Here is a 144,179-nt window from a genome sequence, read left to right as displayed (position 1 = left end):
CAATCATGCTATCTTCCTCTGTCCTCTCCCCCCAACCTCGCACAACAGAAATGTGATCAAGGTCTCCCTCATCTGATGAGTCTTCCATCAGTTCGTCCTCCACTTCTTCCTGGGCTCCTGCACCTTCCTCACTAGTTTGGCTGCTACCATGCGCCCTGGTAAAACCATCTCCCCCACCCTCACATGCCTGCCGCCTTGGTGCTGCCGACCGTCTGGACCTTGCAGATGTTAGCCCTTCCGCATACAACTCCTCCCCCTCTACTTCCTCCACCTCCTCTTGTGCCACCACCTGACTCCGAATTCTGTTTAACATGTGCTCCAGCATGTAAATCACCGGAATAGTCATGCTGATAATGGCATCGTCAGCACTAAACATCTTCGTCGCCATTTCAAAACTGTGCAGAAGGGTGCATAGGTCCCTGATCTGAGACCACTCCTCCAGCGTGATTTGCCCCACCTCTGAATCTCGTTGGCCCAGGCTATACGTCAGAACGTATTGCACCAGGGCTTGTCGGTGCTGCCACAGTCGCTGCAACATGTGCAGAGTTGAATTCCACCGGGTAGGCACATCGCATTTTAGCCGGTGAAGTGGCAGGCCCAACGACTTCTGTAGAGATGTAAGTCGCTGAGCTGCGGGATGCGAACGGCGGAAGTGAGCACACAGCGACCGTGCCCTCTGCAGAAGGCCATCTAGTCTGGGATAGTGGGCTAAAAATTGCTGGACAACCAGGTTCAACACGTGAGCCATACAAGGCACGTGTGTGACATTGCCCCGGCGAAGGGCCGCACCCAGGTTTGCAGCATTGTCGCACACGGCCTTCCCTGGTTTCAGGTCCAGTGGAGACAACCATTCATGAAATTGGTTCTCCAGAGCTGACCACAACTCCTCAGCTGTATGACTCACATTTCCCAGACATTTCAATGTAAAAACCGCCTGATGACGTTGAGCCCTACTGCCAGCATAGTAAGGAGGTGTGCAGGATCCCTTCTGCGCAGTTAGAAAGCTTGTGGCATGACCAGACAGGCTTTGGGTGCAGGTGGAAGACCGATAGGAGGTTGAGGAGGCAGAAGCAGTGGAGGAACTTTGACATAAAGAGGATTGACGCACAACTCGTGGGGACGGCAAGACTTGGACAGCAGCCCCTTGTCCTGCTGTCACCATAGTTACCCAGTGCCCAGTCAGCGACATGTAACGCCCCTGTCCATGCCTATTCGTCCAAGTGTCTGTGGTGAAATGCACCCTGTCACACACAGAGTTTCTCAAAGAAGCGGTGATGTTGTGTGCGACATGCTGGTGGAGCGCAGGCACACCTTTCTTTGAGAAGTAGTGCCGACTGGGCATCTGGTACTGGGGCACTGCGACGGACATAAGGTCTCGAAAATCCTCTGTGTCCACCAGGCGGAAAGGCAGCATTTCTGTAGCCAAGAGCTTGCAGATGGTGAAATTCAACCTCTTAGCTTTCTCATGGCTAGGAGGAAATGGTCTTTTACTTGTCCACATCTGAGGGACCGAGGGCTGGCTATTGTGCTTAGACGGGGTTGATAAGGGTGTCCCCGGCAAACTGCCGGTCTGTGAGGAAGATGCAGGCGGACATGTTAGGTTGCCTTGATCCAAAGGTGGTGCTATCGATGTCGGACAGCGCTCAACACCAGCTGGTGTTACCACCTCCAAAGAAAATGATGACCTGCCAATCACGCTGGCTGTTGCGGGTAAAGAGGTGGCAGGTCTGCGCCCCAAAACAGGTGTGACTGCTGTCCCCCCAGTCACAGAGGATGAAGAGGCCGCGGATGCACAAGATATGGCAGACGGTGGTTGGCCCGGCCGGCTAGGCCGCATTGTAGCACACTGAGCTTCCCACTGCAACTTATGCTTCATGTCCATGTGCCGGTTCATGCATGAAGTACTCAAACTATGTATTTTTTGGCCTCTACTTAGCTTTTGCTAATAAATGTTACAGATAACACGAGTTGGGTCATCTTTATCGATCTGAAAAAATGCCCAGGCTATGCAAGGCTTAGCACCCATGCGACCTGAAGAGCCACCACGACTTGTGGTGAGAGGCAGAGTTGTGTTTGAGGATGCAGTTGTTGACGTGCTTCCAGTACTACGTCTCTGTCCAGGAAGGCGCAACCTGACCTCGTCGTCACTAGCATCTTCCTCCACCTCCTCTGCTGACCTCATCTCTTGGCTGACTGTGGGTTGACAGTAAGTGGGATCTCCAACCTCATCATCATCACCCTGTGTGTTATCACACCCGTCGTCCTCAGAGCCAACCTGTTCCTGCCCTGACAAAAAACTAAAGTTATCGCTCCAATCAGGTATTTGAGTCTTATCATCGTCTTCCTCATTGTCTCCACCAACAGGAGTTACAGTTGGGAATGAGGGTCTACATTATGGTCAGAACCTTCTGCGTCTGGTCCTGGATCCGACTCATAAAGATTCTGGGCATCAGTGCAGATCATTTCCTCGTCTGGATTCACAGAAGCGCTGGAGTCGACCTCTGATTCCCAGGCTATAGTATGAGTAAACAGCTCTGCAGACTCAACCATCTGTTCTACCTCATACTCAGACGGGCAGCTGGAGATTTGGGAGCTGTGAGGAAGCAAGTGCGATTTGGGTGACACCTTTGAGGACTGGAGTATTTGTGATGTTGAAGTTGATGTGGAGGAGAGCCCACTTAAAGGAGCACTTGATATCCGTTGAAGCACCTGCTGTTTTTGTGCCTCATCTGGAATTTGTAGCGATTGGCGTGGCCGTAAGAAAGGTATCTTATCACATTGTCCGCTAAAAGAAGTAGACATTTTAGTTTGGCTGGAAGATGGTCTCTCTTTTGCAGATGATGCTGTTGCTTTAACACCTACCCCACGGACACAACCTTTTTTCCCCTTCCCAACACGCCTATTCCCCTTTCCACCAGCAGCAGGCCTTTTTCCACTCATTTTGGTGGTTAACTAATTCACAACTCTGGAGTTGTTTGCACAAAAAAACAATGGATGGTAACCGAGCAGAACTGAGTGGCCAAACTGTGGTATTAGGCCAAAACTATTGGCTGGGTTAGATGCAGAAAAAAATATATTCAGTTTGCAACCTGATGGAGGTCAGTATAGATGGACTAATACAACAAGTCCCACACACAGCTAGAAGCCCAATATTTTTTCAGAGGTAGATGCAGAAAAAAATATATTCAGTTTGCAACCTGATGGAGGTCAGTATAAATGGACTAATACAACAAGTCCCACACACAGCTAGAAGCCCAAATATTTTTTCAGAGGTAGATGCAGAAAAAAATATATTCAGTTTGCAACCTGATGGAGGTCAGTATAGATGGACTAATACAACAAGTCCCACACACAGCTAGAAGCCCAAATATTTTTTCAGAGGTACTGTAGATGCAGATAAAAATTAGTTTTAATTTGCAACCTGATGGAGGTCAGTATAGATGGACTAATAGAGAAAGTCCGACACACTGCTAGAAGGCCAAATATTTTTTCAGAGCTAGATGCAGAAAAAAATTATATTCAGTTTGCAACCTGATGGAGGTCAGTATAGATGGATTAATAGAACAAGACCCAACACAGCTAGAAGCCCAATATTTTTTCAGAGGTAGATGCAGAAAAAAATATATTCAGTTTGCAACCTGATGGAGGTCAGTATAGATGGACTAATACAACAAGTCCCACACACAGCTAGAAGCCCAATATTTTTTCAGAGGTAGATGCAGAAAAAAATATATTAAGTTTGCAACCTGATGGAGGTCAGTATAGATGGACTAATACAACAAGTCCCACACACAGCTAGAAGCCCAATATTTTTTCAGAGGTAGATGCAGAAAAAAATATATTCAGTTTGCAACCTGATGGAGGTCAGTATAGATGGACTAATACAACAAGTCCCACACACAGCTAGAAGCCCAATATTTTTTCAGAGGTAGATGCAGAAAAAAATATATTCAGTTTGCAACCTGATGGAGGTCAGTATAGATGGACTAATACAACAAGTCCCACACACAGCTAGAAGCCCAAATATTTTTTCAGAGGTACTGTAGATGCAGATAAAAATTAGTTTTAATTTGCAACCTGATGGAGGTCAGTATAGATGGACTAATAGAGAAAGTCCGACACACTGCTAGAAGGCCAAATATTTTTTCAGAGCTAGATGCAGAAAAAAATTATATTCAGTTTGCAACCTGATGGAGGTCAGTATAGATGGATTAATAGAACAAGACCCAACACAGCTAGAAGCCCAATATTTTTTCAGAGGTAGATGCAGAAAAAAATATATTCAGTTTGCAACCTGATGGAGGTCAGTATAGATGGACTAATACAACAAGTCCCACACACAGCTAGAAGCCCAATATTTTTTCAGAGGTAGATGCAGAAAAAAATATATTAAGTTTGCAACCTGATGGAGGTCAGTATAGATGGACTAATACAACAAGTCCCACACACAGCTAGAAGCCCAATATTTTTTCAGAGGTAGATGCAGAAAAAAATATATTCAGTTTGCAACCTGATGGAGGTCAGTATAGATGGACTAATACAACAAGTCCCACACACAGCTAGAAGCCCAATATTTTTTCAGAGGTAGATGCAGAAAAAAATATATTCAGTTTGCAACCTGATGGAGGTCAGTATAAATGGACTAATACAACAAGTCCCACACACAGCTAGAAGCCCAAATATTTTTTCAGAGGTAGATGCAGAAAAAAATATATTCAGTTTGCAACCTGATGGAGGTCAGTATAGATGGACTAATACAACAAGTCCCACACACAGCTAGAAGCCCAAATATTTTTTCAGAGGTACTATAGATGCAGATAAAAATTAGTTTTAATTTGCAACCTGATGGAGGTCAGTATAGATGGACTAATAGAGAAAGTCCGACACACTGCTAGAAGGCCAAATATTTTTTCAGAGCTAGATGCAGAAAAAAATTATATTCAGTTTGCAACCTGATGGAGGTCAGTATAGATGGATTAATAGAACAAGACCCACACACAGCTAGAAGCCCAATATTTTTTCAGAGGTAGATGCAGAAAAAAATATATTCAGTTTGCAACCTGATGGAGGTCAGTATAGATGGACTAATACAACAAGTCCCACACACAGCTAGAAGCCCAATATTTTTTCAGAGGTAGATGCAGAAAAAAATATATTCAGTTTGCAACCTGATGGAGGTCAGTATAGATGGACTAATACAACAAGTCCCACACACAGCTAGAAGCCCAATATTTTTTCAGAGGTAGATGCAGAAAAAAATATATTCAGTTTGCAACCTGATGGAGGTCAGTATAGATGGACTAATACAACAAGTCCCACACACAGCTAGAAGCCCAATATTTTTTCAGAGGTAGATGCAGAAAAAAATATATTCAGTTTGCAACCTGATGGAGGTCAGTATAGATGGACTAATACAACAAGTCCCACACACAGCTAGAAGCCCAATATTTTTTCAGAGGTAGATGCAGAAAAAAATATATTCAGTTTGCAACCTGATGGAGGTCAGTATAGATGGACTAATACAACAAGTCCCACACACAGCTAGAAGCCCAAATATTTTTTCAGAGGTACTGTAGATGCAGATAAAAATTTGTTTTAATTTGCAACCTGATGGAGGTCAGTATAGATGGACTAATAGAGAAAGTCCGACACACTGCTAGAAGGCCAAATATTTTTTCAGAGCTAGATGCAGAAAAAAATTATATTCAGTTTGCAACCTGATGGAGGTCAGTATAGATGGATTAATAGAACAAGACCCACACGCAGCTAGAAGCCCAATATTTTTTCAGAGGTAGATGCAGAAAAAAATATATTCAGTTTGCAACCTGATGGAGGTCAGTATAGATGGACTAATACAACAAGTCCCACACACAGCTAAAAGCCCAATATTTTTTCAGAGGTAGATGCAGAAAAAAATATATTCAGTTTGCAACCTGATGGAGGTCAGTATAGATGGACTAATACAACAAGTCCCACACACAGCTAGAAGCCAAATATTTTTTCAGAGGTAGATGCAGAAAAAAATATATTCAGTTTGCAACCTGATGGAGGTCAGTATAGATGGACTAATACAACAAGTCCCACACACAGCTAGAAGCCCAATATTTTTTCAGAGGTAGATGCAGAAAAAAATATATTCAGTTTGCAACCTGATGGAGGTCAGTATAGATGGACTAATACAACAAGTCCCACACACAGCTAGAAGCCCAATATTTTTTCAGAGGTAGATGCAGAAAAAAATATATTCAGTTTGCAACCTGATGGAGGTCATTATAGATGGACTAATACAACAAGTCCCACACACAGCTAGAAGCCCAATATTTTTTCAGAGGTAGATGCAGAAAAAAATATATTCAGTTTGCAACCTGATTGAGGTCAGTATAGATGGACTAATACAACAAGTCCCACACACAGCTAGAAGCCCAATATTTTTTCAGAGGTAGATGCAGAAAAAAATATATTCAGTTTGCAACCTGATGGAGGTCAGTATAGATGGACTAATACAACAAGTCCCACACACAGCTAGAAGCCCAATATTTTTTCAGAGGTAGATGCAGAAAAAAATATATTCAGTTTGCAACCTGATGGAGGTCAGTATAGATGGACTAATACAACAAGTCCCACACACAGCTAGAAGCCCAATATTTTTTCAGAGGTAGATGCAGAAAAAAATATATTCAGTTTGCAACCTGATGGAGGTCAGTATAGATGGATTAAAACAACAAGTCCCACACACAGCTAGAAGCCCAATATTTTTTCAGAGGTAGATGCAGAAAAAAATATATTCAGTTTGCAACCTGATGGAGGTCAGTATAGATGGACTAATACAACAAGTCCCACACACAGCTAGAAGCCCAATATTTTTTCAGAGGTAGATGCAGAAAAAAATATATTCAGTTTGCAACCTGATGGAGGTCAGTATAGATGGACTAATACAACAATTCCCACACACAGCTAGAAGCCCAATATTTTTTCAGAGGTAGATGCAGAAAAAAATATATTCAGTTTGCAACCTGATGGAGGTCAGTATAGATGGACTAATACAACAAGTCCCACACACAGCTAGAAGCCCAAATATTTTTCAGAGGTACTGTAGATGCAGATAAAAATTAGTTTTAATTTGCAACCTGATGGAGGTCAGTATAGATGGACTAATAGAGAAAGTCCGACACACTGCTAGAAGGCCAAATATTTTTTCAGAGCTAGATGCAGAAAAAAATTCTATTCAGTTTGCAACCTGATGGAGGTCAGTATAGATGGATTAATAGAACAAGACCCACACACAGCTAGAAGCCCAATATTTTTTCAGAGGTAGATGCAGAAAAAAATATATTCAGTTTGCAACCTGATGGAGGTCAGTATAGATGGACTAATACAACAAGTCCCACACACAGCTAGAAGCCCAATATTTTTTCAGAGGTAGATGCAGAAAAAAATATATTCAGTTTGCAACCTGATGGAGGTCAGTATAGATGGACTAATACAACAAGTCCCACACACAGCTAGAAGCCCAATAGAAGCCCAATATTTTTTCAGAGGTAGATGCAGAAAAAAATATATTCAGTTTGCAACCTGATGGAGGTCAGTATAGATGGACTAATACAACAAGTCCCACACACAGCTAGAAGCCCAATATTTTTTCAGAGGTAGATGCAGAAAAAAATATATTCAGTTTGCAACCTGATGGAGGTCAGTATAGATGGACTAATACAACAAGTCCCACACACAGCTAGAAGCCCAAATATTTTTTCAGAGGTAGATGCAGAAAAAAATATATTCAGTTTGCAACCTGATGGAGGTCAGTATAGATGGACTAATACAACAAGTCCCACACACAGCTAGAAGCCCAAATATTTTTTCAGAGGTACTGTAGATGCAGATAAAAATTAGTTTTAATTTGCAACCTGATGGAGGTCAGTATAGATGGACTAATAGAGAAAGTCCGACACACTGCTAGAAGGCCAAATATTTTTTCAGAGCTAGATGCAGAAAAAAATTATATTCAGTTTGCAACCTGATGGAGGTCAGTATAGATGGATTAATAGAACAAGACCCACACACAGCTAGAAGCCCAATATTTTTTCAGAGGTAGATGCAGAAAAAAATATATTCAGTTTGCAATCTGATGGAGGTCAGCATAGATGGACTAATACAACAAGTCCCACACACAGCTAGAAGCCCAATATTTTTTCAGAGGTAGATGCAGAAAAAAATATATTCAGTTTGCAACCTGATGGAGGTCAGTATAGATGGACTAATACAACAAGTCCCACACACAGCTAGAAGCCCAATAGAAGCCCAATATTTTTTCAGAGGTAGATGCAGAAAAAAATATATTCAGTTTGCAACCTGATGGAGGTCAGTATAGATGGACTAATACAACAAGTCCCACACACAGCTAGAAGCCCAATATTTTTTCAGAGGTAGATGCAGAAAAAAATATATTCAGTTTGCAACCTGATGGAGGTCAGTATAGATGGACTAATACAACAAGTCCCACACACAGCTAGAAGCCCAATATTTTTTCAGAGGTAGATGCAGAAAAAAATATATTCAGTTTGCAACCTGATGGAGGTCAGTATAGATGGTCTAATACAACAAGTCCCACACACAGCTAGAAGCCCAATATTTTTTCAGAGGTAGATGCAGAAAAAAATATATTCAGTTTGCAACCTGATGGAGGTCAGTATAGATGGACTAATACAACAATTCCCACACACAGCTAGAAGCCCAATATTTTTTCAGAGGTAGATGCAGAAAAAAATATATTCAGTTTGCAACCTGATGGAGGTCAGTATAGATGGACTAATACAACAAGTCCCACACACAGCTAGAAACCCAATATTTTTTCAGAGGTAGATGCAGAAAAAAATATATTCAGTTTGCAACCTGATGGAGGTCAGTATAGATGGACTAATACAACAAGTCCCACACACAGCTAGAAGCCCAAATATTTTTTCAGAGGTACTGTAGATGCAGATAAAAATTAGTTTTAATTTGCAACCTGATGGAGGTCAGTATAGATGGACTAATACAACAAGTCCCACACACAGCTAGAAGCCCAAATATTTTTTCAGAGGTACTGTAGATGCAGATAAAAATTAGTTTTAATTTGCAACCTGATGGAGGTCAGTATAGATGGACTAATAGAGAAAGTCCGACACACTGCTAGAAGGCCAAATATTTTTTCAGAGCTAGATGCAGAAAAAAATATATTCAGTTTGCAACCTGATGGAGGTCAGTATAGATGGACTAATACAACAAGTCCTACACACAGCTAGAAGCCCAATATTTTTTCAGAGGTAGATGCAGAAAAAAATATATTCAGTTTGCAACCTGATGGAGGTCAGTATAGATGGACTAATACAACAAGTCCCACACACAGCTAGAAGCCCAAATATTTTTTCAGAGGTAGATGCAGAAAAAAATATATTCAGTTTGCAACCTGATGGAGGTCAGTATAGATGGACTAATACAACATTCCCACACACAGCTAGAAGCCCAAATATTTTTTCAGAGGTACTGTAGATGCAGATAAAAATTATTTTTAATTTGCAACCTGATGGAGGTCAGTATAGATGGACTAATACAACAAGTCCCACACACAGCTAGAAGCCCAATATTTTTTCAGAGGTAGATGCAGAAAAAAATATATTCAGTTTGCAACCTGATGGAGGTCAGTATAGATGGACTAATACAACAAGTCCCACACACAGCTAGAAGCCCAATATTTTTTCAGAGGTAGATGCAGAAAAAAATATATTCAGTTTGCAACCTGATGGAGGTCAGTATAGATGGACTAATACAACAAGTCCCACACACAGCTAGAAGCCCAATATTTTTTCAGAGGTAGATGCAGAAAAAAATATATTCAGTTTGCAACCTGATGGAGGTCAGTATAGATGGACTAATACAACAAGTCCCACACACAGCTAGAAGCCCAAATATTTTTTCAGAGGTACTGTAGATGCAGATAAAAATTTGTTTTAATTTGCAACCTGATGGAGGTCAGTATAGATGGACTAATAGAGAAAGTCCGACACACTGCTAGAAGGCCAAATATTTTTTCAGAGCTAGATGCAGAAAAAAATTATATTCAGTTTGCAACCTGATGGAGGTCAGTATAGATGGATTAATAGAACAAGACCCACACGCAGCTAGAAGCCCAATATTTTTTCAGAGGTAGATGCAGAAAAAAATATATTCAGTTTGCAACCTGATGGAGGTCAGTATAGATGGACTAATACAACAAGTCCCACACACAGCTAAAAGCCCAATATTTTTTCAGAGGTAGATGCAGAAAAAAATATATTCAGTTTGCAACCTGATGGAGGTCAGTATAGATGGACTAATACAACAAGTCCCACACACAGCTAGAAGCCCAATATTTTTTCAGAGGTAGATGCAGAAAAAAATATATTCAGTTTGCAACCTGATGGAGGTCAGTATAGATGGACTAATACAACAAGTCCCACACACAGCTAGAAGCCCAATATTTTTTCAGAGGTAGATGCAGAAAAAAATATATTCAGTTTGCAACCTGATGGAGGTCAGTATAGATGGACTAATACAACAAGTCCCACACACAGCTAGAAGCCCAATATTTTTTCAGAGGTAGATGCAGAAAAAAATATATTCAGTTTGCAACCTGATGGAGGTCATTATAGATGGACTAATACAACAAGTCCCACACACAGCTAGAAGCCCAATATTTTTTCAGAGGTAGATGCAGAAAAAAATATATTCAGTTTGCAACCTGATTGAGGTCAGTATAGATGGACTAATACAACAAGTCCCACACACAGCTAGAAGCCCAATATTTTTTCAGAGGTAGATGCAGAAAAAAATATATTCAGTTTGCAACCTGATGGAGGTCAGTATAGATGGACTAATACAACAAGTCCCACACACAGCTAGAAGCCCAATATTTTTTCAGAGGTAGATGCAGAAAAAAATATATTCAGTTTGCAACCTGATGGAGGTCAGTATAGATGGACTAATACAACAAGTCCCACACACAGCTAGAAGCCCAATATTTTTTCAGAGGTAGATGCAGAAAAAAATATATTCAGTTTGCAACCTGATGGAGGTCAGTATAGATGGATTAAAACAACAAGTCCCACACACAGCTAGAAGCCCAATATTTTTTCAGAGGTAGATGCAGAAAAAAATATATTCAGTTTGCAACCTGATGGAGGTCAGTATAGATGGACTAATACAACAAGTCCCACACACAGCTAGAAGCCCAATATTTTTTCAGAGGTAGATGCAGAAAAAAATATATTCAGTTTGCAACCTGATGGAGGTCAGTATAGATGGACTAATACAACAATTCCCACACACAGCTAGAAGCCCAATATTTTTTCAGAGGTAGATGCAGAAAAAAATATATTCAGTTTGCAACCTGATGGAGGTCAGTATAGATGGACTAATACAACAAGTCCCACACACAGCTAGAAGCCCAAATATTTTTCAGAGGTACTGTAGATGCAGATAAAAATTAGTTTTAATTTGCAACCTGATGGAGGTCAGTATAGATGGACTAATAGAGAAAGTCCGACACACTGCTAGAAGGCCAAATATTTTTTCAGAGCTAGATGCAGAAAAAAATTATATTCAGTTTGCAACCTGATGGAGGTCAGTATAGATGGATTAATAGAACAAGACCCACACACAGCTAGAAGCCCAATATTTTTTCAGAGGTAGATGCAGAAAAAAATATATTCAGTTTGCAACCTGATGGAGGTCAGTATAGATGGACTAATACAACAAGTCCCACACACAGCTAGAAGCCCAATATTTTTTCAGAGGTAGATGCAGAAAAAAATATATTCAGTTTGCAACCTGATGGAGGTCAGTATAGATGGACTAATACAACAAGTCCCACACACAGCTAGAAGCCCAATAGAAGCCCAATATTTTTTCAGAGGTAGATGCAGAAAAAAATATATTCAGTTTGCAACCTGATGGAGGTCAGTATAGATGGACTAATACAACAAGTCCCACACACAGCTAGAAGCCCAATATTTTTTCAGAGGTAGATGCAGAAAAAAATATATTCAGTTTGCAACCTGATGGAGGTCAGTATAGATGGACTAATACAACAAGTCCCACACACAGCTAGAAGCCCAAATATTTTTTCAGAGGTAGATGCAGAAAAAAATATATTCAGTTTGCAACCTGATGGAGGTCAGTATAGATGGACTAATACAACAAGTCCCACACACAGCTAGAAGCCCAAATATTTTTTCAGAGGTACTGTAGATGCAGATAAAAATTAGTTTTAATTTGCAACCTGATGGAGGTCAGTATAGATGGACTAATAGAGAAAGTCCGACACACTGCTAGAAGGCCAAATATTTTTTCAGAGCTAGATGCAGAAAAAAATTATATTCAGTTTGCAACCTGATGGAGGTCAGTATAGATGGATTAATAGAACAAGACCCACACACAGCTAGAAGCCCAATATTTTTTCAGAGGTAGATGCAGAAAAAAATATATTCAGTTTGCAATCTGATGGAGGTCAGCATAGATGGACTAATACAACAAGTCCCACACACAGCTAGAAGCCCAATATTTTTTCAGAGGTAGATGCAGAAAAAAATATATTCAGTTTGCAACCTGATGGAGGTCAGTATAGATGGACTAATACAACAAGTCCCACACACAGCTAGAAGCCCAATAGAAGCCCAATATTTTTTCAGAGGTAGATGCAGAAAAAAATATATTCAGTTTGCAACCTGATGGAGGTCAGTATAGATGGACTAATACAACAAGTCCCACACACAGCTAGAAGCCCAATATTTTTTCAGAGGTAGATGCAGAAAAAAATATATTCAGTTTGCAACCTGATGGAGGTCAGTATAGATGGACTAATACAACAAGTCCCACACACAGCTAGAAGCCCAATATTTTTTCAGAGGTAGATGCAGAAAAAAATATATTCAGTTTGCAACCTGATGGAGGTCAGTATAGATGGTCTAATACAACAAGTCCCACACACAGCTAGAAGCCCAATATTTTTTCAGAGGTAGATGCAGAAAAAAATATATTCAGTTTGCAACCTGATGGAGGTCAGTATAGATGGACTAATACAACAATTCCCACACACAGCTAGAAGCCCAATATTTTTTCAGAGGTAGATGCAGAAAAAAATATATTCAGTTTGCAACCTGATGGAGGTCAGTATAGATGGACTAATACAACAAGTCCCACACACAGCTAGAAACCCAATATTTTTTCAGAGGTAGATGCAGAAAAAAATATATTCAGTTTGCAACCTGATGGAGGTCAGTATAGATGGACTAATACAACAAGTCCCACACACAGCTAGAAGCCCAAATATTTTTTCAGAGGTACTGTAGATGCAGATAAAAATTAGTTTTAATTTGCAACCTGATGGAGGTCAGTATAGATGGACTAATACAACAAGTCCCACACACAGCTAGAAGCCCAAATATTTTTTCAGAGGTACTGTAGATGCAGATAAAAATTAGTTTTAATTTGCAACCTGATGGAGGTCAGTATAGATGGACTAATAGAGAAAGTCCGACACACTGCTAGAAGGCCAAATATTTTTTCAGAGCTAGATGCAGAAAAAAATATATTCAGTTTGCAACCTGATGGAGGTCAGTATAGATGGACTAATACAACAAGTCCTACACACAGCTAGAAGCCCAATATTTTTTCAGAGGTAGATGCAGAAAAAAATATATTCAGTTTGCAACCTGATGGAGGTCAGTATAGATGGACTAATACAACAAGTCCCACACACAGCTAGAAGCCCAAATATTTTTTCAGAGGTAGATGCAGAAAAAAATATATTCAGTTTGCAACCTGATGGAGGTCAGTATAGATGGACTAATACAACATTCCCACACACAGCTAGAAGCCCAAATATTTTTTCAGAGGTACTGTAGATGCAGATAAAAATTATTTTTAATTTGCAACCTGATGGAGGTCAGTATAGATGGACTAATACAACAAGTCCCACACACAGCTAGAAGCCCAATATTTTTTCAGAGGTAGATGCAGAAAAAAATATATTCAGTTTGCAACCTGATGGAGGTCAGTATAGATGGACTAATACAACAAGTCCCACACACAGCTAGAAGCCCAATATTTTTTCAGAGGTAGATGCAGAAAAAAATATATTCAGTTTGCAACCTGATGGAGGTCAGTATAGATGGACTAATACAACAAGTCCCACACACAGCTAGAAGCCCAATATTTTTTCAGAGGTAGATGCAGAAAAAAATATATTCAGTTTGCAACCTGATGGAGGTCAGTATAGATGGACTAATACAACAAGTCCCACACACAGCTAGAAGCCCAAATATTTTTTCAGAGGTACTGTAGATGCAGATAAAAATTTGTTTTAATTTGCAACCTGATGGAGGTCAGTATAGATGGACTAATAGAGAAAGTCCGACACACTGCTAGAAGGCCAAATATTTTTTCAGAGCTAGATGCAGAAAAAAATTATATTCAGTTTGCAACCTGATGGAGGTCAGTATAGATGGATTAATAGAACAAGACCCACACGCAGCTAGAAGCCCAATATTTTTTCAGAGGTAGATGCAGAAAAAAATATATTCAGTTTGCAACCTGATGGAGGTCAGTATGGATGGACTAATACAACAAGTCCCACACACAGCTAAAAGCCCAATATTTTTTCAGAGGTAGATGCAGAAAAAAATATATTCAGTTTGCAACCTGATGGAGGTCAGTATAGATGGACTAATACAACAAGTCCCACACACAGCTAGAAGCCAAATATTTTTTCAGAGGTAGATGCAGAAAAAAATATATTCAGTTTGCAACCTGATGGAGGTCAGTATAGATGGACTAATACAACAAGTCCCACACACAGCTAGAAGCCCAATATTTTTTCAGAGGTAGATGCAGAAAAAAATATATTCAGTTTGCAACCTGATGGAGGTCAGTATAGATGGACTAATACAACAAGTCCCACACACAGCTAGAAGCCCAATATTTTTTCAGAGGTAGATGCAGAAAAAAATATATTCAGTTTGCAACCTGATGGAGGTCATTATAGATGGACTAATACAACAAGTCCCACACACAGCTAGAAGCCCAATATTTTTTCAGAGGTAGATGCAGAAAAAAATATATTCAGTTTGCAACCTGATTGAGGTCAGTATAGATGGACTAATACAACAAGTCCCACACACAGCTAGAAGCCCAATATTTTTTCAGAGGTAGATGCAGAAAAAAATATATTCAGTTTGCAACCTGATGGAGGTCAGTATAGATGGACTAATACAACAAGTCCCACACACAGCTAGAAGCCCAATATTTTTTCAGAGGTAGATGCAGAAAAAAATATATTCAGTTTGCAACCTGATGGAGGTCAGTATAGATGGACTAATACAACAAGTCCCACACACAGCTAGAAGCCCAATATTTTTTCAGAGGTAGATGCAGAAAAAAATATATTCAGTTTGCAACCTGATGGAGGTCAGTATAGATGGATTAAAACAACAAGTCCCACACACAGCTAGAAGCCCAATATTTTTTCAGAGGTAGATGCAGAAAAAAATATATTCAGTTTGCAACCTGATGGAGGTCAGTATAGATGGACTAATACAACAAGTCCCACACACAGCTAGAAGCCCAATATTTTTTCAGAGGTAGATGCAGAAAAAAATATATTCAGTTTGCAACCTGATGGAGGTCAGTATAGATGGACTAATACAACAATTCCCACACACAGCTAGAAGCCCAATATTTTTTCAGAGGTAGATGCAGAAAAAAATATATTCAGTTTGCAACCTGATGGAGGTCAGTATAGATGGACTAATACAACAAGTCCCACACACAGCTAGAAGCCCAAATATTTTTCAGAGGTACTGTAGATGCAGATAAAAATTAGTTTTAATTTGCAACCTGATGGAGGTCAGTATAGATGGACTAATAGAGAAAGTCCGACACACTGCTAGAAGGCCAAATATTTTTTCAGAGCTAGATGCAGAAAAAAATTATATTCAGTTTGCAACCTGATGGAGGTCAGTATAGATGGATTAATAGAACAAGACCCACACACAGCTAGAAGCCCAATATTTTTTCAGAGGTAGATGCAGAAAAAAATATATTTAGTTTGCAACCTGATGGAGGTCAGTATAGATGGACTAATACAACAAGTCCCACACACAGCTAGAAGCCCAATATTTTTTCAGAGGTAGATGCAGAAAAAAATATATTCAGTTTGCAACCTGATGGAGGTCAGTATAGATGGACTAATACAACAAGTCCCACACACAGCTAGAAGCCCAATAGAAGCCCAATATTTTTTCAGAGGTAGATGCAGAAAAAAATATATTCAGTTTGCAACCTGATGGAGGTCAGTATAGATGGACTAATACAACAAGTCCCACACACAGCTAGAAGCCCAATATTTTTTCAGAGGTAGATGCAGAAAAAAATATATTCAGTTTGCAACCTGATGGAGGTCAGTATAGATGGACTAATACAACAAGTCCCACACACAGCTAGAAGCCCAAATATTTTTTCAGAGGTAGATGCAGAAAAAAATATATTCAGTTTGCAACCTGATGGAGGTCAGTATAGATGGACTAATACAACAAGTCCCACACACAGCTAGAAGCCCAAATATTTTTTCAGAGTTACTGTAGATGCAGATAAAAATTAGTTTTAATTTGCAACCTGATGGAGGTCAGTATAGATGGACTAATAGAGAAAGTCCGACACACTGCTAGAAGGCCAAATATTTTTTCAGAGCTAGATGCAGAAAAAAATTATATTCAGTTTGCAACCTGATGGAGGTCAGTATAGATGGATTAATAGAACAAGACCCACACACAGCTAGAAGCCCAATATTTTTTCAGAGGTAGATGCAGAAAAAAATATATTCAGTTTGCAATCTGATGGAGGTCAGCATAGATGGACTAATACAACAAGTCCCACACACAGCTAGAAGCCCAATATTTTTTCAGAGGTAGATGCAGAAAAAAATATATTCAGTTTGCAACCTGATGGAGGTCAGTATAGATGGACTAATACAACAAGTCCCACACACAGCTAGAAGCCCAATAGAAGCCCAATATTTTTTCAGAGGTAGATGCAGAAAAAAATATATTCAGTTTGCAACCTGATGGAGGTCAGTATAGATGGACTAATACAACAAGTCCCACACACAGCTAGAAGCCCAATATTTTTTCAGAGGTAGATGCAGAAAAAAATATATTCAGTTTGCAACCTGATGGAGGTCAGTATAGATGGACTAATACAACAAGTCCCACACACAGCTAGAAGCCCAAATATTTTTTCAGAGGTACTGTAGATGCAGATAAAAATTAGTTTTAATTTGCAACCTGATGGAGGTCAGTATAGATGGACTAATAGAGAAAGTCCGACACACTGCTAGAAGGCCAAATATTTTTTCAGAGCTAGATGCAGAAAAAAATTATATTCAGTTTGCAACCTGATGGAGGTCAGTATAGATGGATTAATAGAACAAGACCCACACACAGCTAGAAGCCCAATATTTTTTCAGAGGTAGATGCAGAAAAAAATATATTCAGTTTGCAATCTGATGGAGGTCAGCATAGATGGACTAATACAACAAGTCCCACACACAGCTAGAAGCCCAATATTTTTTCAGAGGTAGATGCAGAAAAAAATATATTCAGTTTGCAACCTGATGGAGGTCAGTATAGATGGACTAATACAACAAGTCCCACACACAGCTAGAAGCCCAATAGAAGCCCAATATTTTTTCAGAGGTAGATGCAGAAAAAAATATATTCAGTTTGCAACCTGATGGAGGTCAGTATAGATGGACTAATACAACAAGTCCCACACACAGCTAGAAGCCCAATATTTTTTCAGAGGTAGATGCAGAAAAAAATATATTCAGTTTGCAACCTGATGGAGGTCAGTATAGATGGACTAATACAACAAGTCCCACACACAGCTAGAAGCCCAATATTTTTTCAGAGGTAGATGCAGAAAAAAATATATTCAGTTTGCAACCTGATGGAGGTCAGTATAGATGGTCTAATACAACAAGTCCCACACACAGCTAGAAGCCCAATATTTTTTCAGAGGTAGATGCAGAAAAAAATATATTCAGTTTGCAACCTGATGGAGGTCAGTATAGATGGACTAATACAACAATTCCCACACACAGCTAGAAGCCCAATATTTTTTCAGAGGTAGATGCAGAAAAAAATATATTCAGTTTGCAACCTGATGGAGGTCAGTATAGATGGACTAATACAACAAGTCCCACACACAGCTAGAAACCCAATATTTTTTCAGAGGTAGATGCAGAAAAAAATATATTCAGTTTGCAACCTGATGGAGGTCAGTATAGATGGACTAATACAACAAGTCCCACACACAGCTAGAAGCCCAAATATTTTTTCAGAGGTACTGTAGATGCAGATAAAAATTAGTTTTAATTTGCAACCTGATGGAGGTCAGTATAGATGGACTAATACAACAAGTCCCACACACAGCTAGAAGCCCAAATATTTTTTCAGAGGTACTGTAGATGCAGATAAAAATTAGTTTTAATTTGCAACCTGATGGAGGTCAGTATAGATGGACTAATAGAGAAAGTCCGACACACTGCTAGAAGGCCAAATATTTTTTCAGAGCTAGATGCAGAAAAAAATATATTCAGTTTGCAACCTGATGGAGGTCAGTATAGATGGACTAATACAACAAGTCCTACACACAGCTAGAAGCCCAATATTTTTTCAGAGGTAGATGCAGAAAAAAATATATTCAGTTTGCAACCTGATGGAGGTCAGTATAGATGGACTAATACAACAAGTCCCACACACAGCTAGAAGCCCAAATATTTTTTCAGAGGTAGATGCAGAAAAAAACATATTCAGTTTGCAACCTGATGGAGGTCAGTATAGATGGACTAATACAACATTCCCACACACAGCTAGAAGCCCAAATATTTTTTCAGAGGTACTGTAGATGCAGATAAAAATTATTTTTAATTTGCAACCTGATGGAGGTCAGTATAGATGGACTAATACAACAAGTCCCACACACAGCTAGAAGCCCAATATTTTTTCAGAGGTAGATGCAGAAAAAAATATATTCAGTTTGCAACCTGATGGAGGTCAGTATAGATGGACTAATACAACAAGTCCCACACACAGCTAGAAGCCCAATATTTTTTCAGAGGTAGATGCAGAAAAAAATATATTCAGTTTGCAACCTGATGGAGGTCAGTATAGATGGACTAATACAACAAGTCCCACACACAGCTAGAAGCCCAATATTTTTTCAGAGGTAGATGCAGAAAAAAATATATTCAGTTTGCAACCTGATGGAGGTCAGTATAGATGGACTAATACAACAAGTCCCACACACAGCTAGAAGCCCAAATATTTTTTCAGAGGTACTGTAGATGCAGATAAAAATTTGTTTTAATTTGCAACCTGATGGAGGTCAGTATAGATGGACTAATAGAGAAAGTCCGACACACTGCTAGAAGGCCAAATATTTTTTCAGAGCTAGATGCAGAAAAAAATTATATTCAGTTTGCAACCTGATGGAGGTCAGTATAGATGGATTAATAGAACAAGACCCACACGCAGCTAGAAGCCCAATATTTTTTCAGAGGTAGATGCAGAAAAAAATATATTCAGTTTGCAACCTGATGGAGGTCAGTATAGATGGACTAATACAACAAGTCCCACACACAGCTAAAAGCCCAATATTTTTTCAGAGGTAGATGCAGAAAAAAATATATTCAGTTTGCAACCTGATGGAGGTCAGTATAGATGGACTAATACAACAAGTCCCACACACAGCTAGAAGCCAAATATTTTTTCAGAGGTAGATGCAGAAAAAAATATATTCAGTTTGCAACCTGATGGAGGTCAGTATAGATGGACTAATACAACAAGTCCCACACACAGCTAGAAGCCCAATATTTTTTCAGAGGTAGATGCAGAAAAAAATATATTCAGTTTGCAACCTGATGGAGGTCAGTATAGATGGACTAATACAACAAGTCCCACACACAGCTAGAAGCCCAATATTTTTTCAGAGGTAGATGCAGAAAAAAATATATTCAGTTTGCAACCTGATGGAGGTCATTATAGATGGACTAATACAACAAGTCCCACACACAGCTAGAAGCCCAATATTTTTTCAGAGGTAGATGCAGAAAAAAATATATTCAGTTTGCAACCTGATTGAGGTCAGTATAGATGGACTAATACAACAAGTCCCACACACAGCTAGAAGCCCAATATTTTTTCAGAGGTAGATGCAGAAAAAAATATATTCAGTTTGCAACCTGATGGAGGTCAGTATAGATGGACTAATACAACAAGTCCCACACACAGCTAGAAGCCCAATATTTTTTCAGAGGTAGATGCAGAAAAAAATATATTCAGTTTGCAACCTGATGGAGGTCAGTATAGATGGACTAATACAACAAGTCCCACACACAGCTAGAAGCCCAATATTTTTTCAGAGGTAGATGCAGAAAAAAATATATTCAGTTTGCAACCTGATGGAGGTCAGTATAGATGGATTAAAACAACAAGTCCCACACACAGCTAGAAGCCCAATATTTTTTCAGAGGTAGATGCAGAAAAAAATATATTCAGTTTGCAACCTGATGGAGGTCAGTATAGATGGACTAATACAACAAGTCCCACACACAGCTAGAAGCCCAATATTTTTTCAGAGGTAGATGCAGAAAAAAATATATTCAGTTTGCAACCTGATGGAGGTCAGTATAGATGGACTAATACAACAATTCCCACACACAGCTAGAAGCCCAATATTTTTTCAGAGGTAGATGCAGAAAAAAATATATTCAGTTTGCAACCTGATGGAGGTCAGTATAGATGGACTAATACAACAAGTCCCACACACAGCTAGAAGCCCAAATATTTTTCAGAGGTACTGTAGATGCAGATAAAAATTAGTTTTAATTTGCAACCTGATGGAGGTCAGTATAGATGGACTAATAGAGAAAGTCCGACACACTGCTAGAAGGCCAAATATTTTTTCAGAGCTAGATGCAGAAAAAAATTATATTCAGTTTGCAACCTGATGGAGGTCAGTATAGATGGATTAATAGAACAAGACCCACACACAGCTAGAAGCCCAATATTTTTTCAGAGGTAGATGCAGAAAAAAATATATTCAGTTTGCAACCTGATGGAGGTCAGTATAGATGGACTAATACAACAAGTCCCACACACAGCTAGAAGCCCAATATTTTTTCAGAGGTAGATGCAGAAAAAAATATATTCAGTTTGCAACCTGATGGAGGTCAGTATAGATGGACTAATACAACAAGTCCCACACACAGCTAGAAGCCCAATAGAAGCCCAATATTTTTTCAGAGGTAGATGCAGAAAAAAATATATTCAGTTTGCAACCTGATGGAGGTCAGTATAGATGGACTAATACAACAAGTCCCACACACAGCTAGAAGCCCAATATTTTTTCAGAGGTAGATGCAGAAAAAAATATATTCAGTTTGCAACCTGATGGAGGTCAGTATAGATGGACTAATACAACAAGTCCCACACACAGCTAGAAGCCCAAATATTTTTTCAGAGGTAGATGCAGAAAAAAATATATTCAGTTTGCAACCTGATGGAGGTCAGTATAGATGGACTAATACAACAAGTCCCACACACAGCTAGAAGCCCAAATATTTTTTCAGAGGTACTGTAGATGCAGATAAAAATTAGTTTTAATTTGCAACCTGATGGAGGTCAGTATAGATGGACTAATAGAGAAAGTCCGACACACTGCTAGAAGGCCAAATATTTTTTCAGAGCTAGATGCAGAAAAAAATTATATTCAGTTTGCAACCTGATGGAGGTCAGTATAGATGGATTAATAGAACAAGACCCACACACAGCTAGAAGCCCAATATTTTTTCAGAGGTAGATGCAGAAAAAAATATATTCAGTTTGCAATCTGATGGAGGTCAGCATAGATGGACTAATACAACAAGTCCCACACACAGCTAGAAGCCCAATATTTTTTCAGAGGTAGATGCAGAAAAAAATATATTCAGTTTGCAACCTGATGGAGGTCAGTATAGATGGACTAATACAACAAGTCCCACACACAGCTAGAAGCCCAATAGAAGCCCAATATTTTTTCAGAGGTAGATGCAGAAAAAAATATATTCAGTTTGCAACCTGATGGAGGTCAGTATAGATGGACTAATACAACAAGTCCCACACACAGCTAGAAGCCCAATATTTTTTCAGAGGTAGATGCAGAAAAAAATATATTCAGTTTGCAACCTGATGGAGGTCAGTATAGATGGACTAATACAACAAGTCCCACACACAGCTAGAAGCCCAATATTTTTTCAGAGGTAGATGCAGAAAAAAATATATTCAGTTTGCAACCTGATGGAGGTCAGTATAGATGGTCTAATACAACAAGTCCCACACACAGCTAGAAGCCCAATATTTTTTCAGAGGTAGATGCAGAAAAAAATATATTCAGTTTGCAACCTGATGGAGGTCAGTATAGATGGACTAATACAACAATTCCCACACACAGCTAGAAGCCCAATATTTTTTCAGAGGTAGATGCAGAAAAAAATATATTCAGTTTGCAACCTGATGGAGGTCAGTATAGATGGACTAATACAACAAGTCCCACACACAGCTAGAAACCCAATATTTTTTCAGAGGTAGATGCAGAAAAAAATATATTCAGTTTGCAACCTGATGGAGGTCAGTATAGATGGACTAATACAACAAGTCCCACACACAGCTAGAAGCCCAAATATTTTTTCAGAGGTACTGTAGATGCAGATAAAAATTAGTTTTAATTTGCAACCTGATGGAGGTCAGTATAGATGGACTAATACAACAAGTCCCACACACAGCTAGAAGCCCAAATATTTTTTCAGAGGTACTGTAGATGCAGATAAAAATTAGTTTTAATTTGCAACCTGATGGAGGTCAGTATAGATGGACTAATAGAGAAAGTCCGACACACTGCTAGAAGGCCAAATATTTTTTCAGAGCTAGATGCAGAAAAAAATATATTCAGTTTGCAACCTGATGGAGGTCAGTATAGATGGACTAATACAACAAGTCCTACACACAGCTAGAAGCCCAATATTTTTTCAGAGGTAGATGCAGAAAAAAATATATTCAGTTTGCAACCTGATGGAGGTCAGTATAGATGGACTAATACAACAAGTCCCACACACAGCTAGAAGCCCAAATATTTTTTCAGAGGTAGATGCAGAAAAAAATATATTCAGTTTGCAACCTGATGGAGGTCAGTATAGATGGACTAATACAACATTCCCACACACAGCTAGAAGCCCAAATATTTTTTCAGAGGTACTGTAGATGCAGATAAAAATTATTTTTAATTTGCAACCTGATGGAGGTCAGTATAGATGGACTAATACAACAAGTCCCACACACAGCTAGAAGCCCAAATATTTTTTCAGAGGTACTGTAGATGCAGATAAAAATTAGTTTTAATTTGCAACCTGATGGAGGTCAGTATAGATGGACTAATAGAATGATGCTATGCCCAAAAGATTTTACTTCACTAGGTGCAGTAAAAAAATTGGTATTCTATACACAGGTGGTATATCTTGCAACACAGATAGGCTACTCCACTGACTAACACACTCTGCAATAGGCCAAAAAGGATTATCTTTGCTAGATTCAGCCAAATGCTGTGAAAAAAACTTGCACAGCACTGGCACAGACCTGCCTGGCAAAAACTGATAGGAACTGATGTAACCTAGTCCTGAAAAGGACTCCAATTACAATTAGTCTTTACTCCCACAGCCTATCTATTTAAGAGCACAGACCTCCCTGATAAAAGTCGTAGGAAATGCTGTAACCTAGTCCTTAAAAGGACTGCAATCACAACTATTCCCTACTCCCAAGCTATCTGTATATTTGTGCGAAAATTGGCTTGAAATTAACAAGGTATAGCGCACACAGCAACAGCGGTGCCGTCTAACACGCAGCTGCAGCAGTGAGAAAATGGTGGCGACGGGGAAAATGGCTTGGTCTTATAGGGCAAGGACATGTGACATACACTGCCAATGACACATGCCCTTGCTTGTGTGAAAAAAAGCACTTCGCTCCGTGTGTGCGCTGCTGATAGGCTGACAGATTGCACCTCCCCACTGCAAATGCGGGAAAGAGAAAAAAAAATGGAGATCTTCATTGTTCCTGCAGAGATCCATCCCCTGCCCCTCCCCCCACCCCGCTGTACACTCAAACTGCGTATTAACATTAATTTTCATCATTACTGAGAAAAAATCCAGTTATGATTTTGGTGCACGAACAGTTATCGAACATAACCTCGAACAGCCGAATTTTTATCAAATTGTTCGTGTTCGCCGAACGGCTCGAACACCACCCAAAACAGCTCGAATTTGAGATTGGCGAACAGTTCGAGTAGAACAACGCTCATCTCTAGTCCCTACCCCAGTTCTTGGAGCGCAAGTGCAAATATGCAGCTAACGTCCCACACGCCACACCACTAAATTCCCACATTTCTCGACTGCTTGCGCTCAAAATGTTGCCTTTTAGGCTCGTGGAGACGGAAGCTTTCTGTAATCTGATGGTGGCGGTCGTCCCTCGGTACTCGGTCCCCAGTCGCCACTATTTCTCCCGGTGTGCCGTCCCCGCATTACATAAGCACGTGTCCCACAATATTAGATGTGCCCTCAACAATACAGTTACTGGGAAAGTCCACCCAACCATGGCTACGTGGACAAAGTGGACAGTATATCTCGCTGATGGCACACTGGTTAATATAGTGGAAGCCGGGACCCAGTCGGACCTTGGGACGGAACACGTCCTCCCGACACCGAGGATTGCAGTCCCTGGGTCATTCAGGGTTGCCTCCACATGCTACAGCACCTGCACCTCCTCCTCCTCTTCAGCATCCATCTCCGAAATGACCACATCAGTTGCAAGCTGGAAACACTGCAGCACTGCCTAGGCCAAGCGGCAACAGGCTGTGCTGAAGCTAATATGCTTAGGTGACAAACCACACAACACTGAAGAGTTATGGATAGCTCTGAAAGAGCAGGCAGATCTGTGGCTGACACCGCTGACCCTATAGTCAGGCATGGTCGTGTGTGAAAATGGCCGGAGTCTGGTGGCGGCTCTGAGGCTAGGTGAGCTCACACACGTACCATGCATGGCCCATGTGCTTAACCTCGTGGTTCAGCGGTTTCTCAAATTCTACCCAGAGCTGCTGGATCTGCTTGTTAAAGTATGCCACCTGTGTGCCCATTTTAGAAAGCCACCTGCAACTTCCGCTGCCCTGGCCGTGCTTCAGAAGTGTTTGCAGCTTCCAGCTCACTGACTGATCTGTGATGTCCCCACGTGTTGGAACTCTGCACTGCAGATGTTGGAAAGGATTTGTGAGAAGAGGGCAGTTGTTGACTATCTGCATCAACAAGACTGTTGGTATTCAGGTCAGACCTCACACATAAAACCTCAGGAGTGGAAATGGATGTCAGACATCTGTACCATCCTCCAAAACTTTGAGGACTCCACCAAGATGGTGAGCGGCGATGACACCATAATTAGCATCACCATCCCGCTCTCTGCTCTCAATTAAAGAGGATGCATTGCAGACGGAGAATGATGAGATGGAGCAAGGAACCATACAGGGTGATTCCACACAGCCCAGCCTCATCTCATCCTATCGTGGACTGGGTGACAATGAGGAAGAGGAGGAGGAAGAACAGGAGCTAGTTTCCTGCGCTATAGATGGTACTACCTGAACAACTGTGAAACCGTCTGTTCAGCATGGATGGCCTGAGAACAGGGAGGAGGAGGATGAGGAGGAGAGCAAAGTCAGCTGTCCTCTTGGTGAGGACACGGAAGTCTTGCCTCTTTGCAGTCTTGCACAGATGGCTGAGTTTATGTTACGCTGCCTTTCCCAGGACCCTCGCATTGTCCAAATTTTGGGTGACAGTCATTACTGGTTGGTGATGCTTCTAGACCCACGCCACAGGGAGAAATTTCTGTCTCTTATTCCCTTGCAGGACAGGCCTAATAAAATGGTGCAGTACGAGAAGGCCCTTGTTGCGGAATTATTAAAAAATTCCCATCTGAAAACGCTGGCGGCAGAGTTCACAGTTCGTTGAACAACCAAGGAGTACAGGCGAGAAAGCCACAAATGAAATCGAGCAGAGGGGAACACTGTCACAGTTCTGGGACAGTTTTTTCAGATCCTCCCATCGCACAGGCCCTGAGGCGCAGGGTACTCTCACAAGGAGTGCAACGTTTCGGAAGATGGTGAGGAAGTATATTGCTGACCGTACCAACATCCTCCGTGATTCCTCTGTGCCTTATAATTATTGGGTATCCAAGCTGGACATGTGGCATGAACTGGCTCTCTACAACTTGGAGATTCTGGCCTGCCCTGAAGCTAGTGTTTTGTCAGAGCGGGTTTTTAGTGCCACCGAAGGAATTATAACTGATAGGCGTATCTGCCTGTCAACTGAAAATGCTGACAGGCTTACTCTTATAAAAATTAACAAGGGCTGAATTGGGACAGACTTCTCAACACCACTGAATGATAGCAGCTTAACATAAACTCAAATACACTGTCTTTTTCTGGGGAGGTCTAACTCTATTCCCATGCACCTCTCTCTTCACACCCAGACATGGGTATATGCTTTCTGATTTTGTCTATTTGCTCTTGTCCTCCTCCTTCTCCACATCCTCATCCTCCACCACCATATTACCACCATATGTACCATATCAACATATTTTCATCTCTTGCAAGGGGCATTGAAGTTCCTCCAATTTTTTGGAAGCGGTTGCATCAGTGCATAGGCAAATAGTATGGGAAACCCACTTCCTAATAATGGAAACATTGTTTTCAGGAGGCCCTTCGACCTATACGTCTATTGCAAGAAGCATTGGAGTTCCTCCAAATTTTTGGCAGCCATTGGCTTCACTGCATAGGCAAACAGTATGAGAGACCCACTTACTAATAATGGGAGCATTTTTTTCAGGAGGCCCTAAGACCTTTACGTCTCTTGCAAGGGGCATTGGAGTTCCTCCAAATTTTTGGCAGCCATTGGACTCACTGCATTCTCTATAACTGAATAGCAGACCCTCTCCTTTCCAATGGGAACATGTCATACACATTACTGTGACCCTGCTCTATGTGTCTTTAAATTGTTAGTGGGGTTTTTCCTAAATTTTGGCACCGTTGGACTCACTTCATACCCTATAACTGTACAACAGACCCTCTTATTTCTAATGGGAACATGTCATTACTGTAGCCCTGCTCTATGAGTCTTTAAATTGTTAGTGGAGTTTCTCCTAAATTTTGGCAGCCGTTGGACACTGCATACCATATAACTATATAGCAGACCCTCTCCTTTCTAATGGGAACATGTCGTTACTGTTGCCCAGCTCTATGTGTCTTTAAATTGTTAGTGGGGTTTTTCCTAAATTTTGGCAGCCGTTGGACTCACTGCATACCCTATAACTGTATAGCAGACCCTCTCCATTCTAATGGGAACATGTCTTACTCTTTACTGTGGCCTTCTCTATGTGTCTTTAAATTGTTAGTGGGGTTTTTCCCAAATTTTGGCAGTCCTTGCAGTCACAGCATGGGCATTACCACTATAGAAAACCTGCTCTTTTATAATGGGAACATTTTTTTTTACTGAGACCCTACTCTATGTCCCTCCAAAGGGGTATTGGGTTGCGTTCAAATTTTTGGCAGCCCTTGCAGTCACTGTATACACAATAGCAGTATAGGAGACCCACTCGTTAATAATGGGAACAACAAAGCATAGCCGGCTGATGACTCTCTAACAATAGCGAGGGCTGACTGCTGGTCCTTTAAGAATAGTAATGGCCGCCTGATGACCCTATAAAAATCCCTCCATTATAAATAAAACAGGATGTTTCTGATGATGTGTCACACAACACATGGCCAGATAAGGTTGTAAAATGTTAAAATAACATTTCCCAGTGAATGCATTTGTCTTAAAAAAATAACGCAAAACAAAAATAAAAAAATAAAAACACAGTAGGATCTTTCTTTAATATAAAAACCAGACTAGCCAATGTAACCTCAATGTAATCACATTGTTCAGCTCCAGCACCTCCTCCTACAGTTCAGCCTCCATCTCCTAAATGACCACATCAGTCACAAGCTGAAAGCACTGCAGCACTGCCTTGGCCAAGCGGCAACAGGTTGTAGTGATGATAACATGCGTAATACTTAGGTGACAAACCGCCCACCGCTGCAGAGTTGTTGAAAGCTGTAACACAGCAACCTGATCTGTGGCTGAACATACAGCCAGGCATGGTCGTGTGTGACAATGGGCAGAACCTGGCGACGGAGAAATGACAGCAGGAGTAGATACAGTTTTCCTCTATGCCAGTCCTTTCACCGAGCTAAAGAATATGGCTGTGGTGAAATACAACTCCCACTAAGAAGCAGTTTCACACTGAAAAACATTGGGCCCACCAGAGGATTAGATTCACCTTTCTCCCCTGCTCAAGAGGCCCATAGCTGCTGCAAAGTTTGCGCTATCATGAACTCGCCTGATGGAGAAGCAAGGTCCCACCCAAGGATTCTCTAGTGGGACCATCCAACCCAGCCAAGAAGCAGTCCTGGCTAAGAAAAGTGTGTGGGAAGGGTCACGGACACTCTATGGCTGCTTTTTTACTGAGGTGGAAACCCACGCAAACATGGGGAGAACATACAAAATCCTTGGAGATGTTGTCCTTGCTGGGATTTGAACCCAGGATCCCAGTGCTTCAAGGCTTCAGTGCTAACCACTGAGCTAATGTGCTGCCGTTCACCCTCTGATATCTAACAGGCTGGAGAAACTTGCACTTACTGCGACTCTCTCTTCACCTCCTTTGTGAGAAACTAATGTATTTGGGCAGCCACTCAGTCTACCAAATAGATTTCCTGAAAAGGAAATTGAGGATGGCTTCGCTACTGGTACTGGAGGCAGTGCTAATACCATGGCGTTGTACCATAGTTCACTGTAAATATTTCAGGCTTGTAGGAGGCAATCAGATTCCCACAGAAAAGTACCAGCTGTGATGTTCAGGGACCCTTGCTTGTGGAAGGCGGAGACGATACCGGGAAAAATAGTGGCGGCTGGGGACTGCGTATGGACACCCGGCCGCCGCCGCCATGAGGTTGTGCAAAGCTTTCGCCTCCATGAGCCTAAAAGGCCACATTTCATGTGCAAGCAGCTGTCATAAATTTGTCAGTATAGTATTGCAGCCTGTTTTGGCTGCATACTTGTGCTTGCATTCCAAGTAACTGAAAACTAAGCAGATGATGGCATCTATCATCATCATGGCCTCATTTCGGCACTATGAACTCTCCCGAAGGAGAAGCCAGGGCCCACCGGAGAAGTCTCCTGTTCTTTGGTGGGCCCGTCCAACCCTGACGAGAAGCAGCCCTGGCTAAGAAAAGTGTGTGGGAAGGTTCCCTGATACTCTATGGCTGCTTTTTTTAATGTGGATTGGACGTGCTTAATTGCATGTTATTTCTGAAACCGCATTGCAGATCAGGCCATTGCCCAACTCTGTAGTCATGAAATTAAAGGGCAAAGAAAGATGTTTGTGTGTCGAAGCACCACCAAGTGCGAGCTGATGTTGGACGAACTACTGCCATTGCTTATGCGCCAAGCTGCATTAGAGGACTTACTTTGAGAAATGACAGCTGGAGTAGATACGGTTTCCCAAAAGTCAGTCCTTTCACCGAGCTAAAAAATATGGCTGTGGTGAAATACAACTCGTACTGACAAGCTGTGGACTGGCACCATACCGTCCCTGGCCACATTCACTTGTCCACGTGTTTGTGGTTAGGCGGTCCTTCCCAGTAAGTGCACTGGGGAGGGCACGGGTAATGTTGTGGGACCCGTGCTTGTGGAAGGCGGAGACGATACCGGGAGAAATAGTGGCGGCTGGGGACCGAGTATGGACACCCGGCCGTCGCCAACATAAGGTTGTGGACATCTTCTGCCTCCACAAGCCTAAAAAGCCACATTTCAACTGCAAGTAGCTGGCACAAATTTGGCAGTATAGCATTGCATCCTATGGGTGGGTGGGTGGCTGGCTGCATACTAGTGCTTGCATTCCAAGTAACAGAAGACTAAGCAAATGGTGGCCTCTATCATCATGATCATGGCCTCACCTCAGCACTATGAACTCTCCCAATGGAGAAGCCAGGGTCCACCAGAGGAGTCTCCATTTCTCAGGTGGGCCCGTCCAACCTTGCCGTAAAGCATCCCTGGCTAAGAAAAGTGTGTGGGAAGGTTGCCGGACACTCTATGGCTGTTTTTTTTTTACTGTGGATTGGACGTGCGTAATTGCATGTTATTTCTGAAACCGCAATGCAGATCAGGCCATTGCCCAACTCTGTAGTCATGAAATTAAAAGACAAAGAAAGATGTTTGTGTGTTGAAGCACCACCGACAAGTGCGAGCTGATATTGAACAGGCTGCTGCCATTGCTTATGCACCAAGCTGCATTAGAGGACTTCCTGGGAGAAATGACAGCTGGGGTAGATACAGTTTCCCAAAAGTCAGTCCTTTCACCAAGCTAAAAAATTATGGCTGTGATGAAATACAACTCTCACCGACAAGCTGTGGACTGGTTCTGCACTGTCCCTGGCAACATTCACTTGTCCACTTGTTTGTGGTGAGGCGGTCCTTCCCAGTAAGTGCACATGGGTAATGTTGTGGGACCCATGCTTGTGGAAGGCGGAGATGACACTGGGAGAAATAGTGGTGGCTGGGGACCGAGTATGGACACCTGGCCGCTGCCATGAGGTGCTGGACCACTTCTGCCTCCACGAGCCTAAAAGGCCACATTTCAAGTGCAAGCAGCTGTCAAAAATTTGGCAGTATAGTATTGCAGCCTCAGGGTGGGTGGATGTCTGCATACTTGCGCTTGCATTAAAAGTGACATGGGATCAGCATGGGGAAGACCCCTGGAAGCATTTCGGACACCCAAATCACTGCTGTCAACAATGTTGTCAGAGGTATTACGGCACTTTTACAGACTCACAATAAAACATGCAAAAATGAAACCAAAATGAATTTTCCTGGGAAAAATGTTAAGGAACATCCTTTTCAGGGTAATGACTTGTATATAAGGTAAAATAAATAACCAAAACCTAAAATATGCCTTCACACCTTGGGCTATATCCACACGTAGCATTTTTGGTTCGTTTTTGCACATTTGTATTGCTTTCAACCAAGACAAATGCATTCACCATGAAATGTAATTTTAATATTTTACAACCTTATCTGGCCATGTGGTGTGTGAGACATGATCAGACACATCCTGTTTCATTTATGAAGGAGGGACTCTGAAAGTCACAAAGCCTATTTTTATAGGGCCACCAGGCGGCCTTTACTATTCTTAAAGGGCCAGCAGTCGGCCCTCACTATTCTTAGAGAGCCATCAGCCGGCTATGCTTTGTTGTTCCCATTACTAAAGAGGGAGTCTCCTATACTGTTATTGCATATGCAGTGAGTTGCAGGGATGCGCAAAATTTGGACGCACCCCAATACCCATTTGAAAATTTGCAGGCACCCCAATAACACCTTTGAAAATTTGGATGTACCCCAATACTCCTTTGAAGAGACTTAGAGGAGGGCCTCCAGAAAACAATGTTCCCATTATTAGGAAGTGGGTCACCTATTGTGTTTGCCTATGCAGTGAATGCAAGGGTTGTCAAAATTTGGAGGCACTCCAATGCCCATTGGAAGAGACGACTGAGGTCAGAGGGCCTCCTGAAAACAATGTTTCCATCATTAGGAAGTGGGTCTCCCATAATGTTGGCCTATGCAGTGAATGCAAGGGTTGCCAAAAATTTGCAGGCACTCCAATGCCCCTTGGAAGAGACGTAGAGGAGGGCCTCCTGAAAAAAAATGTTTCCATTATTAGGAAGTGGGTCTCCCATAGTGTTGTCCTATTCAGTGAATGCAAGGGCTGCCAAAAATTGGGAGGCACACTAATGCCCCTTGGAAGAGATGTGGGGGAGGCCTCATAAAATATGTTCCCATTAGAATGGAGTAGGTCTCCTATACTTGTAATGCCCATGCACTAAATGTATGGACTGACAAACATTTACCCCTGGGGGGTATACATGAACATACAGTATAATTTTTTTTTTTTACGGGCATCATAAACACCCTATAATTAGTTTATGTGGGTGTTGCATCACGGACCACGGTCACCCTGGTGATATGGTGGTGGAGGATGATGATGAGGATGAGAAGAAGGAGGAGGACAAGAGCCAATAGCCAAAATCAGGAAGCGCATACCCATGTGTGGGTGTGAAAAGGTGCATGGGAATACACCTTTCAAAAAAAGACACTGGATTTGAGTTTATATTACGCTGCTATCATTCAGTGGTGTTGAGAAATCTGACCCAATCCAGCCCTTGTTCATTTTTACCAGACAATGTGAACTGAGGTCTAAGATGGCAGACATACAAGAAACAGAGGCATGTTCACACTAGCAAAAAAGAAGCAAGACAAAAATATATCTCATACCCTACCATAATTATATATAAATGTAAAGCAAAATTGCATAATAAATATAGGGTACTTAGTGAACTATTTTTGATCAAAAAAAGTATACAAGCCGTCCCACCAGCGGCAAGGTGACCCTAAATTGGGACGGTACCTATACTGCCTATATTAAAAACCTTACTGTATATCAAAGTTGAAGTAATGCATATAAAAGGGTAGACAAATAGGACCGGGTCCCAACTCCAGACCACCTAGGCCCGTGGTAAGCTACATATATACCAATCAGCTCAACAAAGGGCATGCCACACCCTTAAATTGCACAGAATGCAAACAAGTCAAAAAACCAGACAATGTGAACTGAGGTCTAAGATGGCAGACATACAAGAAACAGAGGCATGTTCACACTAGCAAAAAAGAAGCAAGACAAAAATATATCTCATACCCTACCATAATTATATATAAATGTAAAGCAAAATTGCATAATAAATAAAGGGTACTTAGTGAACTATTTTTGATCAAAAAAAGTATACAAGCCGTCCCACCAGCGGCAAGGTGACCCTAAATTGGGACGGTACCTATACTGCCTATATTAAAAACCTTACTGTATATCAAAGTTGAAGTAATGCATATAAAAGGGTAGACAAATAGGACCGGGTCCCAACTCCAGACCACCTAGGCCCGTGGTAAGCTACATATATACCAATCAGCTCAACAAAGGGCATGCCACACCCTTAAATTGCACAGAATGCAAACAAGTCAAAAAACCAGACAATGTGAACTGAGGTCTAAGATGGCAGACATACAAGAAACAGAGGCATGTTCACACTAGCAAAAAAGAAGCAAGACAAAAATATATCTCATACCCTACCATAATTATATATAAATGTAAAGCAAAATTGCATAATAAATATAGGGTACTTAGTGAACTATTTTTGATCAAAAAAAGTATACAAGCCGTCCCACCAGCGGCAAGGTGACCCTAAATTGGGACGGTACCTATACTGCCTATATTAAAAACCTTACTGTATATCAAAGTTGAAGTAATGCATATAAAAGGGTAGACAAATAGGACCGGGTCCCAACTCCAGACCACCTAGGCCCGTGGTAAGCTACATATATACCAATCAGCTCAACAAAGGGCATGCCACACCCTTAAATTGCACAGAATGCAAACAAGTCAAAAAACCAGACAATGTGAACTGAGGTCTAAGATGGCAGACATACAAGAAACAGAGGCATGTTCACACTAGCAAAAAAGAAGCAAGACAAAAATATATCTCATACCCTACCATAATTATATATAAATGTAAAGCAAAATTGCATAATAAATATAGGGTACTTAGTGAACTATTTTTGATCAAAAAAAGTATACAAGCCGTCCCACCAGCGGCAAGGTGACCCTAAATTGGGACGGTACCTATACTGCCTATATTAAAAACCTTACTGTATATCAAAGTTGAAGTAATGCATATAAAAGGGTAGACAAATAGGACCGGGTCCCAACTCCAGACCACCTAGGCCCGTGGTAAGCTACATATATACCAATCAGCTCAACAAAGGGCATGCCACACCCTTAAATTGCACAGAATGCAAACAAGTCAAAAAACCAGACAATGTGAACTGAGGTCTAAGATGGCAGACATACAAGAAACAGAGGCATGTTCACACTAGCAAAAAAGAAGCAAGACAAAAATATATCTCATACCCTACCATAATTATATATAAATGTAAAGCAAAATTGCATAATAAATATAGGGTACTTAGTGAACTATTTTTGATCAAAAAAAGTATACAAGCCGTCCCACCAGCGGCAAGGTGACCCTAAATTGGGACGGTACCTATACTGCCTATATTAAAAACCTTACTGTATATCAAAGTTGAAGTAATGCATATAAAAGGGTAGACAAATAGGACCGGGTCCCAACTCCAGACCACCTAGGCCCGTGGTAAGCTACATATATACCAATCAGCTCAACAAAGGGCATGCCACACCCTTAAATTGCACAGAATGCAAACAAGTCAAAAAACCAGACAATGTGATTTTTTTATTATTTTTGATCAAAAATAGTTCACTAAGTACCCTATATTTATTATGCAATTTTGCTTTACATTTATATATAATTATGGTAGGGTATGAGATATATTTTTGTCTTGCTTCTTTTTTGCTAGTGTGAACATGCCTCTGTTTCTTGTATGTCTGCCATCTTAGACCTCAGTTCACATTGTCTGGTTTTTTGACTTGTTTGCATTCTGTGCAATTTAAGGGTGTGGCATGCCCTTTGTTGAGCTGATTGGTATATATGTAGCTTACCACGGGCCTAGGTGGTCTGGAGTTGGGACCCGGTCCTATTTGTCTACCCTTTTATATGCATTACTTCAACTTTGATATACAGTAAGGTTTTTAATATAGGCAGTATAGGTACCGTCCCAATTTAGGGTCACCTTGCCGCTGGTGGGACGGCTTGTATACTTTTTTTGATCAAAAATAGTTCACTAAGTACCCTATATTTATTATGCAATTTTGCTTTACATTTATATATAATTATGGTAGGGTATGAGATATATTTTTGTCTTGCTTCTTTTTTGCTTGTTCATTTTTATAAGAGTCATCCTGTCAGCATTTTCAGTTGACAGGCGGATGCGCTTATCAGTTATAATTCCACCAGCGGCACTGAAAACCCGCTCTGATAAAATGCTAGAGGCAGGGCAGGCCAGGACCTCCAAGGCGTAGAGAGCCAGTTCATTCCACATATCCAGCTTGGATACCCATTAATGGTAAGGCACAGAGGAATCACGGAGGACGTTGGTATGGTCGGCAAGGTACTCCCTCAGCATCTTCCCAAACTTTGCACTCCTTGTGAGAGTACCCCGCGCCTCAGGGCCTGTGCGATGGGAGGGGCTGAGAAAATTCTCCCAGATCTTTGACAGTGTTCCCGTGCCCCTGCTGGATTGGAGTTGTATCTCTCTCGCCTGTAGTACTTGGTTGTCCAATGAACCGGGACCTATGACGCCAGCGTTTTCAAATGGGAAATTTTTAATAGTTCTGCATCAAGGGCCTTCTGGTACTGCTCCATTTTTGTAGACCTGTCCACTTCGGAATAAGAGATATAAAGTTCTCCTTGTAGCGTGGGTCTAGAAGTGTCACCAACCAGTAATGACCCAAAATTTTGAGAACGTGAGGGTCATGGGAAAGGCAGCGTAACATAAATTCAGCCATGTGTGCCAGACTGCTAACAGGCAAGACTTCTGTGTCCTCACCAAGAGGATGACTGACCATGCGCTCCTCCTTCTCCTCCTCCTCTTCCTCTCTGTCCTTTGGCCATCCACGCTGAACAGACGGTATGACAGCTGTGCAGGTAGTACCATCTATAGCGCATGAAACTAGCTCCTGTCCCTCCTCCTCCTCTTCCTCATTGTCACCCAATCCACGTTGGGATGAGATGAGGCTGGGCTGTGTGTAATCACCCTGTATGGTTCCTTGCTCCATCTCATCGTGTTCCACCTGCAATACATCCCCTTTGATTGTGAGCAGAGAGCTTTTCAGAAGACAGAGAAGCTAGATGGTGATGCTAATTATGAGGATGGTACATATGTATGACATCTATGTCCACTCCTGAGGTCTTATGTGTGGAGTCTGAAGTGAATACCGACAGCCTTGTTGATGCTGGTACTCAACAACTGCCCTCTTCTGCTCACAAATCCTTACCAACATCTGCAGTGTAGAGTTCCAATGCGTGGGGACATCACACACCAGTCTGTGTCCCGGAAGCTGCAAACGCTGCTGAAACACGGCAAGGGCGCCGGAAGCTGTAGGTGACTTTATAAAATGGGCACACAGGCGGCATACTTTAACAAGCAGATCAAGCAGCTCTGGTTAGAATTTGAGAACCCGCTGAACCACGAGGTTAAGCACATGGGCCAGGCATGGTACTTGTGTGAGCTCACCTTGCCTCAGTGCCACCACCAGGTTCCGCCCATTGTCACACACGACTATGCCTGGCTGTAGGTTCAGTGGTATGAGCCACAGATCTGCCTGCTTTTTCAAAGCTGTCCACAACTCTTCAGTATTGTGCGGTTTGTCACCTAAGCATATTAGCTTCAGCACAGCCTGTTGCCGCTTGGCCAAGGCAGTGCTGCAGTGCTTCCAGCTTGAGAGTGATGTGGCCATTTCTGAGATGGAGGCTGAAGAGGAGAAGGAGGTTGAGGAGGATGAGGTGCAGGAGCTGTAGACTGTGGGGGTAACCCTGATTGACCTAGGACCCGCAATCCTTGGTGTCGGGAGGACGTGTTTCGTCCTAATGTCCGACTGGGTCCCGGTTTCCACTATGTTAACCCAGTGTGCAGTCAGCGAGATGTACCATCCCTGCCCACAAGCACTTGTCCACGTGCCCGTGGTCAGGTGGACTTTCCCATTTACTGCGTTGTTGAGGGCATGGCTAATGTTTTGGGACACGTGCAACATTTCGAGCCCAAGCAGTCGAGAAATGTGAGAATTTAGTAGTGTGGCCTGTGGGACGTTGACTGCGTATTTGCGCTTGCATTCCAATGACTGGGGTATGGACAACTGAACGCTGCGCTGGGACAAGGATGTGGACGTGCTTCCTGTTGCTGCTACTTGAGAGTGTGCAACAACCGGTGCAGGGCAGGAGGCATCTTTGCATGCAAGATGAACAGGGGATTGGCTTGCATGCACAACAGTGGAAGAAACAGTGGTGCCACCCGCAGACACTGTTCCTGGACCCTGGGGTTCGGCCCACATAGTCGAGTGCTTTGCTGCTATGTGCCTTGTTCTTGCTGGTGGTAGTCTGGCTGGTAGTTTTGCCACCCCTGTTGCTGCTGGCCTGGCAGGTGGTGCAAATGGCCTTTTTGGAGTTATCGGCAGAGTCTTTAAAAAACAACCAGACTCGGGAAGACCAAACAGTTGTACTGGCAACTTTCTTCGTGTTGGTGTTAAGGGGAATGGTTGCCTGCCTTCTGTCTGCGGCCACCACACTGCTTCTTCCTGCCTGTTGGGGTGCTCTGCCTCCCTTTCCCTGTGTGCTGCTGTCCTCGCTCTGCATGTCCTACTGCCAGGTTGGGTCAGTTACTATATCATCCACCACCTCGTCTTCCACTTCCGCACCCTGGACCTCCTCCTGACTTTCTGGCAATTGTGTCTCATCATCGTCCACTTCTTGTGACACTTTCCCACAGTCACCTTTGTGTGACCATGGCTGCTCAAATATTTGGGCATTGCTACATGAGATCTCCTCTTGCCCCACTTCACGTGCACAGGACGAGAGGCCCGAATCTATAAATGGAAAAGTGAACAGCTCTTCGGAGTGTTCAAGTGTGGGATCAGTTGTCTCGGGGCACTCGGCATGGTGGGAAGAAGGAGGTTCAGGTTGTGGAATATGCGGTCCTGACTGATGGCTACTGAGACTTGACTATGTTGAAAACAGGGTGATGGTGGTGGTGGTGACTAAGTGACTGGAAGCATTATCTGCTATCCAACCAATAACCTTTTCACTCTGCTCTGTGTTCAATAGTGGTGTTCTGTGGTCCCCTATTATTTGGGACAGGAAGGTCGAGCGAGAAGATGTGGGTGATTTTTGTGGCACAATTTCAGCTTGCCCACAGCCTCTGCATGAACCATCACCATCACGTCCAGTTCCCCGTCCCTTGACACGTGCCTTGCGCATTTTAAATGGAGGACAATATCTACCACACAAACTTATATGTGATCCGTGAGACAGATAAATCACAGTTTTAAATAGCTGGCCTGTAGGTAACTATTTTTAACAGCAAACTGGTGTCAATAGCTTCACTGACACACTGAAACAAATTTTTAATGGAGGCCAGAAATGGCAGCATTTTCTGAAAACGTATATGTGATCCGTGCGACGGAGAAAACACACTTTTAAATAGCTGGCCTGTAGGTAACTATTTTTAACAGCGAACTGGTGTCAATAGATTCACTGACACACTGAAACAATTTTTTAATGGAGGCCAGAAATGGCAGTATTTTCTGAAAATGTATATGTGATCCGTTTGACCGAGAAAACACAGTCTTAAATAGCTGGCCTGTAGGTAACTATTTTTAACAGCATACTGGTGTCAATAGCTTCACTGACACACTGAAACAAAATTTCAATGGAGGCCAGAAATGGCAATATTTTTAGCGCAATTATACAGTATGTGATCCATGTGATGGACAAACCACAGTTTTAAATAGCTGGCCTGTAGATAACTCTTTTTAACGGCACCGACCTCGTGTCAATCAGTTCACTGACACACTGCAACAAAATTTAAATGAGGCCAGAAAGGGCAATATTTTAAGCGCAATTATATGTGATCCGTGTGACGGACAAAGCACAGTTTTAAATAGATGGATTTTTAGCGCTGTAATATGGAAAGGACCTGGCTGTATTCTGCAGTGCCAACAAGCAACTAGCACAGAAAAACGGTGTTCTCTGGATTGCTTTTTAAGCAAATAATGAGGATTAAGATCCCCAAAAAATGTATTCCTGGCCCCTGAGACCTGGGCCTATGTCTAGAAATGTCTAACAGCAGCAGCAGACAAAACTGGAATGGAGCCTCTTGTGCTATATGTACTGCAGTCTACTATATACACTGCCTGCATGCCTATATACACTGCCTGCCTGATATCTCTGCAGGTGGATTAGTACTCAGAAGGACTGTTTGCTGAGATGGATATGTGTAATATACTTCTGTTCTACCTACACTACCTAATAAACAAGGGAATCTCTCCCGAACTCAGCAGCACCTCTCCCTACACTGTCTGATTCCGGAGTGACTGTGATGAGCATGACGGCGCCAGGTCTAATATAGACCTGATGATGCTGTGCGGCCAGCCAATCATTGTAATGCCACAATCAACATGGCTGCGGCATTACAGTGAGTGGCAAGCAATCCCTGCATGTTCATTGGCTCTGAAAAGAGCGCCAAACATGTAGGGAAGGGACCCGAGCTCCCGCCGAGCAGCCCTAGAAATACTCGGCGAGCGCCGAGCATCTCGAGCAGTGAGATGCTCAGGCAAGCACCGAGCAGTAGCAAGCATGCTCGCTCATCACTAGTTGTCACCACTGTTACTGTGAGGGAGAGATGACCAGAGCATTGTTATAGTGCTGGCTCCCTGCAAAGGGGTTGACAACACTGTTGCAGTGATGGAGAGATGATCAGGGCATTGTTATAGCTCTGGCTCCGTGTGAAGAGGTTGTCAGCTCCCTGTGAATGGGTTGTCAGCACTGTTGCAGTGAGGAAGAGAGGATAAGAGCATTGTTATAGTGCTGGCTCCCTTTTCAATGCTAAACACGTACAGCACGCGGATGGCTCACGGATTGTATAATGATGCCATCCATGTGCTATACATGTTTTTCACGAACCCATAGATTTGTATTGTCTCTTTTCATCAGTAATATTGGAAAAAATCTGACATTTTATTTATTTATTTTACTCACTTATATACCATTAATTCCACAGCGCTTTACAGACATTATGGGCACTGTCTCCATTGGGGATGACAATCTAAATTCCCTATCAGTATGTCTTTGGAGTGTGGGAGGAAACCGTAGAATCCGGAGGAAACCCACGCAAACATGGGGAGAACATACAAACTCCTTGCAGATGTTGTCCTTGGTGGGCTTTGAACCCAGGACCAGAGCGCTACGAGGGTGCTGGCGCCCGTGCTATAAATAAATAAATAAAATAGGTTCCCTTGTACTTTTGATAACCAGTCAGGAAAAACTGAGAGCTACGGGCTGCAACCCTCAGCTGTCAGCTTTAACAAGGCTGGTTATCAAGAATAGAGGGGTCCCCATGCCATTTTTTTTAAATTATTTAAATAAATAATTAAAAAAAAACAGATTGGGGTCCCCCCATTTTTGACAGCCAACCAAGCTAAAGCAGACAGCTATTGGCTGGTATTCTCAGGCTAGTTATGGGCATGGATTTTGCCCCCAGCCAAAATATAGCAGCCCACAGCCGCTACAGAAAAGTAGCATTTATTAGATGTGCCAATTCTGGCTCTTTGACCCGCTCTCCCCACTGCCCCGTGGCAGTGGCAAGTGTGGTAATATCTGTGGGGTTGATGTCACTTTTGTATTGTCCAGTGACATCAACCCCACGAGTTAGTAATGGAGAGGAGTCTAAGATGCTTCTCCATTACAGAGGCATCTATAAGACACCTCTCCATTACTAATCCTATAGTTATATTATAAATAAAATACAAACTCCAAGAATAAAGTGTTTTATTTCAAATAAAACGCACACAGTTTTACTTTTTCATTTAAAAATAACAAACAATGTTATACTCACCTAACACCTAATCCCCAATGTCCTTGTCTCATGTAAGAAAACAAAAATTAAAAGACATCAATATTCCTCACCTGTCCGAAGTTCTGTCCCACACTGTAATCCAAGTCTGGGATAAATAGCACTGGTAAATAGTGATGAGCGAGCACTAAAATACTCAGGTGCTCGATGCTCGGGTCGAGCAAATTGGAATACTAGGGTGCTCGACCCAAGCAACGAGCCCAATGTAAGTTTATGGGAAACTCGAACATTTTTCAGGTGGCTTCCCCGGCGGTCTGCAGAGGGCCTAAAAATTGCCCAAATCGATTAGAACAGTGCTCAAATGACATGGGAACAGCATGGGGAAGACCCCTGGAAGCATTTCTGACTCCCAGGTCACTTCTGTCAACAACGTTGTAGAGGTATTACGCCACTTTTACAGACTCACAATAAATCATACCAAAGCGAAAACAAAATGGAATTTCCTGGGAAATATGTTAAGGAACATCCTTTCCAGGGTAATGACTTGTATATAAAGCAAAATAAATAACCAAAAACAAAAATGCTCCTCCACACCTTGGGCTATGTTCACACATAGCGTTTTTGATACTTTTTTTCATTTTCGCATTGCTTTCAACAGTGACAAATGCATTCACCAGGAAATGTCATTTTAAAATTTTACAACCTTATCTGGCCATGTGATGAGTGAGATATCATCAGACACATCATGTTTCATTTATGAAGGAGGGACTCTGAGAGTCACAAAGCCTATTTTTGTAGGGCCATCAGACGGCTTTACTATTCTTAAAGGGCCAGCAGTCGGCCCTCACTATTCTTAGAGAGCCATCAGCCGGCTATGTTTTATAGTTCCCATTACCAAAGAGTGGGTCTCCTATACTGTTATTGTGTATGCAGTGAGTGGCAGGGCTGCCCAAAATTTGGACGCACCCCAATACCACTTTGAAAATTTGGATGCACCACAATACCCCTTTGAAGAGACTTAGAGGAGGGCCTCCTGAAAACAATATTCCCATTATTAGGAAGTAGGTCTCCCATTGTGTTTGCCTATTCAATGAATGCAATGGTTGCCAAAAATTTGGAGGCACTCCAATGCCCCTTGGAAGAGACATGGAAGTCAGAGGGCCTCCTGAAAACAATGTTCCCATTTTTAGGAAGTGGGTCTCCCATTGTGTTTTCCTATGCAGTGAATGCAAGGGTTGCCAAAAATTTGGAGGCACTCCAATGCCCCTTGGAAAAGACGTAGGGGGCCTCATAAAAAAATATTCCCATTATTAGGAAGTGGGTCTCCCATAGTGTTGGCCTATGCAGTGAATGCAAGGGCTGCCAAAAATTGGGAGGCACTCCAATGCCCCTTGGAAGAGACGTGGAGGAGGACCTCATAAAAAAATGTTCCCATTAGAAAGGAGCAGGCCTCCAATACTTGTAATGCCCATGCGCTAAGCGTATGGGCTGACAAACATTTACCCCTGGGGGGTATACATGAACATACTGTATCAATTTTTTTTTTTCTATGGGCATCATAAACACCCTTTAAAAAAATTATGTGGGTGTTGCATCACGGACCACGGTCACCCTGGTGATATGGTGGTGGACGATGAGGAGAAGGAGGAGGACAAGAACAAATAGCCAAAATCAGGAAAAGTATACCCATGTCTGAAAAGGTGCATGGGAATACACCTCCCAAGAAAAGACACTGGATTTGAGTTTATGTTACTCTGCCATCATTCGGTGGTGTTGAGAAGTCTGGCCCAATACAGCCCTTGTTAATTTTTATAAGAGTCAACCTGTCAGCATTTTCAGTTGACAGGCGGATGCGGTTATCAGTTATAATTCCACCAGCGGCACTAAAAACCCGCTCTGATAAAACGCTGGCGGCAAGGCAGGCCAGGATCACAAAGGCATAAAGAGCCAGTTCATTCCACGTATCCAGCTTGGATGCCCAATAATTATAAGGCACAGAGAAATCACGGAGGACGTTGGTACGGTTGGCAAGGTACTCCCTCAGCATCTTCCCAAACTTTGCACTCCTTGTGATAGTACCCCAAGCCTCAGGGCCTGTGCGCTGGGAGGGGCCGAGAAAACTCTCCCAGAACTTTGACAGTGTTCCCCTGCCTCTGCTGGATTGAAGTTGTGTCTCTCTCGCCTGTAGTCCTTGGTTGTCCAATGAAGTGTGCCCTCTGCCGCCAACGTTTTCAGATGGGAATATTTTTAATAGTTCCGCAACAAGGGCTAAGAGATATAAAGTTCTCCTTGTAGCGTGGGTCTAGAAGTGTCACCAACCAGTAATGACTGTCACCCAAAATTTTGAGAACACGAGGGTCATGAGAAAGGCAGCATAACATAAACTCAGCCATGCGTGCCAGACTACTAACAGGCAAGACTTCTGTGTCCTCACCAAGATGATGACTGACGATGCTCTCCTCCTCTCTGTCCTCTGGCCATCCACGCTGAACAGACGGTATGACAGCTGTGCAAGTAGTACCGTCTATAGCGCATGAAACTAGCTCCTGTCCCTCCTCCTCCTCCTCCTCTTCCTCATTGTCACCCAATCCATGTTTCAATGAGATGAGGCTGGGCTGTGTGTAATCACCCTGTATGGTTCCTTGCTCCATCTCATCGTGCTCCGCCTGCAATGCATCCTCTTTGATTGTGAGCAGAGAGCGTTTCAGAAGACAGAGAAGTGGGATGGTGACACTAATTATGGCGTCATCGCCGTTCACCATCTTGGTGGAGTCCTCAAAGTTTTGGAGGATGGTACATATGTCTGACAACAATATCCACTCCTGAGGTCTTATGTGTGGAGTCTGAACTGAATACCGATGGCCTTGTTGATGCTGGTACTCAACAACTGCCCTCTTCTGCTCATAAATCCTTCCCAACATCTGCAGTGTAAAGTTCCAATGCGTGGGGACATCACACACCACTCTGTGAGCCGGAAGCTGCAAACGCTGCTGAAACACGGCAAGGGAGGCAGAAGCTGTAGGTGACTTTCTAAAATGGACACACAGGTGGCGTACTTTAACAAGCAGATCCGGCAGCTCCGGGTAGGATTTGAGAAACCGCTGAATCACGAGGTTAAGCACATGGGCCAGGCATGGTACGTGTGTGAGCTCGCCTCGCCTCAGAGCTGCCACCAGGTTCCGGTCATTGTCACACATGACCATGCCTGGCTGTAGGTTCCGCGGTGTCAGCCACAGATCTGTCTGCTCTTTCAGAGCTGTTCACAACTCTTCAGCATTGTGCGGTTTGTCACCTAATCATATTAGCTTCAGCACAGCCTGTTGTCGCTTAGCCAAGGCAGTGCTGCAGTGCTTCCAGCTTGTGACTGATGTGGTCATTTCGGAGATGGAGGCTGAAGAGGAGGAAGCTGAAGAGGATGAGGTGCAGGAGCTGTAGACTGTGGGGGCAACCATGATTGACCTAGGGCCCACAATCACCGGAGGACGTGTTCCGTATCAAGGTCCGACTGGGTCCCGGCTTCCACTATGTTAACCCAGTGTGCCATCAGTGAGATGTACCGTCCCTGCCCACAAGCACTTGTCCACGTATCCATGGTTAGGTGGACTTTCCCAGTAACTGCGTTGTTGAGGCCATGGCTAATGTTTTGGGACACGTGCTTGTGTAATGCGGTGACGGCACACCGGGAGAAATAGAGGCGGCTGGGGACTTAGTACCGAGGGATGGCTGACCCATCAGGTTGCGGAATGCTTCCGTCTCCACGAGCCAAAATGGCAACATTTCGAGTGCAAGCAGTTGTGAAATGTGAGAATTTAGTTGTGTGGCCTGTGGGGCGTTGGCTGCATATTTGCGCTTGCGTTCCAAAGACTGGGTTATGGACAACTGAACGCTGTGTGGGACATGGACGTGGATGTGCTTCCCGATGCTGCTACTTGAGAGTGTGCAACGACAGGAGCAGGGCAGGAGGCATCTTCGCATGCACCATGGACATGGGATTGGCTTGCATGCACGACAGCGGAAGAAGCAATCGTGCCACCCGCAGACACTGTTCCTGGACCCTGGGGTTCGGCCTACAAAGTCGGGTGCTTTGCTGCTATGTGCCTGATCATGCTGGTGGTGGCCAGGCTGGCTGTTTTGCCACCCCTGCTCATGCTGGCCTGGCAGGTGGTGCAAATGGCCTTTTTGGGGTTATCGGCAGAGTCTTTAAAAAACAACCAGACTCAGGAAGACCTAATAGTTTTACTGGCAACTTCCTTCGAGTTGGTGCTACGGGGAACGGTTGCCTTCCTTCTGTCTGCGGCCACCACACTGCTTCTTCCTGCCTGTTGGGGTGCTCTGCCTCCCTCCCCCTGTGTGCTGCTGTCCTCGCTCTGCATGTCCTCCTGCCAGGTTGGGTCAGTCACTATATCATCCACAACCTCGTCTTCCACTTCCGCACCCTGGTCCTCCTCCTGACTTTCTGGCAATTGTGTCTCATCATCGTCCACCTCTTGTGACACTTTACCATCGTCGCCTTCGTGTGATCATGGCTGCTCAAATATTTGGGCATCGCTACTTGCAATCTCCTCTTGCCCCGCTTCAAAAACCAGGGGAGGAGTCCTGAGGAGATAATTTGCATATTCCCACTGCATTTTGGGAACATTAACAGTAAGAACATGGAAGAGTCCAGGAGCCATTTGGTGAGCTGCATATCCTGCTACATGTTCACAGACTTGCCAGTGGAAAAGCCAAACTTCACATGCCAGAAATGCAAGCTTGTGTCCCTGTTGGAGGAAAAGTTGCGAAATCTAGAAGAGAGGTTAACTACCTTGAAAATCATTAAGGAAGGTGAAGAGTTCTTAGACAGAGCAGAATTATCTCTTCATGATTCAGAAAGAGAAGAAATTCGAACTGCACCTGACGAAACAGAGGAATGGAAGCATGTGACCCACAGAAGCAGGAGGATCGAGAGGCAGTCAGCACCCATACTGCTCAGGAACCAGTACCAGGCTCTCACGCAGGAGAACCATGAAGAAATACAGCAAAATAAGACTTTGCCAGCAATGAATAACCTTGTAAGCCCTCAGAATCCTCCTGGATGGAGAAAGAAGAATGTTGTGAAGAAAAAACGGAGAGTGGTGGTCATGGGGGATTCCCTGTTAAGAGGAACAGAGGCCGCTATCTGCAGACCAGACATAACCTCAAGAGAAATGTGCTGTCTTCCAGGAGCAAAAATTAAAGATGTGTCTGACAGGATATCAAGACTCTTCAGACCTACAGATCACTACCCATTCCTGCTAATACATGTGGGGACAAATGACACCGCAAGAAAGGACCTGGAAACCATATGCAGTGACTTTGAAGACTTAGGCAAGAAAGTGAAAGAATTGGGAGCGCAGGTGGTCTTCTCATCCATCCTCCCAGTGGATGGCCATGGAACAATGAGGTGGAATAAGATTCTACAGGTGAACAACTGGCTACGTCGATGGTGCCGTCAACAAGGATTTGGATTTCTGGATCACGGAATGAATTACCTATACGATGGACTACTTGCTAGAGATGGGGTGCACCTTACGAAGACTGGAAAACATGTATTTGTAAGTCGCCTTGCTACACTCATCAGAAGAGCTTTAAACTAGAACAATGTGGGAAGGGAAGCAAAAGGCCAGAAAAAGCCATACAGCTGACAAATACTATTGAGATCTCTGCTACTGGAAGTGGAAAGGAAGAACAAAGACAAAACAATTTAAATAATAAAAATATGGGAGGAAGAGAAACCAATCACAAACTAAAATGTTTTTATACAAATGCACAAAGCATGGGCAACAAACAAGGAGAATTGGAACTACTAATGCAGGAAAAGAAATATGATGTCATTGGAATCACTGAAACTTGGTGGGACGATACACATGATTGGAATAAAAGGCTAAAAGGATACAACTTATTTGCAAGAAACAGACTTGATAAACGAGGAGGAGGTGTCGCATTGTATGTTAGAAAAGCGTATATATGCACAGAGATTGAAGCTTCAGAGACTGGGAGTTCTGTGGAAACTGTTTGGGTAAGAATACAAGGAGAGAACAACGGAAAGGACACCATTGTAGGCATTTACTACAGGCCACCTGGGCAAGCTGAAGATATGGATGAACTCTTTATGTATCAAATGACCAAGTTCTGCAAAAAATATGACGGAGTGGTCATGGGAGATTTCAACTATCCAGACATTTGTTGGGAATCTCTCTCAAGTAAAACTAACAGGTCAAGCAAATTCTTATCCTCTCTTGCTGACAACTTTATCTTCCAAAAGGTAGGGGAGAAAACAAGGGGATCTGCTACTTTGGATCTAATCCTTATAAACAGGGAGGAAATGGTTGAGGAGGTAAAGGTGGCTGGGACCCTAGGAGGCAGCGATCATGCTATTATAGAATTTTGGATCACTAGAGGAGGAAGACATGTGAAGACTCAAACTTCAAGGTTAGATTTTAGAAAGGCAGATTTTAAGAGACTCAGAAAGAGAATAGGAGGGATCCAATGGCTGGATGTCCTTAAGGACAAAAATGTCCAGGAAGGATGGGAAATTTTTAAAAATGAGATTCTCAAAGCACAATCGTTAACAATCCCGAAAAGTAGGAAGAATGGGAAGCATTTAAGGAAACCAGGATGGATGAACACAGAACTTAAACACATGCTAAAAAGAAAGAAAGAAATATTTATTAAATGGAAAGAGGGAGGCATACCTAAAGAAGATTATAATGCAGTCTGCAGATCCTGTAGGGCACGTATCAGGGTAGCTAAAGCTGACAATGAATTAAGGCTTGGAAGAGATGTCAAAAGCAATAAAAAAGGATTTTGGGGGTTTGTCAAAAGTAAAAGAAAAGTCAAAGATGCTATAGGATTTTTACAGGATGAAAATGGAGAAATGGTAAGAGAGGATGTTGAGAAGGCCGAACTTTTTAATTCCTATTTTGCATCTGTTTTCTCTCAGAAAGAAAATGTAACATCAACTGATCTTCACTGTCCTTTTAAAGGAATAGAGGAATCCAAGTTATCTGTAAACAGAAAGATTGTGAGGGAATATTTAGCTAACATAAATGAGTTCAAGTCTCCAGGTCCAGATGAATTACACCCCAGAGTACTGAAGGAGATCGTAGAAGAAATTTTAGAACCACTCTCCATAGTCTTTGAAAATTCTTGGAGAACAGGAGAAGTCCCAGAAGACTGGAGAAGAGCAAATGTTGTTCATATCTTCAAAAAGGGGAAGAAGGTGGACCCAGGGAACTATAGGCCGGTGAGTCTGACTTCTATACCAGGAAAGATCTTTGAACAAATTATTAAACAACATGTATGTAAGTACATGGATAAGAATGAAGTGATTAACCAGAGTCAGCATGGGTTTGTAACTAACAAGTCATGTCAGACTAACTTAATTTCTTTCTATGACAGAATCACTGACTGGGTGGATCAGGGAAATGCTGTAGATATAGTATATCTTGACTTCAGCAAAGCATTTGACAAAGTATCTCACACCATCCTTATTGAAAAAATGACCAAGTATGCAATGGACCAGGCAACTGTTAGGTGGATTCATAACTGGCTTAGTGATCGGACTCAAAGGGTGGTTGTAAATGGCTTCACATCCAGCTGGATGAATGTCTCAAGTGGGGTACCACAGGGCTCCGTCCTGGGACCTGTATTGTTCAACATCTTTATCAATGATTTAGATGAAGGAATTGAGGGTAAACTGATTAAATTTGCTGATGACACAAAGCTAGGAGGGATAGCTAATACTAGAGAAGAGAGAGAGAGGATTCAAAAAGACCTAAATAAACTGGAGCAGTGGGCAGCAACCAACAGAATGGTTTTTAACAGGGAAAAATGCAAAGTACTACATCTGGGCAATAAAAATGAAAAAAGCATATACAGAATGGGAGGAATAGAGCTAAGCAACAGTACATGTGAAAAAGACTTAGGTATACTAATAGATCATAGACTGAACATGAGTCAACAGTGTGATGCAGCAGCAAAAAAGGCAAATACAATTCTGGGATGTATTAACAGAAGCATACAGTCTAGATCACGTGAAGTCATTATCGGTCTTTACTCCTCTTTGGTCAGACCTCATCTGGAATACTGTGTACAGTTTTGGGCACCACATTTTAAAAAAGACATAGACAAACTGGAGCAAGTTCAGAGAAGAGCGACCAGAATGGTGACAGGTCTGCAAACCATGTCCTATGAGGAACGGTTGCAGGATTTGGGAATGTTTAGCTTGCAAAAAAGAAGACTGAGAGGAGACTTAATAGCTGTCTACAAATATGTCAAGGGCTGTCACATTGTAGAAGGATCATCTTTATTCTCATTTGCACAAGGAAAGACTAGAAGCAATGGGATGAAACTAAATGGGAGGAGACACAGATTAGATATTAGAAAAAACTTTTGACAGTTAGGGTGATTAATGAGTGGAACAGGCTGCCACGAGAGGTGGTGAGTTCCCCTTCAATGGACGTCTTCAAACAGAGGCTGGACAGACATCTGTCTGAGATGATTTAGTGAATCCTGCTTTGAGCAGGGGGTTGGACCAGATGACCCAGGAGGTCCTTTCCAACTCTACCATTCTATGATTCTATGATTCTATGATTCTAAGTGGACCCGGCGATATGCCCGAATCTATAAATGGAAAAGTGAACAGCTCTTCAGAGTGTCCAAGTGTGGTATCAGTTGTCTCTGGGGACTCGGCATGGTGGGAGGAAGGAGGATCAGGGTGAGGAATATACGGTCCAGACTCACGGCTACTGAGACTTGACCATGCGGAAGACAGGGTGGTGGTGGTGGCTAAGTGACTGGAAGCATTATCCGCTCTCCAACCAACAACCTTTTGACACTGCTCTGGGTTCCATAGCGGTGTGATGCGGTCCTCTAGGAATTGGGACAGGAAGGTCTGGCGAGAAGATATGGGTGTTTATTGTTGCACAATTTCAGCTTGCTCACGGCCTTGTCCTCGGCCTCTGCATGCACCATCACCATCACGTCCAGTTCCCCGTCCCTTGCCACATGCCTTGTCCATTTTAAATGGAGGACAGTATCTTCCACGCTCACAACAAATGACTGAGTTTGGAGCGAACTTATATGTGAGCCGTGTGACCGAGAAAACAGAGTTTTAAATACCTGGCCTGTCGGTAGCTAGTTTGAACAGCAAACTGGTGTGAATTGCTTCACTGACACACTGAAAGAAATTTTTAATGGAGGCCAGAAATGGCAATCTTTTCTGACAACGTATATGTGATCCGTGTGACGGAGAAAACTGAGTTTTAAATACCTGGCCTGTAGGTAAGTAGTTTGAACAGCAAACCGGTGTCAAAAACTTCGCTGACACAGTGAAAAAAAATTGGAATGGAGGTCTAAAATGGCAATATTTTCTGAAAACGTATATGTGATCCATGTGACGGAGAAAACACAGCTGTAAATAGCTGGATTTCTAGCTCTGTAAAATGTAAAGGACCTGGCTGTATTCTGCAGTGCCAACAATCAAATGGCGCAGAAAAACAGTGTTCTCTGGATTGTTTTTTAAGCAAGTAATGACGATTAAGATCCAAAAAAAAGTATTCCTGGCCCTTGAGACCTGGGCCTTTGTATAGAAATATCTAACAGCAACAGAAGGTAGAATTGGAATGGAGCCTCTTGTGCTATATGCACTGCAGTCTGCTATACACACTGCCTACCTATATACCCTGTATGCCTGATATCTTTGCAGATGGATTAGTCCTCAGAAGGACTGTTTGTTAAGATGGATATGTGTAATGTACGTTTTTTTTCCCTACACTACCTAATACACAAGCAAATCTCTCCCTAATGCAGCAGCACCTCTCCCTACTCTGCCTGATTCCGGAGTGACTGCGATGAGCACAGCGGCGCCAGGTCTGATATAGACCTGATGACGCTGTGCGGCCAGCCAATCACTGTAATGCCATAACTACCATGGCTGTGGCATTACAATGAGTGGCAGGCAATCCCTGCAGGTTGATTGGCCCTCTAAAGAGCGCCAAACATGCAGGGAGGGGACCCGAGCATCTGCCCGAGCATCTCGCAAGTACTCGGCGAGCTCCGAGCATCTCGAGTACTGAGATGCTCGGGCGAGTACCGAGTATTTGTGAGTATGCTCGCTCATCACTACTGGTCAACACAAAAAAATCATCAGCAAAGGTAATATGTCTGTTTTATGGAGTTTGATGAGCTGATTCCAAAAATATGCTTAGTTTTGCGCTATCATATAAAGTTCTGATATAGAAGCATGTTTGTTATTACGTTATTTCTATATTTTCAATGTATGTGGTTTTTCTATGTTTTTCCCATTTCTTTGCTTGTTGTACTTAATTGTGTATTTTCTTACAGGGACAACATCAGTTTAGTGAGTTTTATGGGAAGGAGTATTGACAGTGCAGTCAGCCAATGACTGTTTCTTAATTGTCACAATTTCTGCTTAATGTAGAAAAACCCCATATTTTGCTGTACAGTACTGCTTAGTCACACGGCGAGACTCGGGAGGGATGAAGAGCTTTTGGCCTCCTGAAGCACAGATTTTCCTAGAATAGTATGCAAACTACATATACAGAGACCCCTAATAGCTAGAAGAGCATAATCCCCCCTCAAGTGAATCCATTTTGGAAATTATACCCCTTTGGGATCTACAGGTTTGGTGAGGATTTTAACTACATGGGTGTTTTCCAGAAACAAGCAGCAGTGGATGTTGCTGAGTGAAAATTTCAAACTGCCGTGGTAGTGACTAGTACATTGTTATGCCCAGTATGTTGAAGTGACTAGTACGTCATGCCCAGCTCATGCTTCAGGAGACAAACACCCGTAAATTAGGTGGGCTCTCATCGCTACAGAAAAGCCAAATGTGGATGCTAACTGTGATTTAGGCATGTTGTGGGGCTCAGAAGAGAGGTGGGCATTTGGATTTGGGAGCACAGAAGTTGCTGAATCTCTTTTGGTGTGCAAGGGCCATTTAGCGTTTCCAGAGTCTTTTTTGCTACTAGTAATATGGAAGCCTCCTATATTTCCATTTACTGGTGATTGACCTAAGTGGGGACTTGCATTTTTTGTGGATTGAGTCAAAGCTTTTATTGTAATCCAATATGTTATGTAAAATGTTCCCATTTATCCTGTGCCCGACGCTGAGCACTGATATTGAGGTTTCCATTTAAATCTCTGAGTGATGTAATTCAGATGAAACTCTTGAGGTATCCATTCACTATAATAAGGCAGCAGAGTTACTCTGGACTCCGTCTGGCCTCTGTTTAGTGGTGCCCTTTTTTTCAGCGATTCACAAAGCTGTGGCCGACGACACTTCTATGTATGCCTAATAAAAAGATGGACACCGTGGGATCACAAAACAGACGGTGTCCACGGTGCCTCCATCTGCCTCATTAAAGGAAATTGTCCTTCCGTCTGAAGCACATATTTCAGAGATTTACATGGAAACCCCGATGTAAGTGCTCAGCGTAGGCGCAGGCTACATGTGAGCCGAGCCTCACTGTAATCTTTGGGAGGCAGAATGAACAAATCAGCAGGAGAATTGAATTTATTTAATTTTTAGGCCATTCCTCTTGTGGTATAAGTGATTAGACGACTTTATTCTTTGGGTCGGTGCGATTACAGCGATACCAGATTTATAGTGGGTTTTTATGTTTGGCTGCTGTCACACACTAAAAGACTTTTTTTTTTAAAAAAATAGTTTTTGCATCGCCATATTTTGAGAACTATAATTTTTCCATATTTCAGCTGACAGTCATGTAAAGACTTGTATTTTGTGGTACGAATTGACCTTTTTATTGGTACCATTTTAAGGCACCTGACATTTTTTGATTGATTTCTATTCCGATTTTTGGGAGGCAGAATAAAAAAAAACAAGAATTCAGGAATTGTTTTTTTTTTATGCTGTTTCGCGTATGGTGAAATTAATAAGGCAGCTTAATTTTCTGGGTCAGTACGATTACAGCGATACCACATTTATTTAATTTTTTTTTGTGTTGGCACTTTTACACAGTAAAAACTATTTTATAGAAAAAATAATTATTTTTGCATCACTTTATTGGGAGAGCTATAACTTTTTTATATTTTGGCTGATGGAGTTGTATGACAGCTTATTTTTTGCGGTACAAGATGATGTTTTCAGCAGTACCATTTTTATTTACATTCGTATCTTTAATCTCGTTTTATTCCACTTTTTGTTTGGCGGTATGATAATAAAGCATCTTTTTTACCATGTTCACTGACGGTGTTAACTAGTGGGACAGTTTTATAAGTCATGTAGTTCCGAACGTGGCAATACCAAATATGTGTGCTTTAATTGTTTATTTTTTTATTTTTTCATAATAATATTTATTTACTAGCTAAACCCGGCCACACGTTGTTGTGGCTCAGTCTGGTCAAATGGAAAAGAAAGAAAAGAGAAAGCACGTGTTTCTAAAAAATTTAATTTCACAATGCTTGTGGGTATAGTGTGCATACCAGGATTGGGGGTGAGGGTACCACAAATACCAGGATTGGGGTATGAGGGGTACCACACATACCAGGATTGGGGGATGAGGGGTACCATGCATACCAGGATTGGGGGATGAGGGGTACCATGCATACCAGGATTGGTGGATGAGGGGTACCATGCATACCAGGATTGGGGGATGAGGGGGCCACATATACAAGGATTGGGGGATGAGGGGGCCACATATACCAAGATTGGGGGATGAGGGTACCATACATACCAGGATTGAGGGATGAGGGGGCCACAGATACCAGGATTGGGGGGATGAGGGACCATGCATACCAGGAATGGGGGATGAGAGGACCATGCATACCAGGATTGGGGGGTGAGGGTGTGGAGGTTTCACCAATTTAAGATACATTAGGTAACTGCTCTCCTCTAAATTAAAGATGTCCGAGTGCATGCAGAGAAGCTAATTAACCAAATCTGCTAATCTGGTTGAAAAACTTCACTCATAGACTGAACAATGCAAAATGGCATACTTTATTACGTAGATATAGTATTCTACTTCTAGGTGGGATTAGTAAAATTCATTGCTTTTTCTGATAACTTGGCACACTGCAATTTGCTCATCCATGTATCTCTTAGTCTCAGTAACGCCTTAGGAATTCTGATGGAAGGGGTGAGTTCGTCTCTTACAGCCATCTTTGCCAACTCGACATGAATCTCTCTGTTATCAGCCATGCACATGCATACGTCATTCTCATGAAATCATTTAGTTGTTCATGTCTACAATAAGAATAGGAACTGTTAGTTATATATTCATTAACTATTGACATAATCCATGTGCATATACACATTTGCATACATACATACACATAGATTATTCCATCATCTCTATATTAATTCACACTGATTAGGTAATCTATTAAAAGAAACTAATTCATTTTCTATAATATATATATTTTACCTTGACAAGGGGACCATGCATACTAGGATTGAGGGATGAGGGGACCATGCATACTAGGAATGGGGGATGATGGGACCATGCATATCAGGATTGAGGGATGAGGGGTACCATGCATACCAGGATTGGGGAATGAGGGGTACCATACATACCAGGATTGGGGGATGAGGGGTACCATGCATACCAGGATTGGGGATGAGGAGTGCCATTCATACCAGGATTGGGGATGAGGGGTGCCATGTATACCAGGATTGGGTGAAGAGGGGTGCCATGCATACCAGGATTGAGGGGTACCATGCATACCAGGATTGGGGGATGAGGGAGCCATGCATACCAGGATGAGGGGTGCCATGCATACCAGAATTGGGGATGAGGGGTGCCATGCATATCAGGATTGGGGATGAGGGGTGCCATGCATACTAGGATTGGGGATGAGGGGTGCCATGCATACCAGAATTGGGGGTGAAGGGTGGCATGCATACAGGATTGGGGGTGAGGGGTGCCATGCATACCAGTATTGGAGGTGAGGGGTGCCATGCATACCAGTATTGGAGGTGAGGGGTGCCATGCATACCAGGATAGGGATGAGGCATGCCATGCAAACCAGGATTGGGGAATAGAGGTGCCATGTATACCAGGATTGGGTGAAGAGGGGTGCCATGAATACCAGGATTGAGAGGTGAGGGGTACCATGCATACCAGGATTGAGGGGTGAGGTGTGCCATGCATACCAGAATTGGGGGATGAGGGGTACCATGCATACCAGGATTGGGGATGAGGGGTGCCATGCATACCAGGATAGGGATGAGGCATGCCATGCATACCAGGATTGGGGATGAGGGGTGCCATGTATACCAGGTTTGGGTGAAGAGGGGTGCTATGCATACCAGGATTGAGAGGTGAGGGGTACCATGCATACCAGGATAGGGATCAGGGGGGCCATGCATACCAGCATAAGGGGTACCATGCATACCAGGATAGGGATCTGGGGGGCCATGCATACCAGGATTCGGATGAGGGGCCATGCATACCAGGATAGGGATGAGGGGTACAGTGTATACCAGGAGAGGGATGAGGGGTACCATGCATACCAGGATGAGGGATGAGGGAGCCATGAATACCAGGATGAGGGGTGCCATGCTTGCCAGAATTGGGGATGAGTGGTGCCATGCATATCAGGATTAGGGATGAGGGGTGCCATGCATACCAGGATTGGGGATGAGGGGTGCCATGCATACCAGAATTGGGGGTGAGGGGTGCCATGCATACAGGATTGGGGGTGAGGGGTGCCATGCATACCAGTATTGGAGGTGAGGGGTGCCATGCATACCAGGATTGGACGTGAGGGGTGCCATGCATACCAGGATAGGGATGAGGCATGCCATGTATACCAGGATTGGGGAATGAGGGGTACCATACATACCAGGATTGGGGGATGAGGGGTACCATGCATACCAGGATTGGGGGATGAGGAGTGTCATGCATACCAGGATTGAGGGGTGAGGGGTACCATGCATACCAGGATTGGGGGATGAGGGGTAACACGCATTCCAGGATAGGGATCTGGGGGGCCATGCATACCAGGACTCGGATGAGGGGCCATGCATACCAGGATAGGGATGAGGGGTACCATGTATACCAGGATAGGGATGAGGGGTACCATGCATACCAGGATGAGGGATGAGGGAGCCATGAATACCAGGATGAGGGGTGCCATACATGCCAGAATTGGGGATGAGGGGTGCCATGCATACCAGGATTGGGGATGAGGGGTGCCATGCATACGAGGATTGGGGCTGAGTGGTGCCATGCATACCAGTATTGGAGGTGAGGGGTGCCATGCATACCAGGATTGGAGGTGAGGTGTGCCATGCATACCAGGATAGGGATGAGGGGTGCCATGCTTTCCAGGATTAGTGGTGAGAGGTGCCATGCATACCAGGATTGGAGGTGAGGGGTGCCATGCATACCAGGATAGGGATGAGGGGTGCCATGCGTACCAGGATTGAGGGTGAGGGGTGCCATGCGTACCAGGATGGAGGGTGAGGGCTGTCATGCGTACCAGGATTGAGGGTGAGGGGTGCCATGCATACCAGAATTGGGGGTGAGGGGTGCCATGCATACCAGGATAGGGATGAGAGCAGCACATAACAGGATGGGGGAGCACAAATACCAGGATGGGGGCAGCACAAATACCAATAAAAATGCTTGCCACCCGGGCGTACAATGGGCTCAATAGCTAGTATATATTTATATATCAGATGGGGCAATGCTGGGGCTGTTGATAGCTGTGCCCATCAGGCAGGCATGGTAGCAGCTTGTACTCTGTGACCCCTGCAGGCCTGTACTCTGCACAGGTCACTAAAGAGGTTGGTACTTGCTGTCAGGTGTCACAATGTAGCCGGTCATGTCAGGGATTGCTAGTAATGCAATTCCCTAGTACAGAGGGAATGTGACAGGAAGGGGCACAGAGATGAAGGCAGGCGGTGGCAGAGGAGGAAGGGGTGACATGTCCCAGACCGGTACCGGCCAGATCACAGCGCCACTCCAGCCGGTGGTGCAGTGGGATTTGCACTTGCTCGCTATCTGCTCACTGCTGCGAGGCTCGGGCCCAGCCGTGGCCTGCTTCTCTCTGTGCAGCCTCCCTCTCTCCTTCCCTCCCTCCCCTGCTTGTTGTTGCTCAGTCAGAAATAAGACTCACCTGCCGGAGAAGAAGAAGCCGCAGCAACGGCGGTGTTGGAGAGCAGAGGTGGTCGCGTCTCAGATGGTGGTGGTGATGAGCAGCAGTGTCATCATTCCCTTTCCCCCCAACCCCTGGGGAAAATGAAAGGAGCAGCGCAAAAGCAGCGGCTGGGGCAAATGAAGGAGAGGGAGAAGGGTTTATGAATGAGATGTCACTTAGGATGGGAGAATGCCGGGGGACCGGGGAGAGTCAGCCTTGGACTGAGCTCGTAACACCCCTCTCTCTCTGTTGCTTTTACGTCCAACAGCTGGTATATAAAAACATAGTAGGTATATAAAAACGTGTGTATTCGAATGCAACGTTGTGTCAAAATTTCAAAGCAATCGGTGAAGAACTTTTGGAGATTTAAGATTTTGAACAAATGAACATTTACATTTTTATTTATATAGATGGGTACAATATATATATATATATATATACACAGTATATATACAGTACAGACCAAAAGTTTGGACACACCTTCTCATTTAAAGATTTTTCTGTATTTTCATGACTATGAAAATTGTACATTCACACTGAAGGCATCAAAACTATGAATTAACACATGTGGAATTATATACTTAACAAAAAAGTGTGAAACAACTGAAAATATGTCTTATATTCTAGGTTCTTCAAAGTAGCCACCTTTTGCTTTGATGACTGCTTTGCACACTCTTGGCATTCTCTTGATGAGCTTCAAGAGGTAGTCACCGGAAACGGTTTTCACTTCACAGGTGTGCCCTGTCAGGTTAAATAAGTGGGATTTCTTGCCTTATAAATGGGGTTGGGACCATCAGTTGTGTTGTGCAGAAGTCAGGTGGATACACAGCTGATAGTCCTACTGAATAGACTGTTAGAATTTGTATTATGGCAAGAAAAAAGCAGCTAAGTAAAGAAAAACGAGTGGCCATCATTACTTTAAGAAATGAAGGTCAGTCAGTGCGAAAAATTGGGAAAACTTTGAAAGTGTCCCCAAGTGCAGTTGCAAAAACCATCAAGCGCTACAAAGAAACTGGCTCACATGAGGACTGCCCCAGGAAAGGAAGACCAAGAGTCACCTCTGCTTCTAAGGATAAGTTTATCTGAGTCACCAGCCTCAGAAATCGCAGGTTAACAGCAGCTCAGATTAGAGACCAGGTCTATGACACACAGAGTTCTAGCAGCAGACACATATCTACAACAACTCTTAAGAGGAGACTTTGTGCAGCAGGTCTTCATGCTAGGAAACCACTGCTAAGGACAGGCAACAAGCAGAAGAGACTTGTGTGGGCTAAAGAACACAAGGAATGGACATTAGACCAGTGGAAATCTGTGCTTTAGTCTGATGAGTCCAAATTTGAGATCTTTGGTTCCAACCACCGCGTCTTTGTGCGACGCAGAAAAGGTGAACGGATGGACTCTACATGCCTGGCTCCCACCGTGAAGCATGGAGGAGGAGGTGTGATGGTGTGGGGGTGCTTTGCTGGTGACACTGTTGGGGATTTATTCAAAATTGATGGCATACTGAACCAGCATGGCTACCACAACATCTTGCAGCGGCATGCTATTCCATCCGGTTTGCGTTTAGTTGGACCATCATTTATTTTTCAACAGGACAATGACCCCAAACACACCTCCAGGCTGTGTAAGGGCTATTTGACCAAAAAGGAGAGTGATGGGGTGCTACGCCAGATGACCTCGCCTCCATAGTCACCAGACCTGAACCCAATCGAGATGGTTTGGGGAGAGCTGGACCGCACAGTGAAGGCAAAAGGGCCAACAAGTGCTAAGCATCTCTGGGAACTCCTTCAAGATTGTTGGAAGACCATTTCCGGTGACTACCTCTAGAAGCTCATCAAGAGAATGCCAAGAGTGTGCAAAGCAGTCATCAAAGCAAAAGGTGGCTACTTTGAAGAACCCAGAATATAAGACATATTTTCAGTTGTTTCACACTTTTTTGTTAAGTATATAATTCCACATGTGTTAATTCATAGTTTTGATGCCTTCAGTGTGAATGTACAATTTTCATAGTCATGAAAATACAGAAAAATCTTTAAATGAGAAGGTGTGTCCAAACTTTTGGTCTGTACTGTATATATATATATATATATATTATTATTATTATTTAGTGATTTTTAAAATATATATTTACAACTATTTTTTACTTTTTTACTTTGTCCCACTACGGGACTTTCACTTTCTGCAGTCTGATTGCTTTTAGAAGGCATAGCAGTGCAAAATCACTGCTATGCCTTAGAGCTGTCATCCCTGCAGACACAAGTTAGTTAGATCATTTACTGTGCATGATTTAACTACCTTGCTAGTGCCTGGTGACCCAGATGTCATAATGACGACATCAGGTCACCATGGCAATGACCAGGACCAGCGATAATGTTGCAGGGTCTCCAATACAAGAGCAGAGGGGCTTATGTCCCTCTGCCTGCTCGCTAAATGCTGTGATAGCAATGATCACAGCACTTAGGAGGTAAAGTTCTGGGCGCTCACAGAGAGCCGGGTGTCAGCTGTCAGAATTAGGTGGAAATAAGATTATTTCTAATTACCTTGTGCTGTCCTTCTTGCCTGTGAGCTGTGCTGTCACTGGCCGCTCACAGGTATCACATGACCACCGGCTGCAGCCGGCTGTTGCTTCCGCTGATGTTACGTCAAATGAGGCGTGACTCGGTGACGCGATCCCCATGGTGGATGCTGGGCTGTAGGCGGGGTTTCCCCGTGCGTGACAGGCCAGCATCCTAGCAACCACCGTGTGCTTTTGCTCTCCTGCATTCATTGATGAAGCGCAAAGTGAATGCTGAGCTGTGATGTGGGGGGAACCCCCCCCCATAGCCCGTCACTCACCGGGGAGCACAGTACTGAGTCATGCCCAGCTGCAGCCGGAACTTGACGTGACAACAGCGAATGTCAGAGCCGGCTGCAGCCAGGGGTCACGTTACCAGTGATTGTGCGGCTCACAGGCAAGAAGGACAGCACAAGGTAATTAGAAATAATCTTATTTCCACCATAAAAATACATTGGGGGCATTATCCATAGTAGTGGACAACCCCTTTAAACAAGAACCAGGATGCGGATATCTTCTCTACAGGTATCCATTCAATCATTATAAAAGCGCCATTATGACCATGCCTTTATTTTAACAGTAATTATTGCAATGACAATTTTTAAATATAGGAGTCATTGTGTCATACAGCAAGTGCAGGCACAAAATTGAGAGTAGCAACAGGATGAGGAGTTTTTATAGGTTGGGAATAGGTGATGATGGTGCCAGGAAAGTGAGAAGTCAAATATGTCTTGTAACCTCTGCGATGCAAGTTATAGAATAAGTCATGGCAGTCTGGATCAGATGAAAAAAATAGGAAAAGTAAACAATCCCACTCAAATAGAACTGTAAGTCACTATATATAACTACTCTGATCAGTCATAACGACTAAATTACGGAACTAGTATCTACTGCTATAAGGTAACTTTATGGTGGTAATATTAGTTTATTTTATAGAGGTTGTTTTAATTTAGTAACATCTTGATGGTGCTTTTTAGACATTATGGAGTGACCGGTGTATAGTGAAGTTATTGCTAATATTGATCTTTTTACAGTATTATTTTATTCTGTAACAGTATGGTAATATTATTTCTTTGCTGTGTAGTGATCATATTAGTGGTCTTTATGTAATGGTATTTTTTCATCCTTATGAAGTGGCAATTTTAGTAATATTGGTCTTTGTATAATGTGTACGTGAAGAGTAAGAAGATGGACTGTCTTGCTTTCCCCGTACCCCCCGTCTGCCACCAGCATGTCCAGTATTGTGGAATAAAGGACTGCTGTTCTTACTCTTCACATATGCATTATCTAATATATAAAGCTGAATGTGTGTGTGTTTGTGTATGTACTGTATGTATGTGTGTATGTCCGGGAATGGCATCTGCACCGTCGCAGCTACAGCCACAAAATTTTGCACAGTCACACGTCTGGACCCCGAGAGCGTCATAGGCTATGTTGTGAGGTGAAATTTTAACCCTGCGCGTTCCAATTCACCAAACAATTTTGACCCTATCTACATAATGGAGAAAAAGTGAAAGGAAAAGTGTTGGAGGCACATTGACAGCTGCCACATGTAAACAAGGGAGAATTAAAGAATGAGAGCGATGGCGCCAAAGAGTATACACCGTACAGTTGCTAAGGTGGGGCCCCGACATGGGATACTCATACTCACCACACACGGGGATATGAACACACACACAAAATGCACCACACACTACCACGTGCTTGAACACATATACCACCCTCAGCACACACAAAACTCATCTCACAAAGATTTATCAGGCTGCCAATAGCAACCAATCACAGCTCAGCTTCTATTTTGCTACAGTTAATTAATCTGAGCTGTGATTGGTTAATATAGGCAACAAAGGACATTCTCAGTATAACAAAGCTTGTGTAAGGTAATAAGATGTCAGTTAGGGTGTGTTGGTGGAAAGGCTGATGTCAGTCACATTACTTCTATGTGAGAGGATATAGAAACTGCCAGTTACAGACTATTTTAACCACAATAATGCCTCATAAGAAAAGGAATTTCATGGTATGAATGTCAGCTGATGCGAAAAGAAAAGCTGCATTATTGGCCAATGAAAAATGTGAAGACTGAGAAACAAGGCTGACACACATGAGAACAGTAGCTGCTTCCTCAAGAGCCAATGAACTTTCTGAGCAGAGGGAAGCGAGGCTTGCAGACAGGAAAACAAGAGCTGCTTCCTCAAGAGCCAATGAACTTTCTGAGGAGAGGGAAGTGAGGCTTGCAGACAGGAAAACAAGAGCTGCTTCCTCAAGGGCCAATGAACTTTCTGAGGAGAGGAAAGCGAGGCTTGCAGACAAGAGAACAAGAACTGCTTCCTCAAGAGCCAATGAACTTTCTGAGGAGAGGGAAGTGAGGCTTGCAGAAAAGAGAAGAAGCGCTGCTTCCTCAAGGGCCAATGAACTTTTTGAGGAGAGGGAAGCGAGGCTTGCAGACATGAAAACAAGAGCTGCTTCCTCAAGGGCCAATGAACTTTTGGAGGAGAGGGAAGCGAGGCTTGCAGACATGAAAACAAGAGCTGCTTCCTCACGAGCCAATGAACTTTCTGAGGAGAGGGAAGCGAGGCTTGCAGACATGAAAACAAGAGCTGCTTCCTCAAGGGCCAATGAACTTTCTGAGGAGAGGGAAGCGAGGCTTGCAGACAAGAGAACAAGAACTGCTTCCTCAAGAGCCAATGAACTTCCTGAGAAGAGGGAAGCGAGTCTTGCAGATGAGAGAAGAAGAGCTGCTTCCTCAAGGGCCAATGAGTCATCTCAGCAGAGAGAAGGCCGATTTGCCACTAAGAGAATCGCTACTTCTTCCACCAGGGTGCAGGAAATGGTTGGAGATTTGAAACATGCTGCCTTTTGTTACCAGTCATATAGAAAAGTAACCTGGCACTCAGAAGACTCTTGGGTTCTTTTATAATTTTTAATAAAGTAGTGCAAAAAATAAAGAACAGACGTTTCGGTCACATTAGACCTTCATCGGTGTACTACAAAAAGTGAAAAATGTCAGTGAGTAACATATAGAAGATTATAAATAATACAACCAAAATATACATGGTCAATTTCAACATAATACATCATGAGAAATGCATATATGCAGTACAACAGGGGGAAATGGGATGGGATGGGAAGGGGAAGAGGATCAGGACTGAGTAGGGAACAATGGTAGATCCTGAAGAATTTTAAAGGAACCTACAAATATGTGGAAGTGGGGGTATTTAAGCAGTAGCCTATAAGGTTCTGTTTGCTGTGGGGATAAAATATAGGCAAAAGTGTCATAAAAATGGACTCTAATGGTAAAAGAAAAGACCATCACTGAAAAAAAGTTACCTGTAGATGTCTGCTAGCCGGACACAGTGTCCACCGTTTGTTAGGAGGTATGGTGGAGGACTGAAGACCTACTACCTCTTAAATGTGCAGTGGAGGGGGTTAAAGGTCGCTCACCGAGCCAATCATTGGTGGCAGTGGGGTTTTAGCACGCATTTAGAGTATGGAGTAGGACCTAGAAAGCGGAAGTAGCGTCATATGACGCTCTGAAGGTCCTGAAATGAGAAAACCCGGTCACGTGACCGGAAGTGACGCGCGAGTGCGTTCCACAATGTATTATATGCGTTCCATTGCGTGTGGGGAGCGCTGGAGCCAGAATGACAGCGTGGAGGAACGTTAGGGAAGCAGGATAGGAGTCCAGGAGGGTTAGGGATCAGGAGGGAGGAACATCACTTAGGATTGGATCTAGGAGAAATGAAAAAATACATCTTAGAACAGAATCGATGTAATTAGCAAGGCATCACATATCTTCGAACATCAGAGGGTTCAAGTTATATTAAAAGGGTATCACATATAGACAAATATGGTCATGTTATCCAAATTAATAGTCCCAATTATAAAGGATAAAAGATAATGGTCCCTATAGAGTACCATGATGAAATACCTGTGCAAGTTAACATAAATTATATGTGTTAATGAATAAGAATGTCACAACTAGGGATACATTAAGTGAAAGAGCTGATGTCATATTCTTTATTGAGTCCTTTGGGGGATAATGATTGTAGCTCGTGGATCCAAAATGACTCCCTGTGTTTTTGTAAACGAATGCGGTCCCCTTCGCGTCTGGGAGGGGGGACATGTTCGATCACCTGAAATTTTAGTTGTGACACTAGATGACCGGATGCCACAAAATGTGAGGGAACCGGTAAGAGTAGGTTTTTGCAACGTATTGTGGATTTGTGCTTCGAGATTCTATCCTTGATGCACTGAGTTGTCTCGCCAACATAAATGATGGTGGTATCAAGGGAGTGAATGGATTCTTTGCTAGAAGATATGGTGAAGCCAAGACCATCCCAAGATGAGTTCAGAGTCTCAAAGAATTGTGTCAAGGTTTCCATGGGCCCTGTCCAAATGCAGAAAATATCGTCTATGTAGCGCTTCCATACCCTAGAGTAGGTCTTAAACAGTGGGTTTGTGTATACTACCTCCTCCTCAAATGTTGACATGAAGCAGTTAGTGTACGGAGGAGATACATTAGATCCCATCGCGGTACCCTGTTTCTGTAAATAGAAGGTATCTTGGAAGCTCTTTCACTTAATGTATCCCTAGTTGTGACATTCTTGTTCATTAACACATATAATTTATGTTAACTTGCACAGGTATTTCATCATGGTACTCTATAGGGACCATTATCTTTTATCGTTTATTATTGGGACTATTAATTTGGATAACATGACCATATTTGTCTATATGTCATACCCTTTTAATATAACTTGAACCCTCTGATGTTCTAAGATATGTGATGCCTTGCTGATTACATCTATTCTGTTCTAAGATGTATTTTTTCATGTCTCCTAGATCCAATCCTAAGTGGTGTTCCTCCCTCCTGATCCCTAACCCTCCTGGACTCCTATCCTGCTTCCCTAATGTTCCTCCACCCTGTCATTCTGGCTCCAGCGCTCCCCACACGCAGTGGAACGCATACAATACATTGTGGAACGCACTCTCACGTCACTTCCAGTCACGTGACCGGGTTTTCTCATTTCAGGACCTTCAGTGCGTCATATGACGCTACCTCCACTTTCTAGGTCCTACTCCATTCTCTAAATGCACGCTAAAACCCCACTGCCACCAATGATTGGCTCGGTGAGCGACCTTTAACCCCCTCCACTGCACATTTAAGAGGTAGTAGGTCTTCAGTCCTCCACCATACCTCCTGACAAATGGTGGACACCGTGTCCGGCTAGCAGACATCTACAGGTAACTTTTTTCAGTGATGGTCTTTTCTTTTACCATTAGAGTCCATTTTTATGACACTTTCGCCTATATTTTATCCCCACAGCATACAGAACCTTATAGGCTACTGCTTAAATACCCCCACTTCCACATATTGGTAGGTTCCTTTAAAATTCTTCAGGATTTACCATTGTTCCCTACTCAGCCCTGATCCTCTTCCCCTTCCCATCCCATCCCATTTCCCCCTGTTGTACTGCATATATGCATTTCCCATGACGTATTATGTTGAAATTGACCATGTATATTTTGGTTGTATTATTTATAATCTTCTATATGTTACTCACTGTCATTTTTCACTTTTTGTAGTTCACCGATGAAGGTCTAATGTGACCGAAACGTCTGTTGTTTATTTTCTGCACTACTTTATTAAAAATTATAAAAGAACCCAAGAGTCTTCTGAGTGCCAGGTTACTTTTCTATATGATTACGGGCTTGTAACCCTACCTGGGCACCACCATTACTCCAGGAGTGCGGTAGTTTTATTAATATAAATACCTGGTTCTATATACCAGCAACCTGGGGTGTCATGACAACGAATACCTTCTTCTACAACGCCGAGGAAACTTCCAATATTATCGCCAAATTGAATCTACCATGTGAGTTCCTGAAAATACCGCCGAAGGAGACGAGAGGTAGAGATTGGGAAAAGGAGTTGCGCCACTGTATTAATCTTGAACTACATTGTGTCACACTCTCGGAACACGTTCGAGTCCAACGTATTCCAATGGGACTTAGAGTCCCATTACGTCCCACACTCTTCAGTAACCAAGAGGACTATTGTTTAAAGTTCGAACGTATTTTGAACAAATGCTCGTTTGATCTTATGACTCTAACGATTGAATTCTTACAGAAGGAAATTATTGCTTCCAAAGAACAGATCTCCAGCATTGAAACTCAATTAGCATCCACGATTTCCACAGAAGAATTGAACTCTCTAAAGACCAAGGTTAACCAGAACCTGGAAGAACACCGACGGGATACAGAAAACAGGAAGAGACTGAAATTCATTCGCGACGTAGAGGGCTACCAAAAGGATCGAGTCTACAAATGGCGCGACTTCTCCAGCACAAGACGTGGTCTGGGACAACCGGGCCACTCCTCAACCGACCTATCCTCCTCTGGCTCAGAATTAGACAGACCAGATCACCCATCCACCTCTACTCATTTTTTAGGTTTTCGGAAGAAATACAACCGAAGAAGAGGAGGACGAGGAGAGGCGGCACCAACAGGAGGAGACAGAAATTTCATCAGGGTCACATGCTCCTAGGTATGACCCCATTAGTTGTGAACATTTCGTCACGATCCCTCAGTATAGCGGAACTGACAGTGTGACAGAAAGGCCTGTCTTTCTGTCCATCCTATAAATGTAACACATTTGGTTTAGAGATGGATTTACAAAGGTTTTTCTGATCCATTAGACTAAAGGCTCACTTCTCTCAGGAGGTCAAACCCAATATCACTACACCTGCCATTAATCCAGTTAGCATCACAGCAGCTAGCTTAGGATTAAAGAGCAAAAGTACATATCGACCCCCTCAGAACTATCACGCTGCAGAAACTTTTATTGATTTCATCAAGCAATCTTTCCAAAAATTTCGCTCAGATATTGACCTAGGCCTGTTACACTATCATCAGAACCTGTCCTCTCTTGACAGACAAGAACTTAAAACACTCCAATCTGATCCATCCATTATCATCAAATCAGCAGACAAGGGTGGGGCGATAGTGGTGATGGATAAATCTACCTACCTGAGTGAGATTTATAGACAGTTAGATGACAACTCGATTTACGAGAAACTTACACATGACCCCACCTCTGCCATTAGAGATGAGATCTCAAAAACCTTGGAACACCATTCCCTTAAGGGAACGATTGACAATAAAACCTGTGAATTCCTAACCAACACCTTCCCAATCATTCCAGTGTTTTACACCCTACCAAAAATTCATAAGAATCTTGAGAACCCTCCGGGCCGTCCGATTGTCGCTGCCACTATCTCCATCCTATCCCCTCTAGCGATTTTCTTAGAAAAAATATTGACCCCTTTGGTTAAACAGACCACATCTTTCATCCTCGACACAGGAGCCTTGCTAACCATCATCAAAGGGATTGTACAGATCCACCCAGACTCCTTACTTGTCACATTTGATGTTAATAATCTATACACCTCCATTCCACATGAGAAAGGTATCATCTGTGTAAAAAACTTATTGGAAATTTCCCATACACCATCGGATGTTAATCATCTTTGCCTTGACCTCTTAACCTTGGTCCTGTCTAAAAATTTCTTCCTCTTCCAAGATACCTTCTATTTACAGAAAGAGGGTACCGCGATGGGATCTAATGTAGCTCCTCCGTACGCTAACTGCTACATGTCAACATTTGAGGAGGAGGTAGTATACACAAACCCACTGTTTAAGACCTACTCTAGGGTATGGAAGCGCTACATAGACGATATTTTCTGCATTTGGACAGGGCCCATGGAAATCTTGACACAATTCTTTGAGACTCTTAATTCATCTTGGGATGGACTTGGCTTCACCATGTCTTCTAGCAAAGAATCCATTCACTTCCTTGATACCACCATCACCAAGGATGAACTGGGTTTCCTGTCTACCGACTTATATGTGAAACCCACTGACAGGAATAGTCTATTACATTACACTAGCCTCCACCCAAAATCCATCTTTAAGTCAGTACCCAGGTCCCAATTCCACCGGGTCCAACGCATTGTTAGCAACTCCTCTACACGGAACATCAGGATTACTGAGATGAAGAAGAAATTTCTTGACAGGGGTTATCCATCAGCTACATTGTCCCAAGCTTTAGAGCCCAACACTCGCCTGACTCATAATCAACGCATGCCGTTTGTGCACACTTACCATCCAATGGTTTCAATACTACATAAGAAGATTAGACAACACTGGCACATACTTCGAACAGCTTATCCCAAAGTTCCAGAATTCAAAGTCCCGTTTCTACCATGTTACAAAAGATCTACCAATATCCGTGACCGCCTCATCCATTCCGACATTGGTACCACCAGCACTCAACCCAGACAGAGATTTCTATCCACCCCTAAACATGCGACATTTCCATGTTTACAATGTCACCAATGCAATAACATCATTCGGGGAGACTCTTTCTATCACCCACAATCAGGCAAACAATATAAGATTAAGGATTACTTCACATGTAACTCCTCCTATGTGGTCTACATCTTAAAATGCCCATGCGGCCTGATTTATGTTGGCGAGACAACTCAGTGCATCAAGGATAGAATCTCGAAGCACAAATCCACAATATGTTGCAAAAACCTACTCTTACTGGTTCCCTCACATTTTGTGGCATCCGGTCATCTAGTGTCACAACTAAAATTTCAGGTGATCGAACATGTCCCCCCTCCCAGACGCGGAGGGGACCGCATTCGTTTACTAAAACACAGGGAGTCATTTTGGATCCACGAGCTACAATCATTATCCCCCAAAGGACTCAATAAAGAATATGACATCAGCTCTTTCACTTAATGTATCCCTAGTTGTGACATTCTTGTTCATTAACACATATAATTTATGTTAACTTGCACAGGTATTTCATCATGGTACTCTATAGGGACCATTATCTTTTATCCTTTATTATTGGGACTATTAATTTGGATAACATGACCATATTTGTCTATATGTGATACCCTTTTAATATAATTTGAACCCTCTGATGTTCTAAGATATGTGATGCCTTGCTGATTACATCTATTCTGTTCTAAGATGTATTTTTTCATTTCTCCTAGATCCAATCCTAAGTGGTGTTCCTCCCTCCTGATCCCTAACCCTCCTGGACTCCTATCCTGCTTCCCTAACGTTCCTCCACCCTGTCATTCTGGCTCCAGCGCTCCCCACACGCAGTGGAACGCATACAATACATTGTGGAACGCACTCGCGCGTCACTTCCGGTCACGTGACCGGGTTTTCTCATTTCAGGACCTTCAGAGCGTCATATGACGCTACTTCCGCTTTCTAGGTCCTACTCCATACTCTAAATGCGCGCTAAAACCCCACTGCCACCAATGATTGGCTCGGGGAGCGACCTTTAACCCCCTCCACTGCACATTTAAGAGGTAGTAGGTCTTCAGTCCTCCACCATACCTCCTGACAAATGGTGGACACCGTGTCCGGCTAGCAGTCATCTACAGGTAACTTTTTTCAGTGATAGTCTTTTCTTTTACCATTAGAGTCCATTTTTATGACACTTTCGCCTATATTTTATCCCCACAGCAAACAGAACCTTATAGGCTACTGCTTAAATACCCCCACTTCCACATATTTGTAGGTTCCTTTAAAATTCTTCAGGATTTACCATTGTTCCCTACTCAGCCCTGATCCTCTTCCCCTTCCCATCCCATCCCATTTCCCCCTGTTGTACTTCATATATGCATTTCCCATGGCGTATTATGTTGAAATTGACCATGTATATTTTGGTTGTATTATTTATAATCTTCTATATGTTACTCACTGCCATTTTTCACTTTTTGTAGTACACCGATGAAGGTCTAATGTGACCGAAACGTCTGTTCTTTATTTTCTGCACTACTTTATTAAAAATTATAAAAGAACTCAAGAGTCTTCTGAGTGCCAGGTTACTTTTCTATATGATTACGGGCTTGTAACCCTACCTGGGCACCACCATTACTCCAGGAGTGCGGTAGTTTTATTAATATAAATATTTTGTTACCAGTCAGACATAAACTATCAGGATAATCCTAAAGTTCAGATAGGAAAATGGATGTGGTCTGAATGTACTGCAGTGCCCTGAAATGGAAAGATGAACCACCAGGATTATGCTGTACAAATGGCAAGATAAAACTTCCACCTCTCCTGTCACCACTTGATCCCCTAAATTCTCTGATGACAGGTACCAGTACAATATCAAAGCATTTCTTGGACAACATTAGGAAGTACAACTCCTGCTTCCAAATGACATCATTTGGTGCAACAAAAGAAATGTTTATAACAGGATTTATGCCGACATTTAAAGTTCAAGGACAGGTTTACCACTCAATTTGCTCACTGCTTCCATTACAAGGAGAAGAACATCAAGTTCTTCAACTCTTCTTTATAGGAAATGCAGAAGCAGAGGCTCAGTGGAGATGCTCTTTAATTCCTAACACTTGCCTTGATATTGTCACTATTTTGCAGCAGTTCCTTCACTCCAACAATCTATATGTTCAACTTTTCAAGACTGCACTTGAATGCAAGGTTGTCATTCGAGCTGACAAAACACCACAAGGTGAACATCAGCGACGTTTCAATGATCCCACATTGACACATTGACATTGTGCTTCAGAAAAGGAACAATAGTTTGCAAGAGTAGCAGAAACTCACAGGTCCTATGATGCTCTGCAATATCCAATCATCTTTTGGCAGGGACAGGATGGTTATCACTTTGGAATACCTCAGACAGATCCTACAACAGGCAAACCTTCAGGAAAAAAAGTGTCTGCCATGGACTTCTATGCATATAGGATCATGACAAGATTTGCAGAGGAAAATCACATCTTGAAATGCAAACACCTCTTCCACCAATTTATTGTTGACATGTATGCAAAGATTGAGAGTGAATGTCTTTTATATATCCGACTAAATCAAAAGAAGCTCAGGGCAGAGGAATATATTCACCTTAGAGATGCTGTTGCAAATGATGCTGATCCAAAAGAGTTGGGGAAAATGGTTATTCTTCCATCAACTGTCACTGGAAGCCCACGACACATGCATGCATACACACAGGATGCAATGACTTATGTGAGAAAGTATGGCTGTCCAGATCTTTTCATCACCTTTACTTGCAATCCTGCCTGGGAGGAAATTGGAGGGCACCTGTTGCCGGGCCAAAAAACAGTGAATCGACATGACCTTATTATTTTCAAACAGAAACTTTCAAAAATGACTAATCTCATCACAAAATCACATATTTATGGTGATACGCAGTGCTGGATGTATTCTGTTGAATGGCAAAAAAGAGGCCTTCCTCACACCCACATCTTGATTTGGCTGAAGCAAAAAATACAGCCTACCGAAATTGACAATATCATCAGTGCCGAATTGCCAGACCCTCAGATTTACCCATTGCTGTTTGACACCATCACAAAAAACATGATCCATGGTCTGTGTGGGAGTCTGAACAAAAATTCTCCCTGTATGATTGATGGCAGGTGTTCAAAGCATTACCCATGATCCCTGGTCCAAGAAACCCAAACAGGACAAGATGGATATCCAGTCTACTGAAGAAGAAAGCCAGGGGACGGTGGTTTCATAGCAAAGCTCAAAATGCGTGTTGGATCATCACTCCAAGAGATAGAAATTGACAACAGGTGGGTAGTGCCTTACAACCCTTTGCTCTCAAAAATCTTCCAGGCCCACATAAATGTCGAATCTTGCCACTCTGTGAAATCAATCAAGTATATCTGCAAATATGTCCACAAAGGAAGTGATCAAACAGTTTTTGAACTCCAGAAAAATGGACCTATTATTGATGAAGTGGAGGCATTCCGGATGGGCAGATACATAAGCAGCAATGAAGCTGTTTGGAGAATACTAGGATTCTCCATTCATGAGCGCTACCCACCAGTTGTGCATCTGAGTGTGCTCTTGGAAAATGGACAGAGAATTTACTTTAACCCAGCAAACTTGCAGCAGCAGCTCCTAACACCACCTAAGACCACCCTCTTGGCATTTTTTGAGCTGTGTCAACAAGACCCTTTTTCAAAAACAATTCTCTACAGTGATTTACCAAACTACTACACTTGGAATGCCTCCAGAAAAACACTGGAACAGAGGAAACGGGGGCTTGATATTGAAGGCTATCCAGGGGTGAAAGCAACTGATACTCTTGGTCCTGTCTACACTCTTCATCCGTCAAATGCAGAGTGCTTCTACCTGCGCATGTTACTTCATGTTGTCAAAGGCAATACATCATTTTTTGACCTGAAGACCGTCGGAGGCCATGTGTGTGAAACATTCAGGGAAGCTTGCCAAAGAAAAGGACTTTTGGAAAACGATGGACACTGGGACATGACCCACAGTGAAGCAGCAGCCACACAAACCCCAAAGCGATTAAGACACCTCTTTGCTATTATTCTAACAACCTGAAGCATTTCAAATCCTCTTGAGATTTGGACAAAGTACAAAACTGATCTCAGTGAGGACATCCTCATGCAGATTAGAAGAGAAAATCCTCAGCAACTCATCAACTTCACTGAGGAAATGTTCAATGAAACTTTAATGCTCCTTGAAGATCAGTGCATACCAATGTCAGGAAAAGCCTTACAGTTGCTTGGTTTGCCTGCTCCAATAAGAAATCCTGAAGGCATCCAAATGTGTAGGGAGATTTTCCTAGAAACAAACTACAATATTGATGAACTGACAGCATTTGTGTCTCAGAATGAGCCAATATTGGTACCAGATCAAAGGGACGCCTTTAACTACATTTTAAGTTTCAATGAAACCAACAAAGGTGGGATTGTCTTCCTTGATGCTCCAGGTGGAACAGGAAAGACATTTGTAATCAACTTACTCCTGGCAAAATTTCGACAACAAAAAAAGATTGCACTTGCAGTGGCATCTTCTGGAATTGCAACTACGCTTTTAAAAGGTGGCAGGACAGCACATTCGACATTCAAACTACCACTTAACCTGTCTCACAGTGACAGCCCCATGTGTAATATTGCCAAGGGATCAGGACTGGCCAAATTGCTTCAAAAATGCAGTGCCATAATTTGGGATGAATGCACCATGTCACACAAAAGGGCTCTGGAAGCAGTGGACAGACTGCTGCAAGACCTGCGTAGCAACAAGTATATCATGGGAGGAGTAGTTGTTGTTTTGGCAGGTGACTTCCGCCAAACACTACCTGTTATTCCAAGATCAACCCCTGCAGACGAACTGAATGCCTGTCTCAAAGCATCGTACCTTTGGAGAAAAGTAAAGAAAATGTCACTGAACACACACATGAGGGTCTACATGACAGGCGATGCTTCTGCTGGACTGTTTTAAAGCCAGCTGTTGACTATTGAAGATGGCAAGGAACCAGTAAACTCAACCACTGGATAGATCACCTTCCCAAGCAACTTTTGTTGCATTGTGACTTCCATTGAGGAGTTGAAAGCAGAGGTTTTTCCAAACATTCAACTCCACTTCAAAAATTCTGGCTGGCTGTGTGAAAGGGCTATTCTAGCTCCCAAAAATGACAGTGTCAACAAGATCAATCTTCAAATTCTAAATCTCCTTCCAGGTGTGTGCACAAGCTACAAGTCAGTGGATACAGTAATAGACCCTGCTCAAGCATTATTTTATCCAACTGAGTTCCTCAATTCCTTGGAGCCACAAGGACTTCCTCCTCACAACCTCTTTCTAAAACCTGGAGCACCTATTCTGCTATTGAGAAATTTAGATCCACCAAAGCTGTGTAATGGAACAAGACTCTTGATTAAGAACCTGTTTCCACATGTAATTGAGGCAACCATTTTGACAGGATGTGCCACAGGAGAAGATGTTTTCATTCCAACAATTCCTCTCATTCCATCTGATTTGCCTTTTGATTTTAAACGCCTCCAGTTTCCTGTTTGACTGGCATTTGCTATGTCCATCAACAAGGCTCAGGGACAGTCCTTGAAAGTAGTTGGAATCGATTTACAATCTCCATGCTTTTCTCATAGTCAACTTTACGTGGTCTGTTCAAGAGTTGGAACGCCAAAAATCTGTTTGTGTTTGCACCTGAAGGAAGAACTAAGAATGTCGTTTATCAAAAGGATCTCAAATAAGGAGTAGAAGATTACTTCACATTACTTGGCCAATTTAGTGAAATCTGTGTGGAATATCTCTGGTGTTGAAATATATGTTGTGAAATGCATCTATTAGCTTAGTTTTTGCCTTTTAATAGTTACATTTCTTTCTATTTGTTTTGTGATTTTTGTGTGGAGAATAAATTTTTGTTAATACATTCTATTTTGCTAACAGCAGTTATTAACCCGGGCGAAGCTGGGTAGTACAGCTAGTGGTCTTATAAAGCAAAGCACCATCAAAAACCTTGTTTGCCTGTATTGGTCTATTAAAGGGCAATTTCTCCGCATAGATGGACGTATGGTGCCGTAGACGCCTTTAAGATTTTTATATTGTGTATTTAATATGTAGGTAATAATTAGTCCTGGGAAAGCAGCAGCAGTGTTATAATAGTATAACTACATAATTATATAATTTTGTTTTCAGTGATAAATGAGAGGAAAGTATAGGGAAACATATAACTTGGAGGTTGGGCTCCTGATTTTTTGAGACCCTAGCAACCCTCTGAGAAAAAGAGTGCACAGACTTTCTTACACTTTGGTAATTCTCCTTTCTGCATTATATTTATTCAACACTAGATGGCAGCAATGCATAACAACACTGCCATTGCTTTGAATCTCTATACAGCAAATAACATACTTTTAGTAGGAATTTGAATTATGCAAATGAATTTAAAAAAGGTCATCCATGTCTTCTTTCTATTGTAATGTTATTGATAAATATAATAAAATTATGTAGCATTAAAAGGGTTGTTAATGTTATCATCATTATATGTTGGAAAAAGCCATATAAGACACTTATTGTTATAAGATACTTAATGTTATAATTGATTCATGCCGATGTCATACTCTGAGAATCTATGCTGTCTTATTTATTGCATTCTTTTCCTCTGTTTGCATGTCACATTGGTCCTTAACATAGATACTGATAAGAGGCATTCTGAACAGACCCATCTATTAGCAACCTCCATTGAATAACACTGCACATGGCATAAGAAATTAGTGCATGCTAGAGATAGATAAGGGACTTGCAGATAAAAAGAGAGAGATACCTATAATGTGAAAAAAATGAATACCAAAAATATTCTAGGTTTGCCACTTAACACTGGTCAAACACAACATCCTCTTCCCCTTGGCTATCACTGAAGGTAGTGATCCTAAGAAAAAAATATACAGCCTACTGTTCAGCCAGTGATATACTGCTAATAGTATCAGACCACATGCGTGCTTTAGGGCCCACAGGTCGGGGGCGGGCGTCAAATGCCATCGCAACCCTCCCTTCAGGATGCAGATACAGTTGAATATAATGGTAGAACAGGGAGCCATCAGCTCATGGGAGTCTGTGGGGTTTTTTAATGTGGGGGTGGATTGTGAAGACCTTCATACTGTGCGTGGGGCCGTGGTAGGGGCAGATATACAATTGGTGCAACCTGTGCATCCACTCAAGGACCCAAAGGATAAGTAGCCCATTTCCACCTCCAAAAAAGGTGTAATTGTATGATCAGACAAGCAGGCAGCGTTACCGGAGATGATGGGGTTACTGGGGAAGGTGAGTGGTGAGGTGAGTATTAGGTTATTTATTTTATTTGCTCTGGAGTCTATACAGAATAGACTCAATAATAGGCAAAATTAATTTGTAGAAAATAACTAGAGATGAGCGGTGTTCGACTCGAACTGTTCGCCAATCTCAAATTCGAGCTGTTTTGGGCGGTGTTCGAGCCGTTCAGCGAACACGAACGACTTGAAAAAAATCCGGCTGTTCGAGGTTATGTTTGATAACTGTTTGTGCACCAAAATCATAACTGGATTTTTTCACAGTAATGCTGATAATCAATGTTAATACGCAGTTTGAGTGTACAGCGGGGCGGGGGGAGGGGCAGGGGATGGGTCTCTGCATAAATAAAGAAGATCTCCATTTTTTTTCTCTTTCCCGCATTTACAGTGGGGAGGTGCAATCTGTCAGCCTATCAGCAGCGCACACAGGGAGCGAACTGCTTTTTTTTACACAAGCAAGGGCATGTGTCATTGGCTGTGTATGTCACATGTCCTTGCCCTATAAGACCCAGCCATTTTCCCCATCGCCACCATTTTCTCACTGCTGCAGCTGCGTGTTAGACGGCACCGCTGTTGCTGTGTGCGCTATTCTTTCAGTGTTAATTTCAAGCCAATTTTCTCAGAAATATACAGATAGCTTGGGAGTAGGGAATAGTTGTGATTGCAGTCCTTTTGAGGACTAGGTTACAGCATTTCCTACGACTTTTAGCAGGCAGGTCTGTGCTCTTAAATAGATAGGCTGGGAGTAGGGACTAGTTGTAATTGCAGTCCTTTTGAGGACTAGGTTACAGCATTTCCTACGACTTTTAGCAGGCAGGTCTGTGCTCTTAAATAGATAGGTTGGGAGTAGGGTCTACTTGTAATTGCAGTCCTTTTGAGGACTAGGTTACAGCATTTCCTACGACTTTTAGCAGGCAGGTCTGTGCTCTTAAATAGACAGCTTGGGAGTAGGGACTAGTTGTAATTGCAGTCCTTTTGAGGACTAGGTTGCAGCATTTCCTAGGACTTTTTGCCAGGCAGGTCTGTGCCAGTGCTGTGCAAGTGTTTTTCACAGCATTTGGCTAAATCTAGCTAAGCAAATCCTTTTTGGCCTCTTGCAGTGTGTGTTAGTCAGTGGAGTAGCGTATCTGTGTTGCAAGCTACACCACCTGTGTATAGAATACAATTTTTTTTACTGCACCTAGCCAAGTAAAACCTTTTGGGCATAGCATCATTCTATTAGGCCATCTATACTAAGCTCCACCAGCTTGCAAATTACTAATAATTTTTATCTGCATCTAGCTCAGAAAATAATTTTGGGCCTGTAGCAGTGTGTGGGACTTATTCTATTAGTCCATCTATACTAAGCTCCACCAGCTTGCAAATTACAAATAATTTTTAGCTACATATTGTCTGGAAAATAATTTTGGGCATAGTAGCAGTGTGTGGTACTCATTCTATTAGGCCATCTATACTAAGCTCCACCAGCTTGCAAATTACAAATAATTTTTAGCTGCATCTAGCTCGGAAAATAATTTTGGTCTTGTAGCAGTGTGTGGGACTTATTCTCTTAGTCCATCTATACTAAGCTCCACCAGCCTGCAAATTGCAAATAATTTTTATCTGCATCTAGCTCGGAAAATAATTTTGGGCTTGTAGCAGTGTGTGGGACTTATTCTATTAGTCCATCTATACTAAGCTCCACCAGCTTGCAAATTACAAATAATTTTTATCTGCATCCAGCTCAGAAAATAATTTTGGGCTTGTAGCAGTGTGTGGGACTCATTCTATTAGTCCATCTATACTATGCTCCACTACCTGTGTATGTAATAAAATTGTTTTACTGCATCTAAGCCAGCCAATCCTTTTGGGCCAATACCACAGTTTGGCCACTTAGCTCTGCTCGGTTCCCACCCATCGTTTTTTGTGCAAACAACTCCAGAGTTGTGAATTAGTTAACCACCAAAAGGAGTGGAAAAAGACCTGCTGCTGGTGGAAAGGGGAATAGGCATGTTGGGAAGGGAAAAAAAGGTTGTGTCCGTGGGGTAGGTGTTAAAGCAACAGTAACATCTGCAGAAGAAAGACCATCTTCCAGCCAAACTAAGATATCTACTTCTTTTAGCGGACAATGTGATACGATCCCTTTCTCACGGCCAAGCCAATCGCTACAAATTCCTGATGAGGCACAAAAACAGCAGGTGCTTCAACGGATATCAAGTGCTCCTTTAAGTGGGCTCTCCTCCACCTCAACTTCAACATCACAAATACTCCAGTCCTCAGAGGTGTCACCCCAATCTCACTTGCTTCCTCACAGCTCCCAAATCTCCAGCTGCCCATCTGAGTATGGGGTAGAACAGATGGTTGAGTCTGCAGAGCTGTTTGCTCATACTATAGCCTGGGAATCAGAGGTCGGCTCCAGAGCTTCTGTGAATCCAGACGAGGAAATGATCTGCACTGATGCCCAGAATCTTTATGAGTCAGATCCATGACCAGACGCAGAATGTTCTGACCATAATGTAGACCCTCGTTCCCAAACTGTAACTCCTGTTGGTGGAGACAATGAGGAAGATGATGATGAGACTCAAATACCTGATTGGAGCGACAACTTGAGTTTTTAGTTAGGGCAGGAAGAGGATGGCTCTGAGGACGACGGGTGTGAGAACACACAGAGTGATGATGACGAGGTTGCAGATCCCACTTACTGTCAACCCACAGTCAGCCAGTCGATGAGGTCAGCAGAGGAGGTGGAGGAGGATACTAGTGACGATGAGGTCAGGTTTCGCCTTCCTGGACAGAGACGTAGTACTGGAAGCACGTCAACAACTGCATCCTCAAACACAACTCTGCCTCTGACCACAAGTCGTGGTGGCTCTTCAGGTGGCATGGGTGCTAAGCCTTGCATAGCCTGGGCATTTTTTCAGATCGATAAGGATGACCCCACTCGTGTTATCTGTAACATTTGTCACCAAAAGCTAAGTAGAGGCCAAAAAATCCATAGTTTGAGTACTTCATGCATGAACCGTCACATGGATATGAAGCATAAGTTGCAGTGGGAAGCTCACTGTGCTACAAGGCAGCCTAGCAGGCCGGGCCAACCACCGTCTGCCCCATGTTGTGCATCTGCGGCTTCTTCATTCTCTGTGACTTGGGGGACAGCAGTCACATCTGTTTTGGAACGCAGACCTGCCACCTCTTTACCCGCAACAGCCAGCGTGATTGGCAGGTCATCATTTTATTTGGAGGTGGAAACACCAGCTGGTGTTGAGCGCTCTCCGACATCGAGAGCACCACCATTGGATCAAGGCAACCTAACATGTCCACCTGCATCTTCCTCACAGACCGGCAGTTTGCCGGGGACACCCTTCTCAACCTCATCTAAGCACAACAGCCAGCCCTCGGTCCCTCAGATGTGGACAAGTAAAAGACTATTTCCTCCTAGCCATGAGAAAGCTAAGAGGTTGAATTTCACCATCTGCAAGCTCTTGGCTACAGAAATGCTGCCTTTCCGCCTGGTGGACACAGAGGATTTTTGAGACCTTATGTCCGTCGCAGTGCCCCAGTACCAGATGCCCAGTCGGCACTACTTCTCAAAGAAAGGTGTGCCTGCGCTCCACCAGCATTTCGCACACAACATCACCGCTTCTTTGAGAAACTCTGTGTGTGACAGGGTGCATTTCACCACAGACACTTGGACGAGTAGGCATGGACAGGGGCGTTACATGTCGCTGACTGGGCACTGGGTAACTATGGTGACAGCAGGACAAGGGGCTGCTGTCCAAGTCTTGCTGTCCCCACGAGTTGTGCGTCAATGCTCTTCATCTCAAAGTTCCTCCACTGCTTCTGCCTCCTCAACCTCGTCTCGGTCCTCCACCTGCACCCAAAGCCTGTCTGGTCATGCCACATGCTTTCTAACTGCGCAGAAGGGATCCTGCACACCTCCTTACTATGCTGGCAGCAGCGCTCAACGTCATCAGGCGGTTTTTACTTTGAAATGTCTGGGAAATGCGAGTCACACAGCTGAGGGGTTGTGGCCAGCTCTGGAGAACCAGTTTCATGAATGGTTGTCTCCACTGGACCTGTAACCAGGGAAGGCCGTGTGCGGCAATGCGGCAAACCTCTGTGCGGCCCTTCGCCGGGGCAATGTCACACGTGCATTGTATGGCTCACGTGTTGAACCTGGTTGTCCAGCAATTTTTAGGCCACTATCCCGGACTAGATGGCCTTCTGCAGAGGGCACGGTCGCTGTGTGCTCACTTCCGCCATTTGCATCCCGCAGCTCAGCGACTTACAACACTACAGAAGTCATTGGGCCTGCCACTTCACCGGCTAAAATGCAATGTGCCTACCCCGTGGAATTCAACTCTGCACATGTTGCAGCGACTGTGGCAGCACCGACAAGCCCTGGTGCAATACGTTCTTCTGATGTATAGCCTGGGCCAACGAGATCCAGAGGTGGGGCAAATCACGCCGGAGGAGTGGTCTCAGATCAGGGACCTATGCACCCTTCTGCACAGTTTTGAAATGGCGACGAAGATGTTTAGTGCTGACGATGCCATTATCAGCATGACTATACCAGATATTTACATGCTGGAGCACATGTTAAACAGAATTCGGAGTCAGGTGGTGCGACAAGAGGAGGTGGAGGAAGTAGAGGAGGAGGAGTTGTTTGCGGAAGGGCTAACATCTGCAAGGTCCAGACGGTCGGCAGCACCAAGGCGGCAGGCATGTGAGGGTGGGGGAGATGGATTTACCTGGGCGCATGGTAGCAGCCAAACTAGTGAGGAAGGTGCAGGAGCCCAGGAAGAAGTGGAGGACGAACTGATGGAAGACTCATCAGATGAGGGAGACCTTGATCACATTTCTGTTGTGCGAGGTTGGGGGGAGAGGGCAGAGGAAGGAAGCATGATTGTTACCTCGCCACCAACACAACAGGGACTTGGTGCTCCTGGATGCGCAAGACACATGAGTGCCTTCTTGCTGCACTACCTGCAACATGACCCTTGAATTGTCAGAATTTGAAATAATCCTGACTACTGGGTTGCCACACTTTTAGATCCCCGGTACAAAAGTAAATTTGCCAAAATAATTCCTGCCATAGAAAGGGATTCATGCATGCAGGAGTATCAGCAGAGACTGTTGTAGAATCTTACATGTGCTTTTCCACAAAACACCAGTGGTGCATGTAGTGAATCTCACAGTTCTAACTAGCCAACCATGGAACTGTCGAGTGTTCAGCACTCAAACCGTAACAGAAACACAGTATCTGCTGGTAACAGCAATTTTGCGGAATCATTTCACAGCTTTTTTAGCCCATCCTTTGCAAGGCCACAGGAGACAAGAAGTCTGACACATAGTCAATGCCTAAAGAGGATGGTGCAGGAGTATCTCCAAGTGAACATCGAAGCCATGACTGTGTCACTGGGCCCTTGCTCTTTTTGGGCTTCCAATCTAGATAAATGGCCGGAGCTCGCCACTTACGCCTTGGAGATCTTGTCATGCCCCACAGCCAGCGTTCTCTCTGAACGTGTGTTTAGCGCTGCTGGTGGTGTGCTGACAGATAAGTGCACGCGGCTGTCCACTGAGAATGTAGACAGACTCACGTTCATAAAGATGAACAAATCATGGACCCGCAAGGACTTTTCTACCCTTGTGTCATTCTGTGGAGAGTAAAAGCTTGAGGATTTCGTAAAATCACATCACCAACCGTTTTAAGCTTTCAAATTACTAATAATTTTTAGCTGCATCTTATCTGGAAAATAATTTTGGGCCTGTAGCTGTGTGCGGTACTCATTCTATTATGCCATCTATACTAAGCTCCACCAGCTTGCAAATTACTAATAATTTTTAGCTTCATCTTGCCTGGAAAATAATTTTGGGCATAGTAGCAGTGTGTGGTACTCATTCTAACCAACCGTTTTAAGCAACTCTAGGGCAATTGATGCCACTTAAGTGGTGTCTGTGCCACAAATTTTTGGAAAAAATGGAGACTCTTTTTGGAGTCCCCTTGCTTTGTTTTATGTAATGTTGGCATCGTCAATTAGAGGTGGGTTGGGTCTTCCCCCCCTTTTAACCGTAAGAAAATACATACACTATGGCTTGGAGTAACACAGATGGTTGAGTCTGAAGAGCTGTTCACTCAGAGGTCTACTCCAAAGCTTCAGTGTCTGCTAGTCAGCGTAGTAACCCAGCTGCGAAGCAAGCTGCACCGCCTGTGTATCTAATAATGATTTTTAAATGCATCTAGCCTAGGCAGACTGTGGGGACCGCTAACCAAACCCAGACGCTCAGCCCCCTAACGCCCCCCTTTCATTGACAATACAATCATGTAACTCTTACAACTGGATGGGTGAGGATCGGTCACAGCTTTATTAACTGTTTATACTCATTCCATTAGAAATGCATTTTATTTCTAAAATAATTCAGCTTGTTGCAGCATGCCCTGTGTCTCCAGTCTCCACAACGGCAAGTTGGCCAACAAGTGTAAGTCTCCAACATGTCCTTTCTATTTCCAGGCCACGGAGGATCCTGCTTACTCGTCCTGACAGTAATCTGTCCAGTCCAATATCCATTAAGTGAACACCATCGGGCCGTATGAGGCCTGCTTTATCTCCTTTCAGTTGTTGGTGTCGTATCACTACACAGCCTCTGTCTCTTATAAATTTTGCCATCCGAATATTTATTACCTGCCTTGTCTGTTCGATGGCCGTGATGTCTCACGCACCTTGCCATACCGTTCTCGGCACAATCTCTGACCATACTATAGTTAGTTTTGTGAAAAATTCTCTGAAGCGCTCAGTGTCTAGTTTCATTATTGCCATTAGTTATGCGCTCTTGTGATAAGCTATGTCGTTTCCCCCAGCCTGTATAATTAAGATGACCGGACCTCTTGCCTCTCTCCCTACCTTGATTACCTCCATTGGTACCTGTGGCCATTGCAGACCTCTAATACCTCTCCAGTTCAAATATGTGTTATGAAACTCCAATTTCCTCCCGCCTGGGCGGACTTTCACCCTTCTTTCTGCACAATATATATACGAGTTCTTAATCATTGCATAGCAAAAAAACAGCAAGGAAGTGGTATTTATATGTCATGTCCTGCTATGCACCTGTTCAAGGCTGAGTTAATCAGAAATTTAAACACACATACTATGTTAAAATCGTATAGCATAGAAACAATGCATATAAATGTAAATAATCAAAAAAAGAAAAGAAGTAAAAAGGAACATATATATAATAATAATCTATAAATGAACACTCATAATGATGCATCAAATCATGTCTGATGTTTAAACCCGCTGGTACACGTGTATTTAAAGTATAAATCCACCAACTTTCTCTATTAAGGCGCTTTCTCCTTTAATCATCCACCAAATCTCCACCAATCGCCACGGCCCACAGAGGGGCCACCACAGTCAGTGAATCCTTCCTTATTTAGTATAGAGTCTACCAATACTTTGGGCGTATTAGCCCAGCTGCGAAGCAAGCAGCACCGCCTGTGTATCTAATGACAATTTTTATCTGCATCTAGCCTAGGCAGACTGTGGGGACCCCCAACCAAACCCAGACGCTCTGCATCTAACCCAGCCAATCATTTGATAGTATTGCTAGTAGCAGAGTCGCATGGGCTCTAAACCTTGCATAGCCTGTGCATTTTTTCAGATCGCTAAGGATGACCCAACTCGTGTTATCTGTAACATTTGTCACAAAAAGCTAAGTAGAGGCCAAAAAATCCATAGTTTGAGTACTTCATGCATGAACCGTCACATGGATATGAAGCATAAGTTGCAGTGCGAAGCTCACTGTGCTATAATGCGGCCTAGCGGGCCGGGTCAACCACCGTCTGCCCCACCTGTGTCATCCTGGGGAGACTAAAAGCTACTGCGTAGTCTTTTCCAAAAATTTGAGGGAATTACCATGTGAATGGTTTGGAAGAGGTATAAGAGTTTAGGTAGCACGTTCATTTTTAGTATACTTATTCTGCCAAACCAGGAAAAATCCTTCACCGTCCAAGAAGTAAGATCTTTATGGAGTTGTTCAATAAAGGGCCCAAAATTAAGATAAAATAGTGGTCTCTATGAATACGAATTCCTAAGTATTTGATACCCTGTGAGGGCCAGGCAAAGGGAAAGCTGGACTGGATGGAATCCAGTATGGATTTGGGGAAGGAGACATCGAGGGCCTCAGACTTCGCTGCATTGATTTTAAAATTTGACCATGTAAAAAAGTGATCTATTTCAGCCATAACAGCAGGGATGGATATATGTGATTGAGTGATATATACTAGGACATCATCAGCAAATGCAGAGCACTTGTACTCGGTGCCTCCCACCTCAATCCACCTAATATTGGGGTTATCGCGAATTGAAGAGAGCAGGTGCTCCGTCACTAGGATGTATAAGAGAGGGGACAGAGGACATCCCTGCCTTGTCCCATTGGTGATTATGAAAGGTGATGAAAATGTTCCATTTATCTTCAGCCTAGCTGACGGATTGCGATACAGGGCCATGATTTTGGCTATAAAAGGGTCCCCTAGACCCCTACCCCAAACTTTTTAAGAGAATAATATATGGCGTGCCAGGAGACTCTGTGGAATGCTTTCTCAGCATCCAACGAGAGTATCTAATTACAAATTTTTAACTGCATCTAGCCCAGGCAATACTTTGGGCCTAGTAGCAGTGTCTGCTAGTCAGCAGAGTAGCCACCGCCTGTAGATCTAATTACAAATTTTTAACTGCATCTAGCCCAGGAAATACTTAGGACCTAGTAGCAGTGTCTGCTAGTCAGCGGATTATCCCACCTGTTAAGCAAGCTACACCACCTGTAGTTTGGACACTTAATTTTTTCAAAGGAAATGCTTCGGGCCCCCGGGACACTCAGTGAAGAGCATCGGGGAGGCACCCCAAGGCACAGGGGCTGGGACTGGCGGTAGGACGCCTTGCAGTGGACCGCCAAGCTCGATCCTTATAAAAGCTTTTTAACTGCAGCAGCTTTAGTGGACGCTACTGGAGCTGGAATTCCCGCGGCTGCTGGCATCAGACTTGCCCTCCAATAGATCCTTGTAAAAGGATTTAAAGTGTACTCATTCAAATTACAGAGACAATTTAAATTAAAAAGCTTAGACCTGCCTCCACCGCAGGGGGGCTCGCTCGACCCACCAGCGGACAGGCACCAGTATTGGGAGAGGGGGCTGGCCGTCAGGGTCCACCGCAGCTCTGGCACAAACCCGGTGACACGGAGGTCGCACGGGCAGAAATGGACTGGCCGTGTCGGCTTCGCACTTTTTTGGTTTTAGAAGGGCATGACATGCCTATATCTGTGTCTCCCCCTCCTTTTACCCCTCCACCTCTTTTCTTTTCGCATGACTATATGTACTTGTCACTTTTCCATGTGTTAGTTGTGTCTTCTGAGCAGTTTGCCAGGTTTTGGACACCTTTGAAGGTGTTTTCTATGTGTTTCTATGTGTTTTTTTTGCCTGCCATTGGTTTTAATGGTGTTCGACGGTGTTCGACGAACAGTTCGGCGAACATACGGGTGTTCGACGAACCGAACCGAACTCGAACACAACGGGGGTGGCTCAACTCTAAAAATAACTTTGCTATTTGGCCTTTCAGAAACATGAAATGCTATGGATTTAGTAAATATTCTATACCAACTTTTCATCTTTATTGTTATGCTTGAAGGCTCAACCTCAGATGTGTTTCAATCTATTGATGAATGGTCACTTTATCCTCAATCAAACCCAAAACAGGTCTATCTTATTATATTATTTTTCTTATGTTTAATTTGTCTTCTGGTACCATGTATCATATTGTTTCAGAAGTCTTGGTGGTTGCCTAGATGTCCATTAGTAAATTTAATTTTACCCTGAGTTTTGACCTGACATTTCCAAGGCCAGATTCACACCACGTTTTTGCTACAAGTCAGTCTAAAAATTCTGAAAATGTGGATTCAGTTGTATGCAACCAATGGAACATTGAATTTAATAAAACAGATGGAGTCACTTCGTGCTCTGATTTAATTTTTTATGGCAGGCACAAAAACGTGGTCGACAACACTAAAATGTACGCACAAGTTGAATATATGAAATTTTGACTGCATTACTGCTACTGTGGATAAAACATGATTACACACCACTGTTAAAATGCCATTTTTTGTCATGTGAAAAATAATACAAATAAAAATAATTTCAGAACATTTTCCACCTTTAATGTCACCCATAATCTGTACAAATTCATTTAGAAAAAAAACCCTGAAATTATTTTGAGGGGGAAAATAAAATTAGAAAACCAGATACAGAGTACATTATCAAAGTCCGCATGTATTTCTCCCCTATCAATTATGGAGTTCATCAAGAGACTGAAAAGGAGGAGGCTAGCAGGATTAGTGATATATCATCCTAAAAAATGTGCAACAATAGCCAATAAAAACAATAAAATATAAATTATTTATTTATTTGAAGCACAAAGGCATAAAAGATGTATGAAACATGAGTTCTTCAGAAGGAGTGGTGGCACACCACACAGGAGTCACAGCAACAGTACATATAATATGGTATGATATACAAGGTTAAAAGATGGTGTTTTCTGATAATATACTTTAATAGAAATATATGGCACTGTAGGCTGAACATATATAGTAGACGTCAAATGTAAATCCATAATTGTACATATTGTGCATGATATCGACTTTCCAGAATAGTACTTGGTTAAGAACCACATAGAGAAATATATTATATAAAAGGAGACACCGGAGTTATGATGGCTAGAACATACATATTTTATTTATTAAATACAAAAAATTTTTATGTAGACAAACAAACACCAGCAACTGACGGCAAAAAAGTGCAGCCAAATCCTCCACAGCCCAAAAGGGGACAGAATCCTAATAAGAAGTATCAAAATAAGCAGCAAAAGATGTAAATATAAAGTGCAGCACAGGTAGGGCATAGGAATAATCACCATCATATAACAAATGCCAGTATAAGCGTATCAGGAGTGTCCATCAGCAGTTTACATATAAACAGGCTAGTTAGTCCAATAATGAGAGGCCATGGGCCGTAGGAAGAAGAGGCAGCACAAGAGGCGCGGTGGTGGACCCCGACGCGCGTTTTGCGGCATACACAGCTGCTTTCTCAAGGGGCAGTAATGAGCGGTAGCGAAAGGGCCTTATTTAAGCCCCCAGGGCCGGTCACGTGAGGCCTCATGTGACCGATCACGTGATCAAAAGAAGGAGGCGTGTCAGTCTCTCTCCCCCGAATGCTCAGTAACTGCGCATGCGCAGCCAGTCCAGACACTGAGCACCCACCCAGGCCATCAAGACACAACACGCATGTGCGGGTGCCCGGCATAGAAAGTGCCCAAGCGCCTGAGCACCCGCAGGCATCACAGAGACGGCCGGGTGCAAGCCCAACAACCAGAGGAGGCGGCGCATGCGCACCGCATCGGAGGAGGTAAAAAATTAATGTAATGAGAACGTGGGCATAATGCTGAGTGCTTAGTTGCACTCAGTGGGCATAGTACTGAGTACAAACAGAGAACATGACACACAAATAATGAATACATATACTCAGTTAAAGAAGTAACCACAGTATAATCACTAGAGCAAAATACATTGGAACATGATTCACTTTTTTAAATAGCATTCATCTTCAGATGTCCAGGCAAAATTGCCAGCAGGCAGCTCAGTCCATAGTACACCCACAAGGTAGAATAGAGGAGACGAATGGAAAAGAAAAGATCTCTCAGTCCAGACGAAACTAAAGAAAATTATTAAAAAGACACAATTAAAAAAAATATATAAAAACATGAAAAAAATACAATAAAAGACCACTGCACAAAAAGGGGAGGCGGGGAGGTGGAAGAAACATGCATGAATAATCAATGGGTAGCATTACAAGAACTGAGAAAATGAAAGAGATTTGTTGAGACCACCTGGGTACCTAACGTCACAATCCATTTGGGCTCAACTTGAGCCAGAACCTTTTTTACGTTACCACCCCGAGCACCTGTATTGATCACATCGATCCCACGGACCTTAAAACAACTGAAGTCACAGTTGTGAGCAATCCTAAAATGTCAAGGAATCTTCTTAAGTTCAGTAATGTCAGCCGCTGTCCTGGCCTCGCCAATGTCCCACACATGCCCACACACATGTACCCTCAATTCGTGTGATGTGAGCCCAATATATACCAGTGGGCAGTCACAAGTGGCATAGTAAATCACATTACTCGTGCCACAAGAAATATGATGTCTAATGTGGAATTGTTTGGTACCATCGGAGGAAGTGAACGTGTTGCAGCGCAGGATATTGGGGCAGGCGAGACAGCCGCCGCATGGAAATGATCCCAGAACTGGTCCGTGGGTTCCTGCATGAATTAGGGCATTGACGGACGTGGGCTATTTTTTTGGCGCCGGTCAGTGCGGCAGCTCGAGGAATTCATGGTACAACTCAATTCTAATGCATGGGGCATTAGACTGACGTATACTTAAAACGCCAAAAGAATTGATTTCCTGGACGTCAGTCTGGAGGTGGATGATGCTGGTCTGGTCCAGACTGACGTCTATAGAAAGCCCATGTTGGTCAATGCCCTAATTCATGCAGGAACTGCCCACCATCCAACCACTGTTAGGGCTGTCCCGGTCGGGCAATTCTTGAGGGCGAGGCTGATCTGTTCCTCTGATGTGAAATTTGAGCGCCAGGCCATTGATTTAAAAAATAGATTCCAACAATGTGGATATAGTAAAAGGTGTGTTAAACGCGGCTATGATAGAGCAAGGCGCACCCCACGGAACAGCTTGTTATATTGTAACAAGAGAAAAACAATTGAGGTAAGGCAGGGGAAAATTTGATTTATTTCAACTTTTAACCATGAATGGGAAAATATGAGGAAGATTATGACCAAATATTGGGACATTTTGACAATTGATGCCTCCCTGGGACCAGCCCTTGGGGATAATCCCCTTATGACCTCCAGGTGAGCCAGAAACCTAAAGGACACGCTGGTTTCCAGCCATTATACCCCAGTTTGACCAAACCCCTTTGGAACCCACCGACTAGTTCAGGGATCATTTCCGCTGTCTCGCCTGCGCCAATGTCCTGCGCTGAAACACGTTCACTTCCTCCGATTATACCAAACAATTCGACATTAGATATCATATTTCTTATGGCACGAGTAATGTGATTTACTATGCCACTTATGACTGCCCACTGGTATATATCGGGCTTACATCACGTGAATTGAGGGTACGTGTGCATGAGCATGTGCAGGACATTGGCGCGGCCAGGACAGCGGCTGACATTACTGAACTTAAGACGATTCCTAGACATTTTAGGATCGATCACAACTGTGACCCCAGTTGTTCTAAGGTCCGTGGGATCGATGTGATCAATACGGGTGCTCGGGGTGGTAACGTAAAAAAGGTTCTGGCTCAAGGTGAGGCCAAATGGATTGTGACGTTAGGTATTCTGACACCAGGTGGTCTCAACGAATCTCTCTCATTTTCTCCGTTCTTGTAATGCTACCCATTGATTATTCATGCATGTTTCTTCCACCTCCCTGCCTCCCCTATTTGTGTGGTGGTCTTTTATTGTATTTTTTTCATGTTTTTTATATATATTTTTTTAATTGTGTCTTTTTAATCATTTTCTTTAGTTTCGTCTGGACTGAGAGATCTTTTCTTTTCCTTTCGTCTCCTCTATTCTACATTGTGGGTGTACTATGGACTGAGCTATCTGCTGGCAATTTTGCCTGGACATCTGAAGATTAGTGTTGAGCCACCCCCGTAGTGTTCGAGTTCGGTTCGGTTCATCGAACACCCGTGTGTTCGCCGAACTATTCGTCGAACTGTTCGTCGAACACCTTCGAACACCGTTAAAACCAATGGCAGGCAAACAAAAACACATAGAAACACATAGAAAACACCTTCAAAGGTGTCCAAAAGCTGACAAACTGCTCAGAAGACATAACTAACACATGGAAAAGTGACAAGTACATATAGTCATGCGAAAATAAAAGAGGTGGAGAAGTAAAAGGAGGGGGAGACACAGATATAGGCATGTCATGCCCTTCTAAAATCCAAAAAGTGAGAAGCCGACACGGCCAGTCCGTTCCTGCCCGTGCCACCTCCGTGTCGCCGGGTTTGTGCCAGAGCCGCGGTGGACCCTGACGGCTAGTCCCCCTCTCCTAATACTGGTGCCTGTCCGCTGGTGGGTCGAGCCCCCCGCGGTGGGGGGGAGTAACATCTGCAGAAGAAAGACCATCTTCCAGCCAAACTAACATGTCGACTTCTTTTCGTGGACAATGTGATACGATCCCTTTGTTACGGACACGCCCATCGCTACAAATTCCAGATGAGGCACAAAAACAGCAGGTGCTTCAGCGGATATCAAGTGCTCCTTCAAGTGGGCTCTCCTCCACCTCAACTTCAACATCACAAATACTCCAGTCCTCAGAGGTGTCACCCCAATCGCACTTGCTTCCTCACAGCTCCCAAGTCTCCAGCTGCCTTTCTGAGTATGGGGTAACACAGATGGTTGAGTCTGCACAGCTGTTTACTCATACTATAGCCTGGGAAACGGAGGTCTGCTCCAGAGCTTCTGTTAATCCAGACGAGGAAATGATCTGCACTGATGCCCAGAATCTTTATAAGTCGGATCCAGGACCAGATGAAGAAGGTTCTGAGCATAATGTAGACCCTCGTTCCCAAACTGTAACTCCTGTTGGTGGAGACAATGATGAAGACGATGATGAGACTCAAATACCTGATTGGAGCGACAACTTGACTTTTCGGTCAGGGCAGGAAGAGGTTGGCTTTGAGGACGACGGGTGTGATAACACACAGGGTGATGATGACAAGGTTGGAGATCCCACTTACTGTCAACCCACAGTCAGCCAGTCGATGAGGTCACCCGGGCCTTTGCCTGGCCTTTGGGATGTCGCGGTGGTCGGCTCCCTGGCCCGTACCCTGGGGTCACTCTTTAAAAGGGTGGATAATTGTTAATTTTATAAGAGTTTGTGACACCACCTGTGGTATCTGGTGAGAAGCACCAGCGCTGCAGCAGTCCACTGAGGCCCGTGATAAGGCAGCTCGATGGTATAGCTCCCCACAGGTGGAGCTAGGTCTCAGGGCAGCGTATGCAGGGGGAATGCAGGACAGGCGAGACCCAGCTGGGTCAGAGCAAGAACAGAAACGGACACGGTAGTCACTTCAGTACCTTTTACTGGAGGAAATTCAGGCACATCCTGGAGCACTGTAGGGTGAAGGGTGCATATCAGGATCCTCCCCAATGAGCGGGTGTAGGGCCTCCTGTTTCTTGCCTCTGCGCAGTAAGTTTCTGACCTGCCTGGAGCTAGGCCTAACTTTGTCTCTGTCCTGCGCTGGCTGACCTTGTGGTAGGGCCTTCTCTTGAAGTTCACGCTCCCAGTATGCGGGGCCTAAGCGTCTCCTGGCTCTGTTACGTATCAGCACCTTAGCGATCCTGGGACTTGTAGTTCTCCAGGGATTCCGGTTATGCCTTACTGGGTCATAGAGATCCCGGTAAGCTCGGATCCGGTGTCCGGTAAATGCTTCGGGGTGAGCTGGTTAAGCTCCTCTGCCCCTTATGTACTAACTCGCCACTCGCCTTCGGCCTACTCGGGCCCTCAATAGGCTATACACACTAACGGCAGCTTGCCGCGCTTCACCGATCTTATGACGCCGGCACACCTTAAGCTCTATCTGGGCTCCCTGAATCTAGCTAGCAGGAGCCTCGTGCTCCACTGCTGAACTATTAACTGAGTTCTCTAGACTAGACTGAGCTCCACTGCAGACTGACCTCTCTTAGGCTTCTCTACTGCAGGAACTCTTCAGAGGAACTGAACTGCCTAGCTCCACCTTCCCTATTTATATCCCTAACGGGCTCCCTCTGCTGGTCTGAGGTGGAAGGTGGAGATGTGTGAATGTTTTTGGGGGCCTCTTGTGGAGGATTCCATCAACACACTCTTCTAGGATCTGTGATACCAAGCGCAGCGGGGCGTCACAGATGCTATTGACGACGAGGTTAGGTTGCACCTTCCTGGACAGAGACGAAGTACTGGAAGCACGTCAACAACTGCATCCTCAACCACAACTCCGCCTCTGACCACAAGTCGTAGTGGCTTTTCAGGTCGCATGGGCTCTAAGCCTTGCATAGCCTGGGCATTTATTCAGATCGATAAGGATGACCCAACTCGTGTTATCTGTAATATTTGTCACCAAAAGCTAAGTAGAGGCCAAAAAATCCATAGTTTGAGTACTTCATGCATGTACCGTCACATGGATATGAAGCATAAGTTGCAGTGGGAAGCTCACTGTGCTACAATGCGGCCTAGCAGGCTGGGCCAACCACCGTCTGCCCCATCTTGTGCATCCGCGGCCTCTTCATCCTCTGTGACTGGGGGGACAGCAGTCACACATGTTTTTGGACGCAGACCTGCCACCTCTTTACCTGCAACAGCCAGTGTGATTGGCAGGTCGTCAGTTCATTGGGAAGTGGAAACACCTGCTGGTGTTGAGAGTAGAGATGAGCGTTGTTCTACTCGAACTGTTCACCAATCTCAAATTCGAGCTGTTTTGGGCGGTGTTCAAGCCGTTCGCGAACACGAACAATTTGAGAAAAATTCGGCTGTTCGAGGTTATGTTCGATAACTGTTCGTGCACCAAAATCATAACTGGATTTTTTCTCAGTAATGATGAAAATTAATGTTAATACGCAGTTTGAGTGTACAGCGGGGTGGGGGGAGGGGCAGGGGATGGATCTCTGCAGGAACAATGAAGATCTCCATTTTTTTTTCTCTTTCCCGCATTTACAGTGGGGAGGTGCAATCTGTCAGCCTATCAGCAGCGCACACACGGAGCGAAGTGCTTTTTTTCACACAAGCAAGGGCATGTGTCATTGGCAGTGTATGTCACATGTCCTTGCCCTATAAGACCAAGCCATTTTCCCCGTCGCCACCATTTTCTCACTGCTGCAGCTGCGTGTTAGACGGCACCGCTGTTGCTGTGTGCGCTATACCTTGTTAATTTCAAGCCAATTTTCGCACAAATATACAGATAGCTTGGGAGTAGGGAATAGTTGTGATTGCAGTCCTTTTAAGGACTAGGTTACAGCATTTCCTATGACTTTTATCAGGCAGGTCTGTGCTCTTAAATAGATAGGTTGTGGGAGTAAAGACTAATTGTAATTGGAGTCTTTTTCAGGACTAGGTTACATCAGTTCCTATCAGTTTTTGCCAGGCAGGTCTGTGCCAGTGCTGTGCAAGTTTTTTTCACAGCATTTGGCTGAATCTAGCAAAGCTAATCCTTTTTGGCCTATTGCAGAGTGTGTTAGTCAGTGGAGTAGCCTATCTGTGTTGCAAGATATACCACCTGTGTATAGAATACCAATTTTTTTACTGCACCTAATGAAGTAAAATCTTTTGGGCATAGCATCATTCTATTAGTCCATCTATACTGACCTCCATCAGGTTGCAAACTGAATCTAATTTTTTTCTGCATCTAGCTCTGAAAAAATATTTGGCCTTCTAGCAGTGTGTCGGACTTTCTCTATTAGTCCATCTATACTGACCTCCATCAGGTTGCAAATTCAAAATAATTTTTATCTGCATCTACAGTACCTCTGAAAAAATATTTGGGCTTCGAGCTGTGTGTGGGACTTGTTGTATTAGTCCATCTATACTGACCTCCATCAGGTTGCAAACTGAATATATTTTTTTCTACATCTACCTCTGAAAAAATATTGGGCTTCTAGCTGTGTGTGGGACTTGTTGTATTAGTCCATCTATACTGACCTCCATCAGGTTGCAAACTGAATATATTTTTTTCTGCATCTACCTCTGAAAAAATATTGGGCTTCTAGCTGTGTGTGGGACTTGTTGTATTAGTCCATCTATACTGACCTCCATCAGGTTGCAAACTGAATATAATTTTTTTCTGCATCTAGCACTGAAAAAATATTTGGCCTTCTAGTAGTGTGTCGGACTTTCTCTATTAGTCCATCTATACTGACCTCCATCAGGTTGCAAATTAAAAATAATTTTTATCTGCATCTACAGTACCTCTGAAAAAATATTTGGCCTTCTAGCAGTGTGTCGGACTTTCTCTATTAGTCCATCTATACTGACCTCCATCAGGTTGCAAATTCAAAATAATTTTTATCTGCATCTACAGTACCTCTGAAAAAATATTTGGGCTTCTAGCTGTGTGTGGGACTTGTTGTATTAGTCCATCTATACTGACCTCCATCAGGTTGCAAATTGAATATAATTTTTTTCTGCATCTAACCCAGCCAATAGTTTTGGCCTAATACCACAGTTTGGCCACTCAGCTCTGCTCGGTTACCATCCATTGTTTTTTTGTGCAAACAACTCCAGAGTTGTGAATTAGTTAACCACCAAAATGAGTGGAAAAAGGCCTGCTGCTGGTGGAAAGGGGAATAGGCGTGTTGGGAAGGGGAAAAAAGGTTGTGTCCGTGGGGTAGGTGTTAAAGCAACAGTAACATCTGCAGAAGAAAGACCATCTTCCAGCCAAACTAAAATGTCTACTTCTTTTAGCGGACAATGTGATAAGATCCCTTTCTTACGGCCACGCCAATCGCTACAAATTCCAGATGAGGCACAAAAACAGCAGGTGCTTCAACGGATATCAAGTGCTCCTTTAAGTGGGCTCTCCTCCACATCAACTTCAACATCACAAATACTCCAGTCCTCAAAGGTGTCACCCAAATCGCACTTGCTTCCTCACAGCTCCCAAATCTCCAGCTGCCCGTCTGAGTATGAGGTAGAACAGATGGTTGAGTCTGCAGAGCTGTTTACTCATACTATAGCCTGGGAATCAGAGGTCGACTCCAGCGCTTCTGTGAATCCAGACGAGGAAATGATCTGCACTGATGCCCAGAATCTTTATGAGTCGGATCCAGGACCAGACGCAGAAGGTTCTGACCATAATGTAGACCCTCATTCCCAAACTGTAACTCCTGTTGGTGGAGACAATGAGGAAGACGATGATAAGACTCAAATACCTGATTGGAGCGACAACTTTAGTTTTTTGTCAGGGCAGGAACAAGTTGGCTCTGAGGACGACGGGTGTGATAACACACAGGGTGATGATGATGAGGTTGGAGATCCCACTTACTGTCAACCCACAGTAAGCCAAGAGATGAGGTCAGCAGAGGAGGTGGAGGAAGATGCTAGTGACGACGAGGTCAGGTTGCGCCTTCCTGGACAGAGACGTAGTACTGGAAGCACGTCAACAACTGCATCCTCAAACACAACTCTGCCTCTCACCACAAGTCGTGGTGGCTCTTCAGGTCGCATGGGTGCTAAGCCTTGCATAGCCTGGGCATTTTTTCAGATCGATAAAGATGACCCAACTCGTGTTATCTGTAACATTTGTCAGCAAAAGCTAAGTAGAGGCCAAAAAATACATAGTTTGAGTACTTCATGCATGAACCGGCACATGGACATGAAGCATAAGTTGCAGTGGGAAGCTCAGTGTGCTACAATGCGGCCTAGCCGGCCGGGCCAACCACCGTCTGCCATATCTTGTGCATCCGCGGCCTCTTCATCCTCTGTGACTGGGGGGACAGCAGTCACACCTGTTTTGGGGCGCAGACCTGCCACCTCTTTACCCGCAACAGCCAGCGTGATTGGCAGGTCATCATTTTCTTTGGAGGTGGTAACACCAGCTGGTGTTGAGCGCTGTCCGACATCGATAGCACCACCTTTGGATGAAGGCAACCTAACATGTCCGCCTGCATCTTCCTCACAGACCGGCAGTTTGCCGGGGACACCCTTATCAACCCCGTCTAAGCACAATAGCCAGCCCTCGGTCCCTCAGATGTGGACAAGTAAAAGACCATTTCCTCCTAGCCATGAGAAAGCTAAGAGGTTGAATTTCACCATCTGCAAGCTCTTGGCTACAGAAATGCTGCCTTTCCGCCTGGTGGACACAGAGGATTTTCGAGACCTTATGTCCGTCGCAGTGCCCCAGTACCAGATGCCCAGTCGGCACTACTTCTCAAAGAAAGGTGTGCCTGCGCTCCACCAGCATGTCGCACACAACATCACCGCTTCTTTGAGAAACTCTGTGTGTGACAGGGTGAATTTCACCACAGACACTTGGACGAGTAGGCATGGACAGGGGCGTTACATGTCGCTGACTGGGCACTGGGTAACTATGGTGACAGCAGGACAAGGGGCTGCTGTCCAAGTCTTGCCGTCCCCACGAGTTGTGCGTCAATCCTCTTTATGTCAAAGTTCCTCCACTGCTTCTGCCTCCTCAACCTCCTCTCGGTCTTCCACCTGCACCCAAAGCCTGTCTTGTCATGCCACAAGCTTTCTAACTGCGCAGAAGGGATCCTGCACACCTCCTTACTATGCTGGCAGTAGGGCTCAACGTCATCAGGCGGTTTTTACTTTGAAATGTCTGGGAAATGTGAGTCACACAGCTGAGGAGTTGTGGTCAGCTCTGGAGAACCAATTTCATGAATGGTTGTCTCCACTGGACCTGAAACCAGGGAAGGCCGTGTGCGACAATGCTGCAAACCTGGGTGCGGCCCTTCGCCGGGGCAATGTCACACACGTGCCTTGTATGGCTCACGTGTTGAACCTGGTTGTCCAGCAATTTTTAGCCCACAATTCCAGACTAGATGGCCTTCTGCATCGGGCACGGTCGCTGTGTGCTCACTTCCGCCGTTCGCATCCCGCAGCTCAGCGACTTACATCTCTACAGAAGTCGTTGGGCCTGCCACTTCACCGGCTAAAATGCGATGTGCCTACCCGGTGGAATTCAACTCTGCACATGTTGCAGCGACTGTGGCAGCACCGACAAGCCCTGGTGCAATACGTTCTGACGTATAGCCTGGGCCAACGAGATTCAGAGGTGGGGCAAATCACGCTGGAGGAGTGGTCTCAGATCAGGGACCTATGCACCCTTCTGCACAGTTTTGAAATGGCGACGAAGATGTTTAGTGCTGACGATGCCATTATCAGCATGACTATTCCGGTGATTTACATGCTGGAGCACATGTTAAACAGAATTCGGAGTCAGGTGGTGGCACAAGAGGAGGTGGAGGAAGTAGAGGAGGAGGAGTTGTATGCGGAAGGGCTAATATCTGCAAGGTCCAGACGGTCGGCAGCACCAAGGCGGCAGGCATGTGAGGGTGGGGGAGATGGTTTTACCAGGGCGCATGGTAGCAGCCAAACTAGTGAGGAAGGTGCAGGAGCCCAGGAAGAAGTGGAGGACGAACTGATGGAAGACTCATCAGATGAGGGAGACCTTGATCACATTTCTGTTGTGCGAGGTTGGGGGGAGAGGACAGAGGAAGGAAGCATGATTGTTACCTCGCCACCAACACAACAGGGACTTGGTGCTCCTGGATGCGCAACACACATGAGTGCCTTCTTGCTGCACTACCTGCAACATGACCCTCGAATTGTGAGAATTAGAAATAATCCTGACTACTGGGTTGCCACACTGTTAGATCCCCGGTACAAAAGTAAATTTGCAGAAATTATTTCTGCCATAGAAAGGGATGCACGCATGCAGGAGTATCAGCAGAGACTGTTGCAGAATCTTACATGTGCTTTTCCACAAAATACCATTGGTGCACGTAGTGAATCTCACAGTTCCAACTTGCCAACCGTGGGACCGTCAACTGTTCAGCACTCAAACCGTAACAGAACCACAGTATCTGCTGGTAACATCAATTTTGCGGAATCATTTCACCACTTTTTTAGCCCATCCTTTGCAAGGCCACAGGAGACAAGGAGTCTGACACATAGTCAACGCCTAGAGACGATGGTACAGGAGTGTCTCCAAGTAAACATTGAAGCCACGACTGTGTCACTGGACCCTTGCTCTTTTTGGGCTTCCAATCTGGATAAATGGCCGGAGCTAGCCACTTACGCCTTGGAGATCTTGTCATGCCCCGCAGCCAGCGTTCTGTCTGAACGTGTGTTCAGCGCTGCTGGTGGTGTGCTGACAGATAAGCGCACGCGGCTCTCCACTGATAATGTAGACAGACTCACGTTCATAAAGATGAACAAATCATGGATCCAAAACGACTTTTCTACCACTGTGTCATCCTGGGGAGAGTAAAAGCTTGATGATTGGTTAAAATCACCCTACCAACCGTTTTAAGCTTTCAAATTACTAATCATGTTTATCTGTATCTTGACTGGAAAATAATTTGGGCTTTGTAGCAGTGTGCAGCACTGATCCTATTAGGCCATCTATAATAAGCTCCACCAGATTTAAAATTAAAAATAATTTTTAGCTGCATCTAGCCCGGAAAATAATTTTGGGGCTCCGAGATGCGCAAGACACATAAGTGCCTTCTTGCTGCACTACCTGCAGCATGACCCTCATATTGTCAGAATTCGAAGTAATCATGACTACTGGGTTGCCACACTCTTAGATCCCCCAAACTTTTCGATCAACCTTTTCATTTTAATAAAGACCAAAAAAATGGTCATTTTTGAAATTATAAGCATTAGCAGGTTGTTAGAAACTGAAATCAAACAGTTTTCAACTCAAAACTTTATTCTAGGTGATGTTACATTTTCACATAGGACCCCTTGTTCGAAAGGAGCTTCTGAACTCTCTCGTCCATTGAATTTGTCAGGTCTTGGATGGTTTCTGCTTCAATTGTTTTGCATGAGGACAGAATACCCTCCCAGAGCTGTTGCTTAGATGTGAACTGCCTCCCGCCATCATAGACACTCCTTTTAATGATGCTCCAAAGGTTCTGAATGGGGTAGAGGTCAGGGGAGCATGGGGGTCACACCATAAGTTTGTCCCCTTTTATGCCCATATCAGCCAGAGATGCAGATGTTTTATGTGCAGCATGAGATGGTGCATTATCATGCAGAAAAATGATCTTGCTGTGAAATACACGGTTCTTCTTCTTGAACCATGGCAGGAAGTGCTGTTTGAGAAAATCCACATACATTATGGAGTTCATCTTTAGCGCCTTCAGGGATCCTAAAGGGGCCGACAATCTCTCTCCCCATGATTCCAGCCCAAAACATTACTCCACCTCCTCCTTGTTGGCGCTGTAGCCGTGTTTTGCGTGGGGTGTCCATCAACCAGCCATCCTCCACTCCATCCATCTGGACCATCGAGCGCTGCACGGCACTCATCCGTGAACAAAACAGTTTTGAAATCAGTCTTCATGTAATGTTTGGCCCACTGGAGCCGTTTCTGCTTGTGTGAAGTGGATAGAGGAGGTCGACAGGATGGCGTATGCACAGCTGCAAACCTCTGAAGGACCCTGCATCTTGTTGTTCGGGGGACGTTGGAGGCACCAGCAGCTTCAAAAACTTGTCTGCTGCTATGACAAGGCTTTCTTGCCGCTGCTCTTTTAACCTGACGTAATTGCCTGTAGGAAAGAGTCCTCAATTTGCCCTTATCAGCACGCACACGTGTGTACTGTGAATCAGCTACATACTTCTTGATTGCCAAGACACTTCATCCTGATCATCGCACAATGTTGATTGTAGTCATGCCTTGACCTAAACACTCCACAATTTGTTGCTTCTCAGCAGCCGACACATCCTTTTTCTTTCCCATTTTGGCAGAAAATGTAGGCTGCTTAATAATGTGAGAGAGCCTTCTTAAGTAGTCTTGCCTTTCATTGGACACACCTGCCAAACTAATTAGCACAGGTGTCTGCAATTGCTTACAGTGATATAAAGAGCCCTGACACACATCACCATCAATGAGTTTAACTGACAAACAAATTCTTCCCTTATCACTCCTAAACACTTTTTGCATAATAATTTGGAACGCAGTGTACATGTGCTTTTCCACAAAACACCAGTGGTTCACGTAGTGAATCTTACAGTTCTAACTTGCCAACCGTGGTCTGTATGGAATTGTTCAATAAAGGGCCCAAAATTAAGATAACATAGATGGGAGAGGTCTCTATGAATAGGAATTCCTAAGTATTTGATACCCTGTGAGGGCCAGGCAAAGGGAAAGTTGGACTGGATGGAATCCTATATGGATTTGGGGAGGGAGACATCGAGGGCCTCAGACTTCGCTGCATTGATTTTAAAATTTTACCATGTAACAAAGTGATCTATTTTAGCCATAACAGCAGGGATGGATATATGTGATTGAGTGATATATACTAGGACATCATCAGCAAATAGAGAGCACTTGTACTCGGTGCCTCCCACCTCAATCCACCTAATATTTTGGTTATGGCGAATTGATGAGAGCAGGTGCTCCGTCACTAGGATGTATAAGAGAGGAAACAGAGGACATCCCTGCCTTGTCCCATTGGTGATTGTGAAAGGTGATGAAAATGTTCTGACGCACCCCCTGGGCCTTGGGACACCCGGAGCCGGACCCTTTTTGGTGGATGCTGGTGGTTGTAGTCTTCGTGGCGGCGACCCGGTTCCGTGGCTCAGGGCGGTCAAACCAGTGGCGGAACTATTTATGTGGTTTTGATGTTTAAATGTCCGACTACGCCACCCGTGGATTGCGGTCAGAGTGAACCGCCGCTACAGGGCAGACCGCTGAGGCTGGTGTTGTGGGTGCAGCAGAGCGTAGCATAACTCCCCACGGGAGGAGTATAGCCTCAGGGCAGTGTATGCGGAGGATGGGGGTGATGGTGCAGGGCAGCAGCAGTAACGACACGGAGTCAGTGATGCAGTCCAGGGCCTTTACTCACAGTTCTTATTATCCAGACCACGTCTGCAGGTAACGGCTGCCCACGTCGTACTGTGCTCACCAGGTGAGGGGCTCAGACAACTCCCAGATAACTTTGGAGCACTTCACAGTACCCCCTTTGTGTGTCCTTTGTCTGGCCTTTCTTACCAACACTTCTGTCCAGCTGCCTCGGGCCTCCTCTTGGTAAACTTGGCGCCCGTTTACCTGACCCTATGTGGTGCCTTCCTAGCGGGTGTAGCGAGGGGCTGCGCCACATAAAATGTCAGAGCCTCCGGTTTCTAGCTGAGGGTCGTTTCCTGCCTCCACTAGTTCGGGGACCGGTCTCCCCCTTTGGCCTGACCCCTCCACGCAGGTGGATTCGGGCGTGCGGTGGCGACTCGCCCGTCCGCACCCCTGGGATCCCTTCATTCCTCGTTCCTGGAGCCTTCTCCGCTCCTCTTCCTTCCTTCTCCCTCTTCCAGGCCTGGGCCTCTGTTACTAGGCCCGCCTCCGGAGCAGAGCTCATGCAGAGCCCCTGCTCCCTGCCACTTCTGCTCAGACTTCTCTGCACTGAACTAAGATGGTGCCCACCTTTTATACTCCCTTCTCAATGCACCCAGGAACTGCTTCCTCCCTGCTCCTGCACTACAGGGTTCCCCTTCCTCAGTGTTCCCTCCCCCCACTCCAGCCAGGGACAGGGACTGTCGTGCCCATCTCAGGGGCATATTGGTCGCCCTGCCCCACGGCAATGTGGTGTAATGCATGCAGGTGTCGGGTCCTGATCCACACTCCATCCTTACCTGAGAGTGAGATATCACACCTCTGGGTGAGGTGCAATACGTCTGTAGCAACCGAGCCCTCAGGGTGCTACAGTTCCATTTATCTTCAGCCTAGGTGACGTATTGCGATACAGGGCCGTGATTTTGGCTATAAAAGGGTCCCCTAGACCCCTACCCCAAGCTTTTTAAGAGAATCATATATGGCGTGCCAGGAGACTCTATGGAATGCTTTCTCAGCATCCAACGAGAGTATCTAATTACAAATTTTTAACTGCATCTAGCCCAGGAAATACTTTGTGCCTAGTAGCAGTGTCTGCTAGTCAGCGGATTATCCCGGCTGTTAAGCAAGCTACACCACCTGTAGTTTAGACACTTAATTTTTTCAAAGGAAATGCTTCGGGACCATGGGATACTTAGTGAAGAGCATCGGGAGGCACCCCAAGGCATAGGGGCTGGGACTGGCAGTAGGATGCCTTGCGGTGGACAGCCGAGCTCGATCCTTATAAAAGCTTTTTAACTGCAGCAGCTTTAGTGGACGCTACTGGAGCTGGAATTACCGCGGCTGCTGGCATGAGACTTGCCCTCCAATAGATCCTTGTAAATGGATTTAAAGTGTATTCATTCAAATTAGAGAGACAATTTAAATTAAAAAGCTTAGAGCTGCCTCCACCACAGGGGGGCTCGCTCGACCCACCAGCGGACAGGCACCAGTATTGGGAGAGGGGGGCTGGCCGTCAGGGTTCACCGCGGCTCTGGCACAAACCCGGCGACACGGAGGTGGCACGGGCAGGAGCGGACTGGCCGTGTCGGCTTCTCACTTTTTGGATTTTAGAAGGGCATGACATGCCTATATCTGTGTCTCCCCCTCCTTTTACTCCTCCACCTCTTTTATTTTCGCATGACTATATGTACTTGTCACTTTTCCATGTGTTAGTTATGTCTTCTGAGCAGTTTGTCAGCTTTTGGACACCTTTGAAGGTGTTTTCTATGTGTTTCTATGTGTTTTTGTTTGCCTGCCATTGGTTTTAACGGTGTTCGAAGGTGTTCGACGAACAGTTCGAAGAACAGTTCGGCGAACACACGGGTGTTCGACGAACCGAACTCGAACACTACGGGGGTGGCTCAACACTAGTTGAGAGCTCTCTGACATCGAGAGCACCACCTTTGGATCAAGGCAACCTAACATGTCCACCTGCATCTTCCTCACAGACCGGCAGTTTGCCAGGGACACCCTACTCAACCCCGTCAAAGCACAACAGCCAGCCCTCGGTCCCTCAGATGTGGACAAGTAAAAGACCATTTCCTCCTAGCCATGAGAAAGCTAAGAGGTTGAATTTCACCATCTGCATGCTGTTGGCTACAGAAATGCTGCCTTTCCGCCTGGAGGACACAGTGGATTTTTGAGACCTTATGTCCGTCGCAGTGCCCCAGTACCAGATGCCCAGTCGGCACTACTTCTCAAAGAAAGGTGTGCCTGCGCTCCACCAGCATGTCGCACACAACATCACCACTTCTTTGAGAAACTCTGTGTGTGACAGGGTGCATTTCACCACAGACACTTGGACGAGTAGGCATGGACAGGGGCGTTACATGTCGCTGACAGGGCACTGGGTAACTATGGTGACAGCAGGACAAGGGGCTGCTGTCCAAGTCTTGCCGTCCCCACGAGTTGTACGTCAATCCTCTTTATCTAGAAGTTCCTCCACTGCTTCTGCCTCCTCAACCTCCTCTCGGTCCTCCACCTGCACCCAAAGCCTGTCTGGTAATGCCACCTGCTTTCTAACTGCGCACCTCTTTACTATGCTGGCAGCAGGGCTCAACGGCATCAGTGTTTACTTTGAAATGTCTGGGAAATGTGAGTCACACAGCTGAGGACTTGTGGTCAGCTCTGGAGACCCAGTTTCATGAATGGTTGTCTCCACTGGACCTGCAACCAGGGAAGGCCGTGTGCGACAATGCTGCAAACCTGGGTGCGGCCCTTCGCCGGGGCAATGTTACACATGTGCCTTGTATGGCTCACGTGTTGAACCTGGTTGTCCATAAATTTTTAGCCCACTATCCCAGACTAGATGGCCTTCTGCAGAGGGCACGGTCGCTGTGTGCTCACTTCCGCCGTTCGCATCCCGCAGCTCAACGACTTACATCTCTACGGAAGTCGTTGGGCCTGCCAGTTCACCGGCTGAAATGCGATGTGCCGACACGGTGGAATTCAACTCTGCACATATTGCAGCGACTGTGGCAGCACCGACAAGCCCTGGTGCAATAGTTTCTGACGTATAGCCTGGGCCAACGAGATCCAGAGGTGGGGCAAATCACACAGCAGGAGTGGTCTCAGATCAGGGACCTATGAAGTTGACGCGCCCCCTGGGCCGTGGGGTACCCGGAGCCGGGCCGGTAGACGCTGGGGGTTGTAGTCACTGTGGCGGTGACCCGGTCCGTGACCCAGGGCGGTCAATCCAACGGTAATTTGTATATATGGATTTTATAATGTCCGACTACGCCACCTGTGGAGTGCGGCCAAAGGGGCCGCCGCTGCGGAACAGTCCTCTGAAGCTGGTGGTTTTGCTGCAATGGTATTATTACTCACCACAGGAAGAGTGTAGCTTCAGGGCAGTGTGGGTGGATGATGGTGGTTGTAGTGCAGGGAGTCAGTAATGAACACAGAGTCCGTGTGATGCAGTCCCAAGATCTTTACTCACAGTTGTTGCAGTCCAGATTACAGGTACCAGAGCTATCTCACCCGTCGTGCTGTGCATACTCAGTGAGGGGCTCAGTCCACCCCCAGATAGCTCTGGAGTACTTAGCAGGACCCCCTTCTGTGTGTCCTTTCTCTGGCCTTCTCCCTGCACCTCACACCCAGTGACACTTCTATCCGGTATCCTCGGGCCTTGGCGGGCGACTTGTGTTCAGTCCCCTGTGTCCTATGTGGCTACCTTCTTAGTGAGACTGGTGTGGACTTTTGCCTGCAGTACATGAAATGCTGCAGCCTCCGGTTTCTAGTTGAGCCTTGCTGTTTCTCCTCTAGTTGAGGGACCGGTTCCCCTTATCTGGCCTGACCCCTCTACCTCCTGGTAGCAGCGGGAGTACAGGTGGCCTTCTGCACGGCCCGTAGCCCTAGGGTCCCTTCGGTTCCTGGAGCCTTCCTGCTCCCACTCCTCTCTTCTCTCCTTCAGTCTGGGCCTCCCAGGCTAGGCCCGCCTCCGGAGCAGAGCTCATGCCGAGCCTCTGCTCCTGTCACTTTTCCTCCTCTGACTGGCTTGCTCTTACTAAGATGACTTCCTATTTATACTCTCCCTGTCATGTGCTCCCCTAAGCTGCTCCCCTAAGCACCCACTACATAGGATCCTCCCACCAGCTAGGGACCTGGGACTGTGCTCTCCCTTAGGAGCAATCTCGCCCTAACCCCACTGCGGGTATGTGTTGGATGCAGGTGTTAGGGTCCCGAGCCATACGCCTTCCTTACCTGAGGGTGAGATACCACACCTCTGGGTGAGATGCAGTAACTCTGTGGTGACTGCACCCTCAGGGGCGCCACACACCTTTCTGCACAGTTTTGAAATGGCGACGAAGATGTTTAGTGCTGACGACGATGCCATTATCAGCATAATTATTCAGGTGATTTACATGCTGGAGCACACATTAAACAGAATTCAGAGTCAGGTGGTCGGACAAGAGGAGGTGGAGGAAGTAGAGGAGGAGTCGTATGCGGAAGGGATAACATCTCCAAGGTCCAGACGGTTGGCAGCACCAAGGAAGAAGCCATGGGAGGGTGGGGGAGAGGGATTAAACAGGGCGCATGGTAGCAGCCAAACTGTTGAGGAAGGTGCAGGAGCCGAGGAAGAAGTGGAGGATGAACTGGCGATGGGCATGGAAGACTCATCAGATGAGGGAGACCTTGATCACATTTCTGTTGTGCGAGGTTGGGGGGAGAGGGCAGAGGAAAGAAGCATGATTCTTACCTCGCTACCAACACAACAAGGACTTGGTCCTCCTATATGCGCAAGACACATGAGTGCCTTCTTGCTGCACTACCTGCAACATGACCCTCAGATTGCAGAATTCGAAGTAATCTCGACTACTGGGTTGCCACACTCTTAGATCCCCGGTACAAAAGTAAATTTGACGAAATAATTCCTGCCATAAAAAGGGATTGACGCATGCAGGAGTATCTGCAGACGCTGTTGCAGAATCTTACATGTGCTTTTCCACAAAACACCAGTGGTGCACGAAGTGAATCTCACAGTTCTAACTTGCCAACCGCGGGACTGTCGAGTCTTCATCACTCAAACCGTAACAGTAACACAGTATCTGCTGGTAACAGCAATTTTGTGAAATCGTTTCACCAGTTTTTTAGACCATCCTTTGCAAGGCCACAGGAGACAAGAAGTCTGACACATAGTCAATGCCTAGAGAGGATGGTGCAGGAGTATCTCCAAGTGAACATCGAAGCCATGACTGTGTCACTGGACCCTTGCTCATTTTGGTATTCCAATCTGGAAAAATGGCCGGAGCTCGCCACTCACGCCTTGGAGATCTTGTCATGCCCTGCAGCCAGTGTTCTCTCTGAACGTGTGTTCAGCGCTGCTGATGGTGTGCTGACAGATAAGCGCACGCGGCTGTCCACTGAAAATGTAGACAGACTCACGTTCATAAAGATGAACAAATCATGGATTCGCAAGGACTTTTCTAATCCTGTGTTATCCTTGGGAGGCTAAAAGCTTGAGGATTTGGTAATATCACCTCACCAACCGTTTTAAGCAACTGTGGGGCAATTGATGCCACTTAACCCTAGAACGCATGACCATAAAAATCTACACTTTCATATACCTGGGGCCTTTTAGGCCCGTGTGCAAATAACATTGAATAACTCAAACTCAAATGACAAACAACTATATACATGAAGAATACCTAGAGTTTCAAAATTCTAACTAAAGTAATCTTGCAGAAAATAGAAAACAATTAACAGGGCGGGACTGCGAGGCCCCAGGTATGCGTTCTAGTGTTAAGTGGTGTCTGTGCCACAATTTTGGGAAAAAATGGAAACTCTTTTTGGAGTCCCCGTGCTGTGTCTTACGTGACGTTGGCATCGTCAATTCCAGGTGGGTTGGGTCGCTCCCCCCCCCTTTTAACTGTAAGAAACTACATACACTATGGCTTGGGGTTAGTGTTGAGCCACCCCCGTAGTGTTCGAGTTCGGTTCGGTTCGTCGAACACCCGTGTGTTCGCCGAACTGTTCGTCGAACTGTTCGTCGAACACCTTCGAACACCGTTAAAACCAATGGCAGGCAAACAAAAACACATAGAAACACATAGAAAACACCTTCAAAGGTGTCCAAAAGCTGACAAACTGCTCAGAAGACACAACTAACACATGGAAAAGTGACAAGTACATATAGTCATGCGAAAATAAAAGAGGTGGAGGAGTAAAAGGAGGGGGAGACACAGATATAGGCATGTCATGCCCTTCTAAAATCCAAAAAGTGAGAAGCCGACACGGCCAGTCCGCTCCTGCCCGTGCCACCTCCGTGTCGCCGGGTTTGTGCCAGAGCCGCGGTGAACCCTGACGGCCAGCCCCCCTCTCCCAATACTGGTGCCTGTCCGCTGGTGGGTCGAGCGAGCCCCCCTGTGGTGGAGGCAGCTCTAAGCTTTTTAATTTAAATTGTCTCTCTAATTTGAATGAATACACTTTAAATCCATTTACAAGGATCTATTGGAGGGCAAGTCTCATGCCAGCAGCCGCGTAATTCCAGCTCCAGTAGCGTCCACTAAAGCTGCTGCAGTTAAAAAGCTTTTATAAGGATCGAGCTCGGCTGTCCACCGCAAGGCATCCTACTGCCAGTCCCAGCCCCTATGCCTTGGGGTGCCTCCTGATGCTCTTCACTGAGTATCCCATGGTCCCGAAGCATTTCCTTTGAAAAAATTAAGTGTCTAAACTACAGGTGGTGTAGCTTGCTTAACAGCCGGGATAATCCGCTGACTAGCAGACACTGCTACTAGGCACAAAGTATTTCATGGGCTAGATGCAGTTAAAAATTTGTAATTAGATACTCTCGTTGGATGCTGAGAAAGCATTCCATAGAGTCTCCTGGCACGCCATATATGATTCTCTTAAAAAGCTTGGGGTAGAGGTCTAGGGGACCCTTTTATAGCCAAAATCACGGCCCTGTATCGCAATACGTCACCTAGGCTGAAGATAAATGGATCTGTAGCACCCTGAGGGCTCGGTTGCTACAGACGTATTGCACCTCACCCAGAGGTGTGATATCTCACTCTCAGGTAAGGATGGAGTGTGGATCAGGACCCGACACCTGCATGCATTACACCACATTGCCGTGGGGCAGGGCGACCAATATGCCCCTGAGATGGGCACGACAGTCCCTGTCCCTGGCTGGAGTGGGGGGAGGGAACACTGAGGAAGGGGAACCCTGTAGTGCAGGAGCAGGGAGGAAGCAGTTCCTGGGTACATTGAGAAGGGAGTATAAAAGGTGGGCACCATCTTAGTTCAGTGCAGAGAAGTCTGAGCAGAAGTGGCAGGGAGCAGGGGCTCTGCATGAGCTCTGCTCCGGAGGCGGGCCTAGTAACAGAGGCCCAGGCCTGGAAGAGGGAGAAGGAAGGAAGAGGAGCGGAGAAGGCTCCAGGAACGAGGAATGAAGGGATCCCAGGGGTGCGGACGGGCGAGTCGCCACCGCACGCCCGAATCCACCTGCGTGGAGGGGTCAGGCCAAAGGGGGAGACCGGTCCCCGAACTAGTGGAGGCAGGAAACGACCCTCAGCTAGAAACCGGAGGCTCTGACATTTTATGTGGCGCAGCCCCTCGCTACACCCGCTAGGAAGGCACCACATAGGGTCAGGGAAACTGGCGCCAAGTTTACCAAGAGGAGGCCCGAGGCAGCCGGACAGAAGTGTTGGTAAGAAAGGCCAGACAAAGGACACACAAAGGGGGTCCTGTGAAGTGCTCCAAAGTTATCTGGGAGTTGTCTGAGCCCCTCACCTGGTGAGCACAGTACGACGTGGGCAGCCGTTACCTGCAGACGTGGTCTGGATAATAAGAACTGTGAGTAAAGGCCCTGGACTGCATCACTGACTCCGTGTCGTTACTGCTGCTGCCCTGCACCATCACCCCCATCCTCCGCATACACTGCCCTGAGGCTATACTCCTCCCGTGGGGAGTTATGCTACGCTCTGCTGCACCCACAACACCAGCCTCAGCGGTCTGCCCTGTAGCGGCGGTTCACTCTGACCTATATCCACAGGTGGCGTAGTCGGACATTTAAACATCAAAACCACATAAATAGTTCCGCCACTGGTTTGACCGCCCTGAGCCACGGAACCGGGTCGCCGCCACGAAGACTACAACCACCAGCATCCACCAAAAAGGGTCCGGCTCCGGGTGTCCCAAGGCCCAGGGGGTGCGTCAGAACATTTTCATCACCTTTCACAATCACCAATGGGACAAGGCAGGGATGTCCTCTGTCCCCTCTCTTATACATCCTAGTGACGGAGCACCTGCTCTCATCAATTCGCCATAACCCCAATATTAGGTGGATTGAGGTGGGAGGCACCGAGTACAAGTGCTCTCTATTTGCTGATGATGTCCTAGTATATATCACTCAATCACATATATCCATCCATGCTGTTATGGCTGAAATAGATCACTTTGTTACATGGTAAAATTTTAAAATCAATGCAGCGAAGTCTGAGGCCCTCGATGTCTCCCTCCCCAAATCCATATAGGATTCCATCCAGTCCAACTTTCCCTTTGCCTGGCCCTCACAGGGTATCAAATACTTAGGAATTCCTATTCATAGAGACCTCTCCCATCTATGTTATCTTAATTTTGGGCCCTTTATTGAACAATTCCATACAGACCACGGTTGGCAAGTTAGAACTGTAAGATTCACTACATGAACCGCTGGTGTTTTGTGGAAAAGCACATGTACACCGCGTTCCAAATTATTATGCAAAAAGTGTTTAGGAGTGATAAGGGAAGAATTTGTTTGTTTGTCAGTTAAACTCATTGATGGTGATGTGTGTCAGGGCTCTTTATATCACTGTAAGCAATTGCAGACACCTGTGCTAATTAGTTTGGCAGGTGTGTCCAATGAAAGGCAAGACTACTTAAGAAGGCTCTCTCACATTATTAAGCAGCCTACATTTTCTGCCAAAATGGGAAAGAAAAAGGATGTGTCGGCTGCTGAGAAGCAACAAATTGTGGAGTGTTTAGGTCAAGGCATGACTACAATCAACATTGTGCGATGATCAGGATGAAGTGTCTTGGCAATCAAGAAGTATGTAGCTGATTCACAGTACACACGTGTGCGTGCTGATAAGGGCAAATTGAGGACTCTTTCCTACAGGCAATTACGTCAGGTTGAAAGAGCAGCGGCAAAAAAGCCTTGTCATAGCAGCAGACAAGTTTTTGAAGCTGCTTGTGCCTCCAACGTCCCCCGAGCAACAAGATGCAGGGTCCTTCAGAGGTTTGCAGCTGTGCATACGCCATCCTGTCGACCTCCTCTATCCACTTCACACAAGCAGAAACGGCTCCAGTGGGCCAAACATTACATGAAGACTGATTTCAAAACTGTTTTGTTCACGGATGAGTGCCGTGCAGCGCTCGATGGTCCAGATGGATGGAGTGGAGGATGGCTGGTTGATGGACACCCCACGCAAACACGGCTACAGCGCCAACAAGGAGGAGGTGGAGTAATGTTTTGGGCTGGAATCATGGGGAGAGAGATTGTCGGCCCCTTTAGGATCCCTGAAGGCGCTAAAGATGAACTCCATAATGTATGTGGATTTTCTCAAACAGCACTTCCTGCCATGGTTCAAGAAGAAGAACCGTGTATTTCACAGCAAGATCATTTTTCTGCATGATAATGCACCATCTCATGCTGCACATAAAACATCTGCATCTCTGGCTGATATGGGCATAAAAGGGGACAAACTTATGGTGTGACCCCCATGCTCCCCTGACCTCTACCCCATTCAGAACCTTTGGAGCATCATTAAAAGGAGTGTCTATGATGGCGGGAGGCAGTTCACATCTAAGCAACAGCTCTGGGAGGGTATTCTGTCCTCATGCAAAACAATTGAAGCAGAAACCATCCAAAACCTGACAAATTCAATGGACGAGAGAGTTCAGAAGCTCCTTTCGAACAAGGGGTCCTATGTGAAAATGTAACATCACCTAGAATAAAGTTTTGAGTTGAAAACTGTTTGATTTCAGTTTCTAACAACCTGCTAATGCTTATAATTTCAAAAATGACCATTTTTTTGGTCTTTATTAAAATGAAAAGGTTGATCGAAAAGTTTGGGGGATCTAAGAGTGTGGCAACCCAGTAGTCATGATTACTTCGAATTCTGACAATATGAGGGTCATGCTGCAGGTAGTGCAGCAAGAAGGCACTTATGTGTCTTGCGCATCTCGGAGCCCCAAAATTATTTTCCGGGCTAGATGCAGCTAAAAATTATTTTTAATTTTAAATCTGGTGGAGCTTATTATAGATGGCCTAATAGGATCAGTGCTGCACACTGCTACAAAGCCCAAATTATTTTCCAGTCAAGATACAGATAAACATGATTAGTAATTTGAAAGCTTAAAACGTTTGGTAGGGTGATTTTAACCAATCATCAAGCTTTTACTCTCCCCAGGATGACACAGGGGTAGAAAAGTCGTTTCGGATCCATGATTTGTTCATCTTTATGAACGTGAGTCTGTCTACATTATCAGTGGAGAGCCGCGTGCGCTTATCTGTCAGCACACCACCAGCAGCGCTGAACACACGTTCAGACAGAACGCTGGCTGCGGGGCATGACAAGATCTCCAAGGCGTAAGTGGCTAGCTCCGGCCATTTATCCAGATTGGAAGCCCAAAAAGAGCAAGGGTCCAGTGACACAGTTGTGGCTTCAATGTTTACTTGGAGATACTCCTGTACCATCGTCTCTAGGCGTTGACTATGTGTCAGACTTCTTGTCTCCTGTGGCCTTGCAAAGGATGGGCTAAAAAAGTGGTGAAATGATTCCGCAAAATTGATGTTACCAGCAGATACTGTGGTTCTGTTACGGTTTGAGTGCTGAACACTTGACGGTCCCACGGTTGGCAAGTTGGAACTGTGAGATTCACTACGTGCACCACTGGTATTTTGTGGAAAAGCACATGTAAGATTCTGCAACAGTCTCTGCTGATACTCCTGCATGCGTGCATCCCTTTCTATGGCAGGAATAATTTCTGCAAATTTACTTTTGTACCGGGGATCTAACAGTGTGGCAACCCAGTGGTCAGGATTATTTCTAATTCTCACAATTCGAGGGTCATGTTGCAGGTAGTGCAGCAAGAAGGCACTCATGTGTGTTGCGCATCCAGGAGCACCAAGTCCCTGTTGTGTTGGTGGCGAGGTAACAATCATGCTTCCTTCCTCTGTCCTCTCCCCCCAACCTCGCACAACAGAAATGTGATCAAGGTCTCCCTCATCTGATGAGTCTTCCATCAGTTCGTCCTCCACTTCTTCCTGGGCTCCTGCACCTTCCTCACTAGTTTGGCTGCTACCATGCGCCCTGGTAAAACCATCTCCCCCACCCTCACATGCCTGCCGCCTTGGTGCTGCCGACCTTCTGGACCTTGCAGATGTTAGCCCTTCCGCATACAACTCCTCCTCCTCTACTTCCTCCACCTCCTCTTGTGCCACCACCTGACTCCGAATTCTGTTTAACATGTGCTCCAGCATGTAAATCACCGGAATAGTCATGCTGATAATGGCATCGTCAGCACTAAACATCTTTGTCGCCATTTCAAAACTGTGCAGAAGGGTGCATAGGTCCCTGATCTGAGACCACTCCTCCAGCGTGATTTGCCCCACCTCTGAATCTCGTTGGCCCAGGCTATACGTCAGAACGTATTGCACCAGGGCTTGTCGGTGCTGCCACAGTCGCTGCAACATGTGCAGAGTTGAATTCCACCGGGTAGGCACATCGCATTTTAGCCGGTGAAGTGGCAGGCCCAACGACTTCTGTAGAGATGTAAGTCGCTGAGCTGCGGGATGCGAACGGCGGAAGTGAGCACACAGCGACCGTGCCCTCTGCAGAAGGCCATCTAGTCTGGGATAGTGGGCTAAAAATTGCTGGACAACCAGGTTCAACACGTGAGCCATACAAGGCACGTGTGTGACATTGCCCCGGCGAAGGGCCGCACCCAGGTTTGCAGCATTGTCACACACGGCCTTCCCTGGTTTCAGGTCCAGTGGAGACAACCATTCATGAAATTGTTTCTCCAGAGCTGACCACAACTCCTCAGCTGTGTGACTCACATTTCCCAGACATTTCAATGTAAAAACCGCCTGATGACGTTGAGCCCTACTGCCAGCATAGTAAGGAGGTGTGCAGGATCCCTTCTGCGCAGTTAGAAAGCTTGTGGCATGACCAGACAGGCTTTGGGTGCAGGTGGAAGACCGAGAGGAGGTTGAGGAGGCAGAAACAGTGGAGGAACTTTGACATAAAGAGGATTGACGCACAACTCGTGGGGACGGCAAGACTTGGACAGCAGCCCCTTGTCCTGCTGTCTCCATAGTTACCCAGTGCCCAGTCAGCGACATGTAACGCCCCTGTCCATGCCTACTCGTCCAAGTGTCTGTGGTGAAATGCACCCTGTCACACACAGAGTTTCTCAAAGAAGCGGTGATGTTGTGTGCGACATGCTGGTGGAGCGCAGGCACACCTTTCTTTGAGAAGTAGTGCCGACTGGGCATCTGGTACTGGGGCACTGCGACGGACATAAGGTCTCAAAAATCCTCTGTGTCCACCAGGCGGAAAGGCAGCATTTCTGTAGCCAAGAGCTTGCAGATGGTGAAATTCAACCTCTTAGCTTTCTCATGGCTAGGAGGAAATGGTCTTTTACTTGTCCACATCTGAGGGACCGAGGGCTGGCTATTGTGCTTAGACGGGGTTGATAAGGGTGTCCCCGGCAAACTGCCGGTCTGTGAGGAAGATGCAGGCGGACATGTTAGGTTGCCTTCATCCAAAGGTGGTGCTATCGATGTCGGACAGCGCTCAACACCAGCTGGTGTTACCACCTCCAAAGAAAATGATGACCTGCCAATCACGCTGGCTGTTGCGGGTAAAGAGGTGGCAGGTCTGCGCCCCAAAACAGGTGTGACTGCTGTCCCCCCAGTCACAGAGGATGAAGAGGCCGTGGATGCACAAGATATGGCAGACGGTGGTTGGCCCGGCCGGCTAGGCCGCATTGTAGCACACTGAGCTTCCCACTGCAACTTATGCTTCATGTCCATGTGCCGGTTCATGCATGAAGTACTCAAACTATGTATTTTTTGGCCTCTACTTAGCTTTTGCTGTCAAATGTTACAGATAACACGAGTTGGGTCATCTTTATCGATCTGAAAAAATGCCCAGGCTATGCAAAGCTTAGCACCCATGCGACCTGAAGAGCCACCACGACTTGTGGTGAGAGGCAGAGTTGTGTTTGAGGATGCAGTTGTTGACGTGCTTCCAGTACTACGTCTCTGTCCAGGAAGGCGCAACCTGACCTCGTCGTCACTAGCATCTTCCTCCACCTCCTCTGCTGACCTCATCTCTTGGCTGACTGTGGGTTGACAGTAAGTGGGATCTCCGACCTCATCATCATCACCCTGTGCGTTATCACACCCGTCGTCCTCAGAGCCAACCTGTTCCTGCCCTGACAAAAAACTAAAGTTATCGCTCCAATCAGGTATTTGAGTCTTATCATCGTCTTCCTCATTGTCTCCACCGACAGGAATTACAGTTTGGGAATGAGGGTCTACATTATGGTCAGAACCTTCTGCGTCTGGTCCTGGATCCGACTCATAAAGATTCTGGGCATCAGTGCAGATCATTTCCTCGTCTGGATTCACAGAAGCGCTGGAGTCGACCTCTGATTCCCAGGCTATAGTATGAGTAAACAGCTCTGCAGACTCAACCATCTGTTCTACCTCATACTCAGACGGGCAGCTGGAGATTTGGGAGCTGTGAGGAAGCAAGTGCGATTTGGGTGACACCTTTGAGGACTGGAGTATTTGTGATGTTGAAGTTGATGTGGAGGAGAGCCCACTTAAAGGAGCACTTGATATCCGTTGAAGCACCTGCTGTTTTTGTGCCTCATCTGGAATTTGTAGCGATTGGCGTGGCCGTAAGAAAGGGATCTTATCACATTGTCCGCTAAAAGAAGTAGACATTTTAGTTTGGCTGGAAGATGGTCTTTCTTCTGCAGATGTTACTGTTGCTTTAACACCTACCCCACGGACACAACCTTTTTTCCCCTTCCCAACACGCCTATTCCCCTTTCCACCAGCAGCAGGCCTTTTTCCACTCATTTTGGTGGTTAACTAATTCACAACTCTGGAGTTGTTTGCACAAAAAAACAATGGATGGTAACCGAGCAGAGCTTAGTGGCCAAACTGTGGTATTAGGCCAAAACTATTGGCTGGGTTAGATGCAGAAAAAAATTATTTTGAATTTGCAACCTGATGGAGGTCAGTATAGATGGACTAATAGAGAATGTCCGACACACTACTAGAAGGCCAAATATTTTTTCAGAGCTAGATGCAGAAAAAAATATATTCAGTTTGCAACCTGATGGAGGTCAGTATAGATGGATTAATAGAACAAGACCCACACACAGCTAGAAGCCCAATATTTTTTCAGAGGTAGATGCAGAAAAAAATATATTCAGTTTGCAACCTGATGGAGGTCAGTATTAGTGTTGAGCCACCCCCGTAGTGTTCGAGTTCGGTTCGGTTCGTCGAACACCCGTGTGTTCGCCGAACTGTTCGTCGAACTGTTCGTCGAACACCTTCGAACACCGTTAAAACCAATGGCAGGCAAACAAAAACACATAGAAACACATAGAAAACACCTTCAAAGGTGTCCAAAAGGTGACAAACTGCTCAGAAGACACAACTAACACATGGAAAAGTGACAAGTACATATAGTCATGCGAAAAGAAAAGAGGTGGAGGAGTAAAAGGAGGGGGAGACACAGATATAGGCATGTCATGCCCTTCTAAAATCCAAAAAGTGAGAAGCCGAGATGGCCAGTCCGCTCCTGCCCGTGCCACCTCCGTGTCGCCGGGTTTGTGCCAGAGCCGCGGTGAACCCTGACGGCCAGCCCCCCTCTCCCAATACTGGTGCCTGTCCGCTGGTGGGTCGAGAGAGCCCCCCTGTGGTGGAGGCAGCTCTAAGCTTTTAAATTTAAATTGTCCCTCTAATTTGAATGAATACACTTTAAATCCATTTACAAGGATCTATTGGAGGGCAAGTCTCATGCCAGCAGCCGCGTAATTCCAGCTCCAGTAGCGTCCACTAAAGCTGCTGCAGTTAAAAAGCTTTTATAAGGATCGAGCTCGGCTGTCCACCGCAAGGCATCCTAGTGCCAGTCCCAGCCCCTATGCCTTGGGGTGCCTCCTGATGCTCTTCACTAAGTATCCCGTGGTCCCGAAGCATTTCCTTTGAAAAAATTAAGTGTCCAAACTACAGGTGGTGTAGCTTGCTTAACAGCCGGGATAATCCGCTGACTAGCAGACACTGCTACTAGGCACAAAGTATTTCCTGGGCTAGATGCAGTTAAAAATTTGTAAGTAGATACTCTCGTTGGATGCTGAGAAAGCATTCCATAGAGTCTCCTGGCACGCCATATATGATTCTCTTAAAAAGCTTGGGGTAGGGGTCTAGGGGACCCTTTTATAGCCAAAATCACGGCCCTGTATCACAATACGTCACCTAGGCTGAAGATAAATGGAACTGTAGCACCGAGGGCTCGGTTGCTACAGACGTATTGCACCTCACCCAGAGGTGTGATATCTCACTCTCAGATAAGGATGGAGTGTGGATCAGGACCCGACACCTGCATGCATTACACCACATTGCCGTGGGGCAGGGCGACCAATATGCCCCTGAGATGGGCACGACAGTCCCTGTCCCTGGCTGGAGTGGGGGGAGGGAACACTGAGGAAGGGGAACCCTGCAGTGCAGGAGCAGGGAGGAAGCAGTTCCTGGGTGCATTGAGAAGGGAGTATAAAAGGTGGGCACCATCTTAGTTCAGTGCAGAGAAGTCTGAGCAGAAGTGGCAGGGAGCAGGGGCTCTGCATGAGCTCTGCTCCGGAGGCGGGCCTAGTAACAGAGGCCCAGGCCTGCAAGAGGGAGAAGGAAGGAAGAGGAGCGGAGAAGGCTCCAGGAACGAGGAATGAAGGGATCCCAGGGGTGCGGATGGGCGAGTCGCCACCGCACGCCCGAATCCACCTGCGTGGAGGGGTCAGGCCAAAGGGGGAGACCGGTCCCCGAACTAGTGGAGGCAGGAAACGACCCTCAGCTAGAAACCGGAGGCTCTGACATTTTATGTGGCGCAGCCCCTTGCTCCACCCGCTAGGAAGGCACCACATAGGGTCAGGGAAACTGGCGCCAAGTTTACCAAGAGGAGGCCCGAGGCAGCCGGACAGAAGTGTTGGTAAGAAAGGCCAGACAAAGGACACACAAAGGGGGTCCTGTGAAGCGCTCCAAAGTTATCTGGGAGTTGTCTGAGCCCCTCACCTGGTGAGCACAGTACGACGTGGGCAGCCGTTACCTGCAGACGTGGTCTGGATAATAAGAACTGTGAGTAAAGGCCCTGAACTGCATCACTGACTCCGTGTCGTTACTGCTGCTGCCCTGCACCATCACCCCCATCCTCCGCATACACTGCCCTGAGGCTATACTCCTCCCGTGGGGAGTTATGCTACGCTCTGCTGCACCCACAACACCAGCCTTAGCGGTCTGCCCTGTAGCGGCGGTTCACTCTGACCGCAATCCACGGGTGGCGTAGTCGGACATTTAAACATCAAAACCACATAAATAGTTCCGCCACTGGTTTGACCGCCCTGAGCCACGGAACCGGATCGCCGCCACGAAGACTACAACCACCAGCATCCACCAAAAAGGGTCCGGCTCCGGGTGTCCCAAGGCCCAGGGGGTGCGTCAGAACATTTTCATCACCTTTCACAATCACCAATGGGACAAGGCAGGGATGTCCTCTGTCCCCTCTCTTATACATCCTAGTGACGGAGCACCTGCTCTCATCAATTCGCCATAACCCCAATATTAGGTGGATTGAGGTGGGAGGCACCGAGTACAAGTGCTCTCTATTTGCTGATGATGTCCTAGTATATATCACTCAATCACATATATCCATCCCTGCTGTTATGGCTGAAATAGATCACTTTGTTACATGGTAAAATTTTAAAATCAATGCAGCGAAGTCTGAGGCCCTCGATGTCTCCCTCCCTAAATCCATATAGGATTCCATCCAGTCCAACTTTCCCTTTGCCTGGCCCTCACAGGGTATCAAATGCTTAGGAATTCCTATTCATAGAGACCTCTCCCATCTATGTTATCTTAATTTTGGGCCCTTTATTGAACAATTCCATACAGACCACGGTTGGCAAGTTAGAACTGTAAGATTCACTACGTGAACCACTGGTGTTTTGTGGAAAAGCACATGTACACCGCGTTCCAAATTATTATGCAAAAAGTGTTTAGGAGTGATAAGGGAAGAATTTGTTTGTTTGTCAGTTAAACTCATTGATGGTGATGTGTGTCAGGGCTCTTTATATCACTGTAAGCAATTGCAGACACCTGTGCTAATTAGTTTGGCAGGTGTGTCCAATGAAAGGCAAGACTACTTAAGAAGGCTCTCTCACATTATTAAGCAGCCTACATTTTCTGCCAAAATGGGAAAGAAAAAGGATGTGTCGGCTGCTGAGAAGCAACAAATTGTGGAGTGTTTAGGTCAAGGCATGACTACAATCAACATTGTGCGATGATCAGGATGAAGTGTCTTGGCAATCAAGAAGTATGTAGCTGATTCACAGTACACACGTGTGCGTGCTGATAAGGGCAAATTGAGGACTCTTTCCTACAGGCAATTACGTCAGGTTGAAAGAGCAGCGGCAAAAAAGCCTTGTCATAGCAGCAGACAAGTTTTTGAAGCTGCTTGTGCCTCCAACGTCCCCCGAACAACAAGATGCAGGGTACTTCAGAGGTTTGCAGCTGTGCATACGCCATCCTGTCGACCTCCTCTATCCACTTCACACAAGCAGAAACGGCTCCAGTGGGCCAAACATTACATGAAGACTGATTTCAAAACTGTTTTGTTCACGGATGAGTGCCGTGCAGCGCTCGATGGTCCAGATGAATGGAGTGGAGGATGGCTGGTTGATGGACACCCCACGCAAACACGGCTACAGCGCCAACAAGGAGGAGGTGGAGTAATGTTTTGGGCTGGAATCATGGGGAGAGAGATTGTCGGCCCCTTTAGGATCCCTGAAGGCGCTAAAGATGACCTCCATAATGTATGTGGATTTTCTCAAACAGCACTTCCTGCCATGGTTCAAGAAGAAGAACCGTGTATTTCACAGCAAGATCATTTTTCTGCATGATAATGCACCATCTCATGCTGCACATAAAACATCTGCATCTCTGGCTGATATGGGCATAAAAGGGGACAAACTTATGGTGTGACCCCCATGCTCCCCTGACCTCTACCCCATTCAGAACCTTTGGAGCATCATTAAAAGGAGTGTCTATGATGGCGGGAGGCAGTTCACATCTAAGCAACAGCTCTGGGAGGGTATTCTGTCCTCATGCAAAACAATTGAAGCAGAAACCATCCAAAACCTGACAAATTCAATGGACGAGAGAGTTCAGAAGCTCCTTTCGAACAAGGGGTCCTATGTGAAAATGTAACATCACCTAGAATAAAGTTTTGAGTTGAAAACTGTTTGATTTCAGTTTCTAACAACCTGCTAATGCTTATAATTTCAAAAATGACCATTTTTTTGGTCTTTATTAAAATGAAAAGGTTGATCGAAAAGTTTGGGGGATCTAAGAGTGTGGCAACCCAGTAGTCATGATTACTTCGAATTCTGACAATATGAGGGTCATGCTGCAGGTAGTGCAGCAAGAAGGCACTTATGTGTCTTGCGCATCTCGGAGCCCCAAAATTATTTTCCGGGCTAGATGCAGCTAAAAATTATTTTTAATTTTAAATCTGGTGAAGCTTATTATAGATGGCCTAATAGGATCAGTGCTGCACACTGCTACAAAGCCCAAATTATTTTCCAGTCAAGATACAGATAAACATGATTAGTAATTTGAAAGCTTAAAACGGTTGGTAGGGTGATTTTAACCAATCATCAAGCTTTTACTCTCCCCAGGATGACACAGGGGTAGAAAAGTCGTTTCGGATCCATGATTTGTTCATCTTTATGAACGTGAGTCTGTCTACATTATCAGTGGAGAGCCGCGTGCGCTTATCTGTCAGCACACCACCAGCAGCGCTGAACACACGTTCAGACAGAACGCTGGCTGCGGGGCATGACAAGATCTCCAAGGCGTAAGTGGCTAGCTCCGGCCATTTATCCAGATTGGAAGCCCAAAAAGAGCAAGGGTCCAGTGACACAGTCGTGGCTTCAATGTTTACTTGGAGATACTCCTGTACCATCGTCTCTAGGCGTTGACTATGTGTCAGACTTCTTGTCTCCTGTGGCCTTGCAAAGGATGGGCTAAAAAAGTGGTGAAATGATTCCGCAAAATTGATGTTACCAGCAGATACTGTGGTTCTGTTACGGTTTGAGTGCTGAACACTTGACGGTCCCACGGTTGGCAAGTTGGAACTGTGAGATTCACTACGTGCACCACTGGTATTTTGTGGAAAAGCACATGTAAGATTCTGCAACAGTCTCTGCTGATACTCCTGCATGCGTGCATCCCTTTCTATGGCAGGAATAATTTCTGCAAATTTACTTTTGTACCGGGGATCTAACAGTGTGGCAACCCAGTGGTCAGGATTATTTCTAATTCTCACAATTCGAGGGTCATGTTGCAGGTAGTGCAGCAAGAAGGCACTCATGTGTGTTGCGCATCCAGGAGCACCAAGTCCCTGTTGTGTTGGTGGCGAGGTAACAATCATGCTTCCTTCCTCTGTCCTCTCCCCCCAACCTCGCACAACAGAAATGTGATCAAGGTCTCCCTCATCTGATGAGTCTTCCATCAGTTCGTCCTCCACCTCTTCCTGGGCTCCTGCACCTTCCTCACTAGTTTGGCTGCTACCATGCGCCCTGGTAAAACCATCTCCCCCACCCTCACATGCCTGCCGCCTTGGTGCTGCCGACCTTCTGGACCTTGCAGATGTTAGCCCTTCCGCATACAACTCCTCCTCCTCTACTTCCTCCACCTCCTCTTGTGCCACCACCTGACTCCGAATTCTGTTTAACATGTGCTCCAGCATGTAAATCACCGGAATAGTCATGCTGATAATGGCATCGTCAGCACTAAACATCTTCGTCGCCATTTCAAAACTGTGCAGAAGGGTGCATAGGTCCCTGATCTGAGACCACTCCTCCAGCGTGATTTGCCCCACCTCTGAATCTCGTTGGCCCAGGCTATACGTCAGAACGTATTGCACCAGGGCTTGTCGGTGCTGCCACAGTCGCTGCAACATGTGCAGAGTTGAATTCCACCGGGTAGGCGCATCGCATTTTAGCCGGTGAAGTGGCAGGCCCAACGACTTCTGTAGAGATGTAAGTCGCTGAGCTGCGGGATGCGAACGGCGGAAGTGAGCACACAGCGACCGTGCCCTCTGCAGAAGGCCATCTAGTCTGGGATAGTGGGCTAAAAATTGCTGGACAACCAGGTTCAACACGTGAGCCATACAAGGCACGTGTGTGACATTGCCCCGGCGAAGGGCCGCACCCAGGTTTGCAGCATTGTCGCACACGGCCTTCCCTGGTTTCAGGTCCAGTGGAGACAACCATTCATGAAATTGGTTCTCCAGAGCTGACCACAACTCCTCAGCTGTGTGACTCACATTTCCCAGACATTTCAATGTAAAAACCGCCTGATGACGTTGAGCCCTACTGCCAGCATAGTAAGGAGGTGTGCAGGATCCCTTCTGCGCAGTTAGAAAGCTTGTGGCATGATCAGACAGGCTTTGGGTGCAGGTGGAAGACCGAGAGGAGGTTGAGGAGGCAGAAGCAGTGGAGGAAAAATGACATAAAGAGGATTGACGCACAACTCGTGGGGACGGCAAGACTTGGACAGCAGCCCCTTGTCCTGCTGTCACCATAGTTACCCAGTGCCCAGTCAGCGACATGTAACGCCCCTGTCCATGCCTACTCGTCCAAGTGTCTGTGGTGAAATGCACCCTGTCACACACAGAGTTTCTCAAAGAAGCGGTGATGTTGTGTGCGACATGCTGGTGGAGCGCAGGCACACCTTTCTTTGAGAAGTAGTGCCGACTGGGCATCTGGTACTGGGGCACTGCGACGGACATAAGGTCTCGAAAATCCTCTGTGTCCACCAGGCGGAAAGGCAGCATTTCTGTAGCCAAGAGCTTGCAGATGGTGAAATTCAACCTCTTAGCTTTCTCATGGCTAGGAGGAAATGGTCTTTTACTTGTCCACATCTGAGGGACCGAGGGCTGGCTATTGTGCTTAGACGGGGTTGATAAGGGTGTCCCCGGCAAACTGCCGGTCTGTGAGGAAGATGCAGGCGGACATGTTAGGTTGCCTTGATCCAAAGGTGGTGCTATCGATGTCGGACAGCGCTCAACACCAGCTGGTGTTACCACCTCCAAAGAAAATGATGACCTGCCAATCACGCTGGCTGTTGCGGGTAAAGAGGTGGCAGGTCTGCGCCCCAAAACAGGTGTGACTGCTGTCCCCCCAGTCACAGAGGATGAAGAGGCCGCGGATGCACAAGATATGGCAGACGGTGGTTGGCCCGGCCGGCTAGGCCGCATTGTAGCACACTGAGCTTCCCACTGCAACTTATGCTTCATGTCCATGTGCCGGTTCATGCATGAAGTACTCAAACTATGTATTTTTTGGACTCTACTTAGCTTTTGCTGTCAAATGTTACAGATAACACGAGTTGGGTCATCTTTATCGATCTGAAAAAATGCCCAGGCTATGCAAAGCTTAGCACCCATGCGACCTGAAGAGCCACCACGACTTGTGGTGAGAGGCAGAGTTGTGTTTGAGGATGCAGTTGTTGACGTGCTTCCAGTACTACGTCTCTGTCCAGGAAGGCGCAACCTGACCTCGTCGTCACTAGCATCTTCCTCCACCTCCTCTGCTGACCTCATCTCTTGGCTGACTGTGGGTTGACAGTAAGTGGGATCTCCGACCTCATCATCATCACCCTGTGCGTTATCACACCCGTCGTCCTCAGAGCCAACCTGTTCCTGCCCTGACAAAAAACTAAAGTTATCGCTCCAATCAGGTATTTGAGTCTTATCATCGTCTTCCTCATTGTCTCCACCAACAGGAATTACAGTTTGGGAATGAGGGTCTACATTATGGTCAGAACCTTCTGCGTCTGGTCCTGGATCCGACTCATAAAGATTCTGGGCATCAGTGCAGATCATTTCCTCGTCTGGATTCACAGAAGCGCTGGAGTCGACCTCTGATTCCCAGGCTATAGTATGACTAAACAGCTCTGCAGACTCAACCATCTGTTCTACCTCATACTCAGACGGGCAGCTGGAGATTTGGGAGCTGTGAGGAAGCAAGTGCGATTTGGGTGACACCTTTGAGGACTGGAATATTTGTGATGTTGAAGTTGATGTGGAGGAGAGCCCACTTAAAGGAGCACTTGATATCCGTTGAAGCACCTGCTGTTTTTGTGCCTCATCTGGAATTTGTAGCGATTGGCGTGGCCGTAAGAAAGGGATCTTATCACATTGTCCGCTAAAAGAAGTAGACATTTTAGTTTGGCTGGAAGATGGTCTTTCTTCTGCAGATGTTACTGTTGCTTTAACACCTACCCCACGGACACAACCTTTTTTCCCCTTCCCAACACGCCTATTCCCCTTTCCACCAGCAGCAGGCCTTTTTCCACTCATTTTGGTGGTTAACTAATTCACAACTCTGGAGTTGTTTGCACAAAAAAACAATGGATGGTAACCGAGCAGAGCTTAGTGGCCAAACTGTGGTATTAGGCCAAAACTATTGGCTGGGTTAGATGCAGAAAAAAATTATTTTGAATTTGCAACCTGATGGAGGTCAGTATAGATGGACTAATAGAGAATGTCCGACACACTTCTAGAAGGCCAAATATTTTTTCAGAGCTAGATGCAGAAAAAAATATATTCAGTTTGCAACCTGATGGAGGTCAGTATAGATGGATTAATAGAACAAGACCCACACACAGCTAGAAGCCCAATATTTTTTCAGAGGTAGATGCAGAAAAAAATATATTCAGTTTGCAACCTGATGGAGGTCAGTATTAGTGTTGAGCCACCCCCGTAGTGTTCGAGTTCGGTTCGGTTCGTCGAACACCCGTGTGTTCGCCGAACTGTTCGTCGAACTGTTCGTCGAACACCTTCGAACACCGTTAAAACCAATGGCAGGCAAACAAAAACACATAGAAACACATAGAAAACACCTTCAAAGTTGTCCAAAAGCTGACAAACTGCTCAGAAGACACAACTAACACATGGAAAAGTGACAAGTACATATAGTCATGCGAAAAGAAAAGAGGTGGAGGAGTAAAAGGAGGGGGAGACACAGATATAGGCATGTCATGCCCTTCTAAAATCCAAAAAGTGAGAAGCCGAGATGGCCAGTCCGCTCCTGCCCGTGCCACCTCCGTGTCGCCGGGTTTGTGCCAGAGCCGCGGTGAACCCTGACGGCCAGCCCCCCTCTCCCAATACTGGTGCCTGTCCGCTGGTGGGTCGAGAGAGCCCCCCTGTGGTGGAGGCAGCTCTAAGCTTTTTAATTTAAATTGTCCCTCTAATTTGAATGAATACACTTTAAATCCATTTACAAGGATCTATTGGAGGGCAAGTCTCATGCCAGCAGCCGCGTAATTCCAGCTCCAGTAGCGTCCACTAAAGCTGCTGCAGTTAAAAAGCTTTTATAAGGATCGAGCTCGGCTGTCCACCGCAAGGCATCCTAGTGCCAGTCCCAGCCCCTATGCCTTGGGGTGCCTCCTGATGCTCTTCACTAAGTATCCCGTGGTCCCGAAGCATTTGCTTTGAAAAAATTAAGTGTCCAAACTACAGGTGGTGTAGCTTGCTTAACAGCCGGGATAATCCGCTGACTAGCAGACACTGCTACTAGGCACAAAGTATTTCCTGGGCTAGATGCAGTTAAAAATTTGTAAGTAGATACTCTCGTTGGATGCTGAGAAAGCATTCCATAGAGTCTCCTGGCACGCCATATATGATTCTCTTAAAAAGCTTGGGGTAGGGGTCTAGGGGACCCTTTTATAGCCAAAATCACGGCCCTGTATCACAATACGTCACCTAGGCTGAAGATAAATGGAACTGTAGCACCGAGGGCTCGGTTGCTACAGACGTATTGCACCTCACCCAGAGGTGTGATATCTCACTCTCAGATAAGGATGGAGTGTGGATCAGGACCCGACACCTGCATGCATTACACCACATTGCCGTGGGGCAGGGCGACCAATATGCCCCTGAGATGGGCACGACAGTCCCTGTCCCTGGCTGGAGTGGGGGGAGGGAACACTGAGGAAGGGGAACCCTGCAGTGCAGGAGCAGGGAGGAAGCAGTTCCTGGGTGCATTGAGAAGGGAGTATAAAAGGTGGGCACCATCTTAGTTCAGTGCAGAGAAGTCTGAGCAGAAGTGGCAGGGAGCAGGGGCTCTGCATGAGCTCTGCTCCGGAGGCAGGCCTAGTAACAGAGGCCCAGGCCTGCAAGAGGGAGAAGGAAGGAAGAGGAGCGGAGAAGGCTCCAGGAACGAGGAATGAAGGGATCCCAGGGGTGCGGATGGGCGAGTCGCCACCGCACGCCCGAATCCACCTGCGTGGAGGGGTCAGGCCAAAGGGGGAGACCGGTCCCCGAACTAGTGGAGGCAGGAAACGACCCTCAGCTAGAAACCGGAGGCTCTGACATTTTATGTGGCGCAGCCCCTTGCTCCACCCGCTAGGAAGGCACCACATAGGGTCAGGGAAACTGGCGCCAAGTTTACCAAGAGGAGGCCCGAGGCAGCCGGACAGAAGTGTTGGTAAGAAAGGCCAGACAAAGGACACACAAAGGGGGTCCTGTGAAGCGCTCCAAAGTTATCTGGGAGTTGTCTGAGCCCCTCACCTGGTGAGCACAGTACGACGTGGGCAGCCGTTACCTGCAGACGTGGTCTGGATAATAAGAACTGTGAGTAAAGGCCCTGAACTGCATCACTGACTCCGTGTCGTTACTGCTGCTGCCCTGCACCATCACCCCCATCCTCCGCATACACTGCCCTGAGGCTATACTCCTCTCGTGGGGAGTTATGCTACGCTCTGCTGCACCCACAACACCAGCCTTAGCGGTCTGCCCTGTAGCGGCGGTTCACTCTGACCGCAATCCACGGGTGGCGTAGTCGGACATTTAAACATCAAAACCACATAAATAGTTCCGCCACTGGTTTGACCGCCCTGAGCCACGGAACCGGATCGCCGCCACGAAGACTACAACCACCAGCATCCACCAAAAAGGGTCCGGCTCCGGGTGTCCCAAGGCCCAGGGGGTGCGTCAGAACATTTTCATCACCTTTCACAATCACCAATGGGACAAGGCAGGGATGTCCTCTGTCCCCTCTCTTATACATCCTAGTGACGGAGCACCTGCTCTCATCAATTCGCCATAACCCCAATATTAGGTGGATTGAGGTGGGAGGCACCGAGTACAAGTGCTCTCTATTTGCTGATGATGTCCTAGTATATATCACTCAATCACATATATCCATCCCTGCTGTTATGGCTGAAATAGATCACTTTGTTACATGGTAAAATTTTAAAATCAATGCAGCGAAGTCTGAGGCCCTCGATGTCTCCCTCCCTAAATCCATATAGGATTCCATCCAGTCCAACTTTCCCTTTGCCTGGCCCTCACAGGGTATCAAATACTTAGGAATTCCTATTCATAGAGACCTCTCCCATCTATGTTATCTTAATTTTGGGCCCTTTATTGAACAATTCCATACAGACCACGGTTGGCAAGTTAGAACTGTAAGATTCACTACGTGAACCACTGGTGTTTTGTGGAAAAGCACATGTACACCGCGTTCCAAATTATTATGCAAAAAGTGTTTAGGAGTGATAAGGGAAGAATTTGTTTGTTTGTCAGTTAAACTCATTGATGGTGATGTGTGTCAGGGCTCTTTATATCACTGTAAGCAATTGCAGACACCTGTGCTAATTAGTTTGGCAGGTGTGTCCAATGAAAGGCAAGACTACTTAAGAAGGCTCTCTCACATTATTAAGCAGCCTACATTTTCTGCCAAAATGGGAAAGAAAAAGGATGTGTCGGCTGCTGAGAAGCAACAAATTGTGGAGTGTTTAGGTCAAGGCATGACTACAATCAACATTGTGCGATGATCAGGATGAAGTGTCTTGGCAATCAAGAAGTATGTAGCTGATTCACAGTACACACGTGTGCGTGCTGATAAGGGCAAATTGAGGACTCTTTCCTACAGGCAATTACGTCAGGTTGAAAGAGCAGCGGCAAAAAAGCCTTGTCATAGCAGCAGACAAGTTTTTGAAGCTGCTTGTGCCTCTAACGTCCCCCGAACAACAAGATGCAGGGTACTTCAGAGGTTTGCAGCTGTGCATACGCCATCCTGTCGACCTCCTCTATCCACTTCACACAAGCAGAAACGGCTCCAGTGGGCCAAACATTACATGAAGACTGATTTCAAAACTGTTTTGTTCACGGATGAGTTCCATGCAGCGCTCGATGGTCCAGATGAATGGAGTGGAGGATGGCTGGTTGATGGACACCCCACGCAAACACGGCTACAGCGCCAACAAGGAGGAGGTGGAGTAATGTTTTGGGCTGGAATCATGGGGAGAGAGATTGTCGGCCCCTTTAGGATCCCTGAAGGCGCTAAAGATGAACTCCATAATGTATGTGGATTTTCTCAAACAGCACTTCCTGCCATGGTTCAAGAAGAAGAACCGTGTATTTCACAGCAAGATCATTTTTCTGCACGATAATGCACCATCTCATGCTGCACATAAAACATCTGCATCTCTGGCTGATATGGGCATAAAAGGGGACAAACTTATGGTGTGACCCCCATGCTCCCCTGACCTCTACCCCATTCAGAACCTTTGGAGCATCATTAAAAGGAGTGTCTATGATGGCGGGAGGCAGTTCACATCTAAGCAACAGCTCTGGGAGGGTATTCTGTCCTCATGCAAAACAATTGAAGCAGAAACCATCCAAAACCTGACAAATTCAATGGACGAGAGAGTTCAGAAGCTCCTTTCGAACAAGGGGTCCTATGTGAAAATGTAACATCACCTAGAATAAAGTTTTGAGTTGAAAACTGTTTGATTTCAGTTTCTAACAACCTGCTAATGCTTATAATTTCAAAAATGACCATTTTTTTGGTCTTTATTAAAATGAAAAGGTTGATCGAAAAGTTTGGGGGATCTAAGAGTGTGGCAACCCAGTAGTCATGATTACTTCGAATTCTGACAATATGAGGGTCATGCTGCAGGTAGTGCAGCAAGAAGGCACTTATGTGTCTTGCGCATCTCGGAGCCCCAAAATTATTTTCCGGGCTAGATGCAGCTAAAAATTATTTTTAATTTTAAATCTGGTGAAGCTTATTATAGATGGCCTAATAGGATCAGTGCTGCACACTGCTACAAAGCCCAAATTATTTTCCAGTCAAGATACAGATAAACATGATTAGTAATTTGAAAGCTTAAAACGGTTGGTAGGGTGATTTTAACCAATCATCAAGCTTTTACTCTCCCCAGGATGACACAGGGGTAGAAAAGTCGTTTCGGATCCATGATTTGTTCATCTTTATGAACGTGAGTCTGTCTACATTATCAGTGGAGAGCCGCGTGCGCTTATCTGTCAGCACACCACCAGCAGCGCTGAACACACGTTCAGACAGAACGCTGGCTGCGGGGCATGACAAGATCTCCAAGGCGTAAGTGGCTAGCTCCGGCCATTTATCCAGATTGGAAGCCCAAAAAGAGCAAGGGTCCAGTGACACAGTCGTGGCTTCAATGTTTACTTGGAGATACTCCTGTACCATCGTCTCTAGGCGTTGACTATGTGTCAGACTTCTTGTCTCCTGTGGCCTTGCAAAGGATGGGCTAAAAAAGTGGTGAAATGATTCCGCAAAATTGATGTTACCAGCAGATACTGTGGTTCTGTTACGGTTTGAGTGCTGAACACTTGACGGTCCCACGGTTGGCAAGTTGGAACTGTGAGATTCACTACGTGCACCACTGGTATTTTGTGGAAAAGCACATGTAAGATTCTGCAACAGTCTCTGCTGATACTCCTGCATGCGTGCATCCCTTTCTATGGCAGGAATAATTTCTGCAAATTTACTTTTGTACCGGGGATCTAACAGTGTGGTAACCCAGTAGTCAGGATTATTTCTAATTCTCACAATTCGAGGGTCATGTTGCAGGTAGTGCAGCAAGAAGGCACTCATGTGTGTTGCGCATCCAGGAGCACCAAGTCCCTGTTGTGTTGGTGGCGAGGTAACAATCATGCTTCCTTCCTCTGTCCTCTCCCCCCAACCTCGCACAACAGAAATGTGATCAAGGTCTCCCTCATCTGATGAGTCTTCCATCAGTTCGTCCTCCACTTCTTCCTGGGCTCCTGCACCTTCCTCACTAGTTTGGCTGCTACCATGCGCCCTGGTAAAATCATCTCCCCCACCCTCACATGCCTGCCGCCCTGGTGCTGCCGACCGTCTGGACCTTGCAGATGTTAGCCCTTCCGCATACAACTCCTCCTCCTCTACTTCCTCCACCTCCTCTTGTGCCACCACCTGACTCCGAATTCTGTTTAACATGTGCTCCAGCATGTAAATTACCGGAATAGTCATGCTGATAATGGCATCGTCAGCACTAAACATCTTCGTCGCCATTTCAAAACTGTGCAGAAGGGTGCATAGGTCCCTGATCTGAGACCACTCCTCCAGCGTGATTTGCCCCACCTCTGAATCTCGTTGGCCAAGGCTATACGTCAGAACGTATTGCACCAGGGCTTGTCGGTGCTGCCACAGTCGCTGCAACATGTGCAGAGTTGAATTCCACCGGGTAGGCACATCGCATTTTAGCCGGTGAAGTGGCAGGCCCAACGACTTCTGTAGAGATGTAAGTCGCTGAGCTGCGGGATGCGAACGGCGGAAGTGAGCACACAGCGACCGTGCCCTCTGCAGAAGGCCATCTAGTCTGGGATAGTGGGCTAAAAATTGCTGGACAACCAGGTTCAACACGTGAGCCATACAAGGCACGTGTGTGACATTGCCCCGGCGAAGGGCCGCACCCAGGTTTGCAGCATTGTCGCACACGGCCTTCCCTGGTTTCAGGTCCAGTGGAGACAACCATTCATGAAATTGGTTCTCCAGAGCTGACCACAACTCCTCAGCTGTGTGACTCACATTTCCCAGACATTTCAATGTAAAAACCGCCTGATGACGTTGAGCCCTACTGCCAGCATAGTAAGGAGGTGTGCAGGATCCCTTCTGCGCAGTTAGAAAGCTTGTGGCATGACCAGACAGGCTTTGGGTGCAGGTGGAAGACCGAGAGGAGGTTGAGGAGGCAGAAGCAGTGGAGGAAAAATGACATAAAGAGGATTGACGCACAACTCGTGGGGACGGCAAGACTTGGACAGCAGCCCCTTGTCCTGCTGTCACCATAGTTACCCAGTGCCCAGTCAGCGACATGTAACGCCCCTGTCCATGCCTACTCGTCCAAGTGTCTGTGGTGAAATGCACCCTGTCACACACAGAGTTTCTCAAAGAAGCGGTGATGTTGTGTGCGACATGCTGGTGGAGCGCAGGCACACCTTTCTTTGAGAAGTAGTGCCGACTGGGCATCTGGTACTGGGGCACTGCGACGGACATAAGGTCTCGAAAATCCTCTGTGTCCACCAGGCGGAAAGGCAGCATTTCTGTAGCCAAGAGCTTGCAGATGGTGAAATTCAACCTCTTAGCTTTCTCATGGCTAGGAGGAAATGGTCTTTTACTTGTCCACATCTGAGGGACCGAGGGCTGGCTATTGTGCTTAGACGGGGTTGAAAAGGGTGTCCCCGGCAAACTGCCGGTCTGTGAGGAAGATGCAGGCGGACATGTTAGGTTGCCTTGATCCAAAGATGGTGCTATCGATGTCGGACAGCGCTCAAGACCAGCTGGTGTTACCACCTCCAAAGAAAATGATGACCTGCCAATCACGCTGGCTGTTGCGGGTAAAGAGGTGGCAGGTCTGCGCCCCAAAACAGGTGTGACTGCTGTCCCCCCAGTCACAGAGGATGAAGAGGCCGCGGATGCACAAGATATGGCAGACGGTGGTTGGCCCGGCCGGCTAGACCGCATTGTAGCACACTGAGCTTCCCACTGCAACTTATGCTTCATGTCCATGTGCCGGTTCATGCATGAAGTACTCAAACTATGTATTTTTTGGCCTCTACTTAGCTTTTGCTGACAAATGTTACAGATAACACGAGTTGGGTCATCTTTATCGATCTGAAAAAATGCCCAGGCTATGCAAGGCTTAGCACCCATGCGACCTGAAGAGCCACCACGACTTGTGGTGAGAGGCAGAGTTGTGTTTGAGGATGCAGTTGTTGACGTGCTTCCAGTACTACGTCTCTGTCCAGGAAGGCGCAACCTGACCTCGTCGTCACTAGCATCTTCCTCCACCTCCTCTGCTGACCTCATCTCTTGGCTGACTGTGGGTTGACAGTAAGTGGGATCTCCGACCTCATCATCATCACCCTGTGCGTTATCACACCCGTCGTCCTCAGAGCCAACCTGTTCCTGCCCTGACAAAAAACTAAAGTTGTCGCTCCAATCAGGTATTTGAGTCTTATCATCGTCTTCCTCATTGTCTCCACCAACAGGAGTTACAGTTTGGGAATGAGTGTCTACATTATGGTCAGAACCTTCTGCGTCTGGTCCTGGATCCGACTCATAAAGATTCTGGGCATCAGTGCAGATCATTTCCTCGTCTGGATTCACAGAAGCGCTGGAGTCGACCTCTGATTCCCAGGCTATAGTATGAGTAAACAGCTCTGCAGACTCAACCATCTGTTCTACCTCATACTCAGATGGGCAGCTGGAGATTTGGGAGCTGTGAGGAAGCAAGTGCGATTTGGGTGACACCTTTGAGGACTGGAGTATTTGTGATGTTGAAGTTGATGTGGAGGAGAGCCCACTTAAAGGAGCACTTGATATCCGTTGAAGCACCTGCTGTTTTTGTGCCTCATCTGGAATTTGTAGCGATTGGCGTGGCCGTAAGAAAGGGATCTTATCACATTGTCCGCTAAAAGAAGTAGACATTTTAGTTTGGCTGGAAGATGGTCTTTCTTCTGCACCTACCCCACGGACACAACCTTTTTTCCCCTTCCCAACACGCCTATTCCCCTTTCCACCAGCAGCAGGCCTTTTTCCACTCATTTTGGTGGTTAACTAATTCACAACTCTGGAGTTGTTTGCACAAAAAAACAATGGATGGTAACCGAGCAGAGCTGAGTGGCCAAACTGTGGTATTAGGCCAAAACTATTGGCTGGGTTAGATGCAGAAAAAAATTATTTTTAATTTGCAACCTGATGGAGGTCAGTATAGATGGACTAATAGACCAAGTCCCACACACCGCTAGAAGCCCAAATATTTTTTCAGAGCTAGATGCAGAAAAAAATTATTTTTAATTTGCAACCTGATGGAGGTCAGTATAGATGGACTAATAGACCAAGTCCCACACACCGCTAGAAGCCCAAATATTTTTTCAGAGCTAGATGCAGAAAAAAATTATATTCAATTTGCAACCTGCTGGACGTCAGTATAGAAGGACTAATAGAACAAGTCCCACACACTGCTAGAAGCCCAAATATTTTTTCAGAGCTAAATGAAGAAAAAAATTATTTTTAATTTGCAACCTGATGGAGGTCAGTATAGATGGACTAATAGACCAAGTCCCACACACTGCTAGAAGCCCAAATATTTTTTCAGAGCTAGATGCAGAAAAAAATTATTTTTAATTTGCAACCTGATGGAGGTCAGTATAGATGGACTAATAGACCAAGTCCCACACACCGCTAGAAGCCCAAATATTTTTTCAGAGCTAGATGCAGAAAATTTTTTTATTCAATTTGCAACCTGATGGAGGTCAGTATAGATGGACTAATAGACCAAGTCCCACACACTGCTAGAAGCCCAAATATTTTTTCAGAGCTAGATGCAGAAAAAAAATATTTTTAATTTGCAACCTGATGGAGGTCAGTATAGATGGACTAATAGACCAAGTCCCACACACTGCTAGAAGCCCAAATATTTTTTCAGAGCTAGATGCAGAAAAAAATTATTTTTAATTTGCAACCTGATGGAGGTCAGTATAGATGGACTAATAGAACAAGTCCCACACGCTGCTAGAAGCCCAAATATTTTTTCAGAGATAAATGAAGAAAAAAATTATTTTTAATTTGCAACCTGATGGAGGTCAGTATAGATGGACTAATAGACCAAGTCCCACACACTGCTAGAAGCCCAAATATTTTTTCAGAGCTAGATGCAGAAAAAAATTATTTTTAATTTGCAACCTGATGGAGGTCAGTATAGATGGACTAATAGACCAAGTCCCACACACCGCTAGAAGCCCAAATATTTTTTCAGAGCTAGATGCAGAAAAAAATTATATTCAATTTGCAACCTGCTGGAGGTCAGTATAGAAGGACTAATAGAACAAGTCGCACACACTGCTAGAAGCCCAAATATTTTTTCAGAGCTAAATGAAGAAAAAAATTATTTTTAATTTGCAACCTGATGGAGGTCAGTATAGATGGACTAATAGACCAAGTCCCACACACTGCTAGAAGCCCAAATATTTTTTCAGAGCTAGATGCAGAAAAAAATTATATTCAGTTTGCAACCTGATGGAGGTCAGTATAGATGGACTAATAGAATGATGCTATGCCCAAAAGATTTTACTTCACTAGGTGCAGTAAAAAAATTGGTATTCTATACACAGGTGGTATATCTTGCAACACAGATAGGCTACTCCACTGACTAACACACTCTGCAATAGCCCAAAAAGGATTAGCTTTGCTAGATTCAGCCAAATGCTGTGGAAAAAACTTGCACAGCACTGGCACAGACCTGCCTGGCAAAAACTGATAGGAACTGATGTAACCTAGTCCTGAAAAGGACTCCAATTACAATTAGTCTTTACTCCCACAATCTATCTATTTAAGAGCACAGACCTGCCTGATAAAAGTCGTAGGAAATGCTGTAACCTAGTCCTTAAAAGGACTGCAATCACAACTATTCCCTACTCCCAAGCTATCTGTATATTTGTGCGAAAATTGGCTTGAAATTAACAAGGTATAGCGCACACAGCAACAGCGGTGCCGTCTAACACGCAGCTGCAGCAGTGAGAAAATGGTGGCGACGGGGAAAATGGCTTGGTCTTATAGGGCAAGGACATGTGACATACACTGCCAATCACACATGCCCTTGCTTGTGTGAAAAAAAGCACTTCGCTCTGTGTGTGCGCTGCTGATAGGCTGACAGATTGCACCTCCCCACTGCAAATGCGGGAAAGAGAAAAAAAAATGGAGATCTTCATTGTTCCTGCAGAGATCCATCCCCTGCCCCTCCCCCCGCCCCGCTGTACACTCAAACTGCGTATTAACATTAATTTTCATCATTACTGAGAAAAAATCCAGTTATGATTTTGGTGCACGAACAGTTATCGAACATAACCTCGAACAGCCGAATTTTTCTCAAATTGTTCGTGTTCGCCGACCGGCTCGAACACCGCCCAAAACAGCTCGAATTTGAGATTGGCGAACAGTTCGAGTAGAACAACGCTCATCTCTAGTCAGTATAGATGGACTAATAGAACTAGTCCCACACACTGCTAGAAGCCCAAATATTTTTTCAGAGGTACTGTAGATGCAGATAAAAATTAGTTTTAATTTGCAACCTGATGGAGGTCAGTATAGATGGACTAATAGAGAAAGTCCGACACACTACTAGAAGGCCAAATATTTTTTCAGAGGTAGATGCAGAAAAAAATATATTCAGTTTGCAACCTGATGGAGGTCAGTATAGATGGACTAATAGAACAAGTCCCGCACACAGCTAGAAGCCCAAATATTTTTTCAGAGGTACTGTAGATGCAGATAAAAATTATTTTTAATTTGCAACCTGATGGAGGTCAGTATAGATGGACTAATAGAGAAAGTCCGACACACTACTAGAAGGCCAAATATTTTTTCAGAGGTAGATGCAGAAAAAAATATATTCAGTTTGCAACCTGATGGAGGTCAGTATAGATGGACTAATACAACAAGTCCCACACACAGCTAGAAGCCCAAATATTTTTTCAGAGGTACTGTAGATGCAGATAAAAAATACTTTTAATTTGCAACCTGATGGAGGTCAGTATAGATGGACTAATAGAGAAAGTCCGACACACTACTAGAAGGCCAAATATTTTTTCAGAGCTAGATGCAGAAAAAAATTATATTCAGTTTGCAACCTGATGGAGGTCAGTATAGATGGATTAATAGAAAAAGACCCACACACAGCTAGAAGCCCAATATTTTTTCAGAGGTAGATGCAGAAAAAAATATATTCAGTTTGCAACCTGATGGAGGTCAGTATAGATGGACTAATAGAACAAGTCCCACACACTGCTAGAAGCCCAAATATTTTTTCAGAGGTACTGTAGATGCAGAAAAAAATTATATTCAGTTTGCAACCTGATGGAGGTCAGTATAGATGGACTAATAGAGAAAGTCCGACACACTACTAGAAGGCCAAATACTTTTTCAGAGGTAGATGCAGAAAAAAATATATTCAGTTTGCAACCTGATGGAGGTCAGTATAGATGGATTAATAGAACAAGACCCACACACAGCTAGAAGCCCAATATTTTTTCAGAGGTAGATGCAGAAAAAACTATATTCAGTTTGCAACCTGATGGAGGTCAGTATAGATGGACTAAAAGAACAAGTCCCACACACTGCTAGAAGCCCAAATATTTTTTCAGAGGTACTGTAGATGCAGATAAAAATTAGTTTTAATTTGCAACCTGATGGAGGTCAGTATAGATGGACTAATAGAGAAAGTCCGACACACTACTAGAAGGCCAAATATTTTTTCAGAGGTAGATGAAGAAAAAAATATATTCAGTTTGCAACCTGATGGAGGTCAGTATAGATGGATTAATAGAACAAGACCCACACACAGCTAGAAGCCCAATATTTTTTCAGAGGTAGATGCAGAAAAAAATATATTCAGTTTGCAACCTGATGGAGGTCAGTATAGATGGACTAATAGAATGATGCTATGCCCAAAAGATTTTACTTCACTAGGTGCAGTAAAAAAATTGGTATTCTATACACAGGTGGTATATCTTGCAACACAGATAGGCTACTCCACTGACTAACACACTCTGCAATAGGCCAAAAAGGATTAGCTTTGCTAGATTCAGCCAAATGCTGTGAAAAAAACTTGCACAGCACTGGCACAGACCTGCCTGGCAAAAACTGATAGGAACTCATATAACCTAGTCCTGAAAAGGACTGCAATTACAATTAGTCTTTACTCCCACAACCGATCTATTTAAGAGCACAGACCTCCCTGATAAAAGTCGTAGGAAATGCTGTAACCTAGTCCTTAAAAGGACTGCAATCACAACTATTCCCTACTCCCAAGCTATCTGTAGATTTGTGCGAAAATTGGCTTGAAATTAACAAGGTATAGCGCACACAGCAACAGCGGTGCCGTCTAACACGCAGCTGCAGCAGTGAGAAAATGGTGGCGACGGGGAAAATGGCTTGGTCTTATAGGGCAAGGACATGTGACATACACTGCCAATGACACATGCCCTTGCTTGTGTGAAAAAAAGCACTTCGCTCCGTGTGTGCGATGCTGATAGGCTGACAGATTGCACCTCCCCACTGTAAATGCGGGAAAGAGAAAAAAAAATGGAGATCTTCATTGTTCCTGCAGAGATCCATCCCCTGCCCCTCCCCCCACCCCGCTGTACACTCAAACTGCGTATTAACATTAATTTTCATCATTACTGAGAAAAAATCCAGTTATGATTTTGGTGCACGAACAGTTATCGAACATAACCTCGAACAGCCGAATTTTTCTCAAATTGTTCGTGTTCGCCGAACGGCTCGAACACCGCCCAAAACAGCTCGAATTTGAGATTGGCGAACAGTTCGAGTAGAACAACGCTCATCTCTACTTGGGGTAACACAGATGATTGAGTCTGAAGAGCTGTTTACTCAGAGGTCTGCTCCAAATCTTCAGTGTCTGCTAGTCAGCGTAGAATTTTTAACTGCATCTAGCCTAGGCAATACTTTGGGCGTAGTAGCCCAGCTGCGAAGCAAGCTGCACCGCCTGTGTATCTAAGAAGAATTTTTAAATGCATCTAGCCTAGGCAGACTGTGGGGACCCCCAACCAAACCCAGACGCTCAGCCCCCCTACCGCCCCCCTTTCCTTGACAATACAATAATGTAACTCTTACAACTGGATGGGTGAGGATCGGTCACAGCTTTATTAACTCTTTATACTCATTCCATTAGAAAGACATTTTATTTCTAAAATAATTCAGCTTGTTGCAGCATGCCCTGGGTCTCCACTCCGGCAACTTGGCCAACAAGTGTAACTCTCCAACATGTCCTTTCTATTTCCAGGCCACGGAGGATCCTGCGTACTCGTATGCAGGACTCTGACCCCCACCCATCACTCTTAACGCTTGTTCCACTCCGTCCTGGAGTCCTGACAGGAATATGTCCAGTCCAATATCCATTAAGTGAACACCGTCGGGCCGTATGAGGCCTGCTTTATCTCCTTCCAGTTGTCGGTGTCGTACCACTACACCGCCTCTGTCTCTTCTAAATTTTTCCATCCGAATATTTATTACCCGCCTTGTCCGTTCGATGGCCGTGATGTCTCGCGCACCTTGCCATACCGCTATCGGCACAATCTCTGACCATACTATAGCTAGTTTTGTGAAAAATTCTCTGAAGCGCTCAGTGTCTAGTTTCATTATTGCCATTAGTTATGCGCTCTTGTGATGACCTAGGTTGTTTCCCCCGGCCTGTATAACTAAGATGACCAGACATCTTGCCTCTCTCCCTACCTTGATTACCTCCATTAGTACCTGTGGCCATAGCAGGCCTCTAATACCTCTCCAGTTGAAATATGTGTTATGAAACTCTAATTTCCTCCCACCTGGGCGGACTTTCGCCCTTTAATCTGCCCAATATATATACGAGTGGCCTATCACCCACACTGTTGGCTTAGCGTCACCTGTAAAAGAAACAAACCACGTTAGGATAACAAGTCCGGTCTTATGTATCTTGCCAAACACGTGGATCACCATCTCTCTATCTTCTGAACTTCCATTTCTGACAGTCCTGCTCTTGCTGCTTCTGTGGCCGCGCCTATGCGGAATGAGTGTGTCCCGTAATCTTTGGGGTGGTTCCCTGCCGATGTTATGCATTTATTAAATATAGCTTGGAACTGGTATCTTGATAATGGCGTCCCATCAATGTGTGATAGGAACAAATTACTTTGTGATCTGATGGTTAGATATGGTTTTACTATTGTTACCCGACTCAGTGTACCGTTTGTGGGTTGTAGAAGTACCCAAGTGCCCCTGCCCGCTGGAACCATTTTCGATTTGTGCATGCGTAGACGTATTGCATTATTGCCTATGACTACGTCCTGGTGTAATAAGCCTCCACTGGTGCTAATTTTGGATTGAGGGACTAATTCGCTTATGCATAGCGCCCCGAAGAAGGCGATCACAAATGCAGTAGACAGTAGTGTTGCTTCAAATTGTGAGTGTCATGTTAATGGTGTTAGGGATATGATGTGAGAAATCAGTTTTAGTGACACGGGACGGGACGTCTACATTCCTGACTTGGCTGACCCCTTTTCCACCCTTTTATGGATTGTCTGATGATGAATCTTTGTCACATCTCCCCAATTCAGTAGTTGGAAGTGAAATGCTACTCCGGTCAGACACCTGATGCCCCTGATATGCCCCTCATCATTAGCTGGTGGAGAAATTCTATGGTGACTTGTGATCTGGCTTGTTCACATTGGTCAACCCGTCTGCCTGCTACTAGTCGTGTCCACTCTTCCCATGCCTTACCGTATGCTTGCCACGTCGACGGGGCAACTGACGCTCTGATTAATGGCATCAACTATTCGCCACTAGATCCCATAGGGAAGGTGGGCAACTGTTGTCCCGATGGGTGGGCATTGTGGAAGAACTCTGTGAAAATCTGCCAATTGAATTGTTATAAAGCGTTAGCAGCAGCTTTAGACCACTCAGCATAGTGGCTAGCGCGGACCCATACATTGTGTTTTAGGCACAGGAATGCTAGCCTGGGTAGTAGGCCTAGCACTGGGAGAGACGATGATGCCATCTTATTAATGCAGTGCGCTAAGCTGGTGTTTTTTGTTATGAAGCGTATATTTTTGTAAGCCAGGAGCGCGCCCGATATTTCTATTGCTACCACTATTGGGAAGAAAAATTATTTTCAGGGCTAGATGCAGCGAAAAATTATTATTAATTGAAAAGCTGGTGGAGCTTGGTATAGATGGCCTAATACAATGAGACCCACACACTGCTAGAAGGCCAAATATTTTTTCAGAGTTAGATGCAGAAAAAAATTATATTCAGTTTGCAAGCTGATGGAGGTCAGTATAGATGGACTAATAGAACAAGTCCCACACACTGCTAAAAGGCCAAATATTTTTTCAGAGGTAGATGCAGACAAAAAATTATTTTGAATTTGCAACCTGATGGAGGTCAGTATAGATGACTAATAGAACAAGTCCCACACACTGCTAGAAGGCCAAATATTTTTTCAGAGGTAGATGCATAAAAAAATTATATTCAGTTTGCAACCTGATGGAGGTCTGTATAGATGGATTAATAGAACAAGTCCCACACACAGCTAGAAGCCCAATATTTTTTCAGAGGTAGATGCAGAAAAAAATATATTCAGTTTGCAACCTGATGGAGGTCTGTATAGATGGATTAATAGAACAAGTCCCACACACAGCTAGAAGTCCAAAATTTTTTCAGAGGTAGAAGCAGAAAAAAATATATTCAGTTTGCAACCTGATGGAGGTCAGTATAGATGGACTAATAGAACAAGTCCCACACACTGCTAGAAGGCCAAACATTTTTTCAGAGCTAGATGCAGAAAAATATTATATTCAATTTGCAACCTGATGGAGGTCAGTATAGATGGACTAATAGAACAAGTCCCACACACAGCTAGAAGCCCAAATATTTTTTCAGAGGTAGATGCAGAAAAAAATTATATTCAGTTTGCAACCTTATGGAGGTCAGTATAGATGGACTTATAGAACAAGTCCCACACACAGCTAGAAGCCCAAATATTTTTTCAGAGGTAGATGCAGAAAAAAATTATATTCAGTTTGCAACCTGATGGAGGTCTGTATAGATGGATTAATAGAACAAGTCCCACACACAGCTAGAAGCCCAATATTTTTTCAGAGGTAGATGCAGAAAAAAATATATTCAGTTTGCAACCTGATGGCGGTCTGTATAGATGGATTAATAGAACAAGTCCCACACACAGCTAGAAGCCCAATATTTTTTCAGAGGTAGATGCAGAAAAAAATATATTCAGTTTGGAACCTGATGGAGGTCAGTATAGATGGACTAATACAACAAGTCCCACACACAGCTAGAAGCCCAATATTTTTTCAGAGGTAGATGCAGAAAAAAATATATTCAGTTTGCAACCTGATGGAGCTCGGTATAGATGGATTAATAGAACAAGTCCCACACACAGCTAGAAGCCCAATATTTTTTCAGAGGTAGATGCAGAAAAAAATATATTCAGTTTGCAACCTGATGGAGGTCTGTATAGATGGATTAATAGAACAAGTCCCACACACAGCTAGAAGCCCAATATTTTTTCAGAGGTAGATGCAGAAAAAAATATATTCAGTTTGCAACCTTATGGAGGTCAGTATAGATGGACTAATAGAACAAGTCCCACACACAGCTAGAAGCCCAAATATTTTTTCAGAGGTAGATGCAGAAAAAATTATATTCAGTTTGCAACCTTATGGAGGTCAGTATAGATGGACTAATAGAACAAGTCCCACACACAGCTAGAAGCCCAAATATTTTTTCAGAGGTAGATGTAGAAAAAAATTATATTCAGTTTTCAACCTGATGGAGGTCTGTATAGATGGATTAATAGAACAAGTCCCACACACAGCTAGAAGCCCAATATTTGTTCAGAGGTAGATGCAGAAAAAAATATATTCAGTTTACAACCTGATGGAGGTCTGTATAGATGGATTAATAGAACAAGTCCCACACACAGCTAGAAGCCCAATATTTTTTCAGAGGTAGATGCAGAAAAAAATATATTCAGTTTGCAACCTGATGGAGGTCAGTATAGATGGACTAATACAACAAGTCCCACACACAGCTAGAAGCCCAATATTTTTTCAGAGGTAGATGCAGAAAAAAATATATTCAGTTTGCAACCTGATGGAGGTCTGTATAGATGGATTAATAGAACAAGTCCCACACACAGCTAGAAGCCCAATATTTTTTCAGAGGTAGATGCAGAAAAAAATATATTCAGTTTGCAACCTGATGGAGGTCTGTATAGATGGATTAATAGAACAAGTCCCACACACAGCTAGAAGCCCAATATTTTTTCAGAGGTAGATGCAGAAAAAAATATATTCAGTTTGCAACCTGATGGAGGTCTGTATAGATGGATTAATAGAACAAGTCCCACACACAGCTAGAAGCCCAATATTTTTTCAGAGCTAGATTCAGAAAAAAATTATATTCAATTTGCAACCTGATGGAGGTCAGTATAGATGGACTAATAGAATGATGCTATGCCCAAAAGATTTTACTTCACTAGGTGCAGTAAAAAAATTGGTATTCTATACACAGGTGGTATATCTTGCAACACAGATAGGCTACTCCACTGACTAACACACTCTGCAATAGGCCAAAAAGGATTAGCTTTGCTAGATTCAGCCAAATGCTGTGAAAAAAACTTGCACAGCACTGGCACAGACCTGCCTGGCAAAAAACTGATAGGAACTGATGTAACCTAGTCCTGAAAAGGACTCCAATTACAATTAGTCTTTACTCCCACAATCTATCTATTTAAGAACACAGACCTGCCTGATAAAAGTCGTAGGAAATGCTGTAACCTAGTCCTTAAAAGGACTGCAATCACAACTATTCCCTACTCCCAAGCTATCTGTAGATTTGTGCGAAAATTGGCTTGAAATTAACAAGGTATAGCGCACACAGCAACAGCGGTGCCGTCTAACACGCAGCTGCAGCAGTGAGAAAATGGTGGCGACGGGGAAAATGGCTTGGTCTTATAGGGCAAGGACATGTGACATACACTGCCAATGACACATGCCCTTGCTTGTGTGAAAAAAAGCACTTCGCTCCGTGTGTGCGCTGCTGATAGGCTGACAGATTGCACCTCCCCACTGCAAATGCGGGAAAGAGAAAAAAAAATGGAGATCTTCATTGTTCCTGCAGAGATCCATCCCCTGCCCCTCCCCCCACCCCGCTGTACACTCAAACTGCGTATTAACATTAATTTTCATCATTACTGAGAAAAAATCCAGTTATGATTTTGGTGCACGAACAGTTATCGAACATAACCTCGAACAGCCGAATTTTTCTCAAATTGTTCGTGTTCGCCGACCGGCTCGAACACCGCCCAAAACAGCTCGAATTTGAGATTGGCGAACAGTTCGAGTAGAACAACGCTCATCTCTACTGAAGATGAATGCTATTTAAAAAATGAATCCTGTTCCAATGTATTTTGCTGTATTTATTATACTGTTGCTACTTCTTTAACTGAGTATTTGTATTCATTATTTGTGTGTCATGTTCTCTGTTTGTACTCAGTACTATGCCCACTGAGTGCAACTAAGCACTCAGCATTATGCCTATGTTCTCATTACATTTACTTTTTACCTCTTCCGATGTGGTGCGCATGCGTCGCCTCCTCTGGTTGCTGGGCGTGCATCCGGCCGTCTCTGTGACGCCTGTGGGTGCTCGGGCGCTTGGGCACTTTCTGTGCCAGGCACCCGCGCATGCGCGGTGCGTCTTGATGGCCTGGGTGGGTGCTCGGCGCCTGGGCTGGCTGCGCATGCGCCGTTACTGAGCATTCGGGGGAGGGAGACTGACACGCCCCCTTCTTTTTATCACGTGATCGGTCACGTAAGGCCTCATGTGACCGGCCCTGGAAGCTTAAATAAGGTCCTTTCGCTTCCGCTCATTACTGCCCCTTGAGAAAGCGGCTGAGTATGCAGCAAAACGCGCGTCGGGGTCCACCACCGTGCCTCTTGTGCTGCCTCTTCTTCCTACGGCCCATGGCCACTCATTATTGGTAAGATCATCATTGGACTAGCTAGCTTGTTTACATGTAAATTGCTGATGGACTCTCCTGATACACTTATACTGGCATTTGTTATATGATGGTGATTATTCCTATGCCCTACCTGTGCTGCACTTTATATTTACATCTTTTGCAAGTTATTTTGATACTTCTTATTAGGTTTCTGTCCCCTTTTGGGCTGTGGAGGATTTGGCTGCACTTTTTTACCGTCAGTTGCTGGTGTTTGTTTGTCTACATAAAAATTTTTTGCAGTTAATAAATAAAATATGTATGTTCTAGCCATCATAACTCTGATGTCTCCTTTTATATAATGTTTGCTAGGAGTTGGTTTAACTTGGTGCCTGTGGGAAGGAACTGCCCCCACTCCCACCATAGTATCAGGACTTGGGCTATTTTGCTAATGATAGAGAAATATATGCAGATAGAGCATATCACATGATTATGCACCCAATTATAATATCATCTATATACAGTGGGGGAAATAAGTATTTGATCCCTTGCTGTTTTTGTTGTTTTCCCACTGACACAGACATGAACAGTCTATAATTTTGAGGGTAGGTTAATTTTAACATTTAGAGATATAATATCCCCAAAAAATCAAGAAAATCACATTCTATAAATTGGATAATTGTTTTTGCATTTTGCAGTGAGAAATACTTATTTCCCCCACTGTACATATCAAGCTAGGACTGGTAATATTGCCTGGAGTGCTCCACCTGTTAGTGTGGCGCCTACACCACATTGAGAGAATAAGGAAGAGCAGCTACTTGGCATGTAAGCATGAAAATTGTATATTAATGGTCAAATCATGAATATACCAAACTGAATTTTTGCCCCTGGTATAGGAAAATGTAGATCTGCCTCTGCTTGTAATTAGAGATGAGCGTTGTTCTACTCGAACTGTTCGCCAATCTCAAATTCGAGCTGTTTTGGGCGGTGTTCGAGCCGGTTGGCGAACACGAACAATTTGAGAAAAATTCGGCTGTTCGAGGTTATGTTCGATAACTGTTCGTGCACCAAAATTATAACTGGATTTTTTCTCAGTAATGATGAAAATTAATGTTAATACGCAGTTTGAGTGTACAGCGGGGCGGGGGGAGGGGCAGGGGATGGATCTCTGCAGGAACAATGAAGATCTCCATTTTTTTTTCTCTTTCCCGCATTTGCAGTGGGGAGGTGCAATCTGTCAGCCTATCAGCAGCGCACACACGGAGCGAAGTGCTTTTTTTCACACAAGCAAGGGCATGTGTGATTGGCAGTGTATGTCACATGTCCTTGCCCTATAAGACCAAGCCATTTTCCCCGTCGCCACCATTTTCTCACTGCTGCAGCTGCGTGTTAGACGGCACCGCTGTTGCTGTGTGCGCTATACCTTGTTAATTTCAAGCCAATTTTCGCACAAATATACAGATAGCTTGGGAGTAGGGAATAGTTGTGATTGCAGTCCTTTTAAGGACTAGGTTACAGCATTTCCTACGACTTTTATCAGGCAGGTCTGTGCTCTTAAATAGATAGATTTTGGGAGTAAAGACTAATTGTAATTGGAGTCCTTTTCAGGACTAGGTTACATCAGTTCCTATCAGTTTTTGCCAGGCAGGTCTGTGCCAGTGATGTGCAAGTTTTTTTCACAGCATTTGGCTGAATCTAGCAAAGCTAATCCTTTTTGGCCTATTGCAGAGTGTGTTAGTCAGTGGAGTAGCCTATCTGTGTTGCAAGATATACCACCTGTGTATAGAATACCAATTTTTTTACTGCACCTAGTGAAGTAAAATCTTTTGGGCATAGCATCATTCTATTAGTCCATCTATACTGACCTCCATCAGGTTGCAAACTGAATATAATTTTTTTCTGCATCTAGCTCTGAAAAAATATTTGGGCTTCTAGCAGTGTGTGGGACTTGGTCTATTAGTCCATCTATACTGACCTCCATCAGGTTGCAAATTAAAAATAATTTTTTTCTTCATTTAGCTCTGAAAAAATATTTGGGCTTCTAGCAGTGTGTGGGACTTGTTCTATTAGTCCTTCTATACTGACCTCCAGCAGGTTGCAAATTGAATATAATTTTTTTCTGCATCTAGCTCTGAAAAAATATTTGGGCTTCTAGCGG

This window comes from Phyllobates terribilis, unplaced genomic scaffold, assembly GCF_046119375.1.
Source record: "Phyllobates terribilis strain yellow unplaced genomic scaffold, ASM4611937v1 Scaffold_3__8_contigs__length_932513732, whole genome shotgun sequence".
Taxonomy (NCBI): domain Eukaryota; kingdom Metazoa; phylum Chordata; class Amphibia; order Anura; family Dendrobatidae; genus Phyllobates; species Phyllobates terribilis.
The sequence above is the reverse complement of the archived record's forward strand: the minus strand, read 5'-3'. Positions refer to the sequence as shown.